At 42.2% G+C, this 144,179-nt stretch overlaps 8 protein-coding genes across 11 annotated transcripts in view; 6 read left to right on the top strand and 2 right to left on the bottom strand.

Moving 5' to 3' along the window:
- LOC120900593 (roundabout homolog 2) overlaps window positions 1–32,477 on the top strand; it is a 41,056-nt gene extending 8,579 nt beyond the window's left edge. The window contains exons 2-14 of the mRNA XM_040307815.1: window positions 1,916–3,106; window positions 16,827–17,120; window positions 17,193–17,311; window positions 17,451–17,634; window positions 18,388–18,657; window positions 19,340–19,617; window positions 20,651–20,900; window positions 28,280–28,362; window positions 28,520–28,939; window positions 29,055–30,110; window positions 31,282–31,444; window positions 31,522–32,017; window positions 32,097–32,477. Of these exons, the coding sequence (XP_040163749.1) occupies window positions 3,010–3,106; window positions 16,827–17,120; window positions 17,193–17,311; window positions 17,451–17,634; window positions 18,388–18,657; window positions 19,340–19,617; window positions 20,651–20,900; window positions 28,280–28,362; window positions 28,520–28,939; window positions 29,055–30,110; window positions 31,282–31,444; window positions 31,522–31,703 (3,396 nt within the window). The 5' untranslated portion in view covers window positions 1,916–3,009 and the 3' untranslated portion in view covers window positions 31,704–32,017; window positions 32,097–32,477. The remainder of the gene's footprint in view (window positions 1–1,915; window positions 3,107–16,826; window positions 17,121–17,192; window positions 17,312–17,450; window positions 17,635–18,387; window positions 18,658–19,339; window positions 19,618–20,650; window positions 20,901–28,279; window positions 28,363–28,519; window positions 28,940–29,054; window positions 30,111–31,281; window positions 31,445–31,521; window positions 32,018–32,096) is intronic.
- A 40,644-nt stretch (window positions 32,478–73,121) lies between these two features.
- On the bottom strand, window positions 73,122–74,636 carry LOC120900595 (phenoloxidase-activating factor 2-like). Its single transcript, XM_040307817.1, has 4 exons — window positions 74,499–74,636; window positions 74,253–74,423; window positions 73,894–74,190; window positions 73,122–73,818 (listed from the first exon to the last, which is right to left on the bottom strand). The coding sequence occupies exons 1-4, from the start codon at window positions 74,577–74,579 to the stop codon at window positions 73,279–73,281; spliced, it is 1,089 nt and encodes a 362-aa protein (XP_040163751.1). The 5' UTR covers window positions 74,580–74,636; the 3' UTR covers window positions 73,122–73,278.
- A 17,849-nt stretch (window positions 74,637–92,485) lies between these two features.
- On the top strand, window positions 92,486–94,484 carry LOC120901159 (pickpocket protein 28-like). The gene is made up of 5 exons (XM_040308869.1): window positions 92,486–92,640; window positions 92,725–93,041; window positions 93,074–93,468; window positions 93,533–94,071; window positions 94,143–94,484. The coding sequence occupies exons 1-5, from the start codon at window positions 92,516–92,518 to the stop codon at window positions 94,411–94,413; spliced, it is 1,647 nt and encodes a 548-aa protein (XP_040164803.1). The 5' UTR covers window positions 92,486–92,515; the 3' UTR covers window positions 94,414–94,484.
- A 545-nt stretch (window positions 94,485–95,029) lies between these two features.
- On the top strand, window positions 95,030–97,675 carry LOC120900594 (pickpocket protein 28-like). The gene is made up of 6 exons (XM_040307816.1): window positions 95,030–95,218; window positions 95,290–95,547; window positions 95,615–96,032; window positions 96,104–96,898; window positions 96,982–97,396; window positions 97,473–97,675. The coding sequence occupies exons 1-4, from the start codon at window positions 95,094–95,096 to the stop codon at window positions 96,824–96,826; spliced, it is 1,524 nt and encodes a 507-aa protein (XP_040163750.1). The 5' UTR covers window positions 95,030–95,093; the 3' UTR covers window positions 96,827–96,898; window positions 96,982–97,396; window positions 97,473–97,675.
- A 973-nt stretch (window positions 97,676–98,648) lies between these two features.
- On the top strand, window positions 98,649–100,541 carry LOC120901158 (pickpocket protein 28-like). Its single transcript, XM_040308868.1, has 4 exons — window positions 98,649–98,773; window positions 98,846–99,103; window positions 99,184–99,601; window positions 99,679–100,541. Exons 1-4 carry the CDS (start codon window positions 98,649–98,651, stop codon window positions 100,480–100,482), a joined length of 1,605 nt encoding a protein of 534 aa, XP_040164802.1. The 3' UTR covers window positions 100,483–100,541.
- Window positions 100,542–101,997: 1,456 nt separating this feature from the next.
- Window positions 101,998–104,239, top strand: LOC120902198 (pickpocket protein 28-like). The gene is made up of 3 exons (XM_040310753.1): window positions 101,998–102,241; window positions 102,455–102,875; window positions 102,950–104,239. Exons 1-3 carry the CDS (start codon window positions 102,015–102,017, stop codon window positions 103,754–103,756), a joined length of 1,455 nt encoding a protein of 484 aa, XP_040166687.1. The 5' UTR covers window positions 101,998–102,014; the 3' UTR covers window positions 103,757–104,239.
- A 627-nt stretch (window positions 104,240–104,866) lies between these two features.
- LOC120904531 (probable cytochrome P450 6g2) lies at window positions 104,867–107,039 on the bottom strand. The gene is made up of 7 exons (XM_040314607.1): window positions 106,797–107,039; window positions 106,393–106,723; window positions 106,114–106,301; window positions 105,910–106,040; window positions 105,746–105,840; window positions 105,398–105,681; window positions 104,867–105,318 (listed from the first exon to the last, which is right to left on the bottom strand). The coding sequence occupies exons 1-7, from the start codon at window positions 107,021–107,023 to the stop codon at window positions 105,036–105,038; spliced, it is 1,539 nt and encodes a 512-aa protein (XP_040170541.1). The 5' UTR covers window positions 107,024–107,039; the 3' UTR covers window positions 104,867–105,035.
- Window positions 107,040–107,829: 790 nt separating this feature from the next.
- On the top strand, window positions 107,830–143,942 carry LOC120902135 (protein N-terminal asparagine amidohydrolase). 4 transcript variants are annotated; one of them, XM_040310666.1, is made up of 8 exons: window positions 107,830–108,089; window positions 125,541–126,422; window positions 133,967–134,218; window positions 135,801–135,930; window positions 136,008–136,190; window positions 142,640–142,848; window positions 142,923–143,084; window positions 143,173–143,942. In XM_040310666.1, the coding sequence occupies exons 3-8, from the start codon at window positions 134,096–134,098 to the stop codon at window positions 143,296–143,298; spliced, it is 933 nt and encodes a 310-aa protein (XP_040166600.1). In that variant the 5' UTR covers window positions 107,830–108,089; window positions 125,541–126,422; window positions 133,967–134,095; the 3' UTR covers window positions 143,299–143,942. The 4 variants fall into 4 exon arrangements, with proteins under 4 accessions (XP_040166600.1, XP_040166603.1, XP_040166601.1 ...); XM_040310667.1 differs by lacking the exon at window positions 107,830–108,089 and adding an exon at window positions 111,841–112,155; XM_040310669.1 differs by lacking the exon at window positions 125,541–126,422.
- Window positions 143,943–144,179: the final 237 nt, after the last annotated feature.

Here is a 144,179-nt window from a genome sequence, read left to right as displayed (position 1 = left end):
ATAGAAAGACTGTCGTTAAAAATAACTATTTGGAAACTGTACACCTTCCCCAATCTTTCCCCCAAAACTGATGGCATATTAATTTGCTCATTTGCTAAGCAATGCTCTTCGCTCACACCTTTCACGGTGGACACGAACACGAACGATTGCGCAAAAAAACAAAAACGAATGCGGTGTTCTTTTCAACTTCTGAATTCCATCTGATTAACATTCGAACAATCGATCGTTCTGTCTACAGGAAGCATACAAATGTTTAGGATCGTCAAACATGCGCACACACTCACACAGGAAGCTTACATTGATTCATGGTCCATCTTTAGTTGCCGCCGTTTGCCGGTTCAGTTCAGCTCTCAGTGCCGACGCATTTTTGGGAGTCAAATTTCATGCAACACGTGTTACTCATCCGCCAGCTTTAAGAGTTTCGGTTCGGTGGTCCTCGAATTACAGCTTGCGGGTCAAATGCAAATGACTTGTTGGAACTGACTCGGTGTGTATTTTTTCTTCACACTCAATCTTACTCAAGGCATAGATTTAGAATCTTCTAATAGGAGAATGTCACAATTTGAGTGAACGAAAATTAAAGTACCTTTCGGACACTAATTTGTTCCGCTGTGCTGTGTGTTGCTTCCCATTGAAATCGGACCGGATGCGGCCGGCAGCTTATGTTATGAAAATATGTGTTCACGCGAACCCCGAGACCTCCCTGGGTGTTGCTTGAAGGGAAACATACACACAGAGCACAGCACATCGCAGCTTGCGTAATACGTGACGACCTTCGGCACCGGCACCGTTTTTACTGTTTACTGATTCGTGCTGGAGATGCGTTTCTAAATGTTGTGTTATGCAAAACTGTGCACACAGCTTTCGGCCGATAGTGCCGATGACCCGTGTGAGAGGAGGGCGATGCTGCATGGTGCTGTGGGTCCTTCACAACTGATAGAGTGTAAAGTTGTGTGTCTTTTCCCTTAGACGAACCGCAGAATACATTCCGCTTTTTAATTATTTTTAAGTCGCCTTTCGGTTCGGAACGTTTCACCTCGCCTCTGTGCTTAATCGCTTTATCAATTCACTCCACTGTGCCGCTTCACATCAAAGGCCGATCGAACGAAGGGACTATCTGAATGTGTTGAATGAGTGCGGTATCACATTAAAAATGCTAGGCAAAAGGGTGAATGGGTTTTAATATTTTAATCAATGCACCCCGTTCGTTGTGTCAGCCTGTTCCATGCTGTTATCGCTTTCAGCATTCGTCGGGTGAGAGCGTTTTCTCTCAAGTGAATTTATTCTGATTAGATTTGGGCAGCGGGCACGATTACAGACCCATCCTGAGCTAGAACGACGACAGAGGAATAAAACATCACAGGAAGTTATGTACAAAGAAGTCTTTTTTGTTTATGGGGGATGTGGTTGTGGATGAGCGGAAGTGAAACTTAAAAAGTCCCAAATTAAAAGAAAATAAAACTTAACGCTTTCATTTTGAGTGGAAGAAATCAACGGGCTCATTCATGGGTATTGGAAATTCAATTTCAAATTATTGTTCCTCTCCAAAGGGTGTTTTTCTTCGCCCGAAATCAACTTCAGAATGCGTTCATTTTCTTCGTCGAAAAATAATAACTGACCAAAGAAGAGGTTCTGAGAAATGGAGGCAAAAAGTGCCTGTGAAAACTTTTGATGAACCGAATTCAATTAATCCAACGGTTTAATTGTTTTTATTCAATTAGGTTGGAAGGTTTTGAAGCAAGTCTGAAGTGAATGACCATTCCAAACCAAACCATATCACTATATGAAAATCGTGTTGAAATATAATTTTATGAAAGTATTTTAAGACCAAATGATGTCATAAATATTACAAATTCAATATGGTTATAAACATTTATAACTTACATTTTCCTCTTTCTGTGTTCTCTCGTTGCAGCGTGTAGCCGTGAACCCAAGGATGTAATACGCAGCGCAGCGTTAACGTGTGTCATAAACAACCGAACGCAACCGTATCAGCAAGAAAAAAAGGTCGTCGATCACACACCATTCAAAGTTCCTTCTGCCGAAACGAATGTTATTTATTCTTCCTACGAAACAAAATTGCATCCGCCAGAGATAAAGAGAACCCAGCAGTCCGAAACAAAAAAAAGGGAAAGGTGTTGAGGCGAAGGCGAGACAATAATAAGGCGAGATCACCTTGGATTCCTAACCCAACAGCTGGTGGCGGCAACTCACAAAAACAGATATCCCATAATAGAGAGACATCCTTCGCTCATCTTTTACCGAGAAAGAAGAAGAAACACGATTCGATGCGCATAGAGAGACTTCCTGGGAAGGAAATAGAAAAACAAAAACGTCCCTCGACCCAGACGTACACACGCACACACCCAGCTGGAAGCAGTGACAACTCTGTGTGTCCTTCTGCGTAGGAACACGGCGAAACCCAACGCTCATCATAAATCGAAAAGCAATTAGGTACACCATTCACCCGGTCTCACCTCTCTCACCTACCAGATTCTCCGGAAACGGCGACACGGGAGAAAAGATTCGTCAACCATTTGACGAAAGGCGGGGTGGGGTTTGCTAAATCGGTCCCTTTTTCGACTGAACACACACTGTGATACTGTGTACCCAAGAATAAAACAAGCAAAACAAAACGTTCCTTGCAGCCAGACAACGGTCTCCAAAAAAGATTCCTACGACAAAACCTCACACAAAAGGTCACCTGTTACACCCCAGTCTGTGGACCGAATTGCGCTTGAAGCGTTTTTTTGTAAAAGTGTGCAAAACCCGAGCTAAAACGAGGCTAAAACATATCAACAGAACAAATCATCGTTGAGATTTGCACCCAAAGGTAGTGATCGCACAACACTCCGAAGAACGCTTCACGCTCCTCGCTATTAAGGCGCTATTAAGAGATTAAGCAAATCAGTGTAAACCAAGAGCGGAGGAAGTCTTCCACCTCGCTCACACAAACACACTCCGTTAAGTGACGTCAAGACAATCGTACCATAAAACCAAAGCCACAATATGACGATGGAGCAAAAGAGGACGGCACAGTGCTGCAGCTGCCGGTGGACGCTCTGGATCACGATAATGATCGTCAGCGTGTTACCGCTAACGAATGGTAAGCTTTAGTACTTAGACTTACATTGCTTTTTTTATGTATGCTGTTTTAGAGATAGTACACACACACCGATATCTTTGTCAGTCAGACCGGGAATGTGCACGAGATGCGTGTTTCGCTACGGTTTTGTAAACAATGCATGGGTGTTTTGCTTCCCCGAGTCATTTTTCATGTCCACCCAGAAGATGCAACCTGTCGACTACTGCGCGTGATCGAGATTAAACCGTTTTGTTACGGGGCAGAGCGCAGACAGACGACTGCATGAAACTGCATAATCGGAAACTGGTGCATTTATATCTGTTACTTGTGACAGCCACACATCGTGTGGTGGTCTGCACGATAGCTGGCTTGTGCTGGCTTAGCGGATCTTTGACCTGAGTTGGTTTGTTTGATTAAGATAACTCACTGATGTACGTGTGTAAGCTTTGCGATTCCCATTGTAAGCAAAGTTAATCTCAGACACGTGGGGTTGTTTTGATTGTTTGATTAAAAGGTTCTCAACCAACCAACGATGGTAAAGAACAATGTACTACGTGGTTGGTTCTGCAGGTTTTATGTCGATTTGTCAGGAAGATCTCTAGAGTCTAGACCAAACTCCCATGCCATATTCACATAATAAGATTACACTCTAAAGTACAGAAATTTGCACATCAAATTGGTGCTGCAATAAGTTGCAGTTATCCCCGTTAAAGGGCCTAATGGATTGTTAGCTCCATAAGTGACCCAGTATTATTGGAAACCCTTTCTATACGATTATGAAATAGATTAGTCTAATGTATATTAATTTTTAAGACCTTGAATTTTTGAAGTTACTTACTCATAACTCATAAAGTTGCTCTTATTTCATAAGAACTTCACAAGAGGATTTTGAGGAAATTTGGAACTTATGGATTTTTTTTCAACTGTTGTTGATTAGATTATTGTAGAACATTAATTCCTAGAATATTAAGTTTCTTGAAGATATGAAGAGGATTGCTTACTTTATAAGAAAATTGTTAATTTCTGAATATATGAACATTCCTACGAATGTACTACAATTGTTGTTCTATAATAAAGTCATTCCATTAAGAGCTACGTCGTCTTATTCCGCAATAGTTTGTACAAATTATTACCCCAGAAACGAATTGATTTCTTCCATATGGAGCTATTCGTAGTATGAAATGAGTAAAACAAAACTGCTTCTTGCGGTGCGTGAAGTTAATGTAGTACCTTGTTTAAGACTCAGACCGATGAGTACTTTGTATCTTGAACAGTAAACTTGTTTTGAATCTCTATTACCTCGCTATTACCATATTTTGAAGACAACAGACTTCTCCTGCTGGCTATGTATATATTTTGCCGCTTTTACATTAGAACTTTATCGCTTACTCTATGTTTTACTCATTATTATCTCTCTTTTGCCTGGCTCTTTTCATAAATGTAAATACATAACAATACACCAAGCCTGACTCATTGCCCAAACAGAAAATAATGCATTGATTAATCCAACGTTCCTATAGCTTCAGTCTCATTCTCATGCAGTGCAGCATCACCACCATGGAAGCAGCTCTGGAGTTCCGTAGCTTCCGTATCTATGCTAACAAAGGTTGAATCTCAATTTCCACTGGCACAAAATAACACAAGAAAAGTCCAGCTTTAAGCAATTTTCTTCCACTTCCAACCTGGTGGGGGCAAGGGGGATTCTTTCTCATTCTCATCCGGCGAAGAAAACTTCAATTAAGAAGCCAACTTACCCTGCTGCCGCCTGTTCTGGCGAAGCGCGCCGCCCTTCGCTTTGGCTAAATAATTCTCGTGTTGTGGCGAAAATAATGAGGCACATTTTGCGGATAAAACAGCAAGACACACCGCGAGGGCGTGTAATTTGTGCGCGTAAACGGTCCGTGTTCCCATGGTAATTTGCGAGAAAGTTCTGAGATTTATGGTCGCTATTTCTCGCCACCTAGAATGGGGCGATGGGATGGGATTTAATTTCTGGAAGAGTTTGGTTTTGTCAGGTGGGTCAGGGCGTTGTTTCATTTGGTATATCATTTTTAGGTGGATACATTTATATTTTTTAAGTTTATAAGTGCTTTAAAGCCCGTGATGCTCAGTTGTCAAAGGGTCGTTCTACTTTGTATAATCATTCTACAATTTCGTTTTACAAAAAGTACCTTTCAACCATCCATTCCCATCATTTCCTGCTCAGAATGTCTGCAAAATGTCTGCAAAAAGAACAGCAGCATCATAGTAATTGTCGAACCGGAAAATGGCAGCGGAAAATGAATAAAATGAACAGCAGCAGCATGGTCATGAAGTGGTCAAATAATGGCAAACCACCACGACGTGCAACGGGGCGTGATATTGCAGTTGAAATGACGGGGTCCGCTGATATTGCAATACACCGAATGTTGTGACCCCACGTAGTGTGGCGGTGGGTCTTGGCTGTGCCTCTATCGGCACATAAATATTTAGCACTATTGCCAGTTTTTTTACCTTCTCTGCCTACCGCCTGTCGTTGTTGTGACAGTTGTGCGCGCGCCTTTTGACGAATTCTCATTATTCGGTTGAGTAAATGCCGCGCCGTGTACGAATTATTGAAAGCTGTATGTGCAATGTCTGATGTGCGGTGAGCATCGATTTGTATGCAAACTCGGTTCTAGCAACAGAACGATAATTTCTGCAAAAAAGACAACACTAAACAAAATCATTAAATGCCCCAGACTAACTGTGCTTCAGGTAGCAATCACATGAAATCAAACGTTTCATCAAAGTGGCGTTTGTATGGCCTTAAAAACCCATTCCCCAAATGGTCGTGTGGCGCACATGGCGTTTGCAAACTGCGATTACGAATCACAACTGGGGGTTTGGTTCTTGTGTGACTAGCCCGCTCGTGCAACGTGTTAGCATCGTGGGATTCAGTTTTTATTTATTTTTGGTTTTACGTTTTGACAATTTTCCCACCCATATTTCAATCGTTTTGCTTTTGCATATGCATGCAGGCATATGGTTTTACTTTAAATGTGTGCCTGTGTTGCGGTTTTTGTGGGCTCGACCAGTTAGCCCACCGGTCCTGTCTAAACGTGCGGTACCTGTCACCCAGCACCAGGCCAATTATGAAATCATTCAACCAACCTTTCGCTTACGGAATAATAATCATCCACAAACATCAGATCGCCATTTTTAGGCGATTTTGGGACATAAAGACTCATACCACCCCCCCTACTACTGGAACTGCTACGAATGGGTTCGATTGTTCGCAATGGTGTTTTAGGGCCTCTGGTTTGGGTGAAATTTAAATGACGAATAAATAGCGCAGATTGTTTTCCGGTTTTGGCGATGTGTTTGCGAAACTGTCGCAGGACACAGCATGGGAACTATTGTGAGATTTTTTTTTTGTATCGTCAAAACGGGCTGAAATATTTGTCTAAATCATTCGTTTGTTTATCAGTATCAAAAGTATCAAATTATCTGCAGTAGCGTTGTTGACTATTTGTTGGACATATTTAGAGTGTACTTGTTAACAAGCTTGCCGTTAGAGCGTGCTGCAGTAGAATAAATATCCTGAATGCATTTTTAAAAGAGCTCTTCACCCGTTATTGGGCTATCTATATGATATCAAAACTGCTTTTTAGATAGAATACAACATGTGTATTGAGATCTTATATTATTTGTTTGGCTTACAAAGTAAAACATGATTGCTTTTAGTTAGTAATATTAATTCTTTGTTACTCAGAAAAACGATCCCTGCTATTCACATGAAATGTATTTTAGGAAGCTGAACCAATACATCACATTCATATGCCACAGCTACAATCTCCCTCTGCATTGCCTTTTTATCAGCGCTAATTTTATTTACTTTTTTATTCTACCGTTTCCATCGGGTGTTTATTATAGTTCGGAACTTACTCTTCCGCATTCAAATGTTGCGAACGGATTCAAAGCACGCTCATGCGTTTGTTTTTATTTTTCGCCGCTCGGGCATTTGTTTGCTTTCGTCGGCATCACTTGCCCCTATTCAAATACAAACAACAAGACGATGCAATATGAATATTTTATGTGTGCAAATCTATGCCGCTGCGAAAAAGCTGGCCTGGGTGTACTTTACACTGGCCGGGATGTTGCTTTGGTGCGATAGTGTAGTGCACAGTGTAAGTTGGCGATTTTGGTGCTGTTTTGCGTATTTTTTTTGAGTTCGAAATAAAGCTCTTGTGTGGATGATTCCAGAGCAATTTGTCAAAAATCAATATTCAAAGCATGGTAATGCTATCAATAAACACGCTGTAACGCTTGGAAGGGAAAGTTATGGCGTTAACATTGGCTGAGTAAGTAATGTTTTGCTTCAAGGCGTTATTTATTTCTCAAAGACAGAATGAATGTGTGATGTTTGTTTCTGCATCTGCATCATTTTATTATTTGCAACAAATTGGCATAAATTGAAACGTAATCGTGTGCAAGCGTACTGTAGAGATTAACGTTTTACGACCATACTTATGTATAGCTTCCTTATTGCCTTCCGTGTACCGATTGGATGCACTCAGTGGAAAGTAAAAGTGAGTGGATAGGTAGCATGCAAAACTCGGGAATGCAATAATTAAAACTGCAATACCACGTTTTGCTTGAGCTCTGTCTTTATGATATCCTACTATTCATCTTCCATAAAATAAGCTATTTTGATGGGTGTGCGAAACAAAACACAATGAAATTTATTTTGTCTGCAAGCATCATGGAGCTCTAAAGCCTTTTGCTGCAAATAATTTGCTCATAGCTTTATTAACTAACATTACTATTCACCGCTCCCTTAGTGTACGTGTCTGCCGCACAGCAAAGGAATTAAAGTGAAAATCCAATCCCTTTTCGGTTCAGTGATACTGAAGGCACAGCTCCTGTTAAAAGGGATTGCAAGGGTTCGTAATAAAGGGAAAATTTATATTGTACAAAGGAAATCGCTTTCCCTTTTTTACCCTGCCCCAAACACACAAACACATTTACAAATTGTAGGTCTAACAGGAAATATGTGGAGTATGTGGGGTAAAATTAATGTTTCTTTTTAGGGATCCCTACTACATTACGAAGGGGAGCTCTTAGGGAAAGGGGCAGACACACCAAAATGGTCAAGATATTCATCGCACGTAAGGATCTTTGTTATGAAAGTGTTTTTTGCCTTCTTTTTCTGCCCTTGTGTGAGTTCAATTTTCACATCTTTAAGCTTTTCCCGTACGACCTTGGAGATTCGCTTAATCTGGTTGAATATTTGTCTATAGTTGACGGCCACCCCTTACCGAACATCCCAAATTTCTACCTTTTATTGATATAAATGGGCAAGAAATTGAACGTAGTTGGTGTACGTCATACGGAGCTTTACTCTTGGTTAAGAAACAATTACGCCTGATTACTTGCACCCAGTGTGTGGGGAAGAAAAAATACTGAAGTATTAATCAACCGCCCCGGCGTAGTTGTTTGGAATATTAATGATGTGATTTTGTTTAATGTAAAAATAATTGGTTACTGTGCACTGTCGATTAAACTACTTGCACGCGCTCTCGTGATGAGCCAATGGCAGTGTGTACCCCGAGGGCAGGTCACCATGTGGGCTCGCTAACTCCCCATTCCGCTGCTTGTTAGATTAAGCGAGAATGTTTGTATTGGAAAATTCATGGGGGACGATAGAAAAGATACATAAAAGAAAGGGAAAAAACATGTAGTGCAGTATTGAGGTGAGTCATGCCCGGCAAAGCGCTGGATGTGTGGGGGTCACTGGTCAAACATTAATCAAAGGTAATCATAACCAGACCTTTACACAGTAGCGATACAACAACACAGGCCTATCAAGAAGAAAAAAAAAACTTTTCTTTATAGTATAAGGAAGAACCTTTCCCTTCGTCTTCGGTGTAGTTTCAAGGCCCCAACCAAAATGGCCGACGATGATGATGGGACCGTACCGATAAAAATAGGCCAAACTGCTAAGAAAAAGGCGTTTTCGCAAATCATCTTGACCGTTCGCATCCCGTTCCCGGGGAAGAAGATGACCTAAATCTTTTCATAAGACACCATCACTCTGTTTACTTTTCTGTGCCCTCGCTTTGGAAAAGCTTACACAACACAGCTCATTCTTCTGCTCCATGTTGCTCCATTTGTGCGCTATTTTGCGGATTTCTAGCGAGCTTCTTCTATTTCCGGATAGAGGGCAGTACACGGACACACAAAGTGTCACTGATAATAGCTGTGAGATTAAAAATATCGTCCACTTCCCAGCGCCAGCCTGGTTTTAATTTTCAGCCTTTTGATGAGCCCTGATGAACTCTTGATCGTTCAGCATACCGGAACTACGTTCTGTTCTGGCCTTTTGCCGGTGAAGTGTGTTGCCTGTGCAACAATTTTACAAGTAGAAAATTAAAATTCTCTCCTCACTTGTTTCGGTGCGATGAGAGTCACCCGCATCGTGTCATGCGTGCCTGCGTACGTGTGCTGGATCAAAGATGCTGCTTTGAAGCCATTTTGTAACGTTGTTAGACGGCGACAGTGGCAGTTAAGCTGCCGTTACTAAGTACGGAAGGGCGTACGCACACGCTCGATGGGGTTCAATGAAGGGTGTGTGTATGTGCCCTCTGTCTGCAAGCCTGTTAACGACGAAAATTATGATTTAATCAACGGAGCATCAAACGCGCGGGAGGTTTCGGTGTATCAAACCCGGGGGGGCGAGATGGATGTAACAAATTAAAATGTTTTCAAGTGGCTGTGTGTTGAATGGTGTGGTATGAAATTAATTCGTTGATGTTTTGGTACGGGTATTCTTTACATGTTGTGTTTTCAAGTGATATTTGAGGGGTTGAAATTGAAGAATAAATTGTAATATTACGTTTGTTGGCATTTACTAAAAAAAAACTCACTTTTGGTCTCTAAAATATCACGAAAGCACTGATAATTGGCAACGGACAAAGTCAATTACTCGTGACAATAAACAAGTGAATCGGCCCACGCGAGTACTTTAGAAAGTAAACTCGATCACATGCAGCGTAATCTACCGTCCACTCGCTATATCTCTCTTTCTCTCTCTATCTCTATCTTGCTTGTTGATCTTTTTTCCGCGTTTGTCTCTCTCATAACGTTGTTAATAAAACCGTCCACTTCCACATTCATCATCATGATACCCATGGCCGGTGCCGGTGCGTCGTCAGATGGTACGGCATTGCATTTCAATGCTACCGAAGCATTCGGAAACCGTTCGCTCATGCCTTGCGTGTGCATAAGCCATGAAATTGTAAAATTCAATTACATACCCGTTGCGTTGTCTCTTTCTTTGGGGAGCATTTTGTTGTTGTTGTTGGTGTTGTTGTGCTCTCTTACAAACAGTGATGTCCATCGCGGGCGAACAATTTGATGCAATTGGTGTAGTGAAATGCACAAACTGTTCCTTCCTCCCACAGTCGAAACTTAAAAAAAAAACAACAAGTGCTGCATGTCACCAATCAGAGGCCGGGCTGGACATTATATGTTTGACGAACTGCTCGGCTACAAACAGAACCGGACCGATCTCTGGGTTTATTATCAAAACCCACATACACACACACACACGCCAACCATACACAGCCCGGGGTGCGGTGGTTGTGAGTTAAATAAATCAATTTAATAATTTGTTGAACCAATTACGTTTGCGCGATATGGTTGCGCTTCGTGGCGGTTTCTCGCCCACCACCATCCCATATCCTCGAACTCGTTCGGGGTGGTATATAGCTGCATTCGCGCTGACGCTGACGAGCGCCTTATGTCGCGGTTAATTTGCTGTCGTTTTTCTGAACAAAAAAAAAGAGAAAGATACCGTCCCTGGTTGTTGGGGAAAAGATTAATAAAAACCGACGCTCGCCGCAATGACATGATGTATGATGTATGACAACGTGGACGTGAAAACGATATGATATTGATACCACCCATGCCTTGCCCCTTCGAAATGATGATGTTTTGTAATTTTTAAAAAAAGATCGTAGGGGGAGAGTTGATGTCTTTTCCATCTTTTTCTGTATGTGTCAGTATGTTTGCTTGTTTGGTCCATTGGGTGGAACAATTTAATAAAAGGAACGATTTATTTTTTCTCCTTTTTATGTGAAAATTGAAAAATAAGTGATCTTGTTTGCTTTTCATTACAATCGTTGGGCACACGCTTTTTAATGCCATGCCATGTAGTGTGTAGATACTGTTCGTGTATTGCAATGTTTTTGTAATAAAAAAGAGGTTGTTTATTATTATTTCTACTAATTTCGTACTGAATGGTCTCAATTTCGAAATTATTTACAAAACATGGACAATTAATAACGAACATACCTTAGAATAGCAATTGAAGTTTATGATTTTACCAATGCACAGGGATTTAATTGTTTATGAATTCGGAATGTCATAGAATCTTCTTAAATTATCAACGAAACTGGATAGGATTATATAGACAACATTAACTTTTAGGAACAGAAATGAAAACAAAAGGAATGTAAAGTTTGTACTAAATAACCAGTTTGGTTTTAATCAGATTGTTAAATTTATGCCCTCAGAAGGAATTATTATCATGTTTTAAGCTGTGGTGGAAATATTTGAGGATTTAAAACTATACTATACTATTCTTTTTCACTTGTTCTTTTTGTTGGCTTTCTTACGAAATCGACCGTTTAAAAAAGTTTCTATTTTAAAGACGCTTTTACCGTAAACATTTCACTTGCAAAGCACTATTAAAGCAATGCTGTGGTATAACTGCTAATTCCAACAAAACATCGTTGCATCGGTGTTTGCTTCTTAAAGCTTACAATAAGTCATTCTCCCTTGCGGGCGATTTGTAGCAAACTTTTATTATCCATCTGCGTCGTCTGCGTGCTTTCCCCATTGCCCACCCACATCACTTGAGGATATTTGTCCACACTTTGTGCAACAGATTTCAAAGAAAAACGATAAATAAACAGGATGAGACAGTGCAGCGCCAGCAGCAGCAGCAAGATTGTACTGGCCACCAACGAAGATCCAGCTGCGCGCCCTCTAACGACCGAAGCGCGCCTGACTGACTGCAGCACTGCAACTGTTTGTATCATGTCTCCCATTCCCCGCAGGGGATAACGTTCAAGCTGCAGGCAAATTTGTATCGAACGCCAGTACCAGAACAAAGACGTGCCATTGTTTTAGTGCAGTTGTTGTTGTTGTTGTTGCACTGTGCGCTTCTGTCTGCCAATGGCACTGTTGACACATGGCATAATCTTACCCGCCGGCAAATGCTGGAAAGCCCGGCATTCGGTAGCGAAAACGCCGGTTTGGAGGTGCATCAAACGTGAAATTCACGTGGCTCCACTGTTCGCACTGTTGATGCAAAGTGTTGGCTGGCTGCGTTTGTTTAAAATATCTTCATCTCACTTTTTTGATCATCAAACACACATGTGCATTGCCCGGGGAATTTCACAGACATCACAGATCTCACCACACTACCCCAGATGCGCTAACAACATTAATGTGCAGCAATGTTTGATCTTTAGTGTGGCAGAAATAAATCTTTCCTGAGTTGTTTATCAACATGTTTTATTAATATCTTAAAATCTTTCCTCCTTCCGTTCACCAACGCTCACCAATTTGTGGATAAATTAGTGCCTAATCTCCATCCGCCGTTCATGAATAACTTGAACGCGCGGGCGCGCTCTTTCTGAGAAGGTCCAGCAGTGCGGACATTTGGGAGCACATTTGGTGTAGCTTCCGTACGGGAAGTCACTTCGATTAGCATAGATAGTGATCGAGAAGGGAGGGGATAAAACCCAACCCCTGGCCAGCATCAAACCGTTGCGCGTTGTTGTGAACTGTAACAAAGTGTCTCCGCAGCTCCCGCTGGCAGCAATCGAGCATGGGACGTCTCGTCTCGAATGGCTGCTGCCATATTTTAACCGTAAACTGTCGTGGGTAGTATATTAAAAAAAAAATTATCTCTTCATTACTGGTGCTTCACGGTGGAGCAAATTCGGAGAAAAGTGCGCAACCCCCGGCATGCCACAAGCCAAGTTGAAGATTGTTATCGGAAGCGCTTCCAAGTAAATCCCAACAGTCGGTGAGTACGGTGAGGCGAGCTACGGAAAGAGATATCTAGGGCACGACAACATATGGGCCTCACAATTTGTTGTGCAAAATGTCCAATCTTTTCGAGATATCTTAATAAATTTGATGAAGTTTGCTAAAGATGGTAAGCCATTGGAGCATATCATCGGCATGTGTGTCAGGGCATGCAACTTCAATGCACTTTTTATGGCATATCCTGTATTTGTTCTGCAGCAAAGACGACGTGGCTTGTAACTGAATTTCTCAATAACTTGCAAACTTCCTATACCAACTCACTCAGACAGGCCGTGTGGGTTTAGTCATTCAGCTTCCTGTCTTTTAAAACCTTTTGCTCTAAACCACAACGACGATGAGTCACCAGGGGTTAGCTCGTGGAGAACCTCCGGTTTTCCAAACTTCCGGACCTTCGACAATAGAAACGATCGCACGCGCCACACCCGCCTCTGTGATGTCTTATTGGACTTTGATTTTGACGTCAACACTTCCTAGAACAAAGCAATAGACTTCTAGACAATTTGTCAATAGCAACCGAGAAGCGAGGCGCCGTCGTTCTTAATGCGCTAATTTATTCTTGCGCCTTTCGCACATTTTATGAGCCTTTATCCCTGACAGCTTAGTGTAGTGTACCACACAGCGTCTAAAACTGTCAATCATAAATTAAGTCTTTGCACCCAAGCTGCCGTGGGTGCGTTCGTGAATGCAATTTGTTAAGCTTACGCTTGAACTACCATCATCCCACTAGATGCGTAGGATCAGAAATGAGAGGTCCAGGCGATTCTAAGCACCTTCAGAATGATTACTCCGTTGAAAACTACCAGGATGTACTGAGGGCTCTTGTTTTCAATGTTAATTAGTTACTTTTTATCTAAACCATGCGGTACTTGATCCATTCCAGTACATCTGGAGGTGTTTATTTCTCGCCGTACAACTGTTGTACCCTTTTGCATTTGCATGCCGCAACTGATCCATTTTTCATCTCATCAGAGTGGTGTCTATCTGGCGGTGGCGGCTGCCATGGATATTGCCACTCGCCGGTTGATAGAAATAACCTCGTCGGGTGACTGTTGCAGTGGTGGTGGGGTAGTTTTTTATTCCTCCTCTTCCCTTTATATTACACGCGGTTTTATTGCTGACCATTATTGCTGCACCGACCTTCGCATATTACCCGTTTTGGGCATACGCCGCGCGATGGTGGTGATGGCGTTTGCATGTTCGCACGATCGTGTCGCGTGTCGCTGGTGCGCTTGCGCATGGGTTAAAAAATGACACAGACACGCCAGAGTTGACGGGGCGCCGCTGCCAATATTGAAATTGCCTACCTGTGGGCGGACAGACCGATCGTTACACCAGGCTCTCTCTCTAGCTGTGTAATGTTTGAGTCGGTGGTGTGCCCCGCAGGAGGGCTTTTCGTACAGATGTTCTCCTCTCGCCATAACGATCGCGAGCGTTCGCTCGCTAGTATCAATTGAAATCGAGATTGGTTTCGCGAAGAATGTTGCACTAAGGCTGCACAGTGCCTTCAGCTGTCGAAAATGGGGCCTAAAACGATCGCATCGATGGTGCAAATGTCGTATTACATTGTAGTTAACAAGTTTCTCCGCTAAACTAACCGATGAGTCAGTTGAGTGGTGTTAAAACTGTGATTAATTGATGCTCTAACCTTTTAAAGCTGACAACCATTTTGAGGCCGTTTGTTGGTATTGTTGAATTAACAATTTATTACAAATTATATGTGGATATAAAATGAAGTAAAAAAAAGAAGCTCCCCGCAGGGACACAATACCGTCGATGAGCGTTAATCGTTTCGAAACTGTTTATCTTTTTGGCTCTCTTCCCAGAAAACGTTCCATCGCACAAAACCTCCAGACAGTTTGTCAATTTTTAGCATCGCTTCGCTCTGCTTGCAACACCCTATTAATCCCTTATATTGACAAAAATATCTTCCATCCTTTCGGTACGAACCACCACCAACGAACGAACCCATATGCGCCCACTGCAAAAGAACGCAGCATACCGAAGGATGTGGGAAATGGAGGGAAACTTCCTTTCGTTCGACGTTCGTTTCGCCGGTCGGAAGCAAAGCTTATCGTCAGCAAGTGAACGGCAGGGCGTGGGCAACATGAAAAATTACTTTCGTACGATGTTTTGTATCGCGGCCACTGGCGGCGGCAGTTTGTTCACACATCTTACGCCGAGCAGTCTAACGCCCAGTATTTCTCTCCTTCGGGTGTGGGTATGTTCTGCTTCTTTTTTTTTCTTTTTTGGTCGTTGGTTTTTTCGGTGTCTTCGGTTGTCGATGATCTGCTTCTTCCGTTTTCGGGGAAGCTGGGCTAAGCTGGTCGACCGTGCCACACGCTGCTGGTCTGGTACACGGTGACTAATTTGTTCCTGTTTCGTAATAACTAAAAGAGATCTCTTATGTCAAGTGAGTTTATGGTTTCGAAACGATTTCATTTTTTTGTGGATTTTGTCTTGGTGTGACACTGGGGTGGTAGATGCTGGTAGTGAGATTGGAGTTAGGTTTTTTCTGTTTATGTCTGGATGGCTTTTTTGGTGTTTTCTTGTATCTGTTTGACTCCTGTGTCTCCAGATACAAATAGATGTGTCATAAAAGAAAGGAAGTTGAGGCTTTGTCTTTATTCGGAACTGTATACAGAGCGGTTGATTTAAAAAACTCTCTTAAAGTGTTTGTCTTGTAAGAAAAGATATATTTTTTTTGAAATATGTTTATGAACTTGGTTGTTAATTGCCTGTGGAGACACATCAGGCATCATTTGATCGTGTTTTATTTTCTGATAATTTCTCACTAGCTATGGATTCTAAGCATTCCAATTCTGCCTTGAGAATCAGAATTGGAGGACTATCGAGTATATCTTTAAGTTGTCAAAATTTTGTATCTTATTGACAATCGAACCGATCGCCTGCATCGCTCACAAACGAAATCCTTATTAGTAGACATTAGATAAATAAAACATTGGACAATGTAGATATACAACTCAGAATGTGAAGTGAAGAAGGCCTGAAGACTCCAAATGAGCCGTAACTGTTACAGAATCAAAATAACCAGTTAAAAAAATCATTCAGTAATAGAAGTAGGGGATTATTTTGGATACAGGCAGTACTAATGTAAATTTTACAATTATGATCTTAGTATGTAATGGGCTCGAAAATCACTAAACAAACCAATGTTTCCCCAAGAATCATCTCTGAATTACATTACAAACTACAAAGGAGCAATTATTTGCTGTTGTTAAATCTGCACAGAAGTTTATGTCGTCTAATATAATTCTTCTAAGTCATCTGAGTTTCGGAGTTATTTATAGCATAATCTCACGTCATTGTACAATTTATTCAAAATGATCTTATGGCGTGACTACAGTCCAACAACTATCTTATGATCTTGGGCCTCAATTATGGTCTCAAAATAGCAAATTTGTCTTTTAAGTACGGTTGATAAGACGCCGCAGTACTTTTGGACTTCTTAAGCGTATTTAAGCCGTCTTTCGATTTGGGTGGAATCTGAATTGAACTGTTTCATGAAGTTTAATTGTTTCAATTGACCTAGAAGACATTTGAACAATACATAAAAACTATGTTCTCAATCCAAAGACGATTCCGTTTAATTTCTCCCTTTACTAATATTCCAAAATTCTCTTTCGGCTCATTTTTGCAGCACAATATCGCTCGCCACGAATAATCGAAAACCCGAGCGATACGATCGTCCCCAAGAATGATCCGGTCACGCTCAACTGCAAAGCGGAGGGCAAACCCCAGCCCGTCATTCAGTGGTACAAGGACGGGGAGGAGGTAAAGCTGGACGCTAACCATGTCCTGCTGCCGGCCGGTTCCCTCTTCTTCCTGCGCACCGTGCACAGCAAAAAGGAGCAGGACGACGGGGTTTACTGGTGCGTGGCCAGCAATCAGGCCGGCAAGGTCTACAGCCGGAACGCAACACTGCAGGTGGCAAGTAAGTGACGCTCAAAAAGTCAGAATTTTCATACAGAAAGTTTAAAAAAAATCACACGTTTTTCCCTTGCAGCGCTTCGGGACGATTTCCGCGTCGAGCCGAAAAATACGCGCGTTGCGGCGGGCGAGACGGCCCTGCTGGAATGCAGCCCGCCCCGCGGCAATCCCGAGCCAAATGTTAGCTGGAAAAAGGTAAACCTTTTTTTGTGTTCTTTTTGGGTATTGGCACACCCTCTAGTGCCACACCATTATCATCAACGTAAAATCGCAATTTATCACGGCGTCGTCTCTCTTACGTAAAAATCCGATTTCGTTTTTTTCCCTCGTCCAGAACGACGGCTTTCTCGAGCTGGACGATTATCGGCCATCGAAGGAGCTCGCCCGGATACGGATCGTTGACAGTGGCAACCTTCTGATCAGCGACGTGCGGCCGACGGACGAGGGGCGCTACCAGTGCATCGCCCAGAACATGGTCGGCTCGAGGGAAAGTGGACTCGCAAAATTAACCGTCCAGGGTAAGTGTGGCCGTGCGAAGGGGGTAGTGAAGAACACGTGGCGTGTGTGCGAGGGGGGGCCAAAGGGAATGATTTACGGAGGTAACATTTTTTTCTTAAGTGCGGTCGCTCGCAGCCCATTGAAATGAAGATCAATATGCTTCGGGTTTTTACACCTTCCGTGTGTGTGTGTGTCTCCACTCCCAACTCTATCCCCAATTTCCTCAAGCGATTTTTCTGACTTTCCACCACAATGATTAATGTCTATGGTAAAAAGGAATCATTATGCTTTTTTTTTTCTCCCCGAGGCTAACGGCATCGTTAGCGTGGTGAGAAGTGGGAATAACAACCGTTTCGGCCGCGCTGGAATTGCTTCTAACCATTTGCATAACAAATTAAATTATTCGTTCACATCACACACCGGCACATCAAGACGGGGGGGAGAGAGAGATAAGCAGCAGTGAAGCAGCACACTCGAAGGAAACGATTTAGAAAGCTTGTGTTTTATCGCGCACGTGATAAATATCGCGCATCGCGCAGTAAGAAAAACGCAGGAAAAATGATTCACACAGTCACACACAGAACGACGAACGAAGCGGCCGATGTGTTACTGCTGCGCTGATTGGGGGACTTAATTTTTAGCGGGTGCTACTTTGGATCATAATTTATGTCATTTTTAATCAGCCAGTCCGTTGTTTGGCACCCACCACCACCGCCGAGTCGATGCATGATTTACAACTTTTCTCCACCTCTTTCCTCATTTCTCTATTACAGTGAAACCGTACTTTGTGGCCGAACCGGACGATGCGACCGTGCTGGAGGGCCACCGCGTACAGTTCCAGTGTGCGGTCGGGGGCGATCCGGCCCCGCAGATACTGTGGACGAAGCAGCACGGTGACATACCGGTCGGGCGGGCAGAAATATCCGAGGAGGATCGGAGCCTGATCATACGCAATGTCACGGCCGACGATCATGGGCAATACATCTGCGAGGCCCGGAACTCGGTCGGTGTGATCAGTGCGCGGGCCAGCCTCACCGTCAACAGTAAGTAAAGAGAAGGGGTGTGCGATAAGTACGAGCTAATTAATGCAATCGATGACATTAAAGCGGGGAGGGAATGACATGAATCGGATAACAACTTTAACCACCGACGATCGATGGAAGATAATCCGGGCCGACAGCATTTTACGCAATCTTTTTCGCGCGAACCGCGGACACATCATTTACGGGCTTAACGCGCCTTAAAGAGCCAACTGTATCTCCCCGCCGGTTTATTGGCTATCCGAATTGGAAATCAGATTTTAACAACCAAGCGCCCCGAAAAAAAAAGTTCACGTCAAATGTGGTGGCGTCATTTTATGGTGGGCAGATGCTTTTTTTTGGGAGTATCAATGCTCCCGTTTATTTCGTTCCTTGTGCGACTTTTTACACATTTGGCGACTGGCGACGTTTTATTGCGAACGGGTTATTCTTGAACGGGTCTCTGGTCTCCGTCACTGTAGGCGTCCGTGTGTGATTTGCTGCCAACAATCATAAAACGATGCGACACACCACCGACCAAACGGTCTCGTTTTTTGTAACTTTCCACTTCACACAATGTTTGCGCAATTTTATGATCCATCGAAAAATGTCCTAACCACTTCATTCGGTCTTTGCCAACTCCAGCCAGTGGCATCGAATGTTTGCATTTTCAACTGATTTCATCATTTTCACTTCTATCCACTAGCTCCACCCGTGTTCATCGTGCGGCCCCAGGACCAAAAAGTCACCGTCAACGGGGTAGTGACGTTTAAATGTTCGGCGGGCGGTAGTCCACTGCCGTCCGTGTTTTGGACGCGGGAAGGTTCGCAGACGCTAATGTTCCCGAACAACAGCTACGGCAATATGCACGTTTCCGGGCAGGGATCGTTGCAGATCCGGGGTGTGCAGCGGGAGGATGATGGATACTTCGTCTGTTCGGCACTGAGCGTGGCAGGATCGGTAACGAGCCGGGTGTATCTGCAGGTGAGTTGGCGTAGAATTTAAGGTAGAATAATTCGGGAATTTTTCGTGAAAATATTGGTGAGGAGATTACTAGCAATGTCTAAGATCCCCTTACTACACTTCACCTTCAAGTTTTTGGATAGTTCATAGCTTAATTAGGTAACTTATATAATTTCTGCAACATGAATGTCTTTCTCAGGTCCTATTTAAGTTCATTAATCTGTTTTTCAAGCCTTATATGTTTTTACAAACCCATATACAATACCTCAAAATCGATTATTTTTGAAGCAGAAAGTTCCCAAGATGATGGAATTATTCACCAGTGATATTCTAAAATATTGTTTTAATATTACTTTTTTCCAACATTTGTCTGCACATGTCGTGGAACTTATCAAAGCGTTTTATTTTTCTATGAATTGTGCAGGGTTTTTTGTATCATTTTTAATTGCGATATATTTGATATGTTATTTATATTAAAAACCCTGTAAATGTCCTTCAAAACCAATGAAATCAAACATACTTCAAAGCCAAGCGCCATTTAGACAGTGATTATGGGATTTAGACCTTAGGGATTTGTAAACTCTTCTGGGATGATGACATAAACCCTGTGATGTCATGTATTATTATAACTCAGAGGGACCCATTGACCTATTCATGGGATATTTTTATTACTTTTCGCTGTACGGTTTAATCAGTATCAGCTGTTGGCGGCTCTCGCTTCAGGTCACCTTGAGACATGGCATGGTGTCGCTGTTATTGTTTATCTGTCGCCCTTGCTGATTGTCGTTGTACGCGTGGCATCCCCATTGACAGGGTGTCAACGCATAGATTTATAGACCGATGGAGTCCGATGCAGCTCGTGTTGTTGAAATATGATACTCTGTTTGTTATTCCGAGAATCTTTGTCTGCGTCATCTGTATTCTGAAATAAAATGTTCATTCTACAGGTACATTGAGTTCCTCAAAGCCTGAAATTTAATCAATCGAAATTAACCCTCACCAGTATGTGCACCAAACGCTCCAATTAAAGCTCTACATTCTCCCAATTTTCCAGGTGACTTCCCCAATTGACAGTATTCCACCGCCACTGCTGCAACAGGTTCCCTCCAATCAGAGCCTTCCGAGCGGAACGAAGGCAACACTTCCCTGTCGCAGCTCTGCGTACGGAGCACCTTCATCATCATCATCGTCGTCGTCGGCAGCGTCCTCGTCAGCGCCCCGTTGGCAACGTGATGGTATCAATCTGCTTACTGGGCCCGGCAAACGCTTCAAAATTCTTTCCGGTGGATCGCTACGGATTGATGGTAAGTCGCAGCTGATAAACCCAATCCCAAAACAGGATTACTTGCTCACGAGTTTCCATGGCAAAAGGAGAGTAATATGTTCAGAATTTAAATTGAATCACCAGTTACACTCATCAACCAGTTTTGTAACTCACGACACGTTACCTTTCCGCGATGGGAGTTTAAGGGAAGCCCACATATGCGAAACTCTGCGTCATCTGGAAGAAGGTTTTTCATTTTTACCATGGTGATGACAGGAAACGCGTATTAGTAGGCGGAAAAAGGAACTTAATTCCATGGAAATGAAAGGGTAGCAAAGGATTCCTATTTGTTCCGCTCAATGCATCGTTTAATAGTCCTTTAATACTCAATTGAAAAGCGAATAGAAATGCGAAATTGAGGTTCGATTGAAATGGTTTAATTGATGCACTAACAACCGGCACAATATGAGTTTTTCCTCCATTTAATCTTCCCGTTTAATGTGTGTGTGCATCAGTAATGAGATGAGACGGAGGGTACGTACGTACGAACGTACATAAACGCCTTTCAACCAGAAGTAGCATCAACGCACATGCTCTCGCCCCGTCCAACTAGAGACGATTTGCTTCATTTAATGGTTGCTGACTTGGACATGGTACTGCAATCTCTTGCCGTGCACTTTGTGCATCATTGCAGAGTTCTTGCTAAAAGTGCAATCTGTTGTTGAGGGAGGAGAAAACCCCGTACCATGCGATTACTTGCGCTTCATTGATTATTGAAAGCGAGCGCGCTTTGTATGCCAGCTGTGCCTGGGGTAAGATGCACTTTGTAGAAGGGCTCTGGCTTTGTGAAACCTTAATTATTGACGAGTGCACGTTAGAATAATAGAAATCTTGCAGTCCGTTTTCGGAAAATGAAGGTGAAATGTGCCCATGTGGTATATTAACGCTGCCGACGGGAACTCGTGAGTGAAGTAAGGATATCCGGTTTCATTACTCAACCATGGAAAGATTTACCTTTTTTCTCTCCCTCGAGCGGATAAAGTCCACGTTCAAGCCGTCCAAGCACAAACACACACAAGCCACACGTGGACGGTTTTCTCTTTTATCATCCAGGCTTCCAACGGGTACACATGATTGATTGAATCTTTTACACAGTTTAGTGCTTAAGCAGAGTTGCAGTTTTTTACGCTTCTCCTTTCGAGGTTGATGTTCTCAACTCAATAAACTCTTCGCCGGGTGAACTGCGTAGGGTTGGGCTTTGGAGGTTGCTACACGAACAGCTCATGCATCATCAATCAACTTCCAGAACGGAGAGGGGAGCGCATGCAAAAAACCTCTTCAAGGGTCATCTCCAGGAGTTCTTACCATCACATTTGAAAGTCCTGTGTTGAAAGGTAGTTCTCAGCAAGATTGGCGAAACTCTCCGCAGGGAGCTCCATAGACTTTGATTGCCATCTTACGTAGTGCGCAAGAGCTTCGTGACACTGTGAAATAGTTTTGTGCTTGTAAGTTGTCCTGGAGATGTCCGGAAAAGGTTTTTCAATCATTGAAGTTGCTGGAATACAAGGCATTTCAATTTCTGAGACACATTCCAGCTCTTTATATTTACGCATAGCAGACAATTTCGTGATGAAAGAGCACACAACTGTTACTTCTCTGACGTTTCCTAACTTTGTCAAACCAATAAGCACAAACTCTGTGCAGCCCTTCTCCCCAAAAGAAGTCGTGATGCATCTTGTAAAGCGAATCTCATCACCCCGTAAAGTGACGGTAAAGTGTGTGTCTCTCGGTCCTTTGAATCTACGACCTCAAAGGCTCCTCTCCATTACTGCGGGTCAGATTAGCTAGCCTGTTGCTTGCGCTCTCCAGAGCGACGACGAAAGTCAAAGCCTTTTCAATTAAATGTCATTATGTAAATGCTCTGTTTGAGGATGGTTCACCGGCAAAGCCACCATAAGGTTAACCGAACAACCAAAGAGAAAGAGCGGAAGAAAGATGTACAGGACACAGGACAAAAATCGTGTCCACCAGCCTGAAAAGCCCATACCTCTCTTAGTTGGCTTTCATCGTATGTTTCGTTGAAGATGGGTTCGCTCGTGTTTGCGACCACCGTTGGAGTGTGAAACCGTGTGCTTATGCACAGCTGGAAAGAAAGGATGATGTGCTCTTTGTGTGCTGGTGGCTGTAGATGGTTTAGGCAGAACATAAATAAAGCACAAGATCCGATGGCTCGATAAGCTAATGATGCTCGAAAGTTGATTGAGCTTTTGGTGCTGTCAATGATTCAATTAGCGGGCTATTGGGTTCATCTTTTCGAGCTCGCGGCTCTCAGGATGGATGGTGTGTGTGTGTGTAAGTTTCGCTCAATATTAGCGATTGTAGGCACTTGTATTCAAGTGGAAACGGTTTCAAATTATTGCAACCAAAAACGAGTTGAAGGATGAATATTCCAGCTTAAATCGTTCCATATTCGCATATTGCACTTTGTGAAATTGAGAGGAGTTTTTGGACCACTTTTTTCACATGTTATTCGTTACGCCGGAAGAATGAAGAGCAAGCAGCATGTGATGTTTACTTTGCTGTTTGTGTTTTCGTTCGCCTCTTCAACCACAACACATTCCCTACTCGAACCAGATAGGCTTCCCACTCCAAACCGTACCTCAATCAACGGAGCCTGGCGGGCAAGTACAGAGTGATCTCTGACGTGTGGGCCCTTCCAATAAAAAATATTCCGGTACTTCACAGCTCATCACTCTCATCACACAATTTCCATGGCAAAAAGCGAGGCAAATGAAAGAAGGTTCATCAAAAAAGTTTTCCAATTTGATCCTCAGAAGCAGCAGCCTCTCTCGGCACATGGATATGCGCCCATGTGAGGGTTGTTTGTAACCACACACCGACCCCAGCCTGTCTCAAGAGGACACGGAGGGTGAAGGCATATGATATGCGCACTGTACTATTGTTTGTTTTGCCGCTGCTTCTGCTTTACCTCGATCTTTTTTGCTGTTTTATGAATTTGCTACTCCATGAGTGGCTGGTGCTTTGCGCCAAATTGATAAACTTTTATCGACTCTCGGGATGATTTATGAGTGAAGTTAGGCTTTAAAGGAGGGCCTGGAAAAAACGGGCGTATACTTTAATTTTAATTGCCTCGAAAAGATGAGGTAGAGTTATAATAACGTGCTTTGTAGAGCTTTAATCTCATCTGCAAAATAACAACTCACATTTTGCTTCAAAAAATTAGGAGCAAATCTTTGAAAAACTTTCTTCACAAAATATGCTCAAACCTTTTGCGACTTCCGAAACACCCTAAAATACCCTAATTCGGCTCCAGGCTGGGGAAGGCCGTAAATTTTACGTATAAATTTCCGGCCTCCAAACTTTTTCCACATGCACGGCACGTTTCACTTTGGCGGCGAATTTCCCCTGTTCCGCTCCGTTCCAACAGCCAAAAACCAATCGGCCGTGATGCGTTGTTAACAGCTTCTTACCAACGCAGAGTAAGAGTAAAGTGAGCACCAAACCAACAATGAAGAAAAAAAAAACCCCAAAGACTTCCACTATCATTGAAAGTGTTTCCTGCTGAGCTTTCGGCAAGGGGAAGAACACACTTTGCCCTGTGTCTAAAAGCAGCCAACAAGAACCGTTCGAACCTTCATTTTCACGACAAGAAAGAGGGGGTGCTGGAGGGGACTGAATAACTTTTATTAGAATGAAGGCTGTTCCATCGTCGATGACTTCCGATGGTGGGTTGCTCTTGCGATGAAAATGCAAATGCCCCTGATGATGGGCGGCGTGCGCGCGCCTCTAGTGTGCGTTTGTGTACACGTGCGTACGTGCACAGGTTTTCTTTTTTGTCGAAATGGGGAATATCATTTCCGCAACGACGAAGTCGATGAGGAAGCATGGGGGGGGCTGTATTGTGTTCGCTACAGGTAAGAAATGGAATTCACTTTCTTCGCTGACATTATGGCTGGCTTTTAGGGGGCGACTTTAAAAGATTTTTTTCCTGCTATTTTTCCCATTGTGTGATTTTTTCCTTGTTGCATTGATTACGAGTAGTCATAAAGGGTGGTAAAATGATTGTAAATGGATAAGATTTTGATGATTTTTGAAATTTTTTATTTAGCATTTTTCCCTTATTTTTGTTTTTAATTTCTTTCCCAATTTTTCCAATTTCTTACTTCACCATTAAATTTCATTTAAATTGAATGTTTAATAAACCTTTTCCAAACTGTATCAAAAAATTGAATTCCTCACACTCAAGTGTCTTGGCAAGATTGTATTGCCGCCATAGCTTTGAATCAAAACATCTTCCCCGTTGTTTTAAACGTCAGAAAACCAATGAACCAAACCGGTAAAGGTCTCTTCAACAAACGCACAAAACCATCTCTCACACCTCGCTTGAACTACTTTGTTTACGCACGACCATTTAAGGTACACACTGCCAAGGACCCAAATTCTTGTGGCACATTTTTTGTTTCTCTTTACTGCCGATGCTCCCGCTCTCCCGTTAAACTTTTCAGTAAAGTACCACTTTAGCCACCACCACCGGTCCACTGGCAGTCATATGTGCTTTGCGAATGTCTTAAATAGCGTACTGTAGTGTGCATAAGTACTATGGCAAAGAACCGAACGGTATCGATTTTTGGCCCAACGGTAGCACACCCAAAAAAGCAAGAGAGAAACCCCCCTCTCCACATAGATGTCAAGTGCTAGACTGGAAGAGTTGGACACACTTCACGTTGCACACTTGAAGGTGGCCGAGAATTAAGCCATCGCCATGGCGAAATGATGCAGTGTTACCATTTTAGTACAGCGCTCCTTTTTCAGTTTGCCAATCGAGATCAATTTTTCCTGCTTGAAGGCCCATTAATAATGTTTCTAGCCTCGGCTCATGGTTTGACGTGGTATTTCTTACAAAAATGGGGGCTTTTGCGAAAAAGAGGTCAATAATTAGATATGGCGTCGAAATGGAGATCCGCACAGCGCGGTTTCATTAGAGGGTTTGAAGTAAGCAGTTTGTAACACTTTTGTTGGAGGTTTTGGTGGATCTCTAGTTGCTCGTTGGTCTTCCGTTAGCAAAACCCCGCGTCACCGTCTTGATTAGGGTTGGTATCCTTTCCCAAAAACTGAAGACGAGCGCTGCACGGTAAACGGTAATGACAAAATGAAGTGTAGTTGGTTGGAACGAGGTTTTAGTAGGGGTAATGCTTTTCGGTGCAAAATCCTCGTTTTCGGATGGTTCTGTGTGTTGAAATTGGAAGCTTAATGAGGGTTCTGCTTCTGGAAGGATGCACGAGTATTTAAAGATCTTGATGCGCTAACTCGCCTAATGGAGGTTTTGGGGTTGGAGTGACATTATTACGAGTCATTAAAGTATCTTGTTACACAACTACGTTGTTCGGGTTTAAGTGGTGAAGCGATTCGTTTTGGATTTTTTTGTCTTATTAGGAACGAGATTGAAGACTGTGGGGATTTTGGTGTAATTTCAACCATTCTCTAGCCTTCAATTTGTGGTACAGCTTTGAGATACTAGCGTAAACATAGTGTTCAGATGGTTTGTACTCGTTACACGTTTCTCGTGTTCTAAACTTGCGCCACAATGCGTCACAACGTTACCACAACACCGTGTTAGTGCATGAAAGCAAACTTCTGCAGAGCAGCATACATCCTTTCTTTACACCCTTTTAGCAGGACGATGAAATGAAACATCCCATGCTACACATTGTAGTGGAAGAACATAACGCTTTTCGAACATGCTTTCACTAATGAAAGCGCACCTAGGTGACGGTCGCTTTTCACCTCGTTCCACGTTCTAGAAGGCGTTTACTCTATGCTGTATGCTTGCTCCTGTACGTTTTCTATACCGCAAAACGGTCCTTGTGCTGCCTGATTCTTGCTGAGAGTTTTTTGTTGCTGTTGTTTTGTTTATTTTGTGCGCGCTTGCATCACAAAACCTCACTTTTCCTCCTGCCCACGTTCAAGGATATGCTCGAAGGATCGTAAAGATACACTCTTTATACATTGCTAAAAGTGTACAACACCCCAGGTGTGTAGCAGGGATGGGGGATGAAACACAAAAACTACTTACCTTGCTGCTCCATTCGTTCGGCGTCCCCTGTGGCCAGGACGACGGGCAGGATTTTAGTCCTACCCAGAACAAATACTGACATTGGAATGGAGAAAATGGGTAGCCTCTTCAAAAGCGGTCGCTGGGTGGCGATGCTTTCGTACCAAGTACAAACTTGTACTGTTCTGTGGGTACCTGTGAGCCGCATGAGTAGAGAACGTCGCAACTTTGACGTTTATTTTGTGCGTCCTTTGAAACTTTAAACAACAAGCCGAGTGGAGTTTCGGACGCTACCGTTGCATAAAGTTCTATGGTGTGTCATTAGGTAACGAGGTTTTGTTCACCTCATAAAATGGAGAAACCACTGGACCTACAACGTGCTAATAATTCTGTCCATTAAATAAACCCTTTCATTAGAGGAAAACATCATAAACAGGGCTTTTGCCTACTTTTGCGATTTTAAACGTAAAACTTAGTTTAATTGAAGGTATTGGCGAAGGATGATGAAATGTGTGACATATCGTAAAAAGAACGATAATGTATAAGATTTGTAAATTGGTGATAAAACAAGAACAAGAACAAGAACAAGAACAAGAACAAGAACAAGAACAAGAACAAGAACAAGAACAAGAACAAGAACAAGAACAAGAACAAGAACAAGAACAAGAACAAGAACAAAAACAAGAACAAGAACAAGAACAAGAACAAGAACAAGAACAAGAACAAGAACAAGAACAAGAACAAGAACAAGAACAAGAACAAGAACAAGAACAAGAACAAGAACAAGAACAAGAACAAGAACAAGAACAAGAACAAGAACAAGAACAAGAACAAGAACAAGAACAAGAACAAGAACAAGAACAAGAACAAGAACAAGAACAAGAACAAGAACAAGAACAAGAACAAGAACAAGAACAAGAACAAGAACAAGAACAAGAACAAGAACAAGAACAAGAACAAGAACAAGAACAAGAACAAGAACAAGAACAAGAACAAGAACAAGAACAAGAACAAGAACAAGAACAAGAACAAGAACAAGAACAAGAACAAGAACAAGAACAAGAACAAGAACAAGAACAAGAACAAGAACAAGAACAAGAACAAGAACAAGAACAAGAACAAGAACAAGAACAAGAACAAGAACAAGAACAAGAACAAGAACAAGAACAAGAACAAGAACAAGAACAAGAACAAGAACAAGAACAAGAACAAGAACAAGAACAAGAACAAGAACAAAAAAAAATTTGTAATATGTTTTTTGAATAAAAAAAAAAGTTAGATTTCATTATCAATTCTATTTACAAGATGACTACATCTAATACCTTTTGTTTTCATCTCCTTTGCAGATCTTCAAACCGAGGACAGTGGATGGTACCGATGCATCGTTAAGCTGGATGACCATGAATATTCCTGGTCTGCTTATTTGAGTGTAAGTTTCAAGCATAAATAATTCTTCTATTTTAAATATATTTAAAATACATTTTAAATATTTAAATTAAAAAAATACGTCATTTCTGACCGAAAGTATACTCTTTTGTAAACTAATACAAACATTTCGGTAACTCTTTTGTGTTCCTTCCCATTAGGTCGATAGCAATCTGCCGCCCCAATCGCAGCAAATCTTCAACGCGGAGCTGCTACCGTCCGCACCGGGCCAACCGAAGGCAGCGAACATTACCAACACGAACGTGACGCTGATCTGGGCCCGGGGCCAGGACAAGCTGCGCACAAATGCCATCGCCAGCTACACCATCGAGTACCACAGCACGGACGATCGCGAGATGGACGCGGGCTGGAAGATTGCGCTGCGCCAAATTGCGGGCAATACGGCGACGGTGACGGGACTGTCGCCGGAAACGGGCTACATCTTCTCGGTGCGTGCCGAAAACGGTATGGGCTTCTCAGCCCCGTCGCCCGTGTCGACCCTCATCCGCACGCTTTCGTCCGACGATCGGGTAACGATACCGGAGGAGATGGACACGGCCCGGATGGTGCTGAGCGGAAAGGTAAGTGTCATCGAGAGAAAGATGTACGAGGGGAGATAGTTTTGGTTTGCGTCACATTTCGTTTCGTTTTGTCATTCCCACCCCGCTTTGCGGTTTCGCTTTCCCCCTATGCCAGATTCTCGAACTGATCGATATCATTGCGCTAACGTCCTCGTCGGTGCGGCTCGAGTGGCAGCTGCAGATCGGCGGCTCGGAAGAGTACATCGAAGGGTTCTACGTGCGCTATCGCGATCTCGACAGTGACGTGCAGCGGTACAGCATGCTGCCGATACCGAACAGCGAAACGGAGAGCCACATCATCACGAACCTGAACAAGTACACCCGGTACGAGTTCTTCCTGACGCCGTACTTTAAAAATCTCGAGGGTCAACCGAGCAACGCGCGCATCGTACGCACGCTCGAGGATATGCCGACCGGGCCGCCGACCAACATACAGGCGGGGATGTTGAATCTAACGGCTGGCTGGGTACGGTGGAGCCCACCGTTGCGCGAGCACCAGCACGGTGCGGTGGTCGGCTACAAGATACAGGTAAAGTCGGGCAACAATGCCTCGAAGCTGTTGGCCCAGATGACGCTCAACTCGACCACCACGTCGGTGATGCTGAACAACCTGACGACGGGCGCTAGCTACACGATTCGGGTGGCCATGTTTAATCGGCTCGGGATGGGTCCGTTCTCGAAGCCACTCTACCTGGTGATGGACCCATCGTTCGTGATTGTACCGCAGGGTGTGCACAACAACCACAACCAGCTGTACGGCGATTACGACGACCGGCGACACCCGCAGCATCAGTCGCACGCGCACAACTTCCTGCACGAGACGTGGTTTATGCTGCTGGTCGTGTTTTCGCTCGTGATCGTACTGGTGGTGACGATTGCCGGTGGTGTGGTTGTGTTCCGGCGGCGCCAGGGCTTGGGCAAACCGGTTGTGACTGTGCCGACGCTCGGGGGGCGGCGCGGAGACATAGCGAACCTGAGTATGTCGCGGAAGGATGGTGGGATTTGGATCGATCGTGGTTGGCGGACGTGCGATACGGATAAGGATTCGGGGTTGAGCTCGATCAAGCTGCTGGAGGGCAGTCAGACACACCACACGTACCCACTGGCGGATGGGGGGACCGATTACGCGGAGGTTGATCCTCGTGGACTGACGTCATTCTACAATCGGAAGGTGAGTTTTTTTTTAATTCTCATGTCTTTTTATACACGTCCCAAAAGGACGATATTCTACAGTGTAAAACATGAATGTAGGGTCACATCGTTTTGTTGTGATTTTTGTGATGATTAGTGGTGGGAGCTCGGAATCGGACCTACTCGATTTCGATTCCATGTTCGGAATCAATTCAGGTGCCGATTCCGTTGCTGGAATCGATTCCGATTCCGATGCTGGAATCGATTCCGATTCCGATGCTGGAATCGATTCCGATTCCGGAGCCAATTCCGGAGCCAAGACTGAAGCCGATTCCGAAGCCGATTCCAGAACCGATTTCGGAGTTGGTTCCGGTATCGATTCCAGAATCAGAATTGGCTTCGGAATCAGAATCAGGTCCGGAATCGGAATGAACCTGGGAAACGCAATTTGCTCCGGTAATTGAATCAGAATTGACTCCAGAATTGGAATTAGTTCCGAAATGAGAATTAGTTCTTGAATTGAAATAAGAATTTTCAGAAGCGAAATCAGTCGGGGAATCTCCATGAGAATGTATCGTTTACAAGCAAATTTTGATTATTTGCGTCTATCAATACGTAGCATCATTGGAACCAAACGTTTATTCTTATGGAGATGTTGAAACCGACTCCGATTTCGCAGCCGATTCTGGATTCGGAGCCAATTTCGATTTCGAATCTGATTTCAATTCCGGAACCGAATCCGAATCCGAATATATTTCAAAACATATAGTTTATCAAATATCTGGATTTATGGCTCAAATAGTTCATTTTTGTAGAGTATATTGTTGCTATCTTCGAATGAGTAAAGAACTTATTCTTCTTCTTCTTTGGCTCAACAACCGATGTCGGTCAAGGCCTGCCTGTACCCACTTGTGGGCTTGGCTTTCAGTGACTAATTGATTCCCCCCCATAGCAGGATAGTCAGTCCTACGCATGGCGGTGCGGTCTGTTTGGGGATTGAACCCATGACGGGCATGTTGTTAAGTCGTACGAGTTGACGACTGTACTACGAGACCGGCTTATGAGTAAAGAACATGTGTATAAAATTATTTAAAAAAAATTATGTTCAATTGGTTGGCAATTGTGCTCCTAATCCGAGATATCAATTTCATTTTTTGCGATAAATTACTGAATCATTAACGTTGGAATTGCGCTTCTGTTTCGCTTTACAGTCCCCGGAGAGTCCAACGCCGTACGCTACCACGATGATCATCAACGGCATTCCACGGAGTGACAATGGAGATCTGGGCTATCAGGGTCACGATACGTTCTCGTCCACCTCGTCCAGCTTCCGATCGTTCTACGGCTATCCGCGACCCATCAACCCAAACAATGGTAAGTCCCAACGAACTCCACGGTTCTTCTGTTTACTATGTCTAATAATTCGTCGCTCTTGCAACACCCCCCACCAGTTCCTCCAAACTGGGTCGACTATCTGCCCCCGCCACCGGAGCATCCGCCTCCGATTCCGCAACCGATCGAAACACTCAACCATCATCACCTGAATCACGTCTACCCGTCCGAGCTGGTCGGCACAATAAACAGTTCGCAAACGTCCAGCTACTGTTCGCGCCGCACCAGCGGGTACAAGTGAGACCGTGGCGCTGCGCTTTGGCTGGCAGGCAGTGCAACATACCACCACCAACTACCGAGCCGACTAGCAAACAACAAACTCTAACAAAAACCACGAAAAAACAAACATAAATGCCGCCAAACAGTGAAACACACACACACAATCAATTTTGGGTGACCTCTAGGGTGGTAGTAGTGGTGGGCCTCAACGCCCACGTGTACATTGAATCATCGGACGACGATCACCACATTCGGGACGTTTTGCTTCTTGCGGGCGTTTCTCTCTGTGTGTGTTTCAGCTGCGTCCCAGCGGCCAACGATAAAAGATCCTTACGGGTGAGTAGAAGTGATGGTTTTAATTTACTTATTTCTTTTTACTAACCTCCATTTTTTTTGTCCACGTTCGGGCCAACAGGATTATCGTGCAAATGTAGTGCAAACTTCTTCGGGATAGTGACAATTCCACCCGTGCCGGCCGGGTCCGGAAAGCTGCACGGTGCCCACTGGAAGTCACCACCTCACACACGTTGCCATCAACAGCTGCTAGAGCTTTGATCGGTGTGCTTGTGTGCGTTTGGGCAGTTGAATGTCATTGGGTTCGGCTGGACCTGCTCAAGATGTGTTGTGGCCATACGGATTAGGGTGTGCCAAGTGTGGTGTAGCGTTTATCACAGCCCGCGGACGCGGTTCGCCTACGTAGAGATGTGCGAACGCGCGAATCGCCGTAGATACAGATGGTAGTGATGAATATGAAGTATATTTTTTCTATGAAAAAAAAACCAAAATGAATACCAAAGTTGCACGTGTGGAGTGTCGGTAGGTTTGAAGCATTATCCGAAACGAAAACGGCCGATATTAATCCTAAGGTATGTATTTATTTCCGATTACATTTTAATTACAACATATACAAATTAATCGCCATAATCCACTACAACAATTGCTGTTCTCGATCCAATTAACGAGCCGTTTAAAAGCGCACAATTTACTGTGACATTATATTGGGTGTTGCCTTCTGTCCCCTCCCGTCGTCTCCATACCCCCTGCCATCCCTGTTTTTGCCGCTCGCCCGATGGCGCTATAAAATATGGTTATTTAATGGCTTGTCGGTCAACTCTAAACAACCGCAAAATTGTTTCAAACCCATGCTGCGGACAAAAGCTTTCGCGCGTAAATAAGCCAAACTGCTGGTAGCAGCATGTGGCGGCAGGTCAAACACACATGCTGCTGCACAACCATATGTGCTGGGTATGTTCGGAGGGTTTTTTTTTATTTTGCTGTCCCGCTTTTCGTTATTTAACTTCCAATTGAGGTCACGCTGTGATCCTCCCCGTGATTATTATCCCATTTTGTATCATCTTTCTGACACATTGTAGCAATTATAGCGAGAGGGTAATATTTCACAAATTCCACAGCGAATTATGGGAGGTTTTTTTTATTCGTTTTATGTTCTACACAATGCCAACAAATTGACAACCATTTTATTGAAATTAATCTTGGTAAATGCGCGAAATATGTTCATGTGAAAACCGATCTTTATCCGATTTGAGTTTTGTTTAATGGTGATAATATTTTAACCATAATAATTGCGTTCGCTGAAATCATTAACCAATCGTTGCTGTGTTTGCTTATGCGACAAGCTGATTCCTTTGAAGCGCTATAAATGTTACAGAAAATTGCGTGGTTGGAAACCTGTTTTACATTCCTCACTTCCATCGTAAATTCTAGCGTGATCCACATTCCCGGTTGTTTCCAGTCGGGACTTGTAGCTCCAAAAATCAGTACAAAAAACATGCTTTGGACGTGTTTTTTGTCTGTGTGGAGGGCGATATTATCACTTACGATCAACATAAAATGTTATAAATATCGTGTACGTCAACCTGCCAGGTGGGCGTACGAAGCAATCCTTCTCGCGTTGGTCTGCGCTACGGCGAGTACTTAACAAGCCCTCCAGAAGTCGTAAGTTATTCTACGGCACTGAACCACCAACAAGTCAACTGTCTCAGTAGATAAAAATGAAATATTTATAGCTTGTCTTTTGATTGAATAATAACAATTTCGTTGGTAGTAGTTATTAGTTTCGTTGTCTTATACTGCTTACCGTGCCATTTGAACTAGTTTAAAGCGGAACAAAACGGTGCCGTTACCCTTTTAACATGATTCACTTGAAATTGATTCCTTACGATGACGAGAATGCAATATTGGGACATTTCTGATGATGTTGTTCTGTTTTTTAATGACGAACGAACGATGTCTTGCTCTGATTCTGACCAAAAAGGAAAGAGATTTTGCAGAAACCTTAGAAGTAGTCTTCAAAGAGTAAAATTTAAAACAATGACCCTTGAATGAACAAACTAGAGTGCTTTTAAACTGCATTATGAATGCATAATGCAGACAAGATCGTTCCATGCAACTGGTTGCAAGTGGATTTTTCTCCTCTTCGCTTGATTACCATACTCGTAGATTTGGAGTGGAGCTTCTTCAAGCTCTTTAAAGCTATAATCATCGACTTAAAAGGATTCTGAGATTCCTCTAGTTTCAGCTTTTGTTGTTGCTAATAACAAGCAGGTTTTAGGACAGCTTGTTTGGTTTATTTCATTTCATAAATGTTTAATGATTTATTTTCATATTTTTACTTCAGCTCACGTCTCTGTCCTTTGATGTTATAAGTGTCTGTTGGCACACATCATATATTGGCACGCGTACAAACTGCAATTGATTGGCATTCGCCAACATAAATTGCTTTCCAAACGACGTACTGCAGCATCCCAACGTTGTTATTCATCCCTAGACAATGTGAGAACAAATTAGAACTAATTCCAAAGACAAATAAATGTGACTTAACCCTACCTCTCCTCCCCATTGCAACCCCACACCAGATCGTTTACCGCAGCCAAGTTGGCGACAGTTCGTTCCCCAAGTTGGCCGCATATAAATCAATTCCCTCCGGGGTAGAGTGGATTGTTTTCGTTCCATTTCCTGGATACAACGTCGGTGAGTGCTGTCGGTGTCCAAAAAAAAAATCGCATCCGCCACGGGAATGCGATCCAACAAGGAATGTCATGAATATGGAAGAGCTGTGCGCAAGATGCCGACTGTCGATAGGCCTGGGGTATTTTTTGGAAGGGAAGAGAGCCAGTGCGTGTTTGTTTGGTGCCCCCGGCTTAGGAAGCAATTTCATAATGTGTTCGACCGCGGCGGCTATCAATCGGAGCCGGGTTGACTGCGCGATGTGTGACCTACAGCGGAAAACAATTAATTGCATGCCGCAAGTTGGCCCGAAAAGTCGTCTGCTGGAGAAGTGGATTTCTGCAGAGATATGGTACTGTCTGGTTGAGTCTGGGGGCGATATGATTGCGCAGCTTGGGCATGATAACAATTAGATGTTAATGCTCCTGTTAGCACATCGTAAACCACACACCGTAGTCCAGATTTTGCCACTGGGAGCAGTGCTGAAAGTGTCAATAATCACAGGCTGTGTAATGGAATACAATGAGAATGATTAAATGAGGAAACGCAAGCGCAATCCTCTGTAAGGAACCTTTGTTAGTGTTCAGAATTTAATTTCGTTGGATTTTTTACTTATTTTTGTTACATTTTTCTATTACAAATTACGGCACACATGATGACAGATACAATAGATAATATCACAGAGCATGTAAAAGAATTAGTATTTATTACAATTGCAGCAAAAGTAGTTGCATATAATACCTAAAAATAATACCTAGAAGAAGGACATCGTCGTAAGTAATACATACAAACTTTGGTCCATCTTCCATCATTTTATTGATCATTTCGTAAATGTTACGCATGTTATTGTGAATAAAGTCTTGTTCATATGTAAACTTTTTTTTTTAATTCTTAAACATAACCAAAACTATTTCATTTGACTTTATTGCGTCATATAAAATAACGTAGACATTAGCACAAATCATTTCAAATACTTTTTTCAGAAATAACAGTCCGAAAATGCCATATTGCTTATTATAATATACACTGAGCGTATAATAACAATGCTTACTATTACAAATGGAGACAAAATCTTATGTCACATATTGACATATAGAATGTTCTATTAACAACGCTGGGTATCTGAGAGTTTTCCCAAAATTTTACAACGTAAGCCTTATGATAAAAAAATCCAGGCAAAGTTAAACAAAATTGCATAATTTCTTACACATTCATCACACCATGTGCTTCTTTAGTGATATCATTAGAAACTTCTCAAACATCCTTGCTACCATCCCATGCTTTATTACCCCATCTTCCCAGGATCTCATTACGTATTGCACCTTATCCTTATCGTGCCATCCCATCCATCTCGTGCTCCAATCATCTGTTACATAATTGTAATAAACCTCTCCACTCCAAAGGCATCATCTAATCCGCTCACAAAAGGGTTACGGAACATTCTCGAACTCCTGTGCTGAGTTCGGTGACTACAGTGACTGGAGCAGTCCCCAACAGCACAGTTCTAGTCCATTTCGGACGAACAAAGAAATTCACGATTACGGCAAGAAGTTATTCTCTGTCCCAACCTCCACCCTGACCACGATTGCACCAAATCCCCGATTTTGCGAATCGGAAACGAATCATTTACTATTACGTGAACCCCAAAAAAGGAACAAAGACAAAGCGGTGACACAACACCGGGGAAGAAACAAGAAGTTCGAACTTGTTCGTGCTGAAGGGAACGCCAAAGCGTTGAAGATGCTGTCCACCTTCTGGGAAGCAGTCTCGGGGCGGCAGCCACGTCGTTCTCGTTTCGCAAACATAATTTAGAAACAAAGAAACGCATACGAAACGAACGTTTGCAGGTCCTTGAAGTGGTCCTACCACTTGATGGCACGTGTGGTACGAACATCGGTACGAGCCCCAGGAGCTACTGATCAGTGTCAGTGTCGATGGCTTCAGTGTCCAGTTCATTACCTTCGCTCGGTGTTTGTTTCGAATGGGTAGACATGCTGAATAGGAGTGAGCCGTTGAATTCCCTCTTTTTGTTCGAATAGACGAGTAAGAAATTATGTTTCTGAATGTCTTCTTCTGTGGCATTACTTTGGAATGGAATCACACCGATAAGGACACGGATAGAGAGTGTTTGGAAGATTAATGCTTTATCGAAAAGGAATGGTACAACAGTTTGTTAAACAAAGTTTAAAACTTTATCTATTTTGTTACAACCATCAGTTCGAACATATCTATCAATCTTATCGTACGGCATTCCACATCTCAACACAACATAGATACAACGTGTCCAATGCATGCCCATGTCCGTGTGTTTGTCACCATCAAACATAAACGAGCTATTAATGTTTCCCATCAAGGGGTGGAAATGTGAATCGGAAATGACTGTTGAAAGATTTATTTCCGTTTGATTACGAACGGAGGTTCCATGTCACATTCGATCGTGGTATAAAATACTTCTTTATTTTTTTTCTGTATTTCTAAAGGAAAAAAGAGAACTTTTTCTCTGATGAATTCCTATTAAAACTTGGTGATGGTTTTATTTCAGACACACTCCCAAAAGGGGTTTCGTTTGATATTTTCTCGTGCTCGTTCTTCTCGCTGCATCGCCTCTGAAGCAGACACACATCAATGATAGGAAAACTTTTTCAATTTGCGAATGATTTGAACGGATTTAATTTTGCTACCCTGGTGGGTAACAGTGTTTGCTGCGTAAGAATGTCGCTGTCGTGCTATTTACCTTGTTTTGCAAAAAATGAGCAAACTATTTCTATCATCTTTTTTCCGAAAATTGGCAGCAGTAGAGGTAACTCTGAGATTCTTTATTTATGTTGAAAGATATTTTTTCAGTCAAGTGCAATGGGGAAATATGAAACAAGGAAATCATATTAAAACTTTAAAGCATTTCAGCTTTTATCTTTTTAACAATTGTAGTTCTTGTCCTCATTTACCCATTTTAAAGTGGATGCACGATTTTGTCTTATTTCTTGAACATTGTCATCACACATTCTACATATGTGCCATTCTTTAAAAACAAAAACATTTGAATGATTTTATTCCAGCGCAGTGGAAGCGTGTTCAGCCAAGTCCAAAAGGTTGTCAACACAAACGCTACATAAAAATGAATGTATCCATTGTTCCCGCAAGCAACGCACAACAAAAGGAATGAATTTCCTTTACAAAAGAGCTCTAAAGCTTAAGGCTTCGATACGGTTTTGGTTGCAAGGAGCATAACATTTCCAACGGTGGCGCTTCTGGTAGAAGCATCGCTTTTTGCTTTATTTAAATGTTTACTCCTTGTTTTCTGGTGCCAGCCGATTCTAAGACACCGGGCCAGAAATTCTAAGAAATTGTTAAATAATGGTAAACCCCTGCCAAGACATGATGTTTTTTTTTTGTGTGTTTTTTTACATTTGCTGGTTGTAAAGATTTAGCAAAACAGCTTGCAAAGTGGTTTTTGGAATCGCTTTAGCAAGTTAAGAAGCTTTTAACAGGGAAACCAACGTTTGAAAAGTATTTGCAGGAAGAAAGCCTGGAAGCTAGTGCGTTTATATTTGTTTAACATTTTCATCAAAAAAGTACTTGAAATGCCTATTAAATCTGTTCTGAAAAGAGGATTCAAAGAGATCTGATGGTGAAGACTCATCTTCACTAGGTTCAAGCTATCTTTTTGAAGTCATCTTTTAATTTTGTAGCAATAAATTTGACAATTCTCTCAAACAAACTCTCTTCATATGGATATCGAATATTTAGGTCCTGTGTACCAAATTTAGCTTCTTTTTTTTAGATCACTCTTGACTGATACGAATCACGAATCAGCTCGCTTACTCAGTAATGACATCTCGGAACAGCCGGAAATTGAACATTCCAGTTGAGCTAAATTTCCACTAACTTAACATTTGACAAGTTCCTGATGCAAATAGCTGACTTCTGTGATAAAATTAGATGTAAGTAAATATAAATCACCCTATCCCTCTGTTCTAAGTACTTCATCTCCAAAGATCCGCTTAAAAAACATCGTAAATCTCTTATAAACAAACAGGAACAATTGAATTCCTTCACTTGCTGTTTGGTATTCATACAAACAACACTTCCTTTAGCAAGTGTGTGTTAAGCTAGCTCCAACAATTACTTTCATTCAGCTCACAAACACTTCGATTTTCCCTTCTGGTTCTCTTGCACTCACATTACATAATATCGAATGACTCAAGACACCCTTGCTCAAGATGCATTTTTCTAGCCTAGCCTTCGAACCACTAATTCATATCACGAGCTGTGTCCCATTAAATTTATTTGGCTTAAGCCTACAAAATTCATGCGCCGTACGGTCTCGGGATTAGGGCTAAGTGCATTAAATCAGCGTATTAGTGTGAGTAAAGAAGAATAAAAAATCAGCTCTTTTCCATTGACATTCTCCCACACTTTCGATCGTTTCTTGGGGTTCGGGGTTCGCCGTGTGTGGAGAACTTGGCCAGGCACAAATATATCATGCGCTGGAATTATTGGAAAGGGAAAAAAACGAATTGCCTTGCCAGATATTATTTATCATCTCGAACTCTCTGTCATCTGTTACACTTGCTCTGGGAATAAATAGTGTTCTTTGGCGTGACGGCGACGGTGAAGTAACTTATGGGCAGTTTGTAAATTTCAATTCTTATGAATCTAACGCTATATTATGTTAGCAATGCTAGAGTTTAATGTGATGAAATTGAGTTAAAAAAGAAGAATTATTATTTACTGGCTTTAATTTCAATACCTTAGACTCCCTCCGTTCACTATTCACCCTGCTTTGAGGCAAGCTGCTCGCGATTGCTTTGTTTATCTTTGACACTGGCATGTCTCCTCGTTGATTGACACGTGACGACACGAGCAAGTTCACGGTTCACTCGCATCACCGTTATGAGACTAAACATTTAGATTCCGTGACACTTGGGAGTAAACATCAACCACATCATCGCCCCATCATCGCCGTCCGGCATCGTCACGGCATCCGGTGGCAATGTTTAACTTTCACTGATCCAACCGTAATCGTAACTCTGGCTAAAGACAACTGGTACTACTTGCATATTCTGCGATCTTCAAACATTCACTTCAAAGCGTAGCGTTGGCGTTCCAACTCCACCAATGTGTGTGTGGTAGATCAGAAGCATCATCAGTTTGTTTTAGTGTCGCTTCTTTTACTCTGCGTTTTTACGCATTTTATTCCCCTTGTACATGACCCGTTCAAAGGTTGCGCCAAAATGCCGACGTGACGAGGAAACGATTTCCATGACGGCATTATGCCGGGGCCGTCGCCTGCTTATGACAAATGAACTGTGAGTTGAAGCTGCAAACCCAACGCGCGGGCATTGCGGTAAAGAATAATAATTGTATATTCCCGGCCAGACGCGATTTTATTTTATTTTTTTGAATATTTGCACGTCTCTTTGCATTTTGAGCAAGAGAAGCAGGAAAAATAGAGTCTCTGCAAAAGATTTGGTGTGTGCAAGCTCTGTTTCTCGGACTCCAAAAAAAAACCCTTTAGTGAAAGGAATTGAAATTCGTGTACTCGCTTTTAGTTTTTGCACGTTTTCCTCTGCCGCAATGCAAGCCTCTCGTCGGACCAGCAAATTTTTAGCCACAACCACTGCCAAAACCCTCTTTCCAACTAATCCCACTAATTAGCTGAGAAAAATGTCCCGCCTGCCTTCCCACGCGCAAACCACGCGCTTTTGCAAAACATTAATTGCCCTCATCTCTTCACCCACACTCCACTGAACAAATCCGCACGCTTCGGTAGCTTGTTTTTAGCCTTCCCCCCGACTCCAACAGCGAAAGCACAGACTCCTCTTTCACTTTGTGCGGTATTTGATCAGCATACAATTAAACACACTTCCTCCAGCAGCAGCAACAGCAGCAGCATTCAACTTCTGTTGCGGATGAGTGGAAAAATTGGGCGATGATGGGGGTGGTATAATAAATTTACCGCCTTTCTCCACCCTACCTTGAGGTGCACCACACATTTTTGGGTTGGAATGTTGTGTTGCGTCTCCACAGCTTTCAGTTGGAGACGGAGCTACAGCCGCAGCAGCTTAAACTCTTTTCATTTACACCATTAATGGGGCTTTGAATGGTGATAACTGTAAACAGAGCGAAATATAATTAAATGTTTCAGCCAGCAGCAACGCTTATTTATGTGGAATGGTTCACGCGCCAACATGCGACTTCCACGTCGGTGGACAAACAAGATCGGATTTGCGGAACAATATAAGACAATGCTAGCTCGCATTTGTAGGGTGAGCTATGCGGCTGATTATGTTGTCTTAACGGGTTGTAGTTTTCCTCCATTTAGGCGTTGTTGTAAGATAAGGGAATGGGTCAATTAAAGCACGATTGTATGGAGTGATAAATTAAACCTTTTTTATATCCTTGGGTCCGAATGGACTTGCAACCGTTAACTTGCTATCCGTAATCAAGAAGAAACAGAATCTGTGCCGTGACAAAACATCGAAAATCATATTGGGAAGATTTCTCAAGGTAGATTATCAATTAGGTGCCTTACTCTGTGTCCTGTATGATTCTGATATCAGTACTCCAATAAGAACGAAATCGAAAATATAATCGTGATTGAGGCTTTATTCAAGCCGGAAAATTGTACAGGCAAAATAACTCGAGAAAAACACAGGAAATGGGACATGGGAACGACTTTAGCACGCTGATCAGGACTGGGATCAGATTTGATAACAAAAATGTTATTAGGACCGGACCAACAAGTCCGTGATGTGAGACCAACATCAGAAACAGAATTAGGACCAAATGAAAAAATACTTCAGAAAGAATCCTAAACCAAGCCGTCGGACATATAGACCTATCGTATACGGCGAACGACACATGAATTCCTCGGAAGCTCTAGAGTCAAACGGGATAATAATTGGTACACTATTCGCCATTTAAGTCGATGAAAGCGTCGTAGACATTTTTGTTCTTGGTCCTGCTTGCTTGACAGTTGGTCGATGCGACCGGCGGACGACGTAAGTTTAAACAAACTGATACAGCACTTCTTTAATAACAATTATATCAAATATGTTGGTAGACTTGTGTTGAGTATATTGACAAATATAGACAGCGATCACAATTCGTTTATTCAATTAGCCATTTTTTAATTCATCATCAATACTGTCGAAAGAAAATCATTTGAATCTTCCTACTCGTTCGAGTGCAATATGATAAGCCTGATAGTGAACGGCATCGAAGAATAATACATAATGAAGAATCTGAAAACTACTGAATAAACCTCCTTAGTAGCTCTGTCTGTTAATAGAATCACAAAACAGAGAAGTTCATTAGTACTGAATTTAGCTCCAGAAAAGGTACCAAGATCGCTTGGTTATTTAATTTAATTTTAATTTAATTGGGCAAATTGGCTTTGGATTATCTAAGACCTAATTCTGAATACTGTATCATTTTTCATCGCAAGGCATTTTTTCTTGAAGTTATAACATTATCAACAAGACATTAGCATGATGAACTATTATTAATCTACCTATTCCAAATGTCAGTCAGCTCTCGAATCAGACTGACTTAACACATCACCCTCAGCTTGTAGATAAAACATTCCAAAAATATCTATTCAGTGGCCAATTACTGAAAAAAAAGAAGAAAAAATGCTGATGAGAATTAAGAACATGTCTTGTTAATAACAGGTCCTCTGCCAAGAAACTCTTAACGCCCAAGGTATTCTGTCTATAGTACAAGAATGATTTTGCTTTTGAGCTGAAAGCCATTCTCAACAGAACTCCATTTGAGTGGAAGACTAAGCACTAAGATTTTAAAACATTCCTTGCGGACAACTCAACAATGGATCCTCTTTTCTTGCTGCCTTTCGCAAAGAACTGCCCGCGGGCGCTGCCAGACACCGCACGAATGACTTTTTAACAAACAAAATCACAAAGTTTAGCTTTTTTCAAATGCAAAACTTGCTGAATGCTACTATTGCAGCGCCCGAAAAGTGCATTGTGATGTCATTTTCCTGTCCCGACAGTTCGGAAAACGTTTCTATCCCGGGCAAAGAACACTGGCAAACCGTGTGTTCACCCACTGTGCTTCTGTGCATGGGGCGCAACACGATCGTCGAACGAAAGTGAGATGTGAAACAAGCTTTCTGCATTTAATATTTGCATATAGCACCGAGCAAACCGCACACCATAAGCCCATAACGCTGTTCTGATACTATTGGGTGTGGCTGTGAGTGTGCTCTGGTTGCTGAGTAGTAGCAGCAGTAGCAGTAGTCGGAGGGTTCCGGGAGCAATCATCTTCTTCAATTAGTGTGCCTTTCCCTGAGTGTGCTGCACGGGGAGGATGCACAGCCATTTGCTTATTCGGGCCACGTTTGCATCCAATTTCCGACGATGATGGCGAGAAATTCTCGGCGGCAATTACTTCGACGGCTCTGGTGTGCTCCCGGGGTGCTCCCCGAGGTGTCAGGCATGTTAAGGCTCTGACGAAGGGGGGGGGGGGGGGGGAAGCAGTAGGCAAGTGAGGTGACGGAACATCGTCAGCAGCGAATGAAACTGATTTCCTTTGGCAGACAGAGCAGACACACAGGGCAGAGTGGCACAATATTATGCGTGTTGTTGGCTTGAGGGGAGGGGTAAAGCTTATGGTTGGGTGGTCGAGGGGTGCCCGAGATTTGATGCTGGATTGCTGACTCGGCGCATGCAGCAGGAATTGGCTCAATTTGCCCGCTCCCTTGCGTAGGCCTGTTCCTGTGCGCTCTGTTCGGTAAATTTACGTGCTCTCCAGTGTGGTTAGAATTTCTGGCGAATTTGATTCGCTATCTATGTTTGTATACGTTCACAGTGGTGTTCTGAATGAATGAAACCCGATCTCTAACAACGTTGGAGCTAGAAAATTGAGCAACTTATTTGAAACATTATTGGCGCGTCCAGAAATTCACATTAATTTAAACTAACTCCTATGCACTAAATTCCTAATAAACCTGTAAAGGTTCAGGAATTTGCATCCAGCATGTGGATGGGACCGGGGAAAGAGGGTGTAGACGCCAGGTAGAATGAGTTGCATTCAATTTTAATCAACATTTATGGCCCATTGTGGATTTGGATGCTATTTCCGGCCAGCGTCGCAGAACGATGCGCGAAAATGGCAAACGGACAATGGCATCAAACGGAACGGTCCAGGGATGTTGCGGTTTTCGGAACATTTCCTCGCAACTCTCCACCACGAACCAGTGGCAGGGTGCAGGATGTTTGGTACGTGTTTTATGGTAGTTGCCATGGCTTCTCGGTTTGCAGTACTCGTGACAGAGGTTTATGGAAGGCTTTAGGTTTGAAGACCATTGTATAATGTTCCGTCTGTATGGTTTAATGTATTATTTAGTGTTTACTTTAGAATTTTTGATAGAGGAAATAAGCTATAGTTAGTCAAAATAGAACAGATTGATGGAACACGATCTTCCTTATTTGATGTAATATTAAGTATGAAATGCTTTACGTATGCATGTATCACACGGGAGTACAAATATGAATCCTTTAAACAGTTGCATAAATATTAAATAAAAATCTTAAGGTTATTTATATGTTTTATTAATTATCATACTCAATAACTAATACATCAAAAATAATCTAACATAAATCTCAAAAGCAAATAAAAAACATAAAAATCATGCACAAAATTATCTTAAATCTGCTTCATAGTGAGTAGTTTAAAGTAGTCAATTGTCCCACAGGAACCAAATATAACAGTAACATGAAAAGTTACGATTCTTATGAACATTTCTTAGGTGAAGAAACTGGAAAATAAGTTTAATGCAAATGTATGTTCAATATTGCAAATAGCAATAGAGCAACCTATCGATCGCATTTTACGGCTACATAATCAAACGTTAAAATAAATCTACCATACATACTAAAGTTTCTAATTTTAAAATAAAATACTTAAACTTGAACAGTAAAACCTCATGTATGAAATGTGGGTCCAGACATTTTTTCCTTTACCGGAAAAAGTAAGTAACATTCCCCATTCGCCATTTTATACCATTTTCTACTCGCATACGACCACGGCCTGGTGTGCAAATGCGCTATTATCACGCCGAGAGCCGCACGGTGTATTTAATTGCATTCTATTTCGATTTTAATGATCATTACCCGGAGGCATATTGTAATTGTATCCACGGATTGCATCAATGCAGCAGTTCTCATCCCCAGTTCGGGTTGAACTTCCGACACACCGTCGCCGCTCTAGTTTCTAGTCCCAATCCAGCCACCCCGCCACTGAGACACCGAGACACTGATATGTGCTGCCTGTGCCCACCTTTTCGATTCTCTGGGTGCCCCGGGAAACAACGACACAACAAAATCGCACACCCAACGCACATGCATGCAGACCCCTCCCGTAAACCGATCATAATTAAAGCATAGCCTGGAGGGACCCATGGGCGCATGGTTTTGTTTCGATTTTTAATTAAAATACAACTGTGCGAAATCATGTGCCTGTGCGCACGTGTATGAGCATCGCTGTGCACTGCGTTGTTTACGCAGCGCTTTATTGCACTTTAAATTAGACGCCGGCTGTGCAGCGACTTGCCTTACAGCCCGAACCGAATAGGGTGGTGCATCATTTTCGTCGCGGTTTTTGGCACCAGCAGCATTGTGTTACTGCGCTCTGGTTGCCGTTGAAAGGATACAGCGGCTCGAGTTGGGTCGAAAATTACAGCACCAGAGTCGTATCTTCCCGCTACCTTAAGGGCTAAAATGGAATAATGCCATCGGTGGCGAACATTTCCAGCGAATGCAATCCATCCAGCGAATCGCCGGCTCACAAACCTGTTGCCGGAAATCGAGCAAAATTTAACTATCCACCACATTATCCGAGCCGAGATTGTGAAGCCGAATTCAATTGAACATTAGCCAGGTGCTGCCGCGTTGCACAACCAATCGATTTCACTTAGCTTGACAGTTTCTTCCAAAAGGCAAACACACGCATACACGGCGAGTTTCGCAATTTGCGAGTTCAGGCAAGGTTGCGGGTGGTACTAGGAATGCCATCAACGGTTTGATGGCTTATCTCGCCTAATCCGATTAATGGGGATAAAATGGAGTTTGCAGGAATGTGCTGTACCAAAGTGAATCCATTTCCGTGCGCATCACCCCGTACGGCATCATTGTGGTTATGCTAAATCCGTTTGATGTCGATGTTACGCCACCTTCAGAAGAAATGCCTGGGTCGTCAACGAATTATTAGGTACGGTTGAATTCATTCCTTTTGGAAATGCAAACACTCCCGCTTTAATTAAATGCATCTCGATGCCAATGCTACTGTCAAAAGGGTTGATTGGAACATTGTCGCAGGGTTATTTATGCTTTTTTTTAATTTACAAAGTTCTAAATTTGCTTTAATATATACTTTTATTAATATTATATCATAGTTGTTGTACAATAAGCGTCGTACTAACCGTTCCCGTTGTTGTTCTTATGTTGATTTGTTCCGTTTTCATTATATTCACAAATCTTGATTAGAAAATCTGTATGACAATAAGATCAGAAGATATCAAACTTCTCAAATGTTGTATCGTAATTAAAAATATGATCTTATGCTGATTTCCTCGGAATATAAATGTATTTGTCCAACATTATTATCAAAACATTAGCAGGTCCTTGAATAAACATAATATTTGAGGAAAACGGTTCCAAAGATGTTTGAGTAGATACAGAGGTATAAATGTATAGTAAAATGAGTCATAGAATTTAAGTATTTTGAGGCCTTAACCGTGTTTTCTATATTATAAGTCAGATCTATATATTATAAGGCATCAGAATGGTTACCACAATTAGTGGACCATTTTTTATTATTACTTTCCATATTTTTTTATGATCTTCATCGAAGCCTTGTAAGCTCTTAAATAGAAGTCTCGATTATCTGGATTAAAAGCAGCGGCAAAAGCTCTTCAAATTGGTTCTCCGAACGAGCAATGACATCTCTGAACCACGAATTTATAATCAACACACTAACAATGTTCTCCAGCCTTCGTCATCATACACAAATTCTTGGAAGTGATGACATTTCCATGTCCAATTCCATTCCCACACATTAATTTGAAGTCATTCCTTGTAAACTCAGGTTCAACTGTTCCATCTCATCAGTCATCTTTCACCTTGGACGAAACCTGAACCTAAACTGGATGAGAATCCCACAATAATCGATAACGCCACTCGCACTTCCCCTGAATGGTACAAGCGTCACATTTGTCTATCGCTTATAGGCACCTGACAGGCTCTCCATAACCGTTGACGTTATGGTACGTTACATAAAAATGACATTAAAATTTAATTGGATGATAAGCTAAATGGTGACAAAACCACGCTCCGTAACCAGTGCACAGAAACAAACAGTCGATGGTGGATGGGTGAAAGGAGTGAATTTTTTGAGCACACTAAATCTGATCGGTAATAATTACCGGGCATGGTGGTGATCGGAGATTAGTGAGACACCGTAAATCATCGTCGGGCGGGCAACCTACTACCCACACACGCGTGCAGCGGCCCCGTCTGGAGTGTGGCCAGAGACAGATGACAAAAAAATAAATAAACCTGGACATCTTTTCGCGTGCAGCAGCAGAGCTTTCTGGGCTGACACCGGGTAGGGACAGTGAAGTTGCAGTCCCATTTGATTTCCAGATAAACGGGTTGTGGACCAGACCGACGGTGTGTGTTGGCAGCAGCTTTTTTATGTGCGCGTGGATAATAAATATTACTGCTCTTGTTTTTACGGCGCTTTCGCAGTTCAGGCGTGATAGTTAACATTCTTGGTTTGGTTTGTGTTTTTGTTTTTTTTTGTCGGGCCATCGCTTTTTCATCTAGTTTGGGTCTGATAAAGTGAGAACTGCAACAAATTGAAACACATTTACCTTCGTGGAAAAGTGGCTGCACTTTGCAGCAAGTTTGAAATATGGACCTGCTGTACAGCTTGGCTGAGTAATGGTGTGTTGAAAAGTTAAAAGACTAATTTCTGTGAAGTTACTGATGAGATGGATGTCAAATAAGGGGATAGTAGTGGCTAGTTAACAAGTTCCATCTTTCGATTATCTCAATTATTTCCATGATTTCTTTTGTATTCTTTGTCATCGATGTAATTAACAAAGGAGTACTCTTGTAATAAGTTTTAGTTGAGAGAAGTAAACGATTAATGGAACTTTTCTCAAAGATGACATAAAACAACTTCCACTTAATTAATATCATACAAAGTTACGTCTAGTTTGACATGATCGATATTTTTCGCTTGTATGTAGCAGTGTTCTCTAAATATCTGCCTATTTTATGAAGCTCAGCGTAAAATAATGAAAGGAAAAGATCGTAAAGTTATTGAAGCACGAGAATCAATTGAATCAATTGAAAGATTAACATCAAGATGTAATTGATTTCATCTCAAGTTTTAAAAGTGTCCAATCGAATCGACTTTGTGCTGTGGTTTATGTCCCACCAACGTTTTCCTCACTAATGAGTTGTCTCACTTACAACTTACCTCGGCATAAGTTATGTGAGAAGCTCATTGGCAGTAACTAGCAACTTTACGATTTGTTACTGTCGTCTGTCAGCACCATCTTCTCGAGGGAGCAGCTGGAGGGGTGACAAATCGATTACGCCAGTTAATACAGCTACTCCAAGTCCTCTCTATAGCTCCAAAGAAATTGCTCATAAAGTTCATTTTTATAGAAAATCACTGCACTGCTCCTCTGCGCTGCCACTGCAATCATTACATTTAACCCCATCACCGCCGTCTAATTACTTGTCCCAAACGAGAAGAGTTAATAGTTTGGTGTGCTGCTGGGCATGCCACTAACCCACCAAGCATTGTTTATTGATGGAACATAAAAAAAAAGTTGTTTCATGGAGAGTTCAGCGGATAAAATCGTAAAATGTCGTTTCACTGCATATCAAGCGTCAAAAGCATCGATAAAATCTTCTTCACAAGACATTCCGGGCACGCTTCTGCATTCCTTGTGGTGGAGTGCCAGCAACATGAAACGCGGTAGAGCAGGAGTTTGTAGTTTTTTTTTTCTCTTTTAGTTTACTATCAGTAGACTTTAACCCGACAGTAGATTCATCTTCTTTATAGCGAGTTTGGAATGGTGGCCATTTGTTTAAGGGCGGAAGGAAGAACGGGTGCGTCTGCTGGAGCCTTGCCGCGACATGATTACGCTGCCAATAAACTTTAATCGCTGCAGGGGTACTTTCTGTCTTAGTGTAGGACTTGCCGCAGGACATTAGTAGCAAAGGCGAAGCATTTAAAGGGCAAAACTGCCTTGTAATCTAACAGCGTAATTTAGACTCTAGTTCAAACTCTTTCGTAAATTAATCAAGGCATTTTATTATTACATTGTAAGGCAATTTTGACTTAATTAATTAATATTTTAAATATTTTTTAATCGAACTGACTGTGAAAAATCAGAATCATGTGTCCCTTTCACCTAACCCGAACACCTATAACAACTTCCAGTGCACGCTTGCTTTAATAGCTTCAACATACCCAAGATTAGTGATATGTTGCCGCACGCTTTACTTGTCGGATGTACAAAATAAAAAGAACCCAAGTACATAACCTCCTACCAGGGGGCTGTGCCCGCGTCCGAATGCTGAAGTCGTAGTTCGCTGTCGTCATGTTCCGTGCTACTGACCATAAAGACGCGACACAGCAGAACACGAACTAAATAACTGCGCGAAAACTGGCGACCCCCCATCGGCCGGCGTCGCGTGTGTAGAACGGCAAGGGCGCAAAAGTTGCTACCAGTGTGCAATGGCTGGGTAGCTGATTTATTGAAACCGTATGTGCCTTCCAGAGGCGCACAGGCTTAACCGCAGCATCGGGCAATTGTGGGATTGGGGATGCTGCGGCATCAGGAGGGTGCCCGGGATGGAATACTACGCGTGGGATTACGTGGGGATGGAATGAACGAAATGCGATGGCGGGCGCCATTCGGTATGTAAAGTTTGCGTGCGCATTTGGGCGTTACAGTTCTTAACGAGAGCAGCTTGTGTCCCCCAAGAAATGAAGGGAAAAAGGGGGTTAAACTATGTTATGCTTTGCTGAAATCATAAATAGCTAAGTATGTAAAATTATGTAATATTATGTATTAAAATGTTATTTTATTTTAGATTATAAATATTACAACTCAGTTACCTGAGGCTTACTAATCAAAACATTTAATTGTGAATAAAAAGGAAATTCATTACTAATTGTATGCAAGAAAGCTCATGTTTTATTTTTGTGATATTGATTAATTATTTTTGCTTCTGCTGCTTTTTTCTTGTATTGTCCTGAAATTCCGACTGCTATTTGTTTAATATGCCTGAGGTAGATTGTAAACCTTTTATGTTTATTTTATTTATTTATTTACTTTCATTTACAATTTCAATGTTAGACTTATGTTCATGTTTTTTACTGATTAAGTAGTATTTTAAACTTTATGGTATATTTTTTGTTATATTTTCTACTTTCAGTGTTTATACAAACTCATGCTCTCTGATTCATTTTAGATTTAAATCACCTTGTTCTCTAGTTATCTCTTTCATTTGTTTTTATAACTTTAGCTGCTAAAATTTCTTTAAAATATTTTTTTTTCTATTTTATACTCTTTCTTTTCTTTTCTACACTTTTGGTATGTTTTAACATGTTTTCTACATGTTTTTTAAATGAAAATGTAAAAATTTAAATCTTCTTTAGATTGATTTCACATTGTTTTACTATTCTTGTTTTTTTTTGTATCTTCTTTAAATTAACGCAATGCAATAGCAAAATATCAGCCTCTTCACTCAGTGCGTCACAATGCTGTAACTGACTGTAAAATCGCCGTACGTTGCATCGCATTGTTTGCATCCGCCCCGGACGGCCCCCGGAGGTGATCATAAATTCAAATACAATTCTCGAAAGATTTCTAGATTAAAATATATGTGATACCTCCAGTATCAGCGGCACGGAACTACGATCGCCTAGCAGTATCTCTCTCTCTCTCTTTCTCTCAGTCTTTTCCTCCTAGCCGCTCACGGTGCGTTCGTGAACCATTTCCACGTGATTCATTCGCGACCGTATGCAATGCGCTCTGCTGACTGCTGACACCCCATGCCACATCCGCCTCGTACCATTGTGTACGTGGCCGATATCAGGTTAAATAAAGAAATAAACAGTTCACCGACGACGAGCACACATTATTCGCGACCATTCGGGCGGATAAGTTCAAAGTATCGCATTCGCAAATCGTGTTGAATGCTCCAAAACAGAGCGAAAAGAACACTTTGGTTGGCCCTTTTCGTGTGTTCCCGTTGCAGCAGTGCAGCAGAACGTGTGCGCTTTCTCCCTGTTGCTGCTCCAACCCCTGCTCCAACGGTCCGAGATGTGTTTGCCCGACAACATCTCTATCGCGAGGCAGCTGCGTCTTTTTTTTTTCCTCTCTGTGCGCGGTGCGCTACCAGTTGCTGGTGGACCCAAATGCTAAAAGATGCAGATAGTGCAGGACCCCGTGGGTGCGTCCAGCTGACATTTCAATGCTTCGAGCTCGTCGTCGGGGCGGGTAAATTGGGACTCCTGGTCGGAAGGGGAAGAAATATAATAGCGCCACGGGATGGTGCCCCACTGGGTGGGTGGGTACAGTGAATGACCATTTTTCCCGGTTGCAACTCTTCTCTCCACCCTTTTGCACGATATCAAGATGTGTATCTAAATTACAACTTGAAACCTCGCGTACAATGAAGTTCGCGTGTGCCCAACGGGCAGCACCAGTAACCGTAAAGGTGGTCTGACAGCGAACTGAAAGAGGGGGAGAGAAGCATTCCAACGTTGGAAAATGGTCCACAACCACAGCTAACACACACAAACACAGAAGAAGTCCACTGCCGAAGGGTGGAATGTGAGACGCGATTTGCGAAAAAGATCTATTCCAAATTCGTTCCAAACTGTGTTCCCCAAGCGGAAGAAAAATAGGCTCATTTGGTTTCGGTTCAGGGTTGGAAGGAGGATTGAAAGGGGCAACTGGGTGGCCACTCAACTATCACATCGAAAGACCTTCAAGACTTATCAGCGGGCGGTACTCAACGGGACCGAAGACGACGGTTCGGAACTAGGCCCGTTTGGGGGTAATAGATTGAGTTTCCTCGCCCGCGTCGGCGCCCGCGTGCGCAATCGCGCACTGCGCATGATGATGATCATCTTTTAAGGTTCACTTCCACCGCGCCACTCCCCTCCAGGGGTTGAAACTTGATTCGGGCATGCAAAACAACCGCACGGAAAGGTGCTCGGCGGTGGTGCCCGATCTCAAATGATCAACAGATGGCCCGGCAGAACGCACCCCGCGTACGAGCGTAGGGCGTTTGTGCAGCTTGCGGTCTCTATATGAGTATGTTGTTGCTGGACAGTTTTACGTATTAGGTTACAGTGCGCGCGATGTAGCGACGTGATAGAGGATCGCGCGTCGCTCCTCGATCGCTATCTTTGATCCGCAAGCGAAAGGAAACATTTTTGCCAACATGTGACTCACAGGTTGCGTTTGCTGGCAGGCTGTACAGTCAACGGTACGTTTAAATTACAACCATATGAGAGAAAGATGTGTTGATGCTTTTGGTTTGACCGATCCAGCAGTTTGGCTGCGAAGCAGTATTGCACTACTTTAGAACTGTAAAATTTTGCATTTAAGACGGTTAAGACATTTACTTTAAACAATTTGCATCAAAATTTTGACTTTATATAACATATCTTGGAACTGGTTTTGAAAGTTTGTAAACCAATTTACAGGAACAGTGCTGCCAAATGCCACTGTTCTAGTCGCCAACACTCATGACTGAAACGAAGCTCAAATCAGCTCACGTACACAACTGAGATGATCAGTGACTATACTCAGTCAGGTGGATCAGTCACATGCTTGGTGACATTTTGTTGAGCACCCAACTCTGGGTCACTCACATGGTCATGGCATGCTTGGAACATACTTGGCGTGTGGTTCCAAGCGACAAAATGAGCATGCTTTCCCCCTCTATCTTTTTTGATTAGCTGTCGGGTCAAACAGAACGAGAAAATATGCTCATTATGTTTCTTTTAACCACTCACACGCACCGCATATCTCCTATGACTATCGCGATGATTGGTTGCACACAATGTCACCAAGCATGTGATAGTCGCAAGAACTGTTTGAGTCTCACCTCTGATCATCACAGTGGAGCTCGTGGCGCTGACATGATTTTGTTTCAGCTGGAATTTGTCAGGACTATGTCAGTGACATTTTGCAGAACTGATCACCGTAAACAAATCATGACATAGAGACTGACCAAGCGTTGGTCGCAAAAATGACACGAAGCGTGCATTGGTCACACCAATCGTTTTGAGTATCGCCTCTGATTATCACAATTGAGTACGTGTCTCTGACATGGATTTTATTTCAGTCAGATTATTTTATGACATTGACAATGACATTTTGCAGCACTGCTAGAAACACGTTCTTGAAAGTCGTGCTATAGAGAAAAAAAGTTGGCGACTAAGAGGCTAAAAATAACGGCAAAAATTGGTATCAAAAGGACGTAATCATAGCCAGTTTTTCCTAGTACACCAAAACTGTTGAATTGCAATAGACAAGTAACGCAAAACCTAGGATTGATGACTTCTTATTGAGTGAATATTTGGACTGATGGTTGTTGTTATTGTTGTTGTTGTTGTTGTAGAATTATACAGGCTTTGAAGCCTGAGAAACCATTGGCGATTAAGGCACTACTGGGTTTGGGTGTCTGTGACTTACTCATAATCATTCCTATGTGTAGAAGTCTCTGTTCATTGGACTCCGATCCGACTCTGAAAAATCTTAAAGCAAATTAAGAGGAAAACAAACTGAATGAAAAAAACTTTAAGTCCGGGTGACTCCGATTTTGGGCGGAACTGGTAGTTCCGATTTTGCTGGAATCACAATCGGATAATAATAATAACCGAGGAGTCGGATCGGAGGCGTGGGAAAGCTCCAGAGAGCACATCACTAATTTCAACTAATTTTTTTATGTCATAAAGTACATTCAATTTTAATGTATCCAAATTTCCAATAAGGTTGAATTGAGCAAATATATTTACAAATTATACTTCTTCTAATTGAATTTTATTGCAGTTCCCTGAGAACTGACAATTAAACGACAAACACATTCAATTTTACGATACGGACGAATACTTCAAACTGAAAAAAAACATTGAAATATTTATTTTCAAGCAACAAAATTACTCAATGCCCAATTACTATGTTACTCAATGTAGATAAATCACACAGCAAGCCTCCCTCGCTCTCTCTTGCATGACAACTTCAAATGTCAGTTGCACTAAATGCATAGGATGATTAACGGTCCCGTACACACACATACACCGACCTGACCTGCTTCATGCTATGCAGGATGGCCTTTCGAAGGTGGCGAGCGATGAGTGCAACCCGAAGAGTCTAACATTGAAAAACCCTTTCATCATGTAGTTGTGCACTTTTGAGCCAAAGGACCCTGTTTGAGCGTGCTGAAAACGAGGTACAAGCAATTAGCCCGATGACCCGGAGCAAGTCGTTCATCATAAGCAACTATAATTATTTATACGCTCGTTGAGCATGAAAAGGCTCTACTACACCCGCTGCCCTCCCTTATGCCGGGTTGGGCGTATTTATTTAAATCGATTTAATTGAGTCTTCATGATGATGATGATGACTATTCAATCGTTTAAAGCTTAATAAATCAACTTTATCCCTGCTGATTGGCACTTTATGGTTCGTTGTAATGGGATGAAGGATGGTGGTCGATCACAGAGCCAATTTGGTACAGTAAAACAGTTAATTAGTTCGAAATTGCTTTCAGGCAAGAAGAGTTTACACGAATTTTGTCATACATAAGCATATCCAATTATGGGAATGTCTCTTTCGCTTCGTAAAATTACTTTGTGATCGTAGCTTCTTTTTCGCAATTCCCGTCCACCGGCTTAGCAAACTATCATTTTCCTACACACCTCTTGTTGTTGGTGCAAAACGAGACACACTTGTTTTTGATCCTTTTTGAACCGAGCAGAGGCTTAAGTTTTCCCGTTTCCCCTATGTTTCCCAGTTTTCGGTAGTTTTGCCAAAAGTCACGACGAGTATAATAATTCATTGTGGTGTTTTTCCGTACAGGAAAAAAAAACCCATCCCGAAGACAGCACCACAGCTTTTCCGAGCTCTGGTGTGGGGGAAAAGCTAGGGAGAAAGAAAAAAGTAATTTCACTTAAGCAGATTTGTGCAAAAATCCCGCATTCATGCCGGAAGTACCTACTTACGGAGGAAAATTTAAATTGGACACACACTCTCATTCTTCCGAGTGTCGAGTGCTAAAAGTGTCTTGCCCGTGACTCCCATGGGAGTCTGAGAGGGCAGGGTGTGTCATGTCGGAAGGCAAAAAGTTGCATTTTTCGATTGCAATCTATTGGGTTGTTCCGAAAAGAGAGTACTCATTTAAATTACAAATAATCATAAAATGGCTTTGAAATTGACCATTTGGACTTAAACTTTAATGTTAGTTCATTAAAAGTTATTGTCAAGCTTAGGTGTATATTATGAAGCACAAGTAGCATCAACCTGTTATCTGAACACTTGAAGTGCTCCACACAAAAACGGTTGAATTTTCCCTTCAACCCAAGCGGGTAGGAACGTAACTTATAGAGAGGAAAAAAAGCCGGACGATAGTTGCTATTTATTCTGTTTCCAAATTCAATTTAAAAGTTGCACTTTTATTGCACACTGCTGGGCGAGGCTCTAAAAAGGCTTTCGTCTTGGCACCGGCACCGGGGGAAAAAGGACTCGGGTGAAAATGTATGCCGTGCCTTTTGCACTTCGTGTGTTTTTCCGCTCTCTCACTCTCTCACTATCTTTCTTTCGTTTCCCTGTAAGCCTGAATAGCAGGCACAGTTGCCACTTTACCACATTGCCGAGCCGATGTCAGCCTGCAGGATGGATGGAGCCTGCTGACTCCCTCAAGCAACACTTGCATGTTTGGTTGGGAGAAATAAAAGGAGGAAGGTAGTGAAAAGGTCAAGATAGAAAAACTAAATTGAAAAATAATGGCTACGGGAGTTACAGGCGGAAAGGATGGGTAAACTTTGCGGCTACACTCGAACACCGCGCTGCGGTTTGGCTACGAAAATTCCCAATGCTGGCGTTTCCAACCACCGCCCGGTAGTACACAAGACATGGTTGACCGCTACTGGGTTGTGTGTGTGTATGTGTTTTTGTGTTTGTTTTTTTTTTTTTATTTTTAAATCTAGCTAGCTTCCTCCGTTGAAACTGCTGTGTCCTGATTCTGGAATAAATTTATGTGCACGTGTGGAGAGTTAAGGAAAATAAATTGAATTTTCTCTGATTTTTCTGCTTGGTTAACGCATTTTTAGTGTTGTTTGTTTTCTTTTAATGTTAGTTTTTAATACTTTTTAGACGTTTTTTACTTCTGCAAACTATTTATTCGCTAGGTTTCTTTTTTTAACTAAAAAAATATCTATAAAGTAAAAAATAATGTTATTTAACATTTTTTGGTTCACAAAAGATACTAGAGATACTTCCTTATGCAACATTTTCATCTTAATAATTAAAAATACTCGTCATTAACTCTAAAATATTGGAGTTTTCTGGTTTTTTTCTGCTTAAATTAAGGTGTATTTGTAGAAACAAACAAATTCACCACTTCAAGCCAACAAGCTGAAATTTCAGCCCGTCAGTGAAACAATATCCATCATTCGGGTTGTATCCTTTTGACAATTACATTTCACCATATTGGCGACAATTCAGCATTTGTGTACTAACAAAGATGTATTTTAAAAATGGTTTTCTTGTTTAAAATGCGCTATACTAGTTTTGATAATTCTTAAAATACCAATCCAAGCACTGCTTTACCTCTTTTAGCCAAATATTTAAGCTTCATCAAAAACAAATTCACTCCTTCATTAGCTAACCTAATCGAGCCTGCCACTGGTCGACGTTTGTTTACATGTTGTTTTCTACGCTAAAATAATCAATCCTGAAAATCTGAGGCTGAGGTTTTGCGTGCGGTTTTGTACGCAGTGTTGACATGAGTTCAGCCAGCCAACTGTCAAACTCCATATAAAAAGCTAGCTAGTATCGTAAAGTATCCCATTGCTGCACAAACTATTTTGGACAAACCTGCAATATTACTAAAATTTAAAATAAAAACTATTGACAAGAATTAAAACGGCAATGCATTTATCCTCCATTGTAAATTACGATTTCGGAGAAGCAACCAGCTCTTTGTCCTCTTTTAAGGCTATGTTTTATATTTCCAATACTTGGAAAATAAAATGTGGGAACCACTTTTCAGAATGAAATATTGTTTAAATATTTCTTTGAACTTTTCACGGAAGCTGCAAAAGCGGTGTAATTTTCGCTTTACACAGTCATATTTATATACGCCTGAATTGTGGAAAAGCGCAGTGGATTGTAATTACACAAATGGTATTTTCAATACATGTTAAAAGCGGCTGGAAATTCGCTTTGATGTTCTGCACATGTCGGTCCAAACAGGGAACCCTCCTAGCGGTTTTCCTAGCAGCACATTATGCCCGCTGCGATTTGATCTCTATTATTCGCACGCGGCTGAACCTGCGTTTGTAACACAATCTGATAATGAGCCTCAATTACATTTACATGACAGGTGAGTTTTGCTGCAATTACTAGCTTGTCTTATCGAGACACGCGCGTGTAAGCTGATTCTCGGCTAGATGTATGAGCTTTGTTATGTGAAATATTATTCACAGTCAAACGATAATTACATCTCTCAGACATGTTCTAACAATTTGCTAGTAAATAGTACAAAGCACAGCATCGTTTGAACTATAACGCTTAATTAAAAGACTATTTAAGACTCTAAAATGTTAATCTCGCTAGTAAGAGAAGATAATTGGTTGATTAATAGCCGCAAACATGGTGAAATTCATACGAATCCTTCGGAGGACTTGTTTGTATTTCACAGCAAATCTCCTTGCCAAATTTTCGATTGAATAGGTCAAAAATCAAATTACACCCCACATTTTCATGACCGAAAAGTTCCCTTCCTAATTGTCACACAAACGTAACGCATCCTTTAATCCCAATGGAAAAGACAAACTCTGCTCTCCGCTTGTTTGCTGGAAAATTATCGTTCGAAAGGTTTCCTGCCATCATCCGGCACTGCTCAATGTGCCAACAGCAAACGATCACATTTCTCTCAGGCCCTGGGTATAAGTCCCCCTCATTCGCTCCCTCCAGGCCGGAAAACCAACGTACACGCACTAGAATTATGCCAATGGGATGAACATTTCTTGGCACAGCTCCACCGGCCGGCCACGTTCTCAATCAACAAATTCTGCCCCGAACAGGAAGAAGAGCTGAGTAAGAGAGCGTACACCACACAAGAGCTAAAGTTACCGTAAGCCATCTTCATTCCTCGGCAAGTGTAACGTCTTGGCTTTCTTGGCTTCTCGGACACCCAAGACAAAATGACAGACCGGAACACACATATACGAGGGATAGGGCAATATACCGCACATAAAACATCCTCATACATGTGAATCCTGAAACGGGGTAATTAAAGTTTTCCCCAAGCGGAAGAGGGGGGTTTGTGGCTTCCCTGACCGCCCAAACGAAGCGAGTCTCCACCCAGTGCCAAGGACGATTTGGACCGTTCGGACGGAAAGGACACGATCCACACTTGTCTGAAGAATGATGGCACACAGCCCATTCGGTCCTCTTGGGAGCATATCCGGCAGCGGCTATGGATTAATTTATCGCTTATTTGTTTCCTTGGCACGCTTCTTCCTCGACCACTCAACTCGGCTGGACGCGGTGAACGAGGAGAGGTGTACGCCACGGTGTGGAAAAGATATCCGGTTAGTGGTTTGAAGCGGTGCGGTTTTTCCCTTGACCTTCCCAGGCGGGAAGATGGGAAGGTTGTAAGTTCCTGCAAACATGGGACTGGAGCCATTTGGCTGGGATTTGTCGTGTTGTCGCCGATACGCAGGTCGCAAAAGTTGTTGGAAAATTGCATGTTTAATTGAAGAGCTGTGATCAGCTTCGGGGCAATAAAATTATGCAACCTGCCCCGGTAGTATGGGTGAATTACCACTTCTTGTGGTTTTATTGGGCGCATCCGGATGGGGGAGAGAGAGAGAGAGCGAAGTAGTGGAATAATTTAATCAATGCTAGACAATAGGTTTGAAGGGAACGAGCAATGTCCTTCACTGTTTAGTGTTCAAGTTGTGCTGTGTTATCATTTATTCATGAAGAACATTTTAATAACTACATGCTATTTCTGAACAATAATTGCACAAAGAAGGCAATTGAGCAGAATGATTCCAGAATAACTTCAATTTACTCGGTGATGTTGTTTTTTTTTTCTTCAATATTGTTTGTTAGATGGTCTAACATAGTATCGATTGCGCCTTAAATGTAGTAAAAAACACTATCTGTCTGTTTACTTACATACCACATTTCGATGTACGAGCAAGATCTTTATCAGACATTCTGAACAATTGATGTTTCTGGTTTCTTGTCCAATTTTTTTCTTGAAATTGACCAATGATTCCCAAATGATTTCTGAAAGTAACCAAGAAAAGGATACATTAAGCTATACAATCCTTAAAATTTATTTTGAAGTATTAATCTAATGTAACTGGGTCATCAGTTCAGTAAACAACTGAGCATTTCTTATTCTGTGTTTATGGAAATGTTTCTTAGTTGATTTCTTTTTTTTGTTAGTTAAATCACGTGAGTTTTTGTATTGTTCCTATTTTCGTTTGCTTATTTATTTATTTCAAAATGTATCTTACTATTAAATTATTCCATTTCTTATTCTGTAATTATGGCCATACTTCTTAGTTATTTTTTCTCGTTATGTGACTTAAATAATTTGATTTTTTTTGTATTTTGTCTATATTTCTTAGTTTGTTTTTCTTATTCCGACATGTTTCTTAGTTATTTAAACTTTTTGTGGTTTGAATTATATGAGTTTTTGTATAGTTTATTTATTCGTTGGTTTATTTCTTCAAACATTTTACAAACATATTTGATTTAGTGATTTCTTATTCCATGTTTATGAACAATTTTCTTAGGTAATTTGTTTTGAATTTTTGGTATAGTGGCTTTATTCATTTGATTATTTCTTCAGAAATGTTACATCTTTATTATCTAAATCCTAATATCCAATACTTCCTTCTAAATAAGATATTTCCTCTACTCACTTACCTTATCTCGAGCTTTCTCGGTTTTCTGTAAGATTTATCGACTGTAGTTGTTAATCATGTTAGCCAATTAGGCCTCATTTAATATTCAAAAGCAGCAAAAGAGCAGCTGTCTACAAAGATGGAAAACGAATCATAATGAAATCATAAACGTAAAATCCAGTTATAGAAGTTATTCCGTTGTTGCAAATCACTTTACTGCGAAGTTCCTTTCTCGCAGCAGCCCAGAATACTTAATTAGACATGTAATGAAGCGAATGTGTGCCATCATCCTGGAAATAAGATTGCGTGCCTCTTCGTGTTCGATGAAATCCCGCACGCTTCCTGTGCGCGATCGGGGTAAAGATAAATGAACGACGAATAAGTTTGCTTCAGATTGAATGAATCGAACGAAAGCCATGCAAACGGATCACGGTTTGCAAACGGATGAGTGTCACGATAGAAAATTCATTTGCTAGAAATCGCTCTTACTTCAGATGGGAAATTATTACCCCACATTAAGTACCGTCAGCTTGGGCGTATGAATCTTTGCTAAACCATATTTATCTACAAGAAGTTAAAAAACGATTCTCAACCCACCGTTAAAATACATCACTTCGAAGCAGTTCGTTACTCTCATTATTGAAATTAATTTCACTCTATGGTAAATCGTTCCTACGGTTCTTCTTGTTTTTTTTGTTTGCTTTCATCTCTATTCCACTTTATTCCACGCGAGGACAGTCGCACGGGGGAGCTGGGGACTTCCTCTGCTGGTGCCGAGTGTAACGAGGAGCAACCACCACCATCACCACCACCACCGGGGGGAAGGTATTTAAGGTCATTTAGTTTAATTTATCGTGACAATGGAAGACAGTTTCCTACCGAGACAAGATTTATAGTGACATCAGTTAAAGCGCCACTTGCTGCTAGCTGGCTTTCGCGCTGCACACGCAGACATAAAAGCGCACCACACAAAGCGAGTGAGCAGTATCAGCATGACCGGGAACAGACGACTCGTGTCCGTGTCCTGCAAATGCCGGCACCCGGGTATAACTAATCCCGGCACCCGGCACCCGGCAAGAAAGTAGAGTTCCAGCTTGCCTTGCCTGCTGGCTGACTGGTTTATGCACCGAGCAGGGCAAACGCTTTTAAATGCAAGTGCACCCAAGTGTGCATCAAGACACCACCACCCTGGTGGAAAGGGAGAGAGAGAGAGAGAGAGAGACCTTTCGGAGCAGGACAGCACACAGCAAATAGACGGTTTGGGCGGCATCGGCTTTTATGCTGCGCGACATGTTGGCTGAAAATTGATTTCATCGATTCCATTCCTGTCCCGGAACGGCTTCAGCAGTCAATGCACTATTGTCGACCCGTCGAAAGCGCATTCCAGGTTTTGGGAACGGGCTGTACCGCTCAAAGCGGGGCAGGGTCAAAGATTCCCTCTGGTGGAGGGAGAGCGAAATCGATTGATTTATCGACAGTGCACTCAATAGTGCTAAAGATAAGTGAACTGAGCACTAAAGACTCATCCCACCGGGTGGGTGGGTTTCATTTGCACCCACCGACCTCCGCTCCCCGAGCCCTTCTCGAGGAAAGCAGTATCTTCCCTTTGCAAGCTCTAAAACTCAGCACTCATCGTCGTCGTCGTTGCGCTGGCTTTGTCATAATTGCGTGTTTCCAAATCAATCGATAGCGCACGGTCCGGTAATTTGGTGAGTGATTTGTTTTCCGATTGCCGACTAAACTGATTAAAATGTACATCCCACCATTCCCCGGTGTGCACCGGCGTTCCAGGTGGTCGCGGGGCATTTTGCAATCGTTTATGCAAATTGACACGAGCATACGATTTGATTAACTACACCGTTGGCATTGTTGCTTCGGCTTCGCTGAAAAGGGCACACGGGAAGGATTAGAACAAGCGTTGTCTGATGAGATGAATTAGAAATTAGGGCTTTTTATAGGGTGTAATCATATACTTCATGAAAGTATAATTATGAAACTTGAAATGTTTAAGAAAATCACAAATTGATGTTTTAATATAACTCGTAAACGGTAGCGAAAATGCTTGCCAAAACACGTTATATTGACGAATGTATAATGAAAATGCTGCTCTGGACACCTGCCGACAAACGCCTGAAAGTAGGCAGTGTATTGTGTTCCAGTGGTGATATCGATTGCCTTTTAATCCGAATATTAACAAAATCAAACGACTTTTTCTTCGTGTTATGAGTAGTGGTGGGAGCTCGGAATCGGACCTACCCGATTCCGATTCCGTGTTCGGAATCAATTCCGGAGCCGATTCCGATGCTAGAATCGATTCCGACTCCGGAGTCGATTCCTGATCCGATTCCGGAGTTGGTTCAAGAGCTCATTCTTGAGTTGGTTCTGGCGCCGATTCCGGATTCGACTCCGGGATCGGATCCGGAATCGATTCCAGGATCGGCATCGGCTCCAGAATCAGAAACGCCTCCGGAATTGGAATCTACCTGGGAATCGCAATTTGCTCCGGTAACGGAATCAGGCGTGACTTCAGAAATGGAGTTAGCTCGGGAATGAGAATAAGTTTTTGAATTAAAATAAGAAGTGTGGGAAGTCTGGGAATCTCCATGTGACTAGATCGGTAACAAGTAAATTTTGATTCTTTGCCGCTATCAACACGTAGCATCATTGGACCCAAATGCCTATTTCTATGAAGATACCGAAACCGATTTTGTTTCGAAGACAATTCTGATTTCGAAGTCACTTCCGATGTCGGAGCCGATTTTGATTCTGGAGCCAAATCCGATTTTAGAGCCGATTTCGATTCCGGAGCCAAATCCGATTCCAGATCCGATTCCGGAATCAATTCCAGAGCCGATTTCGGAGTCGATTCTGGAATCTGATTCCGAACCTACTATCCGGAATCGATTCCAGAAAACTTCGGAGCTAACCGGAATCAACCCCGACGAAATCTTAATTTTTCCCATCACTAGTTATGAGTTCTTTGTGAGATGTTTTTACTGTAACACAAATGAAAATTTCATTATTTTTCATCTAAATATAGTTAACAATGAATAACAAAAGCTAATTCACACTGCTCTCTGTCATGTAATGCTTGCTTTATTCATCGGGCAGCACAATTGCATACTTTCTGGCGTTTAAGCACATTTCCGAACTGCTGACAGCGTTCAGCGCTGGATCGCTTTCGGGAACGATTACACGCAGACACTTGCTGCTGGTATCAATTTTCGGATTATTTATCCAAAATCAAAAATACTTCTGCCAAACCGAACACCCTGAATTTGCCAAGGAGTTTGATCGAACAAAACCAAAGCAAGAAATGGACCGCTCCATTCTTTCAAAGCGCACATCTGCCCCAACCGCCATCCTAAATCGACAGCAAAACGGGCGAGAAAAGCATTACCATTAAGCCCGGAAACGACCTCAAAATCCTCTCAATCAATCAATTGAATTTTCTACATCCGTTGAATTGGAAGCTGCTCTCTGCCTTGGTGTTGCTGCTGCTGCTACTGCTACTCCTGCTTAGCATTCCACTCGAGCGTCAGCGCTACGGCTCGGGGTTTGATTCACGTCTCGCCCAGCGCGCACCATCGCAAAATGCAAAAATAGTTGGTCCGTCCCAAGCTCGTAGATACCGGCAGTCCGGCGTCTCGTTCATCAAGACAATGGCAAGTGGCCCAGCCTCGGGGGCTCGGGGGCAGCAAAAGTGAGCGAGAAAAGGGTAGTAAAGGAAATCGACGGTTCACTGGCTCGGCATGCGTTGATTTGAATTCCAACGGTTCGATTGGACGGGCGTCTTAATGCACACCCGGCGCTGATCGTGTTAGCTGGCGTTGGCTCGTCGCAGCCCAGCACTCTGGAAGCGAGCCCGGGCAAGAGACTCATTTTCGAATTTAATTTTCCGATCTGACATGCTTTCAATCAGCGGGCGCGGGTTGGGCAAGCAACTCCGGTACGGGCGGGCAAAGGGAAAAAGCCTTTATTTTCCACCGAACACCGAGTTAGCGAGAGTGAATTTGATCGCACGAAGGAGCCCTAGAAACAAGGAAAACGCAAGAGAAGTAGCAAGCAAAAAAAACAACACACACCCAACGTACAACGATTTAGCATTCGTCATTTGGAACCGCAAACGAACCATTATTCAGTGGAGGTGTCCTTTGGCACATCATACCCTCCCCCCCTGCACGCCTTCCCGTCAGAGTGTGCGTTTGAAGGCGTGAATTCGATTTGCGGGTCGATAATTCACCAGAACTGACGAATCGAATTACGTCGGGGTGACAATTTTTCCTTTCCCGGCACAGAGCGGTGACAGCTGAAAGAAGTGAAGATTTATCTTCGGTGACTGACAGGTTTTTGGCTCGGTTGGCTTGGCGTCGAGTGGCCTGAAGGGGTTTTCGAAACAACGGGAGAAGGATTGAATTGAAAGCTCGGCACGGGAAAACTTTAAGCTCGGTGCAATTTCTCAAGTGGTTTACGGGAATCTCGGGCTTAAATTACAGTTTGATTTGTGTGCAATCGGATCTGGGATCTGTCGTGAAAATGTTTAATGTTTTGTAACTTTTTTTTGGGGTGCTTTGGAATGAAACCATAACTCAGTCTTCTTACAATGATTTATGTTTCAAATGGAAAAGGTTTGGCTAATGTTACTCGGTTGGAATTCATCGAAATTGGATCATTCGCTAATTTGATTCTAATTGAAATTACATGATCACTTTAGAAGAGAAATTCCAACGGGTGAACCGATTTTCAAAATGCTTCAAAATAGCTCCAAAATAGATACGTTTATCTGTCGTTTCACTAAGTCGAAAAAAATGTCGGAAAAGAAGCATTTTTGTGTATAAGAACTTAATTATATATTACATTGCACATACTTCTTGTACCGAAGACTTCATCAATGGAAGATACCGTAACAAGTATACAACTCGATCAGAAACCCTTCGTATGAACTTGAGAGGCCCAATAGCACACTTAGCTGGTTCTGAAATGTATTTGAAAGGTCCAGGTGTGCTTACAAGGCTATGCCTTGGATCTGTTTATTTTAGACAAGAAGACATGATCCGAATATGATGTTAATATTCGTGTCGCTCACGCTTAAAGCGACCCTGCAATTTCATAGATTACGAGGACCGAGATTATAAAGCATTGTGTCATCTAAAACATTGAACATAGTTATGCACCTCATAAACATTATATTTATTTGAGTGTCCTGCTGCAATCCAACCCAATCCAATCCATTTTGAACTCAGATCATATCCAAAAAACTAAGCAAAGCTACGCTCTAGATCGGCCAAGGATTTTGATTCGATAAGTTTTCTTGAGTTCTTGAGGATGAATTGCTACAATTCTCATAATGTATTAATGTTATAACCTACTTTGAGTGCCAGTATTGCTTCTGTGTGTTTTACTATTAATGAAAGACATCCATATCTTCGATAATTAATCATATCAAGCTTTATGTTTCCAAATTAAAAAGGTTTGGCTGATGTTACTCGGTTTGAATTCATCGAAATTGGATGCTGTTTTGAAGATCTGGATACTTGTATGTCTTCAATTTTCTAGATTCATTATAAGATGATTTGATTAATATCCCATTAGCTGAATAAGATGAGCCTGAATAATACTTTGTTGGAACACATTTTTATAGTGGAAAATATTCGGAATATTGAACATAATGTATTATGTACTGATATACAGCAGATACTTCTTGATAATGTATTATGTACTTGATATACAGCAGATACTTCTTCAATTAGGCGTAACGTCCTACGCGGGCATGCCGGCCTATGTTACAGGCTTTTCGAGACTTAATTCATTACCATGCAGCCGGATAGTCAATCCTTGGTACGGGGGGACGGGTCCATTCTAGGATTGAACCCATGACAGGCATGTTATTGAGTCGTTCGAGTTGACGACTGTACCATGGGACCGCCGACAGTAGATACTATACGCTTCAAAATGGTAGTACCTGAAGTAAATCCTGCTGTTTTTAATGATGGATTAGATAAGGATAAAATCTAATACCGGATGTGAATAACTTCTGGTAATGTCCACACAATATTGTATTCTTATGTTATGGAACACATCTCTTTCTCAATGAAACAAAGAAACAATTGGATGTTGTGAGATTCATTGCTAGTATTACATGTTATGGTTATTACGTTATGGTTCGTAAATTCGAGTAAAAGATAAAAAAATATTTTTTTTTCTTCTTGCTATTGATCGAATAGTTTTGTTCAAACGACCACAACAAAACACACCATTATGACATAGCTGCGATTCACAGCTGCGTTAGTTTGCCCCCGCCTGTGCCCTGGCTAATAAAATGTCTTACATCAACCAGCACCAGCACCATTTCACCTCTTGTCATCGCGGCTAGAACAAACAATGGTGCGCTTGGTACCGAATCAACCAAAATGTCAACCAACTCAATACGGAGAGACGTGCCTGTGTGCAATATTCGAGTGAAAGATGTGCCCGTGTCAGCAGAACGCAATTTCATTTCTCCCTTCATACACACACAAAAGAGGACACACATTCCTTCCCGAGGAGGCCTGTCCTTTCTCCGTAGTACCTGTCAAACACGCGGAGATGGAGGAGGTGAAAAGCAAAAGAAAATGTCATCCCATATTAACGTTACTGGCACGTCCCAACTATAACAATAATCTAATAGCTAATGGGGACATTTGCTTGTACAGTACCGGCTTCTAGTCATATGCCACTAGCTCCTCGCCCCCCCCCCCTCACCAGACGAGGGCTGCTTCCCGGATGTGGTACGTGCCACCGACGTCGGTACGTTTTGTGCACCTTTTGATCTCCCACTTCCTTGGGCAATTGCAATGAGCAAAGCGAAGAATCCGTCTTCCCTTGTGTGCGTATGTGCTTGGTTCAAACAGTGAACCTCGTCGTGTCCTGGAAGGGACGGTTTACTTCTCCAATATTTTCTCTGCACAAGAAGTGACTTGGTCATCTGATTGAAACTCGACTCCAAGGAAGTCTTGCATTTTTTCACCCTGTTTGCTTGTTGCCTAGTTTTCCTTTGCTGCTGCCCTTAGCTACGTTACGTTCGTGTTTCATTCCGCATGTCACATGTCTTCGGCAATCGTCGTTCGGTTACAGTTTAGTTTCCTTTATATCAGTAAACATTCATCTTGCGCACGTCTGGTCGAGGCCCGGGGGATAGAGTGGGGACGTGGTAATTTTCTCCCCCGCTAGACGACGCGGCGGAAGGTGGAAGTGTTATCACGTGGAAAAGTTCAAAGCTACGACAATCCTGCCCGGGGCGACAATCTCTCGATTCGGTGCAGAAAACTTTTCCCTGCGCTCTTGGGAAAGCAATGGGAAAACGTGTTCACTTTAGCGTTCGCTTTTTGGGGCAAGAACCCTGTACTGTACTGCGGCACAAAGGCAAACTGTCGGTGTACGGGCGCGGCACATTGTCAAGCGGGGTAAAAACGTTACAATTTATTATGTACTTGGAATTCATGGTTAGCGCACCAAGGCGTACGCGTGCTTCATCCCACGAGAAAAGGGCACAAGAGCGCCAAAACGGAACCAATGCGACATATGTTTAATGGAGCTCGTTTAACCATGCCCGGCGACCGTCTTTTCGTTTCGAGAAGGGGATCCGTGTAAGGGGAGTGCAGTGTAACGATAGTTTTGCTCGCTCTGCAGACACGTGAGGAATTTGCACGTTTTCTACCATCTTCCAAGAGATGTAGAAGTAGTATTAGTAGTAGTAGAAGAAGCAGTGGCAACGCCACTAGCACTTTTCACCATGAGCAAAGGGCTTTCCATTCCGAAGACGATGTGATTAAATAAATATTTACTGGGAGAAGCATTGGGGAAGAGTACTCTTGAGGAGAGGGGGAGATGACGCTTACAAAACGAAGGAAACCAACACTGGCATACCAACCGGCAGCAGCTTAGTCAAGGATAATAGTTTTAGTAAGATGTTTCGCACCGGAACGACCGAAACCGTGTCTTCTCCTTTGGTCGCATTGGCCAGCTGCCGCCCCGCACGTTGGGGAACCATACTGTGTGCTGAAGTGTCCCCGAGAGTGCCACCGCCCCACAGTGTGGAGTCGGTGCGTTAAAAGTTTACAAAGGCCCCGAAGACTCTCGCAAGGCCGTTGAGTTTAGAGCGTTTGCTAAACTTCGGGCCCAAGGAGCGCAAGGAAAGCGCCAAGCAACATTAGCAAACAAAACCCGACGCTGTCGTCTTGGTCGTCGTCTTTGGCTGGTTGTAAAGCGGGCTGTGGAACAGATTGCTTTGTCCAATTAGAAAATGACCAAAGCGTATGCTGTGTGGAAGCAAGTTGACACGGGATTGCTGGGGGTTCGCTGTTAGTTAGTTAGATCCACGCCCAACGGATGCGGAGAATAAACGGCAAGGAATTTAATTAGTGCATACAATCTGCTCCGGTGTTACGTATTATGGTGTGTGCGGGAAGTTTTGGGGCGTAAGGGTAATTAAAAGGTACAACACACAGGTATCGTCGAACGAGCTGCTGTGCTGTGCAAAGATGCGTTTTACGATATATTACAGACGCACTTGACGGTGCTTTAGTGTAATACACAGTGCTCTCACGGATAGATATATTGTTTCGATGTTTCTTAGGGAATTCTTAGGAACGTTGGTCGTTCGTTCCCCTGGGAAATACAATCCATAGCTGCTGTTCAGCGTACACGGGTGCATACGATATTTCCTTTCATACTTAACGCCAAGCTCGTTGAGATCTTCTGCTTTCCTTGGCAACCTTCCTTCATGGTGTTCCTTGGTAACTACTCTCACATGTCCTTCCCAAGACACACAGGATTATGATGTGGCGGACATTACTTTCTTGCAGTAGTACACATTGCGGCATGAAACCATGCGCATATTGTGTTTTGTTGGAGCGTTATAAGTCATAAAAGTATTGAGAAGCACGTTGCAGCTCCCATGCTCTGATAGACATGCCCCGAAGATCACTCCTTGCCGTGTAACTTGAGTTTAGATCATGCGTTTGGTAACATAACATCTGCATTGAATTGCTGTAAATTAGATTAATTCGATGTTATTTGCAGATGTTTTCTTGTTGAATAGAATAAAGAAGTTGTCGGAAGCCTTGTGTGATATTTTATGTTTCTAGTGTACTAATATATTGAAGAATCGAGTATTTTACCTCAGTAACTCAACTAGCCTCAGTAAGTCAATGCCATTATTGCCGTATTGACAGCCTTTTGCCTAGAAGATCTTGCTTCAAAACAAAATCCTCAAATCATAACTTTGATCAGGTGCTGTTACCGAAATTTCAGAAAATGTTTAGCATTGTAAACATAAAAACAAACTCTGAAAATACACAATTGTTGTGTAGACAATTGAGAATATGATTGAATGATTCAATTTTTTTAAACTTTGGCTACGAACTATCATTTAAATATACTTATAAATGTAGAAGAAACAAAATACGTTAAGCTAGCTTTTAATAAATAATTTCCCACGGTTTCCTCAAACAAAGAATGCCTTTGGCTACCTTCAAAATCCAATCTTGAACCACACAAATCTTGAAGATCCTTACCAATCACTCCGACGATTGTTTACTTAACCACACAAATAAACGTGCCAGTCTTAAAAGTTTAACATTATTATAAACCCTCACCGCTCTGTATCTCTGCAGAGAGTTAAGCAATCTTCCGGTGAGATGAATGGCTCTACACTATTTCATCTCCTCTCGTCCCACCAAAATCGCGACATAAAAAATCAAACTAAAACCCCAGCATCACTTCCATGACAGTGCTCCCGCGGGAACGGCGGGAACTGTTCAAACATTCCTGCACCTGCATTGCACATGCGGGCTTAAACCCACGGTAAACGGAACCGTGCTGCAAACCCATCTCAGTGCTAGACAAATAAAAACGCAAAACTCCGGATAGGTAGTAGAGCAACACACACCGGGTGATGCGCTTTCGAACGCTTTCCCAATGACTTCCGGCAGTGGCGCTACCATCGTCCGGGCACAAGGGAAGGTGATCCACGGGACCGCGATGAACGACGCGCAAAAGAAAGCACAAACTCTTGCGGAAGGAATAAAACTCGCTTTTCATTGTTTTTACGGGGTTTTTTTCCTCCGCTTTTTTTACGGCGTTCGGGCGAACGAAATGGGTTTTCCTTCGGGAGAGTTTTCGACGTTCTCGATAAATTATACAAACACAATGTGTGTGCGCACTCACAAGCACACGCTCACACACTTGCTTGTTAGCTGCGCCACAACGTACACATTTTTCCGGTACGCTTGGGTTGGAAAATTCAGTGGGTAGTAGTAGCAGCCTTTTTCACAACAACACTCGCCGCACCTCGCAGAAGTCGTTAAGCTTTCATTGAGCGGATATTTTGGGAGTGTTTGGGTTTGAGGAAGGGTTGAATTAAACAAGGTGGTGGGGAAAAGCAATGATCGAGAACAAGGGAAAAGCAGCTTCCAACGAAGTAGCGTTCAATTATACAGTGGAGCACAATCCCGGTACGTTCTTTGTTTGCGAGCGTTTTATCAACTGAACGAGCGATGGAAAAATGGACAGCTGTGTTAATGTGTGTTATTTTTGCGATTGCCACTCCTCCCGTTCGGGCACTTGTTTTCGAATGGAGTATGTGTTGCCCTTTTTTTTGGCGTGGCTTTTACAATTTTTTTGAATTATTGTTAGTTATTGAAGTCTTTTTATGGTGAAACAACTTTTGAAACAAGAGCCAGACGACCTTTTTCTGGTTGCCCAAAAACAACCGAAACGCTGCCCCCCGTCTTTAATAATTTCCAACTCCTGTCAGATCCTTCCATTGCTCTGTATGACACATAAATAGTTGGTGTGCTGTACAAGTTTTCCAATGCCCAAAAGGTCTGCAGAAAAGCTTAACCCCCGGCACAAGTTGCTAAATTGCTCGTTAGAGCTCCTTCCGTAGCTTTATTTCCCTGGAGAAGTTGGGCCAAGAAAGGTTCTTATGTGTAACGAAAGAAAAAGGGTCAAAATGGTCTTTGTTTTGATAAGGAACTCGAACCATCGTTTCATAACTTTATCTAGAAAAGGGTTAAAAGTGCGCTATTGGTACTTCATCAGCTCACAGTCGATCGGTTGCTGTGACGGGAGAGACAATCAAGTTTTGTGTAAGCCCCCAGTGACAATGCGGACGTGTCAACTGCATACTAAACATGTTCAGGATACATAATTTTTGCCCAAGAACACGTAAAGATTCTTTGTTAACTACGCTTATCCTTTGAGTGTTTCTCGCTTAGCGGTTTCTTCTTTCCTCAACGATTTCTTTCATTTTCCCCCCGAGCTCTCCTTTGAAAACGCAATGAAAAATCCATTTTCTGGATCGCTCGGAAGAGCTCAGCTTTTCCGGCATGTGATAATACATTTTCCCGTGATGTACCAAATGTGCCGGTGAGGTTCCGGCCTTAACCATACGCGTACAAATCTTTCTTCGTTGCCGTTTGCCTTACTAATGCGCTGATGATGATTGCATTTTAATACAACACATGCCTGCTCAACGATGCTGGTTTTTGGTGCGATTTTGTAACGAGCTCGAGCGGTGCTGTGTGGCCTTGTGGCCAATGGCGGGAACTAACAGAATCCACTCTTATCCTTATGCAAAATGGGAACAAAAATGTGTTGAAAGTATGGAATGGAACGGTATATGGAGCAAATCGTTAGAGGCTTGAATTGCAACAGCACCGTGTGATGACTGAAAGAATAGAAATTTTGTAAAATGTAGGTCACGACTAGACCTTTGCGTTTCTTGACAGTTCTACTAGAATATATTAAGCTAAAATATCCCACGGTTGTTATATTTGTGTAAAATCAAACCTATTTTCGTAAGTTTAAAACGAACTGTTTGCCATCTTATAACACTTTGTATCAAATGGTTTAAATTAAAGTTTGAAGTTGTTCAAATAACCAAAATCATTCTTCAAAAGATTCGTCAAATTAACGAGTTTAATGTTTTTGAAGCGTTTCTTTATCATTTATTATAATTTGTGTATAAACTGTTCAATTTTTGTTCCTTACACCGCAATCCATTATAAAGAATTTATCCCAACGAAATTCTTCATAACATTGTTAATTTCTACATAAGAGCTAAAAAGGTTCTTTTCATTCTCATGACTCTTTTAAGTTTTTTTCTTGAGTATACCTATTTACCTTTTCTTCAGCTTCAATATTAAACCATCACCCGTCCTAGAACACAATCTTCTCCGCCCGGGTTTTATTGCTCACCTTTTCACACTAAACAACCTCAACCTTCGGGGAGTTAAGCGTACTGTACCAGACCGGTGAGCCACCGCCAAAAGCGTTTAAATGTTGCGATGTAAAATTTAACATTTTTGCCATATTATTCATCCACCGCGTGACACGTTCCAGCCAGGGTGACATTTTCCGGACCGGAACAAGAAAGACATGCCGTGCGGTGGAGGGGTTGCGGCTGTGAAGCCACCCGGCGGGGCGGCATTGGATGTTATAATTTTTAATAAGCTTTTCCCGTGAACATTGTGACAAACGGCAGCTTTTTCATGGCCGAATGAAAGAAAACGTGCGTGCGTTGACGATCCTTTTCTTTTCTCCCTTGGTAGTGTGGAGAGTAATGAAAACGAAAGGAAAAGAAACACGGAACCCAAAGCCGCCCGTTCATACGTCTAGTGTCATCTCCGCGGGCAAGCGCATCAACTGCTTGACAAGGGAACGACTTTGTGCTGTCGTAAATCTGCCGGGAAGCTGTAAATCTGCTGTTCTACACTGCTGTGATGGAATTACTCTGGGCCCTTCTTCTCTTGGGTTTTCTTCTTTTTTGCTTTTTAACCTCCAAAAAATAAATACGAAAGCATCCATCCTTAAAGAACATCTTTGAAAAGCCTCTTTCGCTTCGCTTTGTAGAATTCCAACAAGAGGCAGGTGTAGGAACAGCCGCCACCGTAGTAGCAGCAGCTTTGGAATGTCAATGATGGTAAAGCGGTGGAACGTAGCGAACTTGAAGTCTTGCAGGTGACTGGTGACTTTTCCGAGGCTCATAAAATTTCAATTTTGCAATATGGAACACTGCGGAGCTTCCGCGTGGCAGCTGCGAAAGACATTTCTCACACCCTCCGTTAATGGGTAGATAAATAGCACACTCATAAATAGCGTCTTCCGGAGATGGTTTTTGTGTGCTAGATTGGTGTACAAGTTTCCACCTGCTTTTTACGATGTTATTATAATGAGTCACTTCCTTGACAAAATGACGTTCTATGATGATCAGTTTTGAAGCAATATTGATAAAAATCTCAATTTAATTTCAACTAAAAGTGTTACATAATGTAAAATATGGTTAATAGCGTTCCTTCACTACGTCTCCGCAACGTTACAAATGTTCCTTTACTACATGCACACTCCTTCATTAGAAAAAAAAAACCCTTCTACTCTTCAGCATGCAGCTCTGCGTACCCTTCGATCGTGTCGTTGATCCAGCAGGCAAACTTTGCCACATCCACATAAATACCGGGCGCGTCCACTCGACCACAATCCAATCCCCATGACGTTATCCCGGCCACCACGTAAGATCCGTCCTCCTTTTTACACGCCAACGGTGTACCACCATCTTGGTCACACGTATCCTCACCAGCCTCACCACCGGCACACATCATACTGCGATGCAGCTTGAAGGAGTAGTCCACTTCAGCCCTCCGATACAACAGCTGACAGCGATCGCGCGGTACAACGGGCAGTTCGATGCGCTTCATAATGGGCGCCGGTTGCTGTGTTCTAACGTCTAGTCCCCAACCGGTTGCAATGCACCGTTGACCGTCATACACGTCCGTCGGACTTGGCAGACAGATGGGGCGAATGTGCTCGGTGTAGATTACGTTGCGTTTCAGCACGGCGAGTGCTATATCGTTCTCCAGTAAACATGAATCTCTGTACGAAGGGTGTATGATGTGTTCCTCGATGCCAATATCCTTTAGAAATTTCGTGAAAGATGCAACACAGTTCTTAGAATACACTTCAACTACTACTTACTATGGTATATTTACCTGTGAAGGGTATATTTCCGCATCAGAATTTATACTCCACTCACCAAACCGAGCCACATATCGATCCGGCTTCTTGAGCGTATGGGCTGCCGTCAGCACAAACTTGGGATGGATGAGACTGCCACCACCAACGAGGGTCAGCTTCATTTCGTTTGCTGAAAACGAGATGTTAAAAATGGCCACCGTCCACGGGAACTCGCCGTAGTTGGCGTACGTCAGGTTTGATTCCACATTGTATACCAGCGGAGAAGTGACTGGACTTCCACATTGAACATCAGCCGTTTGTGCTTCTTGAATCTAAGACCATGGAAAACATTAACCTATCTATGTCAGTCAAACGAAAATAAACTTTGTGTTACCATAACGCCATCAGCGCTCGATGCTCCGATGCAACATTTCTTCATGAAGTCACCGCAAACGTTCTCTTCGTCCACGTTGAGCGTTACAAGCTCTCCCTGCTGTAGAGGTCCATCCTCAAGCCTTCCCGTTGGACACAAGTGTTTCGGCAGACAGAGTCCTCCTTTACAAACCTAAATTACAAATTCCAACAAATATTAGTGCCTTCCTGAATTCCTAGTACTTCGTTGCACAAAAAATCACATTACATCTGACTGTGTTATGACGTTCGCCTTCGTGACGTGTGCTGCTACGGACAGCAAAATGATCACACTTGGAAATAACATCATTGAACCTCCTGGTACTGCACTTGCTGCGATTGCCGGTTGAAATGAAACTAACTGACCTTTCCGAGTTGTGTCGTTTTAAGAACGTTTGCCACACTACAGCAATCTCTAATCAAATCGTATCATCGACACTTGCCACTTGAAAGCTACGGCTGGTAAAAGTCGGAAGAGATTCAAATAACGATTACTTGTGTTTATTTACATTTCATCCCCAAGGCCACCCAGGCGAGCAAGGAATGATTAAATACAAGAAATTACAAGAGGTTCACATCGTTCGCTTTCTATCGTGTTATGCATGAGTAATGACACCAAGGTATGTGAAGGCAAATGTGGATCGTGTTCGAAATGTACACATAACATGTGAAGCTATTGTAATTAGGCCAAATTAATTTAGCAGTAAAATAGTTGATTATGCGTTTTGGTTCGCCACATTTACGGATGAGTCGAAAGAGAAACTCGGAGATATCTTTGCTTGAAAATGTCTAAGGCTAAGTTACAGCGTGTATGGATGTTACTCGATTTGGCTTCAAACACCATTGCTATCATTTCAATCAATTTCTTAATCTAGGGATAATTTATAAACGTTCGCTCGCCCATATTGTTGCATCGTTGAGAGAACGTCGATAGATCTAATAACGCTATAAGTATCTAATAACGATCTAATATAGATCTAATAACGCTATAAAGTATCTAATGAGCCTTGAAAACCCAACCATTATTTCTGAACTACGCTCTAAGGGTATCTAAAGGATACTAAATAAATGTCAAAACATGGTATCTATCTTGTGTGTTGTCTTGTGTATGCTCGTCTTATATGCTACAACATACTGTCTTGTATTGTACTGTTTTGCAGAACAAAAACGTAAAGCTGATAATAAAAAGTTCCTCCGAAAGGAAGTTGACACATCCATAAGAACAAATTCCCCTGCCATAGCGAATACAGGGCAACATCTTTAGCATATTCCATTCTATGCCCATTTGCCATTTACCATTGTCCAGCTCTAGCGTAAAGCGGATGGAGGAAACAGATACATGCTAACGAGTGTAATTTATCTTGTCTCTCGTACCGAGGCCCCGAAACTCCGAATTAGACTGAATTAAAATGACATAAATCGTGCCAATGCTAAATGATGCCGAACATAAGCGGTCAGTCCGAGAGAAAGCCAGGCGGGTAAGGCAAATCTTTCCACGTGCCAATCGTTTTGCGCCTTTTGCGCCGGCGGGTGGCGTTGTTGGGTCGTTTTATTTATGCTTCCTTTTCGATTGGGCAGAGCAGCAGGCGGCAGCATAGGTTTTAGGAAAAGAGAGTCGATCTTTCGATGAAAAGGAGCTTCTTGAAGGTGTTTTTATTGAGTGCTCTTTTTTATCAAATTCAATCCCAAATCAGTTAACGACCCAACTTCAATTGCATTCTGCCGGTTGGTGTTTAATGATTCATTAAACAATTACCCACCAAGCAAGCCGACGTACGTATTCCTGCTGTCAGTGTCTGCTGATTTCACCACTAATTCACCAAAATTGAAGCCAATGCAAACACCTCCCGCCAACGGCAGAACAACATTCAATTTTGTTAATTGATTTATCATTCCTCATCCTCCACCATCCGTGCCCGGGTGTTGGTGCATCTCGTACGGGATTTTCGGGACTTTTCCCGCCAATCAAGTACACAACACTGTCGTCCGTCCCTTACGTAGGCTCGCTTTATGAAGTGTCGCGCACTTCCGAAGCGGCACCGTCAAATGTCGAATGTGGCCCAAAAACTTGTAATTAAATTAAGAATACCAGACTATGCTCATCACCTCGTGGAACGGAACAACGTTCCTCGTCTCCTCGCCGGCTTTCCCGTTAAAAGCAAACCCGAATAAATTCCAATTAAGTGGCAGGATGGTAGACAGCAAATAGAGAGAGGAAGAGCCCGCGCTCGTCGAAAGTAGTCAATTTATCGATGGTGTCGATAAGCGTATCGGAAACATCCTAAACACCACCGCCCAAAAGCCCTGTACGATGCGCACCTTCAATGCGCGCGGCGATCTTTTGGGCACGGCGGCTCGGTATGGAAATTAAATTGTTGTTTCGGGAAAACGTTTGCATCCGTGTTGGGAATACTCAGGCCTGTGTATTCCTGCCTGTGTGTTGTGTGGCGTACAACATTACGCAGCAAAAACCCAGCCTCTGATGCTGCTGGTGGTTGCTGGTGGTTGATTATATCCTTGCCATTGCCAGCCCGCGTACTGGATTAAACACGACCAGCTCATCATATCCCTGCTCCCCAGATGCAAATTGATGATAAATGATCAATTTCCACACCTCGCTGTACTTTCGATCGATTACAGCGATGGCGATACGGTGACACGCCAGTGGGTGGGATTTGCTAAATAATGGAGTGCTTTGAATTTGGGAAGTATGAAAACTGTAGCGTATGTTTGTTACAAACAGGAGGGCTAAACATGCCGGTGGGATGTTGTTGAATAATGCTCTTTCTAAGCTAATTTCATGCACCGAGTTAACACAGTATTTTGAAAGATCGATCGATAATTGGCAGGGTTTCTCACTTGTCAGCTATGTCGGCAAACTTGATTGAGTTTCTGAATTGGGGTCTGGGACAATAATTGGGACTTTTGTAAGCGACTTTTAGAGATATCATATCATAAAAGTTTGACAAAGTAGGCCAATAATTAATTGCCAATAAATGTTCGAAATCATCAATGACTTCCTTTATATAAAATCTAGTTAAAGTACAGTTAATTATCATCCATTACCCGAAAACTTTAAAAAAAAGTATTATCCTCAAGAATAATAAAATGAATCATTTATTTTACATCAAAAATATTGTAGTTCATAGCTCTCAGTATTTCAAGACTCTAAGCATTTGATGATTTAATATATACTCCTCTGCAGCATGCTTATTTCAAGGAAAGTTTCAACGGTTCCATTCATCGTTGGTGACTGTTGACTCTCTTGTGAGTGATTCCATTCAAAACTACAATTATTGATTTGAATTTTGAAACTTAGCGTCAATTCTTAAATTCTACAAGAGATATTGCATTCGGTTAGTCACTTCGAATTGTATTATACGTCCTTATACAGGATTTGCCACGATTTATTAGTTGGTTCCCGTAAGTTTTTCTGTTGGTCTCACGATTATTGCACCGTATCGCATATATGTTTTATCATTCTAACGATTTGTTGATATTTTCCAATTGATAAACAATACAGATTATCCAAATGATTCTGAGCTATATCCAATAATTTGTAGAAACGATACAAAATAATTTGGAAAGCTTCTAGAAATGTTTGGGAAGCAAACAAACAACCTAGGGAAACCCAGTATGCTGAGTCTTTCAGATCAGGGACGCAGCGCACGCACCGCTGGTAAATTTTTTAGTTTTGTCCGTTTCTGCAAGGTTGAAAAGGATCGATTCACTATCGGGTCCGTCCCCTCATAAGAAGGCCTGACTATCCTGTTGCGTGGTTCTAATTAGTTTCGGAAGCATGTATAGATCGGTATGTCCTCAAGGTCGCAAGACGCCAAAAAGAAGACATATTTGAGTTATAACGCTTTACGTTTAGCTTTATGCTATTAAAATTGTTACTATTTTTATTATATAACTGTTTTGTTTGATTCATGTTATTTATGCTTCAGGCACCGTGCGGTCACTTTTCGGTTTTCATCTCCGTGCTATTTGCTGCTGCTGTCAAATGCAAAAATATATTATTCTACAATACAAATTTAATGAAAAAAAGAGTTTTTTTGTTATAATATATTCATTAAAATCCCAACCCTCGACGGAAAGATGCGTTGTAAAATTTTAATTAAAATCGATCCAACTGTTGGCACGACGGGTAAACCTTATTAACAGTCCAAACAGGACCAACAAAACTCCAAATCAAAAGTGTGAAGAAATTTAACTCCCATCCATCACCGATTGGCCTATTCCAATCACCATCTTCATTTCCCTGTGCTTAGAAGCATAATTCTCAAAAGCTTCAGCACAAAACGCACGCCAGGAAATGAGTCCATCCGCCACAGCTGTTCGATACAGCCATCTCGAGCAACATTAAGTGTTATGATAAAAAAAAAACACTTTACCATCGAATCAGACGCCACGCAACAAAAAAAGGCCAAAATCAAGTAAAACATAAATTCGTTGCCGTCAGCAGGTTTTGATTTTGTCACACTCCAGATTCCACCACACAGCAGAGCCTTCTTGGTGTACCGGTGGGTGCCCTGGTTTGGGATGAATGGTAGCTTCGTGTAGGCCGTCTGTGTTTTTGTTTCTTTACGGTTCAGTAGAAACCGTCATCTGTACGCGTAGCCTTACTACACGCTGCATGCTTCATCACTGTGCCGAGGTATCCTCTTGGGGAGTTGCTGGTCGGGAGGATAGGACAGCCAAAAGTCTCCCCCCTTCGATGGAGCTGATAAATTATTCAGCACTTTCACGTTTCCGCTTCCGTTATTCATGAGTCTGTCATTTTTCTGCCACTGATTAATGAGCCTTCTGTATTGGGTTTTTTTGTGAGGGGACCTCCATGGGGCTTTTGCTGAGAGAGTGTCCTAAGTGGGTGTGGGATATGGGTGGATTTTTTGTTTTGTTGGCCAGATTGTACTGAGCTCAGTTGGGAAGGAAATAGTACTGGTAGTGAATTTTAGCGTAATCATTCTGTGCAACTCCCAGAGGCTGCTTACGCTTGTAACAAATGATAAGAAGAGTAGTAGGAAAAACGGTGTTACTAGCAAGCTTATTTATACCGTTCTTCCATCAATTTATCTCAAAAAATAGCAAAATACTATGAAAAATGCCTCATAACGCAGAATTTTTGCTCTCTCCACTGAAATGTATGTATTATGCAGCCAATGCTAGCAATTATTCCATTGCGCTTCGTTTGACAGGGGGTCATAAAGAATGGAATAATTTCGCAAACGCGCATATATCATAGAAGGGCCGCCAATCATGGAAAATGGGGGTTCTTTTTTTCACTCCCCCGTTATGGGTCTCCCACGGTGTGATTCATATTTCAATCTCAACACCGGACGGGAAGGTGTTTAATTCATCCAACCCGGGCGGTTGCAGTGTGGGCTCGATGCTCGATGTGTCAATTGGAAATGTGTTTCCGATACATTTATGGAGTACAGCTAATGGGGGTGGTTTCGTTTGCCTATGCGCCATCACTCATGCTCATTAACAATTCTGATAATTTTCCATAATTGAAAGTGGATGCGCGGGGCAAAATGTATTGTCTTTTCAATCCGGTCGGCAGGGAGTGCCTTTTGTTTCCGCTCGGAGGATGAAGGTGCATTCATATTGTTGTTAAAATACAGCCCATTATACCTCTTCATACCAATGAAAAAGAATGATTTAACTGAAAAACAAGTATAAAAAGGCAGCAGAACAGGCCCTCCAATAATCAAAAATCAAAGTTTAATTTTGAACTGAATAGCTCCATTAGGTACTGACGTAGTTTTTCATCTAAAATAATTTTTAAAAATTTTGTTTTTTACTATTTTTATTCGCGAACACGACGTAATGTTCTTATAAGATAAACATTTCTTGAAATTAAAAATTGCTTTTCATATATATTACATAGCTAATCATTCATGTTTCTATCGTTTGGTCCCTTAAAACTCATAATTTAGCTGTATTTTAGGCAAATATCGTCCTCTGATCACTGCTTTAGTTTCAGAAGAGCTACACCTTTTTTCAAACATCAATATGCATAAGCAGCACAACATAACGCTTGATATCATTTAAATTGTAATTTTTACATCTCATTAAGCTTAAATATTGCCCGTTACCAAAAAAAAGCTCCACTAAAATATCTCCGCAGTAGCTTCTCAGCCGCCAAATTCGCCTCTAATCAAAGTCCTATCGCACATAACTCTTCGCCATTTGCCACAATCTTACCCCGGTCCCGGTCTCGTAATGGTTTGTTTATGCTAATTAATTAATATTGATTTGTCCGCACTAGCGTCATTCTACGGCGTATTCTTGCGATTACGATAAGCTAACCGGCAACTAGTTAACCCCGATTAGCTTCCGTACAGTTCCAGGCTAACACAGCTATCCGAAACAAAACAAAATCCCGAAAAGGATCATGCTTTAAGGTAAAGGAAGAATGAAGCTTTTTGCTTTTCGAGACCCAAAATTGCAAATACCAAGAAAGAAAGAATCCAAAAAAACGCAACATAAATTTAATGCCAGCTGGTTAATTAATAGGAATCATTACTGAACCCTCTCTTTATTCTTTCCTTTCCTGTTTTTTCTCCTCATTTTTAACCACTCCAGAAAGCTCCTTTCGGTATTATGCTAATGATTTGAAGTGTTCTTGTGTAGATTTATCCTCAGAGGGGAATTTTATTAGCTTTGTTCTAGCAGCAGCAGCAATGTGTAGTGGAATCCCGGTGAGCGGAATAGAGACATTTATCTTTGCAATCCGTAATCGTACGCTAGGGGCTATGGAACCGTACGGTTAGCTGTGTTTTTAGAACACTTTTTTTCTATTCCATCTAGCCGGAAGGTGATAAACTAGCAGGTTGGCATTCTTTTATTCCATACCGTTGGAGCGCTCTCTTGTCTAACACTTGCTTGACGGGGGGAAGTTTGTTTGATTTCGTAACTAGTTCGTAACCTAACACTAGGCAAATATTAGACGTCCGTCATAACCTCGGGTCCCGTTCAGAAGAGGCACCCATCCAATGGGCTGGCCAGGTGGTCGTCAATATTTGAGCAATCGACCCTCAAACACATGCACTCACACACTCGTTCGTTTGCTTTTCATTCTTGAGGAAAAGATTGTTTGTCTTAGCTGGCACGAAAGCTCGCTCATATTCTGATAGTTTTCGATCATAAGTTTGAGTTTGAACTGGGAAACTTTTTAGGCATCCTTTTTCTATGCTGCGACCTGTTGTAATGCTTAGAACAACGTACGCTATAAACGTTCGCTTAGGATCAAAGTTATTAAAATCCCAATAGACAATTCTCATTATTTTTAAGTCCCATTTCCCTGTCCCGGAATACATCTTCCAAAACAAGTTTCAGATGTTTCCCGTTGGTATCTCCTTATCGCAAATTTTCAACATTGGTCCCCGGGAGCTAATGCTGATGAATGGCAGTAACGAACAAACATACAGACGAACACGATTAACTTTTCTAAATGGGCAAGCTTAAAGCAGTGACATTTGCAACAGATTAGCACCCTAATTAATTCATGCTAAGCTTTGCTTGTCGGCCATGCAGCTGGATAAAAGTTTTGCAAATCCATACATCATCCAGCTATAGGGGAGGGATGTGAGTGGAGTGAGGATTGAGGACATTTTTCACTCATTTGAATTATCAGGATTACAATAATCTGTAGCTGAAAGCATATTTTACGCAGATTATAAATATGAGCCATTTACAATACCGAAAAGTAGAGGTTCAGTATGTGATGAGAATGAGTTTTAACTTTAAAACAAAAAATATCTAAATTACAGAAACAAAAACTGAGCATAAAAAGCTACATTTGTCAGTAAAGTTTCATTTGATGCTATATTACAGCTCCATTTCTATTTTTAGCGTTCAAAGAAATCCAATACCTACTTAACGAGCGAAGTCTAATGGCATGGCTTAATTCTATCACATTATTCCACGCAACGCCTCGCCCAGCTTATCAGCCCACTGTACAAACTCTAAAGCCTCGCGCACCACCAGATAAACAGATTCAAATTTGGAAGACTCTTCGCGACCAACCATTCGCTAATAAATGGGCTTTGTGCCATTTACCACACAACACCAAATCCGCACTATCGATATCGCACGCCCGAACGGGCATTGCCTCTTTCCATCAATTAGCCGCAACATTTCCATCAATCACAATCTGCTTAATTAAGCAGCCAGCACCACACGACTCCGTTATATGGGCCAGCACTGCCAGCAGTGGCAGCAATGGCTCGAAATTTTGAGCCTTCCAAAACGCAAAAAATAAACTTCCCTTTCCCCTAGAAACCAGCGCTCATTTACTTCGACGAAAAGTGGCCACATTTTCCATGCGAACAGCAGGGCCTCAGCTCTCAGCCCGACCGCTCGATTTTGCGTGGTATTTACATCTCACGCGGGTTCCGAAAGTTCTGCGCTCTGTGCGCGCGGTTTGGGTAAAAATGAAGTTCGTTAATCAAAGGCAAACATAATTATCGGCATTCGGAAACAAAACCGATTCTTCGATCCTTCACAAACAGCACTGTTCTGGTGGTGTTGATGGTTCTGGTATGATGTGTTCTTTGCGTTGGCGATTTGTTGAGCTGAATTTGGTGTGTTTGATGCGTGGTGGTGAAATGTCGGCAGGCGAAAATTAGATTTATTAATTGAATACAGTTGAGTAGATGGGGCTCGAGCAAAAGGTTACAGGAGAAAAGTTGGGCGTTTGCCTGTTTGATAGAAATGTATGTATGTAGTAGCATGAAAAGAGCAACAGTTTTTGTGTTTCCGAAACAACTAATTACAACGCATACACTCTATGCATTGTATTGATATACTAGACTTTTTTATCAAAGATCCTGCAATGACTCATGAAATGAATATTAATAATGCTTTCAGTCTCGCCTCATCAATTTATTAGGTCGTTCATGTTCTTTCTTTCAGCGCATCCCTTGCTAAAACAGTATCTATTATAAACATATCTCAGAAATTCATTACAAAGGTAAATAACTCATGCTCATAAAAGATTTAAGGACACGCCTGTTCCTATAACATGTAGAATTCATTATATATTTGAGGTTTTTAGTATGTTTCCTGCTTTTTACAAAAGAAAAAAAAGTAACTAACGTAAGAAATTTACTGCTTTTTCATCTCCTGAAATCCAAATTATGGTAATTTGCCCATACAGAAAGTTTACTGTATGATGTACAACGTTTCTCAATCTTGGGAGGAGTTGATGTAACAGTATTTCCAATAGTTCTTCAAGTTCCTTGGTCCTACCTAATGAAACAAACATACATCTTTCTGGAATTTAATGAGTTTGTTTTGCAGCCATAATGTTCTACCAGGTTTCATCACCTTCAACAGACCTTCAAGATATCTGTTCTAATGAGCAAACTCCTGGTTTATACATTGCCTAAAACCATCCCAAGAATGTGTCTTTTAGACACGTGAAATCCGTATAAATTTCAAAAGAACTAACAAGTCGTGTGTCTTGGAAGGTTTTTGTAATTTTTGAAGAAGTCTGAAGTCTATGAAGTTATAAAATAGTCTTAAATCTTCAATAGAAAATCCTTTAACTATCTATTTATCTTTTCAAATTCTTTGACTCCTTTTACCCGACCCTTCAAAAACCCGCCATCGCATGAAATCCCCATCATATCAACCCACTATCCCATTTTGTTGGCAGAGAATTGCTACTTGCTTATTCCAGCCGTTTATGAACTAATTTTCCATTCAAAACGGCAATCATCTAACTTTTCCACACCGACTAAAGCTTCATTTCCACGCTGCCATTGTTCGGATCGGACTACGGAGTGGAAAGAATGTATTTCCCGGAGAGCATTTTCCAATGCTCCAATGTGGGAACTTCAACCTTCCCTACTTAGACGTACACACGCGCACACGTACAAAAGTTTCTATTTTATTCCAAAAATCTGCATCCGGACGGAAGAGCGCAGTAGCATCATTCGTGTTCGTTACGGGTTATCCCTTGGGGTGCTGCTGCTGCTGCTGCTGGAAAGAAATGCTGCTTCCATCCTTAAACAGTTTCTGCACGAAAGCCGACGTCGTTCATTCTACACACACACACATAGACTCCTACCGTGCTACCGAGGGGAATTATTAAATTACAAAATCTTTTGCAACACCCACCCGCTACGGGGTGCGACTGTGTCGAGGAGGAGCGCTTCTTTGATTGCGGGGAGTTTGTTTTCGGGTTCGAGAGCTTTTCCGGGTGGTGTGGAGATAGTGTCTAAAGCAATTTGAATGTGCATAAATTGTGTGGAGTGAAAAGTGTACGCTTCGGTGTTCCTTCCCCACAAGCGTAGATGTGGATTAGAATAAACAATAAGGGGATGTTATCAAAATGCCAACTGACAGCGCCAACAAATAGTACAAGCAGAGGTCTCTGAGCTTGTTGGGGGGGAAAGTTTATGCCTTTCCGGCAAGGTTTTTAATCCGGGATGCATTTGGGTGGGAGAATGATTACGTGTGGTTGCTTTTATAAATTTAAACATCATTCAATTTCAAAGTTACAAGCAAATCCGGTTAGGGCATAAAACAAAAACCTTTCCAACCAGCACCGAAAACCCCATTAAAGCATAATATTTTATTCAAACCAGCTTAACGTTTTGGCAGATAAAAGTACCGTACCCTATAAAAGAAGAGTTACACCTGCCCTGAACGTTCGATAGCTTTTAATTTCTGCTGATCGAGAAAATAATTGTTGCAAACGGTTACACTCCATCCCGCACCCGTAAGGCCATAAATTGATGCACCTTTATCGCTTTGGCAGCTTACCTTACCGCGGGATGCAGCTCACACCTTCACGCCGAAGTTGCAATTCCCGGAGATGCCGTGCTCCGGGAGCAATATAACATTTCAACCGGCATGCTCCCTCCACACCCTCTAGAAGAGAAGCCATTTTAAAATCAGGCACCGGGAAGTATTTGCGAACGGAAAGAAAATGGCAAAAAAGCAAAAAAAAACGAACCACCTACCCACCCACACACACACAGTGCCAAATGGGTGGAAAACTACGGAACCGTGAGATTGGCAATAAATTACCTGAACACAATTAGCTCCCGCATTCACGTCAGCCTGGTAGAATTCATTTCACTTATATTCTTCAGTTCGTTATACTGAGGTTTCCCAAGCCCCCGTTGGTGTTTGAGATGCGGGCCACCCGTTAGTTGTTACACATTTTAAGAGGTTTCTCCACTCTATTTTCGGTAGTACTTTAGCCCCCGTTGTCGGCGGGAGGGAGTTTTCGAGTAGAATTCATAGAGACGTGCCGCAATAGATCACGGTTGCGCTTGTATGACGGTGCAATCTGTAACGTGCTGTCAGGTGTAATGTGCAGCTTTAAATTTCGAATGCAATCAAGCGAAATGAGATAGAAATGGTTGGGGTAGTGCGGGGCAAGTTTCAGCACCAGAAGGTATAATTTAAATGACTGTTTTACAGTTTCTTACCTTTTTCAATAATTTAGTTATGCTCTTAGTTTCCTAGAGAAGTTAGTAACACATTTCATATAATTTGTCTACAAAACTCCTGCAAAAATCAAGCGTGGAATGATTCGTATCCTGTATGGTTGCAAGGAACCAAACAAGTCTGTTAAGCTTTTATAAAGCCTCCAAGATCGTTCAAGTCATTCGATGACTCAAAAAGAATTATATGTTGGGTGATTTTTCTCAACAATTGCATATTAAAACATTTGCATTGTAGCCCAGGTTATTACATTTTGACACTTCATTTATATGTCTGTGTTACTATCATCTTGTCACAACTGTTGTGCGAGAACAAAATATCGTCATTTGATGTAAATTTTGATCATCGTTGTGCTTATTTTGCACTTTTTATGGATTTCTCCATAAGACATTTTAGCAATATCGTACTGTTTGTGGTGATTTTGGGAACAAATCCATCACTATTGCATTGAAAACACTGTTTCAATAACGATTGTATTGTATCCTGAGCTAGCAAAAGCTATTTGTGGACAGTGAGTTCTGACTTGTAAAACCCTACATGAGCAAATCAACATAGTTTACACAACCATTTTCAGTACATAAACGAAGCCCATGAACAGTGACATCAAGTTCATTAAATTGTCGATGACGCGATGGAGGATATTACAATAGCCCGCAGAAAGTTTGTATGTACCTTTTACACGGGCTCACCCCTAAGGTCACACCAAACAGCTCATAACGAACTACTGTGCTTTAGGGAAAGAAAAAATCAATATAAACTCCCTATACAAGCTAAAACATTCTATATCTCTCGACGGATTTGGTGACACTGTAACAGCTGATCTGCCACTCCCAGCAATGTCCACACAGGTCACGACACTAACCGGTAGCCGTGTCATCGTTATTACCCAAACAACCCAAACATCGGCTAGCTTTAGTTTAGTTTGCTAGTTGCTAGTGAGTTGGTCAGAAGCGGTTTGACCAAAATGAAAACCCCTACGAAGCGAAAATCGAGCGTCAAAGTTGGTGCATTGTTTGAAGAGTACTGTTCCGAAAGTTCGGTCCATGGTGTGCGGTTTTTTGTAGGCAACCAGAGAGGTGCTTGTGTAAAGTAAGTGAAACAACAAAACACGGTGAAATTAAAACACTTGTTTTGTAACAAAATGGTCCTTTTTTCTTTCTGCTCTATTTTCTCCTGCTCCTGCAGACTAATCTGGGTGAGCGTTTTCATTCTTTCGCTTGCCGGGTGTGGCATGATGATTCAACAGGCGTACAACAAATGGGACCGAACGCCCGTCATCGTGACACTGTCGGAGGTGCCCACGCCGGTATGGGATATGGACTTCCCTGCGATTACGATCTGCCCGGAGATAAAGGTGTTAAATACAAAGTACAACTTTACGCAAGAATTTGAAGCCCTCCAGAGTCAGTGGTATCAGGGAAAGGGAACCACCAATCGAACGATCACCATTACTGATGAAAGGTGGTTTTTCATATGTATTTCAATTCCGATGGAAAAAAAACTAATCATTCCTATTGATGTTGCATCATCAGCATTGGAAAGATGAAAGCCATCATGCATCACTGCTCGGGTATTTACAAGTACGAGGGCAACTTTATGTTTAACTTCAACCACGTGCCCGAACCCAACCTGGTCGACTTTCTGAAGGACGTTGCGCTCGACCGGCGGGGCGTATTTACCATGTGCAGCTCGACCAGTGACGCTCGCTGCAACGACTACATGCAGGTGACACTTACGAACGAAGGCATCTGCTACTCGTTCAATATGATCTCGCAGGCGGAAATGTTTCACCAGGACGTGCTGCAGGATGAGTACCAATATCTGGAACCCTGGGACACGGACGGCGCGACGGTGGAGCGGGGCGAGCTTCTAAAAGTTGCTGGTTCCGGGTTGGATGCCTCGATCGGCTTCAACTTAATCCATTATCCACTCAAAATTGATACCTCTTGTGTGGTGAGTAATGGTGAAACTATTCTCGGCAGTTTCATATCTACGAAATGCCGCAAATGCATGTCCCTCTTTTTCGGCACAGCGTGGCCGTGGCTACCGGGTACTTATACACGAGCCCACCGTCTATCCAGACCTTTCTAAGCGCAACATACGGCTGTCGCTATCGCAGACGCTTACCGTCGCGCTCAAGCCCAACATCATGATGACTTCGCCGGAGCTTTCGAAGTACAGTGCCCAGAAGCGTCAGTGTTACTTCGGACACGAGCATCCGCTGCGCTTCTTCCGACGGTACAACCAGGACAACTGTGAGCTCGAGTGCCTGACAAATTACACGCTGGCACGGTGCGGTTGCGTCCACTTCTCGATGCCTCGGACGAACGGGACGCGTGTGTGCCGGTTTGAGGAGGAGCACTGTCCGTACGATGCACGTGGGGCACTATTTATACGCAAACAGAACCGCACCGGTACGGATGATTACCTGCTGCGGTGCGATTGTTTGCCGGCCTGCTCGTCCGTACGGTTCGATCTGCAGATTACTCAAGACTCGCACACGGAAGAGCGTGAAGTGCGGACACGGTTTGAGACGTTGGAAGAGCTGCAGGCAAGGTTACAGATGTAAGTGAATTGGTTACCTTTTGGGTTATTTACATAATTTTGGTTGTTAAGGGGTGGGATAACAAATTTGTGGTAATGTTTTGTGAGAGGTTTTGACATTCAATGTTTCGATGAGAAATGTAGGTACAATGAGTGGGATGTAACTCTGTGGAATATGACTCTGTAGAATGTGATAAGACTTTCATTTTTAATTACGGCCTTTACTAAAATTGCCATTAGTAGGTTCAAGCTGTCAAAAATTGCTCTATTTTTTTTAATTGAATACTGAAACTGAGTCAATCAATTAATTTTTTGAAGATGAAGAATGAAGATTTGGAGGATATTCGCTGATCGAATATTTTAATATTAGCCTTCACTGCGGCCTATTTATCGCACTTATGTTGGTTGTATTCATTAATGATTCGTAAGCAGAAAATTCTCCTGTCACGTAGGGGAAAAACTACACTGTTAGATAAACGACCAATATCCTTGTTAATGGATTAAATCTTTCGAATATTTCAAGCATTTTAATCATCATTTTAACCTATTGATGTCAATATATTTTGCTCTCTCTCTCTTTTTTTGCAATTCCATCCCTTCCAGTCCTGTATATTCGGTGCTCCAAGTTTACTTTCAAGACACTCATTTCATACCGGCCCAACGATCCGAGCTGCATGGGCTGGTGGACTTTTTGGCGAATTGTGGTGGACTGTTGGGGCTGTTCATCGGCGTAAGCCTATTGAGCATAGTGGAAGCAATATACTACATCACCATTCGTCCTTTATCATTACGAAAGCAAAAACCGAATGATAAAGAACAAACAGAGCTTTGCTAATGGAACATTTTAATTCTTTAAAGTGCATGGAAAACCAGCAATCAATTTAAACTCTTTTCCCTTACACACAGCACAAATTTGATAGCAATCCTTTATAGCTCTTTGTATGCAAATTTTAAATAATCGTTATTTTCAAAGTGTTGCACTCTCCGAACAACCGACAGCACAAGTGTAACTAGCACCAGAGTAAACCAATTACTACCTCGAGACTTAATGCGACCATGTAAATGAGATTGTCAGCCATCAGGACAATGTTGTATATAATTCTTCAACAGTGCCAACCACTAGGACAGTTTTGTCCGCAACAGTTAGTTTCATGCTAGGCATCTGTTGGTACGAATGTGTTTCCCTGTTTGTAGCGATGCCCAGGCTCTGTGAACGTTTGCAGCAATCCGTCAAAGAGGAAGTGTTCCGCGAGTACTGTGCTAATAGTTCCATCCACGGCGTACGTTACTTCGACCGCAATGAGCGAACGGTTTGTGAAAGGTGTGTCTGTATTTTAGGTGGCATTGTGTCTCTCAGTTCTCATGAAGCTAGATCTAATTTATTTTTGCTTAGATTCTGGTGGCTAGTGGTGTTTCTACTCTCGATGTTGGGTTGTGGCGTGATGATACACAAGACGTACGTGAAATGGAATCAGGTTCCAATTATTGTTACTTTTTCTGAGAAAACTACCCCAGTTTGGGATATTCACTTCCCTGCTATAACAATCTGTCCCGAGACAAAGGTGTCCGCAGAAAAGCTTAACATCACTGCCGAAATGAACGCACTGGCTGCAGCAGTTGAGCGTGGCAATGGGTCATCAGAAAGGGAATCGTTAGTATTCCATTGAAAACTATTAAAAGGTAACTCAATGAGTAAAATTGCTTTTTTTTAACAGAGTTCCTCAACTAAAAGCTGTATCTCAACTATGCAACATGTTGTTTCAATTGGAATACCACTGGCTACACGAACTAAACGGGTCCGAGGACGATTTAGTGGATACATTGAAAGACATTTCCTTACGACGAGATGAGACAGTCGTTATGTGTCAGTACGGCAATACGTACGACGCTTGTGAGGATCGCTTAACGGAAACGGTCACTGAAGAGGGTATATGCTACACCTTCAACATGATGTCTGAAAGAGAAATCTTTCGCAAAAGCTCTCTTCACACCGAATACAATTATATGGAGGGTTGGTTCAATTCTAAGGAGCATCAACCACTGGCCCCAGTATACGCTCGTGGTGCAGGATTGCACGATGGACTTACGCTCTACCTGAGGCACATGCAGGAGGATACGGACTACCTATGCACGGTACATATAGCCAACAATATCAATAACAATTTATATTTAAATTAATACCTCCTGTCTTTTAGGGATTTTCCCAAGGATATAAACTAATGATTCATGGTACAGATGAGTACCCACAGGTTTCAATGCGCAACATGCGTATACCATTCAGTCACGAGATCACGATCGCTCTGAAACCTCAAATGATGGTCACTTCACAATCGGCCGCTGACTTTAGTTGGGAGAAGCGTCAATGCTTTTTCAATGACGAGCGACACCTTCGATTCTTTAAGCTCTACAATCAAGATAACTGTGAACTGGAATGTCTCTCCAACGTGACAAAAGCACTGTGTGGATGTGTGCGCTTTTCAATGCCTCGCTCGAACGACACAACGGTCTGCCCGCTGTCCATGTGGCAGTGTATGTACCGTGCGAAGTGGTTCTTACGTCCTAGTAACAATTCAAGACTGCCACCAAATGAAGAGTTTGAGATCACAAAAATAGTTAACAGCTGCAACTGTCTGCCAGCGTGCAGTTCGGTGTATTACGATGTGGAGACCACACAAACCTCGCTCGATATGGAAAAGTTTCTGCTAGCTACCAATGAATTAATGGGCGATGATTCAGACAAGTAAACATGTTTCCATGATGTGGTTATGATCTTGGTAACATTACATTAGAATATTCTTTTAGATTTTTCATCACAACAATAGCGATCTACTTCAAGGAGTCGTACTTCATCACCTCGAAGCGATCGGAGCTGTACGGATGGGTTGACTTTCTGGCAAACTGTGGTGGACTGTTAGGCTTGTTTATGGGTGTAAGCATTTTGAGTCTGTTAGAGATTTGCTATTTCATTACGATTCGTCCATTTTCGTTAAGAAAAACTTTGTGGGAAAGGAGAAACAATAATTCTGATCTACTCACAACCAATAACGTTCAACATAGTATACCTCCTGTTGTTACAATTTCAGAATAATCGGAACGTCGATTCTTCGGAAGCTAAATTGTTGATCATTGCCTTTTTTATTGAATTCATGTAATACTATATGACGGATGCTATTAGACTCCAAATATTATCGTGCATTTAAAACCATTAAAAACAGTAATTTGGCAAAATAGTCTCCTCTGAATTATATGTTGGCAGTATGCACTGTACCTAATCAACGTCCCGTGGCGGTCCTTTGGTACAGTCGTCAACTCGTACGACTCAATAACATGCTCGTCATGGGTTCAAGCCTAGAATGGATCGTTCCCCCGTAGCAAGGATTGTATGTCCGCGAACGACGTTACGCAAAATACGATAAGATCATCAACATCTAGAGTGATAGTCATGAAGTCTATTCTACTAGTTTTGTTCTTTTGGTCATAAAATATCATGAAATCAAACGGATGAATGAACTCTTGAGATGAATGAGATTTTATTTATTTATACATTGGTTATCCTTAGTAACAGTATTTCAAAAACAATGTTCTTGCTAATATAAGTGCCGCAAAACTTTCCTATGAATCTAAAATCTGCATCAAGGAATGTGTTTTATGATCTAGGAAGTAAGGTTACAGTTTTTTTTTCAAAATAAAAAAAATGTACCATTTACCATCTTATTATGAAAACAATTTTTTTTAAACTTATTAAAGCTAGACGGCTGTTTTTTTATTATAATCGAGAGCAAAAAACACGAAATAATCATGTGGTAAAACTATGGTTAAGTCTATGGTAAAAGTATGATGCAAAACTCCTTGTGTTTGTATCATTCCGCATAAAAAACCACGAATAATGCTATAAAATTTAATTCCTACGCTAAGCTTATATATTATTCAAACAATAAAAAGAGTATGCTTGTAAATCCTTGTTTATAATATGTATGCAAATTGTACGCATAACTAATTATCAACGAGAATGGTTTACCGTTAACAAGAAAGCGTTGTGCATCACTTACACATATCATGCGACTACAAAAAACTACTAATTGCTGCCTTCGGAAGGCTAAACGCATACATAAATACACCATGATACGCAATCCTTCGACAGCACTAGTCATTCGGTCAGCAGCACCGTTTGCAGTCAGCCATATTCGGAGTTGGTGTGCTTGAGTGAACGTGTTTCTCTGTTGGCGACCGATGGCAAAACACAACAAACGATTGCGTCGATCCGTCCGGGTGGAAGTGTTCCGCGAGTACTGTGCCAACAGCTCCATCCACGGTGTACGTTACTTCAACCGTGATGAACGAACGGCTTGTGAACGGTTTGTCTCTGGCTTGCGTATAACTGCATCTCACAGCCGCCTCAAACCTTAACGTCCAGGTGCTTCCATGTCCATTCCACACAGATTTTGGTGGCTAGTGGTCTTTCTGCTTTCGTTGCTGGGCTGTTGCGTGATGATACACAAGACGTACGAGAAATGGAATCAGGCTCCAATCATTGTTACCTTTTCGGAGAAACCCACTCCAGTTTGGGATATTCACTTCCCAGCTGTAACGATCTGTCCCGAGACGAAGGTTGCAGCGAGTAGTCTTAACTTCACAGCCGAAATGAATGTTCTTGCAGACGATATCCATTACAGTAACGTAACATCGGAACGAAAATCTAGGTACGGCTCAAAAAGGAGAGTACTACTGTATGGCATTAAACTTCTCTCGGTTTCTTCTGCAGTCGTGTTGAACGAATTAAAGCCGTAGCGCAGCTGTGTAACATAATGTTCCATTCAAACTATGGTTGGTTGAACCAAGTCAAATGTTCGGAAGACAACATCGTTGATATGTTAAAGCGCCTGGCCTTACCATGGCGCACAACAGTTGCTTTATGTTATTACGGTACCGATTTCACGGAGTGTGAGAATCAGCTAAAAGTAACTCTCACCGAGGAGGGTATTTGCTACACGTTTAACATGCTGCCTGACAGGGAAATCTTTCGTAAAAATGCCATGCACACTGACTACATTTACACGCGGAATTGGTACATTTTTCCCGGATTTCAGCCACCTGCACCTTCGTACGCTCGAGATGCAGGATTGCATGCAGGTCTTACGTTTTATTTGGCGCAAAAAAATGAGGACACAGATTATCTGTGCACGGTACGCACCAGCAGTCGTGAAGCTCTTTAAAAGATAAAACTTTGTAATTCCTTTCTTTTCATAGGGATACTCGCAAGGATATAAACTAAAGATCCATGGTATAGATGAGTATCCGCATATGGCAAAACGCAACCTGCGCCTCCCTCTCGGACACGAGATCTCGATCGCTCTCAAGCCGCAAATGATCGTTACCTCTCCGTCGGCCGCTTACTACAGCTGGGAGAAGCGTCAGTGCTTCTTCAATCACGAGCGTCACCTTCGCTACTTCCAGATCTACAATCAGGAAAACTGTGAGCTAGAGTGCTTAACCAACGTGACGCACGCAATGTGTGGATGTGTTCGCTTTTCGATGCCAAGATCAAACGACACAAAGGTCTGCACACTTTCGATGTGGCATTGTATGTACCGCTCAAAGTGGTTCTTACGCCCGATTCCCGGTCTTAAGCGACAACCTCACAGAGTGATTCTTGAAATGGTGAAAAACTGCAACTGTCTGCCCGCGTGCAGTTCGGTTTCTTACGACGTGGAAATGGCCCAAACTTCGCTCGATATGGAAAAGTTCCGACTGGCAAACAATGAGCTACCGCGCGATCATTTGGACAAGTATAAAACATGTTATCGCGAAAGTATTGAAAAAAGTTTACATATGTAGTATCACTGTGTCCTTTCTGCAGGTTTACCATCACAACACTAGCGATCTACTTCAAGGAGTCGTACTTTATCTCTTCGAAGCGATCGGAGCTGTACGGATGGGTAGACTTTCTGGCGAACTGTGGTGGTCTGTTAGGCCTCTTCATGGGTGTGAGCATTCTTAGTTTGTTGGAGATATGTTACTTCATTACGATTCGACCATTTTCGGTTAGAAGTAGAATAGCAAGTGCTGAAAAGCACAAATCGAACGAAGTCCAGAATGCCATGCTTCCAGTTATCTGCAAACCTGAGTAGATGTTTACGTCGTCGGAATATGTTCATCAATTACACAATCTGGTGTAGAATTCAGCAGCTAAAACACAGTAGCAAGGAATTGATTTGGTTTTCCTTACGTCTGGTGATTAATATTATGTCTAGCTAGTCAATATATATTGATAGCAGCATCAAATAGAGAGATTTAACAAATCGTTAGTTTAATATTGATCTTATTTTCTGCATCCTTCGTTCCATAAAGACGTAATTTCGTCAATAAACAGTTTACCATTTATTAAATCTATTATTAGTAATCGATAGATCATACTCAAATCCTTTAAACAATAACAATTCACAACGTTACAAATAACATTCAAACACAAATCAAGCGACAATGTTTGAGGAGTAGCACATTAACTAATGCATTACTTAAACAAAGAAACCATTTCCCTCTCGTATTGCTACCGTTTATTATGCAAATGTCATGCATATTAACCATCAATTAAGGGAACCTGGTACGAAAGCATTCAAAGAAAAAGAAAGCTTTATGGTTATTACTTACCTGCGTCATGGTGCTTCTGCTAATTACATGCTACATATATGGGAGTGACGTGGCAGGCAAATTGTTCTCCCAGTTCTAGCCATTAAGTTCGTTGAATCCTTTGCAACTAGTCCCTTCTGAAGCATCTGTTCGTGCGAGTGTGTTTGCCTGTTCATAAAGGATGTCAAAACTCGGTAAACGGTTGCGTCAATCTGTCCGGAAGGAAGTGTTTCGCGAGTACTGTGCCAATAGTTCCATCCATGGTGTACGTTACTTTGACCGTGATGAACGAAAGGCTTGTGAAAGGTGTGTTCAGTTTGTATAGCATTGTATGCATTAATGCTTCTTCAAGTTCATCCTCATACACTTTTTCCTAGATTCTGGTGGCTAGTGGTCTTTCTTCTCTCTATGCTGGGCTGTTGCGTGATGATATACAAGACGTATGTGAAATGGAACCAAACTCCAATCATTGTTACTTTTTCGGAGAAAACCACTCCGGTTTGGGACATTCACTTCCCAGCCATAACGATCTGTCCCGAAACGAAGGTGCCAGCCAGTAAGCTTAACTTCACAGCCGAAATGAACGCACTGCTGCAAGATTACAATTACGTTAACGGAACATCCGACCGGGAGTCGTGAGTAATTCTATGCGATGCTATAACACGTTCACGCATTTATACTTTGTCGTTCTTTTAATATTAGAATCGATCAACTGAAAGCCGTCGCTCAGCTTTGCAACATAATATTTCACTCCGATAATAAATTGCTGCAGTATGTTAATGGTACGGAGGACGACGTGGTAGGCATGTTGAAAAACCTGTCCTTGTCACGCCACAATACGCTTGGGTTGTGTCAGTACAGTAACCAGTACATGCTCTGTGCCGAGCATTTGAAGGAGACGCTCACTGAGGAGGGTTTCTGCTACACCTTCAATATGATGCCGGATGATGAAATCTTTCGTAAAATCTCGCTCCATACGCAGTACACATACACGGAGAGTTGGTTTCCTTTTTCCGATACCGTGACATTGGCACCACTGTACGCACGAGGTGCAGGTCTGCATGCCGGGCTTTTAGTGTATCTCAAGCAAGCGAAGGAAGATGTGGACTACATGTGCACGGTATACCATACAGATGTCATATTAGATTCGGTACGGTGAAAAATGACTCGTCTTGCTCTTCTGTTCCCTAGGGTTTCTCGCAAGGATACAAAGTAATGATTCACGATCCGACCGAGTATCCGCAGGTGTCGATGCGCAACATGCGCATACCCTTTGGTCACGAGATCTCGATCGCGCTCAAGCCTCAAATGATCGTCACTTCCCAATCGGCTGCCGATTTTAGCTGGGAGAAGCGTCAGTGCTTCTTCAATTACGAGCGTTACCTTCGATACTTTAAGATCTACAACCAGGACAACTGTGAACTTGAATGCTTGACCAACGTGACGCTGGCAATGTGTGGATGTGTTCGCTTTTCAATGCCAAGGTCAAAAGATACGAAGGTTTGCCCGCTTTCCATGTGGAAATGTATGTACGATGCTAAATGGTTCATGCACCCAACTGATGATCTTGCAAACTCACGCAACCAAAAGATCAAAGCCATTGTCAATAGATGTAACTGCTTGCCAGCCTGCAGCTCCTTAACGTATGACGTGGAAACCACACAAACCATGCTCAATGTGGAAAAGTTTCTGCAAGTAAACCATGAGTATAATAAGTCAGACAAGTTTTATATTACAACGATAGCGATCTACTTCAAGGAGTCGTACTTCATCACCTCGAAGCGATCGGAGCTGTACGGATGGGTAGACTTTCTTGCAAACTGTGGTGGGCTATTAGGGCTATTCATGGGTGTGAGCATTCTCAGTCTGTTGGAGATATGTTACTTCATTACGATTCGACCATTTACGGTATGAAGTACTGTGAAGCGTATTACAAACGAAGAAACTTTTCTACGACTATCTTGCCGGGGCATCACATCGGAAGTCGTGAGTAATTCTATACAATGCAAGATCAGGTCTGTGCGTTGACTACCCTTAGAGTGTTTTTTTTTTTTGCTGTTCATCTCTAGAATCACTCAGCTGAAAGAAATCTCTCATCTATGTAACTCGTTGTTTCACCCGAATAATGACTTTCTGAAGAACTATACCGATACGGAGGACGACGTCGTTGGCGTGCTGAAAAATTTGTCCCCCTTACGCCACGGTACACTTGGGTTTTGCCAGTATAACCAGTATAAGCTCTGTGACGACCAAATGAAGGAGACGCTCACCGAGGAGGGTTTGTGTTACACCTTCAATTTGATGCCGGAAGAGGACATCTTACGCAAAAGCTCACTCCACACGGAATATACATATACAGATAAAAAGTCTTATTTTCCGGATAACAAGTTATTGACACCACTGTACGCACGAGGTGCAGGACTGCATGCCGGACTTTCACTGTTTCTGACGCAAATGAAGAAGGATGTGGACTACATGTGCACGGTATACCATACATAAGTCAACAGGATCTGGTTAAACTCTAGAGTTATATAATTATTCATTCTCTTCTGTTCCATAGGGATTCTCGCACACTTGAATAGCTAGTTGGTTTAAATCCTAATTTAATTAAAACATTATGTAACATTTTACATCATCACTCAGTGCCCGACCCTGACGAGAAGTTGGAAAAGTATATATCATAATAATGAACTTATCTATGTGCAGGACCGCTTGGAAGTATGCAGATGTGTGTAGATCGAGTACATAATCGAATGAATTACTTAAGCATGCCGGATCGTATGCATACTGCTTTTACAATGTATAATATTACAATTTTTGTATAATGTCCTTAAATCTTCTAAAAAATCATTACTTTATTGGTAGTTAATAAAGTGTTAAAGCCATTAATTCAAATTGAAAGATGTCCTAATTCTTCCATTGTCGCAAGTTTGGAGCATTCCTGTTAGTCATTTTACATGTGTTAAATTTGATTTGATCAATCTCTCACATCTTTAATTCATGACATTCTGTGACGACTTTCTGGCTGTTGTTGTAGTTCGGTTTGCTCTTAGAGATGTGAAGTGTTTGAGCTACACTCGTCTATTTTCTGCCAATTCTTGTCTGATTAATGTGCTTTATGTGACATACAGTGTTCTTTAACGACTTGCTGCGGCATACCGCATCATATAAACGTTAAAATCAATAAACCAAATGACGAATGTCAGCTTGATATGATAGTGGCCTCTCTATCTCTGCAAATTTCATGCATAGTAATAATCCTACGTTTTATACGTTTTTAGCACTACGTTTTAACTACGTACAATGCGTATGTTAGTAGATAAGTTATTGGTAGATATTGTAGTCTACTGCAGTGTGCAAAACAGATTAATTTACTCAAGCACATTCAAGCTTTTTTATCAATACCGTACATTTTATAAAGCCACAAGGATCGATTTTCCTTTCTTGGTGCTGTTGTTTAACGCTTGTTATGCAAATTTCATGCATATGTAATCATCAACTAGCACAATCTGCTGCGAAAGCGTTGAAAGAGAACAAAAAGCTTGTAGTCATTACATACGCGTCTCAGGTAGCTACTATGTCTTAATTGCAACCTGTGAGCGTTAAAAATACACAGGAGGACATCGTTGTAAAGAACTAGGTGCCTTTTCTACTCATTCGGTGAGTTCAATCCATCATAACTAGTTCCTTCTGAATCTTCTGCTCGTACGGGTGTGTTTCGCTTCGTTCAGCAACTATGCCAACGTTCCGTAGACGTTTGCGACGATCCGTCCGGGTGGAAGTGTTCCGCGAGTACTGTGCCAACAGCTCCATCCACGGTGTACGATACTTCGATCGTGATGAACGAACGACCTGTGAAAGGTGTGTCTGTAGTTTCTGCGGGATTGTGTATTTCGATTTTCAGCAAGCATGATCTCATTCATTTTACCGTAGATTCTGGTGGCTGGTGGTCTTTTTACTTTCTATGTTGGGTTGTTGCGTGATGATATACAAGACGTATGTGAAATGGAACCAAACTCCAATCATTGTTACCTTTTCGGAGAAAACCACTCCGGTTTGGGACATTCACTTCCCAGCCATAACGATCTGTCCCGAGACAAAGGTGGCTGCGAATAAGCTTAATTTCACTGCTGAAATGAAAGCACTCTTGGAAGATTACAAGGACATCAACGGAACAACCGAACGGGAGTCGTGAGTTATTCCATGCAATGCTATATTAAATATGTGTGAATTTCTACGGTTAAAGAGTTTTTGCTCCCGTTTATCACTAGCATTGATCAGTTGAAAGCCGTCGCTCAGCTGTGCAACACGATGTTTCATTCAAAATATAACTTGTTGCTGTACCTAAACGATACGGATGAGGACGTCGTTGGCATGCTTAAAAATCTGTCCTTGTCACGCCACAGTACACTTGGATTGTGTCAGTACTGCAACCAGTACATGCTCTGTGACAAACATCTGAAGGAGACACTCACCGATGAAGGTTTGTGTTACACCTTCAATATGAAGCCGGAAGAGGACATCTTTCGCAAACGCTCACTCCAAACATATTATACATACACGGAGAGCTGGTTCCCTTTCTCGGAACATGAAACACTGACCCCACTGTACGCACGAGGTGCAGGATTGCATGCCGGGCTTACATTGTTCCTGCGACAAATCAAGGAAGATGTGGACTACATGTGCACGGTATACCATACAGACGGCAGATGCCATGCTAAATCCAGAAATGAATAAAGACTAATCCTCTTCCTCCTTTTCCATAGGGATTCTCGCAAGGGTACAAGCTTATGATTCATGACCCGGGCGAGTACCCGCAGGTGTCGATGCGAAACATGCGCATACCCTTTGGTCACGAGATCTCGATCGCGCTCAAGCCTCAAATGATGATCACCTCTCAATCGGCCGCCGATTTTAGCTGGGAGAAGCGTCAGTGCTTCTTCAATCACGAGCGTCATCTTCGATACTTTAAGATCTACAACCAGGAAAACTGTGAACTTGAATGCTTGACCAACGTGACGCAGGCAATTTGTGGGTGTGTTCGTTTTTCAATGCCACGATCAAACGACACAAGAGTTTGCCCATTGTCGATGTTTCACTGCATGTACGATGTCAAATGGATTGTGTATGACATTGACGATCCTCAACGTCCAGTCAACGAAAAGATCACGGCAATGGTCGACAGATGTAACTGCTTGCCAGCCTGCAGCTCAATATCTTACGACGTGGAAACTACGCAAACTACGCTCGATCTGGAAAAGTTTCTGCGCGTAAACCATGAGTATGATAGATCGGACAAGTTTTTCATCACAACGATAGCGATCTACTTCAAGGAGTCGTACTTCATCACCTCGAAGCGATCGGAGCTGTACGGATGGGTAGACTTTCTTGCAAACTGTGGTGGTCTGTTAGGCCTCTTCATGGGTGTGAGCATTCTTAGTCTTTTGGAGATATGTTACTTCATTACGATTCGACCATTTTCGGTTAGAAGTAGGATTGCCAGTGTTGAGAAGCGCAAATCGAACGAAGTCCAGAATGCCATGCTTCCAGTTATCACCAAGCGTGAATAGCCAGTGGTAGGTTGAATTGTTTATGATATATTACTATTTGTTTAAAGTTTTACAGTATAACGTCGATTAATCGGGTAGCTCGGGACTGGGTGGTTTATGGATTTTAACGGATAATAGATCCAAAACTATCAAATTGATGTTAAAATTGTAAATTTCTCTGGTTAGACTATTAATCATTAGTACAATAGTATTTTAATCAATAATTATATGTTATACATCAGTTCATGAACAAAAATGAAGCTCGAAAATATCACTATACTCTAGATATCTGCAAAGAAATATTGTTTACTAACTTGAAAATTACTGATGAGAAAACCAGATAATTGACGTTCTATTGTAGTATGATATATGTCAATAGCTTTCATATTATTCCACACAGTTCGTTACAGACGACAAATTGGAGAACTAGATATCAAATTAATGTATTTACCACCAAGAATTACCTCCTTGAAATGTGTAGACATGGAGAACAAATACCATAATCGAATGAATAAATATAACTTTGATTACCGCATTATATAAATATTGTTATTATGCAATGATATCCTTTGGTTGTTCTAATATGTACTGCATTTGCTCTCTATGTCTCCATCCAATTCACTGAAGCATTGAGTTTAGAGTCTACTTACGATCGAACAAAATTACTAGTTCAAAATTACTATAGTAAGACAATTGGTCACACATTCAAACTTAGAGGCGGCCAGTTTTGTAATGCAACTTAAACGCCTTCCTTTTGTTAATATTACAAGTTGAACAAGCCGGCCAATCTGTATTGTACTTTTTTCATCATTTTCATTACTAGTTACGTGAACTTATCACTTGCTTCAACGTTAAAATAAATAACGTATGTAATACATTTCATTATGACTAGGCTTCACTAAGTATGTTTAGTTATATATCCCAATAGTAGTGTAAAATCATGTTAAAAAAGCAGTACTCTAAAGCACATTCAAGCTTAGAACCAACAATGGTCCAGAGAATAAAGCCAAAAGGAACGATGCCCCTCTCTTGATGCTATTGCTTAACGCTTGCTATGCAAATTTCATGCATATGTAATCATCATCCACCATGATATGTGGTCAAAGCGCTCAAAGATGAGCAAAAAATTGCCTAAGGTTATTACTTACGCGTGTCATGTTGCTACTACGAATTAATTACTACCTCTGACCGCTACCCACACGCACGAGGCCATCGTTTTACAGAATAAGATGCCAGTTCTAACCATTCGGTCAGTTGAATCCTTCACAACCAGTTCCTTCTGAATCATCTGCTCGTTCGGGTGTGTTTCGCCTCGCTCAGCAACAATGCAAACGTGCCGTAGACGTTTGCGACGATCCGTCCGGGAGGAAGTGTTCCGTGAGTACTGTACCAACAGCTCCATCCATGGTGTACGATACTTCGATCGTGATGAACGAACGACCTGTGAAAGGTGTGTCTGTAGTTTCTGCGGGATTGTGTATTTCGATTTTCAGCAAGCATGATCTCATTCATTTTACCGTAGATTCTGGTGGCTGGTGGTCTTTTTACTTTCTATGTTGGGTTGTGGCGTGATGATATACAAGACGTACATGAAATGGAACCAAACTCCAATCATTGTTACCTTTTCGGAGAAAACCACTCCGGTTAGGGACATTTACTTCCCAGCCATAACGATCTGTCCCGAGACAAAGGTACACGCAAGGACGCTTAACTTCACTGCTGAAATCGAAGCATTTTTGAAGGATTACAATGACAACAACGGCACATCTGACCAGGAATCGTGAGTTATTCCATGCCCTATACGGCATCAAATACACGACGCACGTTCAATCCAGCCATAGAAATTAATTACCATTCGAACGTGTTACTGCGGAAACGCAGAGATGCGCATACTGGATATCTCTATGAACTGTTATACGCGTCGTGTAGTTGCGGCCTAACATATCAAATATATGTAGATCTTCGCGAGTAAAGAATATTTGTCATTCACTAGCATTGAACAACTGAAAGCCGTCGCTCAGCTGTGCAACATGATGTTTCACTCCAATTATGAATTTTTGCAGTACCTAAACAGTACCATGGACGACGTTGTTGGCACGTTGAAGAACCTGTCTTTGTCACACCATTACACGATTCAGGGATGTGTGTATAGCAACCAGTTCATACTTTGTGACGATCATTTGGCAACAACGCTCACCGAGGAGGGTTTGTGTTATACCTTCAACATGATGCCGGAAGAGGACATCTATCGCAAAAGCTCACTCCACACGGAGTACACGTACACAGAGATGTGGTACCCTGTCCCGGGACATGAAACAGTAACAGAACCAATGTACGCACGTGGCGCAGGATTGCATGCCGGGCTTACATTGTTCCTACGACAAAACAAAGAAGATGTGGACTACATGTGCACGGTATAGCACAGAAACGCCAAATGTCAACTCCAGAAATAATTATAGTTTTTTTTTTCTCAATCTTCGTTCTATAGGGATTCTCGCAAGGGTACAAGCTTATGATTCATGACCCAGGGGAGTACCCGCAGGTTTCGATGCGCAATATGCGTTTACCCTTTGGTCACGAGATCTCGATAGCGCTCAAACCGCAAATGATTGTTACCTCTCCGTCGGCCGCTGACTATAGCTGGGAAAAGCGTCAGTGTTTCTTCAATCACGAGCGTCATCTTCGATACTTTAAGATCTACAACCAGGAAAACTGTGAACTTGAATGTTTGACCAACGTTACGCAGGCAATGTGTGGATGTGTTCGCTTTTCAATGCCACGATCAAACGACACGAAAATTTGCCCATTATGGATGTTTCGATGCATGTACGATGTCAAATGGATTGTGTATGACATTGACGATCCTGATCGTCCGGTCAACGAAAACATCACGGCAATGGTCGACAGATGTAACTGCTTGCCAGCCTGCAGCTCAATATCTTACGACGTGGAAACTACGCAAACTACGCTCGATCTGGAAAAGTTCATGCTCGTAAACCGTCGTAGGTATTTTAGACCGGACAAGTTTTACATCACAACGATAGCGATCTACTTCAAGGAGTCATATTTCATCACCTCGAAGCGATCGGAGCTGTACGGATGGGTAGACTTTCTTGCAAACTGTGGTGGACTGCTAGGTCTCTTCATGGGTGTAAGCATATTGAGTCTATTGGAGATATGTTACTTCATTACGATTCGACCATTTTCAGTTAGAAAGATGTTAGGTAGGTTGGATCAGCGCAAATCAAATGAAGTCCACAATTCACTGCTTGCCGTTGTTACTAAAACTGAATAGCTAGGGAACAGCTTGAGTTCAATATTTTCAGCATTCGATAAGTAAAGGAGAGTTTACTTATCGACCTTGCAATTACATACATAATGCAGTGCAATGTTGTAGCTACAGAGGGCATTTCAATGGTTAACTAGGTCAATAAACAACTGTCCTCATGTTTATAATAATCTTTTTAAAATAATCTTTGAATATGCATCACAGTCTACCACGCACACCATAGTGCTGTGTTGAATATTCAAGATGGCAATTGTTAGAAACACGTGGACAATTATTTATTGTATTGTATCATTTCCTAACAAACTAAATTACAAAATAGTAAGAAGTAACATGTTTAGAAATCGACTGCTTCTATAAACATATAGCTAGTAGCACTTTAAAGTATAAAACTCGTGGTAGGTAAATTACGGTCATGCTAAAACGCAGCGCCTAGCCGACGATAGATCTCAAATAGCGCCATCTATTGATAAACCCAGGTTACTAATCTCTCACTAGTGCTCTTCTTAGTGATTCAGGTACTCCGGAAGCATTAGCGTATCTCGAATATTAGCGTAAGTCAAATTTCGAGGTTTTCAGTCAAATTATAGCTAATTTTCATAAAATTTTGCTTGAAGTGGTAGGCTTTAGCCACTAAATTAGTTATTTGATCTGATTTTAACTGAAGATTACAATGTTATACCTTTTTAAATGTTTTTAATATTCGACCAAAAGGGAATTTATTTTGCATTTGACATTAGATGTGTCAAATTAGTACAATTTGCTGTCAAATTTAAAAAATAGCGTAAAGCGAAATCGCTTATATCCAGTATGGCGTATATCGGGGAATACCTGTAATTGCAAAACACTGCAAACACAATACAGTCTGTTCCCGAGTTACGCGGTTTCTACGTTCCCAACGAATCCGCGTAACTCGAATATCCGCGTAAGTCGAATTTCATGTTTTTTTACTAAAATACTATTGATTTCTCGGAGTTTTTTATTTGATGTAGTACTTTTATACACCTTGTTATTTATTTGATATGATTCGTGCGGAAAATTCTAATATTTCTGGCTTTTAAGCGGTTTCCATTTGTTAACGAAAATGCAATTTTTACCGAACTTGAAGCAAACTGTATTGATTTGACATTTAATCTGTCAAATTTATAAAACCGCGTATCTCCGAATCCGCGTAAGTCGAGAACCGTGTAACTCGGGATCAGACTGTACTTTTCATCATTTATTGTAAGCATAAAACATATCATACCTACAGTACTACCGCACAGCACTAACCTACACACTAAGCCCCCTATCGCCGCTCAAACACAATCCGCAAACCATCCCGTGCCTGATAAACGAACGAGCGCGAATCAATTGCGAACGGTTTATCGTTCGGCCCGACCGTCACGCGATAGTTTAGAATCAGCTTCACCATCGCCAGCTTCACCTGGGCCTGAGCGAATCGCATCCCCAGGCACATCCTTGGCCCCTCGCCAAAGGGCAAAAACGTCGCGCCCTCGTGCGTCACCTTCCGGGCCGGGCTGAACCGTTCCGGGTCGAACTGGTGCGGTTCGGGATAGTACTTCGGGTCCCTGGAAACGAAATAAGCAAGAAGAAATTTCATGAAACCTTCAAACATAAGCCAAATGAAAGGAAACCACACACACTCACATGTGTATTGCAAGAACGGGAATAAGGATGGGTGTGCCTTCGCGCACGTATATGCTCATGTCGTGCCCCTGCTCGTCCCGGAAGCCCTTTCGCATAATGTACTTTTTGGTGCACACTTTGTGCATCGTTGCGGCCGGTGGATGCATGCGCAGCGTTTCCAGCATCACCCAGTCGAGGTATTCGAGTTGCTGCAATGCATCAAAGTCCAGCTGGCCACCGTTTGCGTCGATCCGTTTCTTCACCTCGTTGTACAAGTTTTGCTGCACTTCGGGGCTTTTTGCGAGCTAATGAAGATATTTAAAATAATATATTAAATCAATAAGATCCATTTAACCCAACAGTACTCACTCTGTATAGGGCAAAGCCAAGCACCACACTGGATGTTTCGAAACCTTCCAGGAAGATGGTGAGCGCGTGAGCTGTAATTTCCGTCTGAGTGGCATCTAAAACAGACGAGAGTGTAGAATTCACATTAAAATAATTTTTAAAGGGTGAATCAATCCGATACGTACTACTCTTTTCTCTATTCTTGAGGAAAGATTGAAGTAAATCTTCCTGCACGGTCTTCTCTGAAGCCGATCGTTGAATGATGAGATTAGCCACAAGCGATCGAATCCATTCGTCGACATCCTTTAGCAAAAAGCTGAAGAAACAATACATAGTTACGAGGGTTTAGAGAGTGTGCCTTCGATATCTTCCAGCTGCAATCCACTCACGGCACTGGGATGTACTTCGCCACCGTTGGCAGAAACACGGCCATCATCGTCTTCACCGTGGCCATGGGTGACGTTTCGAACACGCGCCTTCCCATGCGCCGAAACTCGCTCTCCTGCTCCCCAAAGCAATCGCCATCGATGCTGAACGTACACGCAACGACATTCTGCGTGGTAAACCGGGCAGCTATCTTCACAATGTACAATGATACGCAAAGGCCAGAAAAAGATTAAAATACATCCTAACGAGCCGATAAGTTTATCCAACCTCCACAGGCTTACCTCTTTAGCCTCGAGCTCCTGGGCCACATGACGCCCGATAAAGGTCACGAACGCATCGGCCACCGATTCCATCACCGGGAAGAGCTGCTTTATCTTGGCCCCGGTAAACGATGGCGTCAGCAGGCTGCGGGAACGCTTCCACCGCTCGCCGGTCACCAGGAAGGGGTCGTGCGATAGCAGCGGGTCCTGCCGCACGTCCAGCAGGAAATCGTTGTTGGCAAAGCAATCGAAATCACGGCTCAGGATGTTTTTCACCAGCACTGGGTCCTTCACCATGATGGCTGGGGTGAATATTTTAAAGTAACCCACGAACGGTTTGTCCGGATAGGCACTGCACAAGATGGGAAATAAAGCCTTCACAAATGAACATTTAGCAGAAAAATAAACCCCACCTCAATACTCACTTGTACCAATCGCTCGCCAGCTCGGAGATATGTTTCTTGAGCGTTAGCGAAGGGCCCAGATTGCCCGTTAGCAGCGACGGTTTCGGATACGGCACCCCATCGATCTCCCAGAACTTGTAGTTATGCTTCACCAGCCAGTAAAGCAGCGCAACGAGGGCAATCAGCGGCACTGCCACCAGCGGATGGTGGTAAAACAATCCGCCCAGCAACAAGCTGGACACGAACATCTCGCACCGAGCGCAAAACGCCAACTGAACGAAACGCGGCAACTGAAGGTGTTCGTAGCTGCACCGCTGGCGCTGCATATCACCGATAAACCGATAAGAAGCTGACCAACGTGTCCCCGTTTGGCAAGATAAAAATAAAACAACGATACCGTTCTTAATTCGTACTGATATTACACCGATTAGGTAACCGATGAATTGCAGTTTTGCGATAAGAAGCTGATGCTGAAAGTAAAGAAATGACACGAGCAGTTGAGTGTGTTTCGGTTGCGTTTGAATTTATTGTACGCGAGCACGTGCAAGTTGCGCGCAAGCGGATGTGGTGCTTTTGTGCAACATGTTGTGCAGTCTTAAAACTTTAAAACGGAATGAGAAATCAAAAACAACAGATTTGGTGTATTCAACATAATGATGTAATTCATAAGAAAGGTTATGATTCACATTATTTGGTAACATTTCATCGGATTTTGGAAAATAACAGTTGAAAATGTTGAACTGAAAGGAATACTCTCAGCGATGACACACGATCCCATCAGGATGTAAGTACTGAACATTGTACTTTAAACGTGAAAATCTTGCAAAGCGAATTGCACAAAGGGGTCCAGTTTTTATTTATTAATTTGTCAAAATAATTTATTATTGATCGATTTGAAAACACATTTCACACTAAACTTAATTTATCAACCTCATTTTCAGCGTAATTCAAACAATTAACCGCAAAAATTATTGCAATTCTAAATATGTTTGTCAACCATGCACCACCACAGGACCAACCACTGTGCAAGCGCTTTGTTGTGATTCTGGCCCAAGCACAGCGAAGGTTTTCGTAGCTGCCAGCTGATCGTTTTGGTGCAGGCGTAGAAAATTAGTTACGTTGTTTTTGCTACTTTTTTGGTGCAAATTAGTTTACTTCCGTGCGGTACAAACGGGGGAAAAGTGTTCATGGTGCTAGTAACGAAAGAGCTTAAGCAATATACACAATTACCGTTGTATTGCCGTAAACATTGTACAAATCCTGTTCCTACGCCTGTGTCGGGTGCGATTGTTGTGTTGTACATTCGCTTCGTAGGTAAGTTTATTAAAAAGCGTCCTTTTTATAAACGTAAACACACAGCAGTTACATTATTACATACTATCGACGATTGAATAATTCAACAAGCAGTGCTTAACTGTTCCGGTGCGATAAGAAAGTACCGACAACTCTGCCCCATTAAGGAAAGCATAAACCACAACTTATCCAGTCCTGCATTATCCTTATCGGCCGGTTATTCCATCGCGTTTGTCGGTTGATTCTTTTTTTGTTTTTGTTTTTGTTTTTCATCCCGTTTCTACACACTTCATCGCACCCGGCGATCAAAAACCTTTATCGATCGAAGAACGATGCGAAAAGAGAATGAAATGTGAAATTCCACCACCCTGTCTTCCCTACCCTTCGCACGGAAGATTGTCTTCGGCGATGTGTCCGATCGATCGAAAAAGGCGAAAGAAGAAAGGGATCAAAAAGTGCATCGATCGGAAGCCGACTTGTCCGTTTTTGTTTTCCTTTTTTTGTTTTATTCTTGTCCGCACGTCCAAAACGCATATTTGCGTGTGTGTTTTTTCTCTGTTCTTAATTCGTTTTTTTTTTTTGTTCTTCTCTTCTTGCTCTGCAGACAGGAAACGTACGGTCAATAAAAATTGGAAACGTACGATAAATGTATTATTATTTGAAAACGGGCACCCAGGTACCCGCGACCGGAAGTCGCCGTGCCGAAGCCCAGACACGGGTGACGTCGGTTTGTGACGGCTGCTGCTACTTTACGAGGGTCACTTGGAATATGGTGGTCACTCGTGGTTGCAATAGCTATCTGCGATAGGTATTTCTATACCTTTAGTACCGTTTTTTTGGTTCAAACTTCTGAAAAATTCAATTTAAATTTGATTTAAAAATAGTATTTCGAGTTCACTGGGTCATTTTGCGCTGTAGAAGGTCTAGAATCCATCCGCACAACCGTCGCAGATAATCAGCATAACGGACCCCAAATCTCAATTATGGCAAATTATCACACCGTGCAAAACCACAATTGAACTGTCACGATACACACCATCGGCTGACATCGATTCCATTTCGCAAACAATTCCGATCCAGTCCGATTCCCTTCCCTCTTTTTGTGATCGGTGGTCTCGTTGAGTGTACCAGCGGTAAGCAAATAGTAGCCACAGCATTCAAGGCTCTGTGGCTCGTGTTGATTGTGGGTAATTTGTTGTGGCGAACCATTTGAGTTGGAGCCCTCCATCGATCCAGCGCCTTCAGGATGGCCCCGAGCGACCTTGTGCACTTGCTTTATGCCGTACTGTGCTGGAATGGATGGAGCTGGAGACGGTGTGCGCATCATCATCATCATCGCCACCACCACCACCACTTTCACGATGAGTTCAAGATATCACTCGAACCCTCTCTTTGAGACCCCGCGAGGGACGGACGGACAGCAGAATCTCTGACCGGTGAACGTCACCACTGGACACTCTTCACTCTTGACCGGGTTGCAGCGGTCGCACCACTTCCAACCAGCGCCAACTACTCCAAATAATGTTCCTGGCGATTGTTCCAGCGCGATAACCGAAACCAGATTCCTTCAAGTACGGTCGCGTTATCAGAATCCAATGCAAGCATTTACCATCGATCTCATAATCCATCCTCGTCGCCATCGGCTGGGCCAGGCAATCTGCATCTTCTGCATCACCCGGTCAATCAAGGCCACCGAAAGGGTAAGGAATGATTGCACTTTCGCACAAAAAACGGATCACGGGCACGATTCTCGTTCTGCCTTTTTTCCTGTACGGCGAATCGTAATGTAAATCATTTCGGCCACCGTGGCATGTTCCTTCTCTATCTGTTGGGATCATTCCGTTGTTGGGTGGTAAATTATGTATCCCATTTGTGGTTTGGCACTTGGAGCATGCCCATACACACACACACTCACACGTAAAAGGTGGCAAACGCAAAAATTATCACCTCATTCACGATTGAAGGTGTAATTTGCCTTATTTTGCATCATTTGCCTGATCTGATTGATTTGGTTCAATATGTTATGGAGGAGATTCGTAGCTTGATGCCTTTGGCTGAGTTCATTTTCATCGCTTAAAAATGTCTTTTGGAAACCTTTTTTTGTAAGGCATACTGAACTCCCACATCTCTTATGAAAAAAACAAAACCAATCCCTCATTATTGCTAAGGTCAAAAACGACCGGTTTTTTTTTTTTTGTGCCTGTGTGGTTGTTTCGGTTTAGATGTTGAAGCATCATTTTCGATGGCATTTTTCGATGGCAGTTCTCTAGGCTCTCTCTAGCACACTGTAGCACACTTGAAGCGACGGGGGGGATTTCCACCGTTTGTTGCGATCTTGCTTGATGGAGGTTCATCTTGGTTTTTGGAGTGTAGAGACAACATTTGCTGTGTAAATTGTACGTCCTCTCGCCGTCCGTCCGTTCGTTAAAACAGTGGCAAGTGTCTCGGGTGGCTCATTAAGCAAAAGCGCGCACCCGAGGGAAGTAGGAATGTGTCCTTTTTGGTTTGCTTTTTTTTGGATCAATGAAAAGCTTTTGAACCTTTTTTGTTTGTTAAAGTGACTCATTCGTAAGGATTTTTCACAAATGTTGAATGATTTGTTGCATGTTTATTCGCAATGAGTATAGTCAGCAAGTTAAAATGTTAATATCTTAGTTGCTTTGTTGTTTTACAGGGTTTTTCCGGGGTTCTCATAGTTGTGGGACACTTCTTTGACTCTTTCCAACTGGAAGTGAACTTCATATGATGGTAATTGCACTCTTTTTTGACAGGCGCCTTGGAAATTCCTATTAGATTTGTCCAGCAAGGGTGCTATAGAGCCCAATTCCCATTACATTAAGTTCATTTCAAGTAGGAAAAAGTCAATCAAGTGTTGCATAGCTATGAGAACGCCTGGAAATCCCTGTATTAATTTTATATGTTTCTGCTAATTTTATATTATTTTCTATGAACCATAGAAAATATCTGTATAATGGTAATGTTCAATGTAAAATAAAGAGCTCGCTAGAAAAGCAAAAGCCAAATTAAGATATTCAATCAATCACTCTCAAATAGTTTATTTTTTTGTATTATTTTATTTTATTTATTATTTTGCGTGTTGTTTCACGTTTTAGCTTCATTTTTCTCTCTTTTTGTTTTTTGTAGTTTTTTTTAAGTTGTTTATATTTACTACATTCTCTTGCATTTTTTTCTCTCTTCAGTTTAGTATATGTACAAGTTTTTGTTTTAATTTCAGTTAAATATGTTTTATTTTTCTATATTCCATTTCAGAAATTTTAGTTTTTTTTACTTCGTATCTTTATTCATAATTTCAATGTTACCGTTATGTTTTAAAATCAATTTTAATCATTTTAAACAATTTCACTTCGATGATACAACAGTCTATACAAGTCTACCGTGCGCAATTCAAATCCCGAAATCATGCGGTTCAGCGTTTTCAGTCTTATCGTGGCGACTTATTTTTAAACTTAATCGCTCCCAAAAGCAGTCCCTTCGTACCGGAGCACCATTGCCGCGTACGAATCCGCTCACACCCCGACCGGCGGCTAGTCCTAAAGGTGTCCAGCCAACTGCGGTTCAATCGTATGTGTATTGGTGGTGCATTCGTGCTTTCCGACAACAAAAAGGGCGTTCGTTCGGCGGTTTCACCTCGTGTGTGCGTGTGCCGAGCTTTGAAAGCGACCGCGCGCGCGCCGTCATCTTTTACTTGCATCGCGGTCGGGAAAGCTTTCGCTGGAGCGTTCAGTCGCCGTCCGATATTGTTCCGAGCCGGATGTTTTCGGGTAGCGCTCTGGTGCGTTGCTAGGGATTTTGACGAGTCCTCTCGAGTACGATCTCGTATGGTTTCGCGTTATCCATATAATCTGTGTACAAGACTTAAACACACCCCGTGTGTTGTGCGTGAATTGTGTTAAATCGTACGCGAAGTGGGATGTGAAGGTGCGTTGCACGTGATGGTGTTTTTAAAAATTGTTACCAAGTGGTGCCGGTCGCTGGTTTAAACAACTCGTAAACAATTCTACCCCTTGAAGGCAAACCAGCTGGAGACCGTTTTAGTGAGTGCATAAAAGAACGAAACTATCCAAAGGTACTTACATTATTTGAAGTTGTCATTGTGTTCGACATACAGTCGTAAAAAGTTATTTTATATTATTTTACCCTACATTAATTTGATCCGTTTAGTCATTATATTGCCATGTGCATTTATGAAGAGTCAAACTAAAAAAGAGTGAATTACAGAGAAGAATCGTTATGGTAACACCATCATGTTTTGTTCCTCTGATATATTACTGTTTATTCTCTTCTCTTCGTACTTGATTGATAGATGTTGTTTAAGGTTTTTTGTTTCATTGTGTCGATTACTTTACTGTTTATCTCATTATTACAAACATTGATGATACCTGCACTGCATACTCTTTGTTTTTTTTTATAAATGATCATGTGTATTTATTGTTTTATTTGTCTGTTGAATTCACATGTTAATTGCATAGTTTCGGTACAGCAATGAGATGTTATTTAGATGAAGTTATTTGTTTATTGTGTACAGTTGTTTTTACTTCAATATTTTTATTAGTTATCTGCGGCTATTTAGCTTTTTTTTATTACTTAATATGTCCAGAATCTATTTGTTCAGATTTGTTCTTGGTCAGGGTCTGTTGTTTAGCCACTCTTTCCCGTTCCAATGCATCACCATAGCGAAAGGTTGCATTTACCTAGCAATCGGGAACTTCTTGCTAAAACCGTACTGGATCTGTGCACGGTTTGTACTATGTTTTGCGCCAGGCCTTGCTGGAAATAAACGCTTACTCTGGCGCGCGCGCGCACTAAACAAGGGCGAGCCAAGATGAGATGAAAAATAAACCCCGCAACCATCGAAACAGAGGGGGCGGAGGTGCTCCACGATGAAGGAAGCAAACCGACATGAAGCAAGGTAACAAAAACGATATGACCACAACAACGAAGGAACGAAAGCAACAACAAAAAACAACAAACCACTCGCTCCACGCCGGTTGAACGATAATAATCTTTCCCTGCGCTTACTTGCGTTTTGGCCGCGGCATATTACCAAAGCACCATTATACCGAGCAAAAGCAGCAAAAAAACGGGGAGGACGGATGGCAAGAGTAAATAATATTTAACATATTCCAAGCCGCTGCCGGTCGGTTCGTCTCCAGGTGGTGATGGTGTCTTATATCGGGGTGGCTTACGCTGATCGCTGTCCGCTGCTGGGGCGATCTTGCGCCGCTGCGCTCACAATTGCTATTTGTCGTCTTTGTAGCCCCGGTCTCTAGGAAGCTGCACCGGTCGCGCTGGTGCTCGGGCTACTCGACAGCGCCGGCCTTCCGTACCTTGTTCGTGGAGCCGAAGGTAACGCTTATGCCGTTTAGAGACTCCCCCTTTAAAAAACGACTAAGGCAAAAAGAAGAAGCTGAGTTACAGTAGAACAGCTGAAGAGGTAACAAGTATGCCGTCGTACGTTACAGTTCTTTGCTGGCGCTGCTGCTCCAACCGGATTACAGAAGAGTTTTACAGAAAAGAAAAGAACGTAAAACAGCACACGTTTACAGACACACACGCGAGTTCTGTGCTTCTGCAACGTAAAATAAAACGAAACGTAAACTCCGCACGGATTGCCGGTGCAGAAGCATTAACTCGGCTGGAGAGGAGCAATGTGTTGGGTACGATGGTGTTTGTCCGTATCACCCTGGAGGCGATACTGCCAGAGCGGATCGCCCGGATGTCGATCCCGCTGCTGTCCCGTGGGAGTTTGGCTGGCTTTGATGAGCACAGTCCTGCGCCATGATTTGTGTGCGATGTTAATAGCGATCACTTTTGACAGCACTTCGGCACAAAATTCTTTTGAGCTAATTGCATTACGGGGCGGCGTACGATTCGCTTGCTCTCTCGCGTCGTCCGGTGCAGAGCGAGGTGCATTTTGGGGCTTGTCGGATTGGATTGGTGCACTAGAAAAATGGATTGATTGAGCGTGTAAAGTGCACTCAAGAGGATGGGAACAGGTCGTGGGAGTAGTTCATGGAAGAGGAAGGCTTTTTAACGGAACATTTGAGCATTAAAATCAGTTTTCAAAGCATATAATCTTAAAATTTTATATATCATAGTCTATTGTTGATATATATGTTCTTTTAAACGTTTTTGTTTATTTTATGCCGATTTAATGGTGTTTATTGAATTTATTATTTTATTTGTATTCTTTTTATTATTATTATTATTTTTATTTATTTTATTTATTAGTTTTTTGGGTATAATTATTCATTTTCATATTCATATTCATTGTTTATCCATTTTGTTTATTGATGTTTTGTAATCTGTTTTATTAGAAAGATATTATATATTTTATTGTTTTTCGACATAGTTTTCAATGTTTGAGAGTTTTATTGTTTTACTGTACTATTATGCTTTATTTTATTTCATGCGTCTAATTTGTTTTAATGTATTTTATGTCTATATTTCATTTCTTATCTTTTCTTCTATTGTTCAAATGCTTTATGGACGATGGGGTGATTATTTGTATCTTTTATTTTTTCCCATTGTTTTACACCTTTTATCTTTTATCTCAAAATATTAATATTTGAAATTCTTTTAATTGTGTTTTGTTTTTCGACATACGCGCTTTTACCTTTTACCCTTCAATGATCTATTCATTTTTGAATAATAAACATTACTTTAAACCTTATTTTAATATTTCTCCATTTTTACACCCATTACTTCCACGTGATAGAATAGCTTCAAAATAGAAAAATATACACCACACAACTCCAGCTGCGTTACGATATCGTTGGTACATTCTTCACTGTGCAACCGCGAGAAATTTCAATGCGGCGCCAAGCGAGAAAACCTTCAAATTGGTCACTCTTCCCACTTGCCCATTTATTCGTTCGTTCCATTCTTCACTCTTCAGGTTGTGTTTGTTTGTGTGTTTCCACTCGCGACACTTGCAACGGAAGGAGTGTATTCATCTTTGCTCCATCTTTTTTCTACCATTCTTCCCTTACTTTAACTTTGCTGTACCATTATCCCACGAAGACACTTGAGCGAGAGATGGGATTGGGTCCCCGAGCTAGGGCATCATAAAATAAAACACTGCATCACTCTGGCTAGCAATAGTGGTGGTAGTAGTAGTAGTAGTGTTACACAGCGATGCATATGTAATGGATGCACCACACACTTTGCGTTGCTGCGCCCATTCGCTGCTCCTCCCTGTCTCTTGTTGCACCGAATTTATGCACAGTAATACCGGCGTCGGTGAAGAGCAACATAAAATCATACACAACCAGATGGACGGCAGATGCGTGCTGTGTCGGAATTGGTTGCTGGTGCAGCGTCTAATCTCGATTTGTGTGTCCGTGCGACACAATTCTTCTCTGCCATGGTTTTATTATTATTTTTGCTGTGCCGTGGAAAGATTTATGTGAGGTTAGATGCGGTTGCCGCGACTCACATTAGTTAGCGGATTTACTGTAACCGCTAAACCGGGTCCCCTAAACTACTGATCATTGGGTGGGTATTGCACAGTCTTGCGGAAGATTTAATAATTCATAAGAAAACTTCTTTCGTTTAGTTAATTTGATAATTTATAATAGCAAAACAAAAAAAAACCGTTTGCTTGTCTACGAGACGACAAGGCACGACGACAAGGTGACGTAAAAGGAAGGCGCACGGAAGGCGCGGGCAATGAGAAATAATGGAAATAACTAATAGTATTATAAAAATTAGTCAAGCTCACCTCTCCAGCAGGCTTTTCTCGTCTCACCGAGTTTTACGACCCTCCCGCGTGCACCCCCTTTGGCCCGGCTCTCGGGCCACGGTGCAATGAAATATATATTCGCAATTAATCTTCCGCTGGCAATCGCTTGTACTCCTGCAGCCACAACAAAACCACCACCATCACCACCGAGTAGGAAGGGCTGTTTTCTGTATGTTTCTGCATCCATACCGCCATCCACGGTTCCAGGTTGTTGCGACGATGCCTCATCTCTCTTTTGCGTCCGCGCCGTGCGCGATAAGACAAAAACGCGAAGAAAAATGTGTGCAAAGTAAGAAGTACATGCTCTGGTGCTGCTGCTGCTGCTGCTACTACTACTGCCGCGCTTGCCTTGGCCACAAAACCCGGAACGAGAATGACCGTGTGCGCGCGCAACGCAAACGCGCCCAAACTTCCAGCGCCAATCTTGCGCTTGAAGATCCAAGAAGAACCTAATTCCTAGCCTAGACACCGGGCTGTGTTGAGGCAGAAGTAGCAGCAGCAACCCTTCCCCAGAGTGCGATACTTTATCTCGGCGGCGTTGGCCCCGAAACGATGCTACGTGCTTCTTATTGTGTTGCAGAAGACCGTGAGGAAGGAACCCTTGGAGATGCTTCCTTGTTGGTGGGTCCCTTTTCCGCAACCGCCGGCCGGCAGTACTATCGCAGCTCGATCGCCCAGTTCCGCCCGCCGTGGTCTCGATATCGTGGCCGCCGAGGTTGACTTGGATTTTAATGGTACGGATTTAATTTTTAACTCCCCCTAGAGTTGCAACTTATCCGCAAGCGCCGCATAACGGACTGTGGATCTCCTGGTCGCTTCCCACCAGCAGCAGCAGCGGCAGCGGCAGAGGATGTTCAACCTCAACCGTTCGCAAACCTTGCCGCTTTTTGGCGTTCGCGTTCGGTCGTCGATCTGTTCCGTTCCATTTAGTTTTATGCCCACCCGAATCGTGTGGGTGCGGAGTGCGGAAAAGCGAAGAAAATCGAACCGAACTGACCTTTTTTTTGTTGTTGTTGTACCGTTCCTGTTGCTGTTGCCAGTTACCCCTTTTGGCCCACGTAGAGAACGATCCGGCGCGGTGCTGTTTTGTGCATTGGTGGCGTGGAGTGTGGTGCACGTTTTTCCACGGTCGACCCATCCATCCGATCTTGGCTGAAATCGTCTTTACGACACATTCCATCGTGGAATGGAAATATTTATTATATGGTCTTCGATGTGTATGTTTGTGGTTCTTCAGTTCTGCTAGATGTAGCGGAGTTGTGATGGGCTGATCCGGTAGCATACATTTGATATGGAATCTGTGACATCCTGTGTGTGTTTATGTGAGCGGTATCGGTACGGAATTCGGCCAACTTTATATCGTTTTATTGGAGAAGGCAGGTACTGTGTCATAGAACCACCTGATGTGCGATTCTTTATTACAGTAAGTCTACTGAAAAGACTCAAGATGTTATTGGAACAAATATCTTGAACTTGTCAGAGAATCATAGACTCTTATAAATCTGTCCCTTTTATTACAGCCATGTTGTTAACTTCAAATATTAGGCGTTCCAGCAAATCCAACTAGTTTGTTGATAGGGCTTGACATTTTGCGCCTGTAACCTTATGTCTACGTTAGTTCGATCGCCTCTATCTTATCTGAGGTACTCCATGCCTGCGGTGAAGATAATCTGATATATCAAACTCAAACTCTGATATATCACTGTCAACTCCACACAATTTTTCAATAGTTTGCTATGTTGTCCATATACACCTGGTTGTTTGTTGGAATAGAGCTCTTGCATGTTGATCTAGAACATTTAGATAGGACACAGCTGGGGGATGTTGGACCGGTTCGCGGACTTGGGTGTCATATCGAAATTCCGCGAAACATTATCGCTTTGAGTATTGGCGTCATTGCTTGCTGCTGCGAAAGCAGTGGACGTGATTTCTACTTCCTTATATGTTTGTTAATGTTCCCCAGGTACTATTTCCTTGGTTAGGTACTTCCCAGCTAGTACCTCCCGGCCAATCGAACGCAGTAATTTAGCCACATGTCCAACGGTCCAACGAGCTTCCTATGGATCCTCAAGTCGATTAGGGCGATCGGAACCGAGCCTTCTTTCGATGCTCTGATTATTGTCTAATAGTGTCAAAATGTTGCAGATGCCGGAACAGGCTTATTCGACGTCCACAAACTGCCGCGCGGAGTCCGTTTTAGACGCTACGGGGTTGCCGTTCTTTGATCACGCACGGTCCTGAACGAAGTTTTTTCATTTTTTCGGCCATCGCGGCTAGAGATAGTATTATTGATTATGATATAGTATTATTGAATGTGCAATTAACGTTTTGTTAATGCGAGTGAAGATAAACCCATGAAAAATCGACATTTTTTTCAAATTTTTTTTGAATGCCAATGTTGAGAACATAGGCGCCTTTTTCCTGGAGAAGGGTTTCCAAAAATCACAATTTCAAAACCCATTTTGCATATCCTCTCTGACTTCACTATAGATAAGATGATGTCTAATTTTAGTATGTCCCCATCAATTTTTATAGAGCACTTTCGTGCTCTTGTCGGTTATCAAACTTTGTAAGGCTTAGGTGTATTGTATAAACGTTTTTTTAGACTTTATTAGTCCCAACAGTAAATTATTAACTAATAATATTTATAACCACGCCGTCTGAACGTTTGAATATTTCTAACTTACGTAGGATTTGACCATTCTGCTATGAGCAAACCAATCATTGTTATGGGTAGTGAATTATTTAAGTGGATTAGATAAATCCGACTTGTGGCGTCAAATAACAAGAAAAATACTCTTAATTTGATACTACCTCATTTTTGTAGCTTCAAGATGTCCGTTGCTTCCTGATTTGTGCATCCAAAATACATCACAAATCTACCAAATACGATTCCAGTTTTGGTTTGGTTTGTAATGTCAGCCATCAATATCATCATACTATTCCGGTATTTCCATACCAACCAGTATGCATCGGACCATACGTCTTCGAAAAACCTACTTCCAACACACTTTGTCAGCACATTTGTCACAAGTGAACCATTACGAACTGCTAGATGTTGCCGAACCCATCCGGAACATTATTTAAATTGAATCCGTCCAATGACCGCATCGACCGTCATTATGATGGCGGCATCTTCAGCACACTGTCCGACGCTACTGACCCGAGCAAAACCCCTCGGGGGCAACGATGCAAAGCGTATAAATGTATGGATCGGAAGTGAGTTTGCAGCTGCTAGAACATCTACGTACGTACGTGATGTTACGGTTGATTAAAATATGCGACATTTCTCACGACACTTGAGCGCCGGTGAGCGCGTTTCATCCCGACAAATTGTGCTTAGGGCGGCATGTTTGTGTCGGGAAAATTTGTCTTGCATTGCTATCGTCTAGTTGCAGGAATATATACTAGCAGATAATGTCTTTCTTTCTAGCTCGTAAGAAAGAGGATATTTCTTGCAAGTGTCCATGGATAGGGGAAGAACACGTTTGACAACGAAAAAAATCCTTACGATGGCTATCACAACGATGTGAATGAGTGTTGCTCCCTAGCACCATAACCGTATACTTTCCTTAACCCTTCGCAACAGTGTATGGGCACTGGGAAATGGTTTGAACTCTTTTCCATCCGCAAGTGTCTCCCGGGGGCGTGTGATGCGCAAGCCGCACATAAAGCTCGCACCGTTTGCTGACCTGGTGCAATGTGATAGGAAATTGTTTCATTTTCATTCTTTACGGTTACGGCCGCTTGCTGTGCCGTGCTATACAGTATCATATAATTAGCTTTCCTTACTCCTCTGTGCTTCCCTCTCGCATGGACCGGCAGTATTTGCAACGGTTTTGGGTGAGTTTTTGTTTTGTTTTTCGCTTTTATTTTGCAAAATGAAACGTTCGGCCAGAGCAATTCGCGCCGCCGCGCGCCCGGTTATCGCCGACGGGTTTGTTTTGATTTTTGAGCATCATTGCATTCTCCCTTGGTCAGTGGAAGCAAAATCTGTACCATATCATCCCCCCCATGCACAGGTCCTGCCAACCGATGCGTTTGCCCTTGAAAAAGTCATCAACGAGCTGTGAATTTGTTTGTGCATGTTTTGGTTTTTTATTTTTTTTTTGCGTTCATTTGGTCTCGTTTTATTATGCAACACTGCTAAGTAAAAAGATTAATTGAGCCATTTTTGTTTTCATAGCAAACTTCTGGAAATTATTTTCGCTTCAAAAATTTCTACTGATAATGACAGTAATGACTTATGACTGTTTCGGTTATCTTGACCAAACTATGTATGTTTGTGATGATGTAACTTATGACATTCTGAGATATTCAGTACTGTATTATTACGGCGTATGCTGCATTCAATCGTTTCGTATAAAAATGCTGATTATTTTGTATATGTTTAGAATTTTCCATTTTTTTTTGTAAAACTATTTTTGAGAGCTGTTTATACTCTTATGGAGATTCTGGTCGATTTTATCGGTATATCTTTCTGTTTTTTTTAATTCAATCTTTTCTAGATGATTCTTTCGTACGCTAATCTTCTTTTTGCGTTCCTTTTCAAAAATTAAATTACGTTGTTGTAAATGTTTTTCATTATTTATTGACGATTCCCAAAAGTTTAAATGAGTTTTTATTATATTATTTCAAGATTTTTGATTTTTAAAAGAACCGTGTTTTCATACAATTTGTTCAATTTCATCTTTTCTAGATGAGTTGTTTTCTAAATTTACCTTTAACATTATTGAATTTTATTTTCACTATTAATTTCAAACTAAAAAGTTGAATGGTTTTTATTGCAATTGTAATTATCGAAAAGGAAAGACTAGAAATGAAAACCAACTAAACGTTGTCAAAACTTTACACTCACTGTAATTTCACCCCTGATGTGCCTACTGATCCACTTCATCGCAGAAAACCGTAGCAACCATCAGACTCCATTCCGCAACGTCGAACACACGGTGACGTTTGGACGATGACGCATGGCTAATGTTGGTCGTCCGGCTACGTGTTTTGCTTTACCCGCTTGCATCGCAGCGGATCTTTTACGTCCGCTTAAGCGTTGTGTTCCGGCGATTCAGCCTATGGAGCTGTATCTATCTGAAGCTTTGTGTTTTTGACGGTTATTTTAACAACAACGCTACGATCACAGACATACACACACAGCCAGAAAACGAGAAAGAGATCCCAAGATATAACTGCCATCCCGCGTGCGCACGTGGTTCCAACCGACACAACAACTAAAAAGCCCCACCCGCCACAAACTGTTCCTATCTCACGGAAAAATGGGTTGCCTTTAGTGTGGCCCCTTGAGAAACGGCCGGCATGGCGCGCATAAAACCAAACGACCCCTGTAACGTGTGCCTCTCCTTCAACTTGTGGCCGAGTGCATTCGATGCACTTCACACCACGGCAGGAACTCATTTAGCTCTGGGAGGCAGGGAAAACTCGGAACGGAAAGGGATGCCCCGGAGGAAAATGATGGGGAGGGCAACAAAAAAAAGGCACTCGCGGCAGACGATAATAATGCGCGCGCAAAGTAAATGATATTTCATTCGCGGCCCCGTCTAACTATGGGCTGCGGCTCACATTTCGCATGGTCATATAACATGCTGTCATACTTGTTGCCTACTTCGCCGGGAGCGAATGGTAGGGCAGCTTCTACAATAAGGGGCTTTTTCTTGTGTTGAACAGAAAAAAAATGGCACTAGGAGCACAAGGAGTGATGCGCTTGTTCATCCGATTGTGGTGAAGCGTTCTTGTTTTTTCACAATCGACCATTCTCAAACCCACAGTGCATCGAAGATGCTGTGTGCTGTGCCGGAGTAGACAGGTTATGGGTTCCCCCATCTTTCGCTTGCCAGTCTCACCGCAGGACTGGAATCACTTTTTTATAATCATTACTATTATTACGCGAAATCATAAAATTATAAACCTGAGAAGCAAACAGGCCAACGTGCGCACAGGTATACGTGGTCGATCTGAGGCCATCCCTCGTCACACTGCCGTAATTGGGTGAAGGCACAGAAGAAAAAAAGAAACCATATACTGACGTACAGCAGGGAACACCGAGTGTGTGTCGCATTTTGTTTTGAAGATATCTTTCGGACGTGTTGGGTGAATCATTCGCACTGAGTGTTATGTGGAGATTGGAGCTTGCACCAAAAAGCAGGAACAAATAACATCGTATGCATTGGTTCGATGTAACGCATGAGCCAATATACAGTTAGAAAAGATGGTTTCGCTTGTGTAATAGTAGTTCAAAGTTATAACAATATGATAAGATTATTTTGATGTAATGAAATACGACTGTAAAATAGTTAAATATAAGTAGTTTTGAAAAGGCTACGAGTTTGTTAAGACGGCTTTGGCATGATGTATGTAACTATGTATGGGTCTTCGATGACAGTGTCTATGATTCTACGAACGTCAGATGCCAGTCACAGCTGAAGTTCTCCGTCCAAGACTAATTAGGGTGCTCTAGAGACTTATCATTGTTGTTTATTGTTTTGATGTTTTATTATTGAGTATAGTGACATCGTTCACCAAACTATCCGTCTAGTAAAGATTATTTTATATATGATGTCTTGGGGTGGTCTAGTGGTACAGTCATCAACACGAACGACTCAATAACATTCCCGTCATGAGTTCAAGTCTATAATGAACCGTTCACCGCAGCAAGAACTGCCTATCTGGTGGTGAATTAAATCTCGAAAGCCTATTTAGGCTGGCATGTCCGCATAGGGCGTTACACAAAATAGAAGAAGAAGAATATGTATGATGTCCTAAGATGTCTAAGAAATTGAGATTTTCAAGATCTTCAGAACATCCTCAAATTGTATCTATATCTCCCTACCAGGCATCTGTCCAGTGCTTTAGCGGTATCAATACGTCTTGTAGTGGATTAATTCATGTATTCATTTATTCCTATCGCTACTCTCTCGAAAATTCAGAAACAACTTACAATTTAATGTTATCTTGCGGCTGTTGCCGATGTAAACAATTTCTTTTAATTTCGTACTTTGACAACGAAAAGCAAGTACAGATCATCTTTTGCCGTGCAAAACAAAGCGATAAGCTGCTACTGTTTGCTCTAATCGTCTAAAATTCTCAAGCGCTCAATTCTTCAGTTCTCCCCAAGAATCGTACGGCCTCTAGGAGTCATTGATTTCGAGCTCCTCCATGCCTCCAAACCGTGCTGTCTCGAGCGTCAATTGACAACAAGCTTCGGGACAAGAGCGGTCAGAACATAGAACAATCACGAAATCCACACCAGCTATAACAAACACACATGATTTTGCAAATGAAATGCAAACCGGACACACTTCTCTTCGTCGCACTTCACCGTGCTTCTGACTTTTTTTCTCAAGCCAACCAACACCAACGAACCAACCGTAGGGGAGGGGGAGGCAATGAGAAGAAGACATGAGAAGCGCCGGTCGTTGGTCGACTGCCTGTCCAAAATCGAAAATCGCCATCAACATCCGTAGCGTAACCCGATAATGTATTCTAATGAATTCCATTTTCAATTTCACCGCTGGTAATGTTTAATTAACTCCATTTCAAACGCGTGTGTGTGTGTATGTAACTTAAGACGCTTCACTCCACTCATCGCCCTTCACCAATGCGGGTAGGAATATATTAATCAAATATGTAGCAACGTCGCTCGTCGGCACCCACAGGGTCGGTAACTCCTTCGGTGCACGGTGCGACGGTCGAGCGAATTGTGAGACGATTATGGTGCAGACTGGACTTCACTGGACATTCCGCCGGCACAGAACATGGCTCAATGGTAGAACACACATTTAACACATTGGTAAATTGATTCGAACAAGTGAAGTGTATTGCCCGGGAGGAGCAGAAAACATCTGTTCCTGTCAATCGACCAGACATGTCCGGTTGGGTGGGTCCCTTCAGATGTGGTCGTTCGCTTTATGTCGTCCATCTCCATCTCCACGCTGCTGCTCGAACATTCAAAATCGAAGGTTGATAAAGCGTTTGCGGATTAGACAAAATAACGTATTAATATTATCACTGAAAACAACTTTCGCTCATCTCATGCGGCAGTTATCTCCGTATGAGATGCTCTATTCAACTTATCACTTCACTCCTCCAGTGCCCCAAGAATCGTCTGCGCTTCCTGATTTGATCGAATGGTGGCGCCAGTACTTTGTTTTTTTTCGGTCCTCCTCCCCAAGCTCCAAGTTTTTCATTACACACCTAACACGATTGGCCAACCCATTCGGTCCAATCACAAGCTCCCCCCGCAGGAGCATGGAGTACTGATAAGATAACACAGAGAAAGAGCGATCGGGAGCTCGCGCGCACATGTGTCCGCACGTCACGTACACACACATTCAGTACGGTGTGTACGGGCGGCGGCACGTGGAGTCCGGCAAAGGGAGGAGGAAAAAAGATTAGTCGCACCGGGAAAGTTTGACAGCTTCATTCGATTCACTCAAAACACGCGCGCCCGCCCGCGATATGACAGTTCTGTGTGTGAAAAGGGAACCGAGACGCGATCGCGTCCTCCTTCATTAGGTACGCGCTTGCGTCTTTGATAACGTGCGCAGCGTGTGCTGTAGCCTATCAACCAAGCCCGGCTTATCAAGCAATTCTTGGAAAAGGTTTCAAAAATAATGTGAAGATGAGGGACAGAGAGAGGCAAATGAGTTCGTAATCGTTGCAGGGGGGCCGGGGGAGGTTGTGTCGCGAAGGAAGGCACATATCAATCTGGACTTCAGTGGGCTAAGAACGGTAAAGCACAAACACAAACACGCGGTGGATAGGTGCAATAAAAATATGTACAACATTATTTTTCGGTGCTGGCCCATTTGACGACCAGCAAACAAAATGTGATGATCCAATCAGTAGAATAATGAGGAGGGAAATTTGAAAACATTGTTTTGTTTTTTTTTGTTGTTGATTATAGCATGCAGTATGGCAAGGCAACGATTTGCTATCATCGAGGGAAGTGTTCAGTTTTACCTAATCCAATGAATAAATGGAGCATCAATTTAGTGGTATGAGAAATACAGAGATAAGGTTAGGTTTGCCACCCATATTTTTGGACCTAAGCTCAGAGCGTCACACCTCCGTGTGCTTTCAAAAGAACGACTTACACATTGCTATATTTTGAAGGTAGAGATATTTCCTTTATCTGTTTTATGAGCCACTCTGAAATGGAGAACAAATAGCTTACTTCTAAATCCAAGACTTGATCTGACTTACTATTGCATACCTCATTATAAGTAGACGTGATATTTTTATCCAGGAACGTAATGATGATAAAGAATTTATTGTGAATTACCTCAAGAACAGATTCGAACTAACGCACTATGAGATCGGATATCAGCACGTGCGATTAACTCTTGACCATATTGATCCGCACAATCAAATGAAAAAAGATATTCTATTCGGTGCGAATGTTAATGATAGTTTTGTATGGCAATCATACTTGAAAACTATATCGATCTCATTGTTTAAGAAATAATTAAGATATAACAAGTTAGAATATACTCATTCAGGTAAGAATCAGAGATTTCGTTGAATTAACGGCCACTAAGAACCCACTTCAGGCGTTGATCGTGTGAAGTGCAATTTTGAATTGATATTGCATTCTTCTATAAAATTCAAAACATATCTTCTGTCAATAATGTAGCAATTGTTCATTATAAATCTACTAAAACACCAAACATTGTCTCTTCATGTACTTACAGACTTACTCTCCTGCGACAAAAATCCTCCATGTAACGAGTGTTCCGTCGTGCGTTAAAATGCTGATCATCCCTCCAGTGTCAGCGGTTCAAAAATCAGCTGAGCTTAATAACGCCTGAAAACGTTCCGCTGAAGCGAGACAGAGATAGCGAGAGGGAGAGAGAGAAACACTATCCTCCTCAACAGTTGTCCACGCTCTCCCGGCAGCATCACATCGGATCTGTGGCCCCACGTTAAGCGAATCGACGTCTCAAAGGCACGCTCAGTCTGCCAACAACACCGACCGGGTGAACATCGTTCAGCAACATTCGTGCGCACAGGCACTGTGCAATGAACCATAGAGTGATCGCGAGTGGACAAGTGCAGTGAAATACTCATATGACGATGTTTTAAAAAAGATATACAACATTCAGCGAAAGTTCCACAAATCCCGATGTAGCGTGGAACGTGATGATTTTACACTCATCCAGCAGACATCCCAATCTGTGTTGCTCATCTGTTGTACATTTTATGGGCAGCAAAACAAACACTGCTGATAGTGGCTACTGAAAGTGTATCAACTAATGCATCCTTCCGACGCGGCTGTTTAGTATATCGTCCCGGTGTGCTTACGTTCCGGCTTGATAGTGAACTGATTAGATGTGCTTCCATCTTGTGTGTAGCAGGAAAACATAGAAAGAAGGAAAGATTATAGTGAGTGTTTGTGTGCCGGTGTGTGTTTGTGGAAAATATTTAGTGGAAGTTGATTTGTTTCCTGGTAGCGATTACGGTTTACGCCGTACGTCCGTTTTTTCTGCCGGCAAACGGGTCAGGCGAAAGAGTGAATCTAGTGGGTGTGCTGCAGCTTCATTTGCAACGTGAACGCGCTGATTAATTGACCATATGTAAGCATTTTGTTTTGTTTTCCTACTTTCTTCCCTCTTCTGACGTATTTCTGTTGTGTACGAAACATGTTTTTAGACTCTTTTAGCTGCTAAAAATAGCTTAAAGATGTACTAAGAAAGGTGTCTATGTGTTCGTTGATCACATCGCAGTTTTAATTGATGTGATGAACAATGTGGCAAAAAACCTAATTGAACATGATTTTAAACCGTATTCAAATTAAATTAAATTCCTTCCCCCCATTAGACGAGTAACCATGCACGGTCACTGTGTGGCGTTACCCATCGTATACCGATTAATCGTTGGCATGAGCTTGAGTTGCTGATCTAATCGGATATATCCACCACGGCATGATCGTAGATAGCTGCTAGCCTCAGTGCTAGACAAGCCAGCGCAGCTAGCAACAAGACCACAGGCAAAGTCTGGATCAGAGAAGCGCTTTTATCTCACATCCGCACTACTTTCTGCCTTTTCTTGGCTGTTGCTGCCCATCTCTCTTCCGGGATCGTGATCGGGAGGATTTCTGGAGAGCCCTCTGGTACCGATATATCACCGTGTAGCGAAATTTCCTCTGTACCCTCCAACTCTACTTACCATACAACAACCCTCAGCCTGGCTTCGTGTGCGATTAGTTGTCGTGTCCAAAAAAGCCCTCCAACCACCAAGTATCGCTCCAGAGGAGCACCCACAAGCCACAAGGAGCGTTCAATTGCTGACCCGTTCCGCGAGCTTCAGCCACAAACGGGCAAACAACAACGCGCACGAAAGTGCAGTGCACACGGGCGGATCTGATTAATGAAATAGATTGAAGCGGTTCAATTCCTGAACCGTTTAATTAGTTTCGCCTGCGCTGGCGCAAAATCTAGGTCGAACCGTTTATCCGAGGCGCGTCGGGATTTACGGTCGCGCGGGAGATTGATGAAGCGACGCTTGGTGCAAAGAGTTGGCAAGCTGGCTGCTATGCAGGAAATGAATAATTACCTGGGGGACTTTGGTGTGCGAAAAAAAAAGCGCCAACAAACGGGTGATCTAACGAATACAATCTTCTATCCATCGCAGATGAAAGCTTTAGGGAAGATCTCACCGAACAGAACAACACAACGTGATCGTGTGCCATGTTGGGATGTTGATTTTGTAGAAGGTGTGTGTTGTTGTGTACCCGGGTGTGGTTTGGTGTCCGTATGTGGTGCACAACGGGGTGCGAAATGTGTGTCTGGTGAAAGATTTGTTCGTTTCCCGAGCCTGCTGAAGAAACCTATCCGAGCACTTCTTTGGTCAGTTCGATTCCATCAATTTAAATAATGAGTTTGAGCGACGGGCTTTGGCACGGGCTTGAGGGCGATAAATCTTCGGAAATAGTGAGTAGTAGTGGAGAATTAGAACTGTTTGTTGTAGAGGGAAATGAAATCATTTCTAACACCTTGAGCGGACAAGATTGCTTTAAAATGCATAAAACAATTACACAAACATCTTCTGCAACTGCAGCTCCCAACCCATGCAACAAATGTCTAAGCTCACACAAACTAACCAATGCCTCCTAACCCGCGCTGTATGTCATTTGAATCGATTTTATGATTTATGAAGGTTTGAAACATTCCATCTGAAATGCCTTCTCGCTGCAGAGCAGCAGATCTGTCCGCAGGGTTGTGTACTACCTTCTTTAACCTTCTTCAGCTCACAACAGGTGGTTATCGAATGAATCTCATTTCTCACCGTCCTAGCAAATCGGTGATGGGCACACATTATGTACACAATTTAATTGTGCATCAGCGATAGTAAGTTTTTCATCGATTGGATTTAAATCAATTAAGAATCGTGCCGTGCCTAGCGCTGATCACCGATGCGTTTCATTAATCATCTCGTTACGAGACGGATCTTCAGACTTTTTTAAAATGAAATTATCACACAATCAAATACATATTTTAAACATTCCATTCAATCCTTTACTCGTCTTGATGGATCATTGTAAGAACCGTAATTAATAGTGGGATTTGTAACTGCTCATTACCACTCACACCCTTCGGCGGGTTGTGTTGCGGCGTATCACGTTAGTGTAATTAATTAAATTTCTTGTGGGGTAGCGTATCAAATTGCATAACTTTATGCATATTTGAAAATGGCAAGAACAAATTCCATACTGCATAATAACCTGTCTAGAGTCTCAAATAGTCAATTCATCTTGATGCAATAAAATGACCAGTAATTATTAAAAAATGTTAAACATTTGAATTTTAAAATGTCTTTTTCAAGCTATATGTCGTAAGCAACATACTGAATTGATTAAAGTCAAACTCAAACTCTTCATTTGAATGTGACTAAAACATGTCAAATATATGTCAAACATTGACAAGCAAACAAGATGGAATGCTCGATTGAAATACTCTGAAATGGATAATTTAAAAAATACATTTAAATACTTACCAAATGTGTTATTGTCAAAATACTTGGAGATTATTGCGATCATAAATCAAACGGAGCGTAAAACTATGTATAATTAACAGATATGAATTTGGCAAATTTAAGATAATGCTCATGACTTCAACAGATCGTTGACTATTTCACCATACCATTAACAGCAACGGTATAAATTTCCCTTTTAAATTCAACGTTTTGTCGCACAGAAATGCCGCTTCCATTGCTTAAGACACCCTTCACACAAAAGCCTTATCCGATCTTCCATCCCAAGCATAATGCACACAAGATCGCTTCGTCCCGGTTTCATTCGGTGCGCAATGTGCCTTTCATATATCAATCTCGTCTCACTTTCAACACAGACCTGAACGTAGCGTCGAGTTTAAAGCCCATACCACAATTAAAGCCATATCCAAACAACCTATAATTTCTACACCTCATTATCAGGGGGAGGGCCCTGCCGGTACAATTCCCATTTCCCACCAGCCGTCACTTATCCAATTTCGAACGAAACTGTTTGTTCTAGCATTGTCGTCCGTCTGTCACCGTCAGACAACGGCAACTGATTAGTTATGAGCGCTTGATCGACACACTGACAGGGGGAGATACGACGTACGTGGGGAGAGTCCTTCGCGTTACCAATAGGCGCACGGGGGTAACTCCTTCCCTTGGAGGAGGAATGAATTAATGATAACAGCTCACCTCTTGACGTTGCACCTGAGCCGGGACCGCCTACCGGGGCCGCTGGGTGTCTCTCACGTCTCAGATGTGGCCCAACGGTGAGACATCTAACTTCAGTTTCATTAACAGTGAACGCGAAACCACCACGCCGCCATGGCATTCTCTCCGTCGAATCTTGCGCCACAGCAACACAATGGTTCGACAGGTGGGAGAGCGAGCGAGAGTCAGTGGGCAAATTTGCACAACACTGCTTGAGATGACAGAGAATTAATGCAGCTGGCTCCTCCTCTTACTGCCTACCTTTCAAGCGTTCGACCCATCCACCAGGCAATTGACAATACCGGGGCAGCCTAGAATAGGAAACCCGAGGAGAAGGTAACGACTGTGGCGAAGATTTAGATAATGACTTACTCTCATGGCTCTGTGTAACCGACTGTAATTAGCATTTTGTACGATTGATACTTTATGACGACATGACGACATGATTATACACACTCTCCTCCCACCTCACCCCGGGGCGTGTCACAAACCGGACATTCGAACTGCCCGGGATGCCTGATTGAATGCACAATGGGGCATGTTTTGGTGGGTCTTGCACAGCAATTCTGGAACGCTTGAAGATGCAAGAAAGGGTATTAAATTTAATTTTCGGCACACCCAACGTCGTAAACATCCCCATCGACATCGGCTGTAATGGAGCCTTAGCAGGAATTGGATATGCACAATTGTCTCTTGCCGGAGATATTAATCGTCAATTGCAAGCAAATGTTCCTGCACACTAGACTTTTATGTGTCTTCTGATGGACATCGCTTATGTCCGTCATTTAGATAGAGACTTTACGAGCGCACATCAATTACCTGCTGTGCCTATAAATCTATAATTGCTGCTATTTGCTTGCCAGCAGTGTGGAAACTGGACAAACCGATCCGATAAAGTGTTTGTTACCTATCGGCATAACTAGTTTTATAGCTTTTTTTATGATGAGTACAGTACAGAATGCAGCTTGCAAAACTTCCCATCATCTTACGTACGCACCAGCTCCATTGCGAATTGTGATTCGTTCCAGCCTTATAGACCTGCTGTTTGTCCCCAACAAACGAACCGTCTCATCATCTGAAGCATCCTCCGTATCTTGTGCTAAATGTCATTAAATAATTAAAACCTCTTTACGATGCCATTTCCGAATACCCTGCCTGCACGAAAGACGCCAGCATCTTCGCAAAGCGCGAAGTACGTATTCAATTACGCGGTGCGCGCTATACTTCGGTTGCCAATTCGCTGGCGGAACGCAACCGTACACGACGATCGTTTTTGATGATCGTCTTGTGGGGATGCTGCTGCTGCCGCTGTTGATGATGAAATAAATGGCAGCAGTTTATCAAATTATAACCTTAATTGCTAGCGATCTGGCAACCCAGGCCGAGGGAGCTGCTGCTTCTGTGCTTTCTGGAAAGACCGATCCGATCGGTCCGGACAAAAAAGGTACACCGAAGAAAGAAGCGAGAGGACATTCATTTCGGGTGTGAATGCGGAACGTTCTTTTTTATTGCATTTCCTTTCACAATCGCGAAACCGAGCGAATATGGTTGTAGCGATGGATCGGTATTAATTAAAATTGCTTTGTTGGTTTCGGTACGTTGAACGATGTTTGCTGTTGTTTTGATCGTCATAGATATGCATCAGAGATGATAGTATTGATCATGTAATGGCTTGTAGCCTTACATTTTAGTATTGGAATCTTACTTCTTAAAATGTATCTCAATGTGTTGCGTAAGATAAACATTGTTAGTTTTTAGGATCTCTTGATGTTATGTGAAATTTTAGTTTAAATAATTTACTTACAGGGTTTCCCACGATTTATTGGTCAGTTCTCATGATTTTTTGGTGCGTTCCCACGATTTTTTTATCGTATCCTATAGATTAGATAGGATAGATAGATCCCATAGATAGGAACGAACCAAATTCCCAAAAATTATTGGTATCGCCCAATTGGATATCAATACAAATAAACCAAAAAATCTGGGAAACGGCCAAAAATCGTGGGAACGCACCAAAAAAATTTTAGAACCAACCAAAAATGTATGGGAACCAACCAATAAATCGTGGGAAACCCTGTAAAACAATACATCATGTATACTGGTCCAGATATTTTCATCAATGTTCACACTGTTTGAATTCAGCTTTCTTACCTTTCAATCTTTCGAATGTGTAAACAATATAACGTTACGATTGTCAGACCGTCCCGTAGACACGTGCGTAAAACTCGATCTAGCGAACAAGAGAGCTAGAGATCGAGCCTCTCAATTGAAGAAACTACTTGCCAAATTTCAAAACATTTGACGTATTGAAACATAAATTCAACTAAAGCAGAGAAAGTTGTACAAATCAAACACTAATCTTATCGTATTGCAATATATAAATATCGCTCAAATGTGAAACAAGATAGCTAATAAGATAAGCTGTGACTTTAGATCCAATTTGGTACTCCTTCTTGACATTTTTGTAGTTGTGGCAATCTTTGAAATACTACTTTACTACTACTAACACCTTCTAAACTTTAACTTTTAAACTAAGTGACCTTATTTTTTTCTTTAATATATTCACTTTTTACCTGTGACACTGCTCAATTAACCATAACGAACGTTGCAGCATCAAATCCCATTTAAATAAGTGTTTGTAAATATAAGAAGCACTCAACTGTAAAATCTTAACTTCACAAGTACATAGTGTTGGCGCATCTCATCTGTTAAAAGTAAGCAAATTACCAATCGGCTTGCAAATTTGCATACTGTTCAATTACAAACCAAACAATGCGCGTAAGCAACATTGAAAAATAATCCTAACCCTGTGCAGTGCCGACAAAACAGCATCCATCAAACATCTGACCCACTGATGAAAACAATCAATCGACTCCGATAGTGAGAGAGAGGGAGAGTGGGAATGAAAGAGTGAAGAGCTTTAGCTTGTTATAGAAAATCTAATTTCCTTCTCATTTTTTTTTTTCAACATTACTTTCAACCATCTACATTGTTGCCATTCTCTTTCCCTCCGCTTCTCCCTCGATCTCCATCGCTTCCTTCCGACGGGCGCGTTACAATGCAATTACGAGGCTCGACCGCAAAACCAATAGTAGGAAGGAAGAATGTTGATTGCGTCGGCAAACCAACAATGCACTCATTTGATCGTACTTCGCAACCCGCGCGCGCGCGGCAGATGACGAAGGACGACGGCGCTCGACGATGTAATGATGTACGGTTTGTACTGTTTGTATTGTGACTTGGGCGACGTAAAGTAGGAAAGCGAGATAAAACGAACCATTAGAGACGCACCTACTTTTTTTTCTCACAGAGCCTGCACAGCTGCATCGATCATAACTGGGCATCGCACGAAAGCGGCTGTCCCGAAGAGAGGCGGAAACAGGCGAGGCCGCTCCGGTGTGGTGAATTATGATTTTCAGCTAACCACATCAGTTCCTCCCATTCACGGGCGAAAGATGTCCATCGTTTTAAGATAATACACTACTGTCCCAGCCGTTTGAGGATTGTTGCCGGCAAACGTCATCGCAGCAGTAGTGAATAGGAAATAGAAAGATCGCGTTAGGCAATGGCAGAAGTTTGTGCTTTGTGGAGTGAAGCGATGGCTCAAAACTGCCGACGCGTGCGTGCGTCCGTCGGCTGACTGCGTTTTGTGTGAAGTTGGTTTTATCATTAATCATCCATCATCATACGCCTCACAAAAGCGCAAGGAAAGGGGGCGAGGCCCCTTTACGAGAAGGAGCCGTCCCCCGCAGGGTGAAGAGACACATTCTGCCTTTTCCTTCCCCTGCAATGTGTCAGTGCAGTCCTTCGCTCTGTGCAGTCTCCACTGCTGCGATTCGAGGAAGAGTTACCCTCACCGAGCGTACGATCCTAGGCGCGCGTCTCTATAATCTCTATAATTTAATCAACCATCAAACGGGCAATATGACAGCGTGGATCGCCCGCGGATGGGTGCGCCCGTCGGCTTGTAGCAAGCAGCGTTAGGTTTGTTGTACACTCCGTCGAAAGACCGCAGAGCTCCGGCATGGACGCGCATTGTAGCATAAAATGTCAAAATCGATCGATGGCGGCGGGCAGTGGTGTATGTCTTCGCCCGGCGACGTTGTGAGCGACCTCGCAGGTGACTCGTTTGCATCATCATCATCATCATCGCCATGATGTACATCGTTCAAAGTGTGATTTTCCGCTGCTCACACTGAAATGGCCACATGTGAACATGAATGATTAATCAAAACATCAAATCACATCCATCCAAAACAGAAAAGCGAAGAAAAAAACTAAATGTATGTTTGAATCGTCCGCTGTGTGTCATTGCGATCGTTGCAGTAGATTAGACATCAATGCGTCATACTAACCGTCAAGATCACAATCACTCTAAAACAGGACTTTCTCTCTGCCTTTTTTTCTCGCACAGTGCTTTTCATCAACAACAACAAAAGGCCGGAAGTGAACTGAAGGAAGTGACATCCAAGCAGGGGAAGACATCCGCCTTTGCTTACTGCAAATACAACAGATCGTTCGAGCAACCGGACCTCAACTCACCATGGTGCTGGTGCTGAACGGTGTGATACAGGACGAGCGTCCCATCAACACGCACGCACTGTTCCTGGAGCATCCGGTGTACCGGGAAACGGCCACACAGCTTCTCTCGATTCCAACGAAAACGGTATGTTTAGTTAAATGACTACAGTTTATTATGTATAAGATCAGACAATTACCCACATATAGTACAATTTATTAACATTTATTCAAAATTTAAGAATGCTGGTTCTTAGACTTTTGGACCACGATGATGCCATCTTCTTAAGCATTTATCGGCTTAGTATCATGTTATACAGTCATTTTACTTCCTTAAATTTTCTTCGATTTTTTAGCTGTTTGTTCCATTAAATGCATGTATGCAGTCATTAGTGATGGGCGTAATGCCTCAATAGTGTGAGTTAACTCACGAAAGATTGAGGTCACTGTGAGTGATTTATCATTCGACGAAGATATTCTATCAACTCACGAAATGAAAGTAATTTCACGAAAGAGTTTTAACTCGTAAATAATTTGATTCAGTATGAATGAATTTCAAGTTTGTGTCAAGAGTTAAATCAATCATTCGAATTTAACTCTCTAAAGCAGATATGTCAAACATACGGCCCGTGAGCTACATGCGGCCCGCGAAGAACTTAGGCAGTTAATTGAATGAAACTAAAATAGATTAAAGATTATTACACAAGAAAAATTGGTGTGCTAATTTTGATCTGCTTAGGCAGAAGGTTTTAACATTCAGTCTTAGTTGTTCTATTAACGAAAAGCGCAGTAAATAAGAGGCTTCTATGGTTAGGCTATCCACAAAGATACCATGTAGAATGTGTTTCAGTATTCCTGAAGTAGTTGTTTTAGTAGCGGCGGCACCCTAAAGTTGACACCTCATGTTTTTACCAATTTTTTGACATTGAGGCTTTCTGGAAGGTTCTGAAACCACGTATCGTAATAACACGCTCTTCACTTCATTGATGCAGGTACTCGTTAGTTATCCTGCTTTAGAAAATCAGGCCTATGTCTATAAAAATCTCAGAAAACCATGAGAAAGTGTACAAACATGGCGTGAGTTTTATGAGACCGGTTGAAAGTCGAATAGTCTCTTTTCGATGTTGTGCTAAAATTATGAATTATCGTTATTAGTCAGCAGTTGTCGGCACGCGGGAGTATTTTCTAAAGTGTAATATTCTCTAAGTATTCTCTAGAGTGTTATCAATCTCAGAAATGACTTCATTAATAGTGAATAGTAACTCACATACTACTTTTGACTCGAAATGTACATCAGCAGCAGGTTATATTTTCTACAAAATTGGTTACTCTTGGAGGTACATATTCTACAGTGACTTTCAACAGTCCTTCTTGGCGAAGGGACTTTCATTCAGATAGAAAGATACCACAGTATGTGAAAAATTATGCAATACGTTCAAAGAGGATCCATTTTCTGCATGATAATGTGATGTTATAAGTGTCTAAAAAAAGGTTAAAGAGAATCCTTAAGATTATCGGTAGACTGCGGAGACTTTTAAATTACTTAGTAATGTCCAGATATGAAAATAGGTCGTACAAACTACTAATCGTATCATCTTTAGATCTCTCTATTAGTCAGTTAATGTATCCTTGAATTTCCCAAGCTTGTTTAATTCTTTCAAAAGCTTTACTTATTAACCAAGAAACACGAACAAGGACTTTTCCCTAAATTAATCAAATACTTTTCACAGGTCGGTGCACCAGGTTTGCTGTATGTGTGCCAGCGTGAAATGGCCGCCGTCGCTCCACACGATCGAAACGTGAACATAATTGGATCGGACGATGCAACCACATGCATTATCGTCGTAGTGCGGCATTCTGGTGAGGCTAACTTTAATGCCTTTGTAGCAAATTAAAGTTTTAATTACCTTTGTTTTCTCTCTTTAATCCACCAAAAGGTTCCGGTGCGATCGCACTGGCACACCTGGACGGCAACGGTACGGACGAGGCCGTGTCGGCGATGGTCGCCCGCGTCCAGGAGCTTGCGTTCGGCTACCCGGAAGGCCGCATCGAGCTACAGCTTATTGGAGGCTTCAGCGATCCGCAGGGCTATGCGGAAGATCTGTTCAGTAATATTATGCGTAAGTGTGACCGCCGTAACCGTGTGCTTTTACAGCTTTTGCAGCTCGTCCAGAACCATTAACCTAGCAAAACACAGATCAAACCAAACGACGACGACGACGACGACGACGGCTTGAATCATCCATATTCTGCTTATAAAAGTGCACAAACAGCGCACAAACAGCACCACCACCATAGTGGCGGCATTATAAAAAGGTGTGGAATTTGTGTCCAGAGATGCAATCTTTCACTCGGCAATGGCACGAAACAAAAAAAAGCCCACCTTGCACACCTCCCTTGCAAATGCTGATGCTGCTGCGACCCACAGAACCCACCGAGTCAGAGGTTGCGGCAAAAGGCTTTGCCAGTTTAGTGGTCATAAAAATCCTAAACAGCAAATGGATTTGCAAAAGGGACGCGCGAAGCACTTGCACACCCGGAATGATTCACTATTGATCGCACTCGCTTGGAGTGGTTCGGCTTGGGGTGGTATAATTATGGAATTGAAATCTATTTAAAAACCGCCCCGTTGCTTAAGCGGGGAGGGAGAGGGAGGGGAATGGTGAAGTGATGAAGGGCGCTAGGAAACTTCGTCCACGTATCGATCTGTTGTCGAGTTGTGGTGAAATTTAGTACCATCCCAAAACGGCGCTCGTTCGTTTTCCCTTTTTTTGCACGCGAAGCACGATCAAACCAAACATAAAGCATGATAGTTTTCTGCAGGTGAAGGTGATGGCTGGCGGTTGGCACAAATGGGATGGGAATACATCTTCGCCAAACAGACCGCCGTGTTCACACGGATCGTTGTTGTGTGCGTCAATAAATCATCGGTACTATTGATTCCCATGGCACGTATTCGTTGCGGATCCACCGCTTTATCGACCGCCTTTTGCCTATATTTGCCTGTGTACGCCTCTTTTCTCTATTGCAATTATGGCAGTGCGAGTTCGGTACGAAACCTCGTTTCTCATGTTCTGTAGCAAATCACACGCAAACTGACGCTTCGATTAATAGTGTAATGCAACAAAGCCATTCGATCCTGCCGGTCCGTTGGGACACTGGTAAAAAAGGGGTTTTCGAATAATTAATAATCCACTCCATCTCTCCTGGACATTGTTTTGACCAAACTCATCGGAAAAATAACAAGTCGAAGGGACGAAAAAATCAATCCCTTTCCAATAAAGCTTAGTCAAAATTTAATGACGATATAAGGATCCACACTGTCCGCACACTCTAGCTGCAGGATCGTATGCATCGTATGGATTTGTGAAGCTTAAATCATCCTTCTTTGTGTGTTTGTGTGTACCTTGGTACTACCACCGTACCGAAATCCCTGCGGCGGCGAGCAAGATACTTTCCCTAAATTGATGATAGAAAAAGATTAGGTAACGCCATTAGTATTTCTATCCGGCACTGCTACGCTTTTACGGCTCATGCTGCCGTCACATGTGCTATAACGGTAGATGGGGAGTCTGCTGACCGTTTTCCCCCCTTCACGCCCAGGTGTTAGACAAATCGTCTAATGTCCGGCATCTCTTCCCTGCAGTGTTGATAAACAACCTTATCAAATTGCAGTGGGATATTGGATTTTTTGGGACAAGGTAAAATAATTGGACTATTTTGGAACGGAAATTTGGTACCGCCTGTCATGCACATGTACACAGAGGGAGCCAATTTTAATAATCGATTTTCTGATAAGAATATGTTCTTAGTGTTATGGAATTTATTTATACTAGTTCGTCTTATTTATCATAGTCAAATTGTTTGATAGAGGATATTTTCTGATAAAATTTCCAAAAACAGGTTTAATTGCATTCTTATGTACATCTTGATGGGGTCGGTCCGGTGGTACAGTTATCAACTCGCACGACCTAGCAACATTCCCGTCATGCGTTCAAGCCTCGAATGGACCGTGCCGTTATATGTAGGACTGACTATCCTGCTATTTGTAATCAGTAAGTCACTGAAATCTAAGCCCCACACTAGCTGGTACTACAGGCAGGCCTTGACTGACAACGGTTATTGTTCCAAAGTAGAAGAAGAAGAAGAGTACATCTTGATACTATTGAGATTAAGATGAGACAAGTTAAAAAGAACAGAACCCAGCTCCTACCATTACCTAGCGAAGGGATCCGATTTCAATCCGCTAGTCCTTTTCTAAATTATAGAAACTATCGTTACCATTCCAATTTAAAAGCGAACTGTTTAGAAACATTAAACTGAACCTTCTATCCAAGTAAATAACAAGAAAAAGAACGAATTACTTAAGCCCTCATTCTATTAACTGAGCTGTGCTCAGTACTTATCAATCCAGCTTTTGGTTTAGAGTTTTAAATTCATTGAAACTACGGGTCTCTTTCCAACCCAACGAATTAGTAATGTGCTCTCTAGAGCGCTTACACGACTCCTATCCTACTCCGACTCTGGACGTTTCCATCTCCAGATAGAATAAGTGGTTCTGATTTTGCCAGAGTCGCCTGGAGTCGCCTGGAGTTGTTCGGAGTCGGCTGGAGTTGTCCAGAGAGGCTCGGAGTCTTCCGGATTCGGCCGGAGTCTATAGGAGTTGGAGTCATTCGAAGTCGTGCTTGTGATCAAAGAATTCATTTAGTTGTGTTTTTTGTCCTCCACCTTGCGTGAACAGGCTTTTGTTTCAAAAGCCGACTCCGGGCGACTCCAGCCGATTCTGGACGACTCAGAACGATACCGAATGACTCGGGGCATCTCCAGACGATTCCAAACGGCTCCAGACGATTTCGAACGACTCCAGATAATACTGAGCGGACCTACCTTCCTTAGTTGGGACGGAATCGACTCCGCATTTTTGCAAACTTTACCCATCACTAGTATGAAGTTCCAACGCTTTCAACGATTTTAATCAATATGATACTTTATCTCAAAAAGATAACAAAGATTTCTCTTGAATAGTTGTGACATTAAGTGGTACTAGCAAGTATTATTTGTATGGGTAATTAAAAAAAAATCGAGTCTACATTTGCATAGTCAGGCAACCGGAAAAACCCACCTTTTGAAGCATGTAATAAGTGTTAAAATATAGGAAACTGAATTGATTTATTACCGCTCATTATACATTAACCAATGATAAGTTTATGAAATTGCTCTGTAAACGATTATACTGGTTTGTTGGAATGAAAACGGACCCAATCAATTTAAAACAGCTATTTAATCTTCGCCGTGACGATGCCATTTAAACCAATATTTCGCAATCAAATGCATAACATATAACGATAAAAGGTCAATTTATCACGAGGTGTTTGGTTATTTGACAGTTTCGCACTAAGCGACACGCTAATCACAAGACTTGCATGGCCGGTAATAGGCTATTAATGTCCGCAGGCGGTACATAATTTATTGCATCGAATCGAATGCCCTAAAGAGAATGAATTGCTGCAGTGTGTACGCATGTGTATCTGTACGACTCTTATTTCTCATTCATCATTCTCGAAGGACTTTGCCCACGATCCGGCGTTGATGTTGGTGGTTGTAATGGGGTACTGCTTTCCGCGGTGTAAGAAATTTAATTATAGTGATTGTAACATCGTCGTCTCGTAAATTATAATTGACCACCGGAACGGACATCAAACACCCACCCATCGGGAGTGGAGATATGATGCCCACAAGGCTCCTCCTTTTTGTCTCTGCGCATGCATGCGTTTGTTGTTTTATGCTGGTAATGGTGGCCGTGTTGGTTTTTTTTGTATCGTACAGGACAGAACCGGTTGGCAGGCTAATTTGTGACACCCATCCTATATGGGTAGGGCAGACACGGTGGTGTATGCTGTTGTTTAACCTTCTCCTAAGAAGTGTTAATCACCCTCTCTCGCGGCGGCCCTGCAGTTGGACTTGGTTTGCTTCCTTCAATTTTAATTGAATGAAGAGTAATGCATTTAATTGAATCCTCGCGGCGAGAAATGGGAGCAACCGGACCGTGAAGGAATGGAAGAATGGGTTCCAGCGTACTTTTAGATTCGTTCAAGTACATTAAGACCCACTTCAGCGTCGTCTCTGATGGGAGAGCAGAAAAGCAAAAAAGTAATGGATAGTACGTGTTCTTACACCCGACCGGCAAAGTATCCCTCTTTATTCACGATCAAATATGAATGAACCGCATACTCTCTTCATCTCTTTCTCCCTGCGCGCTGGTCACGCCGGTCCTCATTCTAATAGCCACTTAATTCAATCAAGTGCAAACGACCATCAAACACGGTGGCAGATCGAGAGACCGGAGAGGGACCATTTAGTTCCCGGTCGGTCCCGGTCGGTCGGTCGGTCGTCGACGAAAGGTCAATTAGAAAATAATTAAATCAAAAAATTGACACCAATCAACCAGACGGAGTGATGTTGTGCACGAGTGTGTGTGATGTTGTTTGTTCTGATGTAAGAGACAACGTAGTAGGACATCCTGTATTTTTTATTCATTTTATTTTGTGAGATAAATGTGTGCCATCCCATACAATACGAAGAATTCAATGATCTTCAATGACTTAGAACGGAAATCGGTCAAGAAAAGGGTGATAGCTATTTTGTAAATAATGCTCATCTAACTAACGGTCAAATTATAATCAGTCTCAATTCACTACTTTCAAAACATAGGTCATTTAAAATACGAATATGGATAGGTGTGTTTCGGGGCTATCAACAAATTACCTTAATATCTATCCTTGGGAGTTCGGAATGCCATTCTTTATGCTATGTTCTTGAAAATGTCCTTGTAGTCTATTGTAAAGTGTGTTTTCATAATGCTTTTATGATTTTGTTTAGCGCTATTGAATTGTTAGAGTACTATCCAAGATGCAACAAGCACGATCCATTACCAGTCGATTAGGCAGGTGTCTTTTTGGCGTATTATCACGGCGACCCCCCTTGCCGAAAAAGGTTTCTCTGGGTGATCTTAGGTGGTCAGACCCAACAAATCCTATTGAATAACGACGTCAATCGTTTTCAAGCACCTGCTCTTACTGTTCTGATCGACCAGTGGTAACAACCTCCAATTTCACGGATATGCTCTCTATCTTCAAGAAGACCTCTGTCCTGGTCAGCACAGGGTAGTTCTCTACAATCGAGTCATTTTTTTTAAGTTAGAAAAGGATTTTATAAGCAAGCGAACGACGAAAATTCGTTCCTCGGGACACACATTCCCCATCCCGCTTATCATATTAGGCGAGATGTTCATCCTACTTGATTTTTGAGAATATTTTTTTATAACAGGGAGCCCACGGTAGAAATGAACTGTGCTACACCAGGGGTCTCCAAACTACGGCCCGCGGGCCGCATGCGGCCCTCGAGAGCCTATTATGCGGCCCGTGGCAGCTTTGTGAAGGTTAAAATAAATAATTAATTATTGTGACTATTTTTAAAGAAAATGTAATTGTTGCTTTTTAGAGACGTAGACCAAGCTTAAATAATAAAAAAAAACTATAGGAGTTTTGTATATTATGCTAGTATTTTCTTATAAAGACGAAATTGAAACGTTCGAATTAGATACATGCAACGAAACAATGGCCCTCAACACCATTATATGTGAAGCAATGCGGCCCGCGAACTGAAAAGTTTGCTACACGATAACGTTCATTCTCATTTCTATGGTGGAAAATCCGATAGGTTTAGAGGTGTTCCGCTATTTTCCAAACAAACCGATTTTTAGCAGTGTGCAGAAAAAGCACCATTCATTCTAATAAGTAATATGTTCAACTGGATTTGTTGTGACTACGGCAACGCAAAACCTTGAGCAACGAACGGATTTTTGTCGATTGTCCTAACGTGCTGAGAACCAACATCTCACAGCGTTCCTACCATGATGCAGATGACGTTCTGTGAATACGTTCTAACACGTCTTCTTGCCCGACACTTTTTGTGTACTGGGCATCATATATTACCCGAAAATGTTATCAAATTCGGTCAGTAAAAAAATAAATAAATACAGTAACTATTAAAAAAAGAAATTAGCATTTTGCTTGCATTTTTTATGGATACTGTACATCAAATTCCAACTAATCTGCGAACAAACATGACCATACTCAATATTGCTTATAACAAGAAATCCTCATTTTCACTACCACATTAGACATTCCCCATTCCGGAGCATTGCGCTCGTTAGCGATAAGGACTTTGTTTTTTTGCTATAAATTGTAGCTCTAGTTGATTCTACAATATGACGCGAAGGTTCTAGCACCAGTTTGGTACCGTAAATCTACAGCGTGTAATATGTTCTTAGTTTGTTTTTATCTAGAATAATGCATTTTTTTTATCACAAATCCTTGTGAAAAATATGAACTTTTGGATGATATTCTAGGGTTGTTTTTAAAGGAAATTACAGAATCCAAAACAGCTTAAACATGTAATGTAATGACAATGGATATTGAGGTTGAGAGTATCTCCTAAAGACTTGACAAGATTTGACTTATTTATAACACCTTTTCCTTTATTTATTTGTTTCCTCCACCATCATCAGAATCATTCCACAAACATCCGCTGGAGATCGATCTGACCCAGTCGTGCGTCGGCGAGCTCAACACGATGGTGCGCGATGACATCAACTGGCCGATCATCTACGGCGTCGGCGTGAACATCAAGACGGGCGAAATCTTTCCCGCCAACTTCCCGGACAAGGGACCGGATCTGCCACTGCGCATGGCGCGACACTTTACTGGAAGCCATCAGGTAGGTTCATTATGAGAAAAGGAATCAACTGTAAGGCCATTCAATTCTAACAATGATCCTTTCCCCTTTCGCAGGTGCTAGATATATATGATGCCGCTGTTGGTATGCTGCGCATCGGTCCATTCAACTACGATCCACTGCGCGGCGTTGATCTTTGGTTGGCGCAGAGCGATGAGTTTATACTGAAGCATCTTTCCACCAGTCCGGAGGTGGAACCGCCACACTTTGCCATGCAGGTGAGTAAAGCGGGATGCATGAATGGGAAAAGGAGGACTACAAAACTACAATATACTACAACTGTGTTGTTTCAATACTCCCAAAAAGGTCCGTGCCACACTTAGATACATTCAGGACAATCAGTTTCCGGCCGTTACCGTCTTCCGCAACAACAATCCGCACTACTTCCGGCGGGACGAGACGACCGGCTGCTGGACACCGGTTCGGTACTGAGCCAGACGGTTGGCGAGTCGATTTCTTCGCTTACGACAGAGGACACAACGTTGTATACCGCTTCCGTAGATTGATTTCCCCCAGAGCCCCCGTCGTAGTAGTGTAGTAGTGTTGTACTGCTTTCCCTTGTTTTCTTCCAATCCAAACATATTTATCAAAAACAAACCCTGTCGTGCCAACATATGAATGCGGAAAGGCGAAATGTTATAATATTATGATTCCCGCGCAGCTTGTTACATTTACATTGCATTAGTTTTCCTATCAGAAGTTTCTAAGAACGTTTAATTTTTAGTGCCTTTGTCTGTGTGTCTGTGTAGCTGGAAATATGCTCCTGTTTTTGTACATCTTCTGAACTAAAACGACGTGCAAGCGTTAAGAGCAAAGAGTGTAAACGATCTGAATACGCTCTCTATCGCTCAGTTTTCTTTCTTTCTTTAAATCAATATCTATGCTAACGGACGAAGGGCATACGTACAGTGAGCAAAGGGAGCTAAAAGACTCCACTTGCTATAAAACAAACGAAAAACATTTCCCCTTTTGCAAACCCTTTTCGGTATTGAACAGTTTCTATTGGCAGTTTATTGTGATTGCTGAGCTCTACTATTTAACGAATAATAAATCAATTTAAATATGTTTAATTGAGATAGTGCTTTCTATGCAAGTTTTTTTCTTCAATTTTTAGCATTTTATTTGTTTTGTAAGCAAGTTACAGTATCCGAAATCATTCACATTCAATCAAGACGAAAAACGAGCTCATGTAGATGGTTATCCGGTATCATAATACAGCAATGACTGTAGCCTAAATATTAACTGGAGCAGATAGATCTGATGAATAGTTATTATCGCGACTAGATTTTTCGTCGAGATTTTATGACAGGATT

The sequence above is a fragment of the Anopheles arabiensis genome, chromosome 3 (assembly GCF_016920715.1).
Source record: "Anopheles arabiensis isolate DONGOLA chromosome 3, AaraD3, whole genome shotgun sequence".
NCBI classification, from domain to species: Eukaryota; Metazoa; Arthropoda; class Insecta; order Diptera; family Culicidae; genus Anopheles; species Anopheles arabiensis.
Note: the sequence above shows the minus strand (reverse complement) of the source record. Positions and strands in the feature narration are given on the sequence as shown.

Bases quoted from the DNA above. Each gene is read 5' to 3' on its own strand.
- LOC120900595 (XM_040307817.1), bottom strand. From the start codon at position 74,579: ATGATGTTATTTCCAAGTGTGATCATTTTGCTGTCCGTAGCAGCACAC. The intron at 74,424-74,498 runs GTAATGTGATTT...TTTGTAATTTAG, and splicing joins ACGTCATAACACAGTCAGAT to GTTTGTAAAGGAGGACTCTG. The intron at 74,191-74,252 runs GTAACACAAAGT...CCATGGTCTTAG, and splicing joins CGAGCGCTGATGGCGTTATG to ATTCAAGAAGCACAAACGGC.
- LOC120901159 (XM_040308869.1), top strand. From the start codon at position 92,516: ATGGCAAAACACAACAAACGATTGCGTCGATCCGTCCGGGTGGAAGTG. The intron at 92,641-92,724 runs GTTTGTCTCTGG...CATTCCACACAG, and splicing joins GAACGAACGGCTTGTGAACG to ATTTTGGTGGCTAGTGGTCT. The intron at 93,469-93,532 runs GTACGCACCAGC...TTCTTTTCATAG, and splicing joins ACACAGATTATCTGTGCACG to GGATACTCGCAAGGATATAA.
- LOC120900594 (XM_040307816.1), top strand. From the start codon at position 95,094: ATGTCAAAACTCGGTAAACGGTTGCGTCAATCTGTCCGGAAGGAAGTG. The intron at 95,219-95,289 runs GTGTGTTCAGTT...ACTTTTTCCTAG, and splicing joins GAACGAAAGGCTTGTGAAAG to ATTCTGGTGGCTAGTGGTCT. The intron at 96,033-96,103 runs GTATACCATACA...TCTGTTCCCTAG, and splicing joins ATGTGGACTACATGTGCACG to GGTTTCTCGCAAGGATACAA.
- LOC120901158 (XM_040308868.1), top strand. From the start codon at position 98,649: ATGCCAACGTTCCGTAGACGTTTGCGACGATCCGTCCGGGTGGAAGTG. The intron at 98,774-98,845 runs GTGTGTCTGTAG...ATTTTACCGTAG, and splicing joins GAACGAACGACCTGTGAAAG to ATTCTGGTGGCTGGTGGTCT. The intron at 99,104-99,183 runs GTGAGTTATTCC...GTTTATCACTAG, and splicing joins GGAACAACCGAACGGGAGTC to CATTGATCAGTTGAAAGCCG.
- LOC120902198 (XM_040310753.1), top strand. From the start codon at position 102,015: ATGTTGGGTTGTGGCGTGATGATATACAAGACGTACATGAAATGGAAC. The intron at 102,242-102,454 runs GTGAGTTATTCC...GTCATTCACTAG, and splicing joins GGCACATCTGACCAGGAATC to CATTGAACAACTGAAAGCCG. The intron at 102,876-102,949 runs GTATAGCACAGA...TTCGTTCTATAG, and splicing joins ATGTGGACTACATGTGCACG to GGATTCTCGCAAGGGTACAA.
- LOC120904531 (XM_040314607.1), bottom strand. From the start codon at position 107,023: ATGTTCGTGTCCAGCTTGTTGCTGGGCGGATTGTTTTACCACCATCCG. The intron at 106,724-106,796 runs GTGAGTATTGAG...CATCTTGTGCAG, and splicing joins CTGGCGAGCGATTGGTACAA to TGCCTATCCGGACAAACCGT. The intron at 105,319-105,397 runs GTGAGTGTGTGT...TTTCGTTTCCAG, and splicing joins CCCGTTCTTGCAATACACAT to GGACCCGAAGTACTATCCCG.
- LOC120902135 (XM_040310669.1), top strand. From the start codon at position 134,096: ATGGTGCTGGTGCTGAACGGTGTGATACAGGACGAGCGTCCCATCAAC. The intron at 135,931-136,007 runs GTGAGGCTAACT...ATCCACCAAAAG, and splicing joins CGTCGTAGTGCGGCATTCTG to GTTCCGGTGCGATCGCACTG. The intron at 143,085-143,172 runs GTGAGTAAAGCG...ACTCCCAAAAAG, and splicing joins CGCCACACTTTGCCATGCAG to GTCCGTGCCACACTTAGATA.